Source organism: Sinohyriopsis cumingii, chromosome 8 (assembly GCF_028554795.1).
Source record: "Sinohyriopsis cumingii isolate HCF-2022 chromosome 8, ASM2855479v2, whole genome shotgun sequence".
Classification (NCBI taxonomy): domain Eukaryota; kingdom Metazoa; phylum Mollusca; class Bivalvia; order Unionida; family Unionidae; genus Sinohyriopsis; species Sinohyriopsis cumingii.
The window spans coordinates 31,348,820-31,483,543 of record NC_142968.1 but is presented as its reverse complement, the minus strand read 5'-3'; the positions used below and the strand labels follow the sequence as shown (position 1 = coordinate 31,483,543).

Here is a 134,724-nt window from a genome sequence, read left to right as displayed (position 1 = left end):
TCAAAATTCAAACAATATACAGATATTTGTAATACCAGTTTAAATACTTACCTGTCGACAACAACTAGTTTCGTTCAGGTAAGATATTTGTTCGATATCTGCTTCACACGTACTGCTATGAATGGAAGATCTACAAAGCCTGCACATATGACAATAAAAATACAAGATGAGAAAATCACAAAATTTCAAATACAAAGAATGGAAAATATCTCACACTGTTCACTAATACTTCTACCAATAACTTTAAGTCCCAAAATAATATATATGTCTAATTCATATCCCGGACGAAGCGCCCACTGTGGGGGTGTGTGGTTGTCTAGGGGTGGGGTTCTTCTTATAGACTTTAACGAATTATGAGAAGTTCCCCTGGTCCTTATTCAGAAGGTTAATTCTGGACACTATATTATTTATTGACTAAATATATTTATGGCTACGAGCCCCCAGTCAGCTATGCCGACAGTTAAATTAAAAGAAATACAAAGATGAAATTTAAACAATAACAATTTAATAAATGAAATTTAAAAGAATTTAAAGTAATCAATGTCTCTCTTTCACCCAATGATCCCTTTGATCATCATTTGAGTTCACAGTGTGAGGAGATTTTTCCCTTCTTGAGTGCTACTCATCTAAATCTCTTCGTTAGCAGCAGAGGGGGCGAATCCGACATTTTGTCCAATCGTTATTTTGCTTAATTATTACTTTCTGCACTCAACGATCTAGTGTCGTCAGCGCCTGGTAAAAAAAAAACGACGTCGGTCCATCTTACACGATGGTGACGTCATTTGGTTTAATTAACACCTTCTGCGCGCCGATCCCCAGCGTCGTCAGCGTCCAGTAAGCACATCGACGACCGCGTCGATGTCATCGCCCCCTCTGCTGCTTACAATGATCTTACAAACAGAGTGATCACTAACTCCTCCTCCTGTAGATCAATTAGGTTATTTGACTGATCGGTGAGTTTAAAATTAATTCTCGTTAAAAACCGATCATGGCATCGCATATAGACCGGATTAATCGGATTCTCAACGATTAAAAATCCCGGAGGGGCTGTTGGTGAAAATGAATAAAGGATATATCCCTGTTGAGCTTGATTTGATTGATTGGTATCTACCTGGTAACTCCCTTCGATAACATCACACACTAGATTGATTGCTATCACCGATGCGATATTTACGTTGTATGGAGCAATATGCCTACCATCATCCCCGTTATCGTGTCTGAGGATATAAGTTGATGGACCGAGAAAATCATTAAGAGACTTTCTTAGTTCTGGCGCGTTGTATCCTGGAAACTTGAAATCGGGTAAATCGGCTTCTGCGATATTATACTCGGTTAGGAATTTTTGTTTATTATCAATTCTGCTAGTGGATATTACCCCGATGATTCTTTCATTGATATATTCCATGTCTGATATAAGTTGATTTAACACCTCAATGTGTTTTTGTGCTTTTGTTTCCCGTAGCTGTTCTAGTTGTGATTGGCAAATACGATTAATCTCGATAAAAAACCTATCGATATCATTTAAATTAAGTTCGGCATTGATGTGCGATCCAGGAGTTTTCTCGTACCTAAAATACCAATACATGGTATTCCTGTCTTGAAATGTAAACCAGTCGGGGGGTGACGAGTTTTTCATAACAAACAAAACATCTCGATAATTGGGATTAATCTCATGATACGATTGTTTACCCTCGGGGTTTTCATAAGGTGGATTCTTAGGCCATCCTAGTATGGTTCTTATTGAACTGTTATAAATATCAACCATATACCCCGGTGTGCTTATTTCAATCGTCGATGATAACGTCGGTTCATGAACCGTAATAGCGATTTTTGATTCCTTTCCTGTGATCGATTTTATTCTGCGTTGAAATTCTTTATTGATTTGCTCTATTTGGTATGACCCAGTTGGTATTGTAACCTCCTCCCAGTTTGGGGTTCCATCGGGTTTATTTGTCCGTGCAAAAACCAGCGAGTTATTAGGTTGTTGTCCGTTAAATGCGTTCGCTCGAATATTAGGCCAACTGTGATATATTCGCAATTTTGCCAGCGCTATTTCCTTCACTGGAACCGGCGATGGGAAGTTCACGCTGAATTCGGGTTTCGTTGACGTTATTGATATCATATTTGTTTGTACCGGAGTGGTGTTCTCCGCGATCCGCTGAAGTAATTGAAACCCTTCGGGGTTCAGCGACATTATTATTATTTGTTGTCTTTAGTGTCTAATTTCAACAACCAGGTGGTTTCGGCTTCCAGTTGAAAATCCTCGATTTTTGACATCGCGGAGCTATACAACTGGACCATCGTGGAGAATTCAACATCGGATACGAACAAATTATCAATCGATAACGAGATCAACCCGGATAATTTCGAGTATGCGTCGGATACTATTTGATGTTTTACTGTATACTCGTTGAGTTTTTTCTGAAAACACGATGATATCTTCCTAGTGATTGCGTTGGCAACTCCAGCAACTGTTGTCATCGCGGAGATAGCGATTGGAACAGCGATCGGGGTTATCGTGGTCACCGTGGATAAAATAACACCGGCGCCAGCTACTATACCCGATACCGAGTACACGACCGCGTCGATGGCGGTTATTTTTCTGCGGTATTTTTTTATTTTTGCACGGTATTGTTCGGAAAGCGTTTTCAAATTCGCGGAAAATTCTTTTGCGGTATCGAATCGATATTGATGTGACGTCGGTGATACCTCTGATTCAACTTCCTTGGTGGTCATTTTTATTTTAAAAGGGTTAGTGTTTTTAATTACTTAGATTCGCTGCAAATTCCACATACCATGTAATGTTTGCCCGGGTTAGATTTCTATCAACGGCATAAATTGTAAACTGTTCAGTTGCGTTCCTGTCTATAATTGTTGATATTGTATTGTTAAACCCGGATGAACTCGACGATAATATATTAAACTGCATCATTGAAACCAGTGTCAATCGATAAATACCCTTAACAGTTGCGGTAATATTTACTGTATTCTGTGTAGGAGTCCAATCGAATGATCCATGCCGAATTGTGTATACTGTGTTGATGATGTTCTCATGAGGGATTTTTATTTTTTCGAATTGCTCTGTCATTCTGGGTAGTCTGTCCTTAATCGCTTCAACATCAGTTTTGATTGTTTTTATTTCCCCTCCATACGTGTCTACATTTTTTTTGTTCGCTTCAATATTAGTTTCGAGTTGCTCTGTTATTCTCGGTAGTCCGTCTTTAATCGCTTCAACATCAGTTTTGATTATTTCTATTCTTCGCAAATTCGCGTCTATATTATTCTTGTTCGTTGCAACATTAGTTTTGATTGTTTCTATTTCCCGTGTATTCTCGGTCATACTTTTTTTGTTCGCTGCAACATCAAGTTTGATTGTTCCTATTTCATATGTATGTACGTCTATACCTTTTTTGTTCGCTGCAACATCAGTTTTGATTAATCCTATTCCCCGCCAATACGCGTCTACATTTTTTTTGTTCGCTTCAATATCGGTTTTGATTGTTCCTATTTCCTGTGTATGCGCGTCCACACCCTTTTTGTTCGCTTCAATATCAGTTTTGATTGTTCCTATTTCCTGTGTATGCGTGTCCATATTATTTATGATCGTTGTAACATCAGTTTTGATTGTTTCTATTTTCCGTCCATGCGAGTCTACATTATTTATGATCGTTGCAACATTAGCGCCGATTATTTCTATTTCCCGTTCATGCGCGTCTACACTCCTTTTGTTCGTTGCAACATCAGTTTTGATTGTTTCTATTTCCTGTCCATACGCAGTGATATCATTTATAGTTATTGTGATTTCATCCGGTTTGGTATTTTTTTTACCAAGGAATTTATCAAAGTTGTCATCGATCCTGTTAACATTTTTTCGTAACGAGGTAAATTGGCCCGACAGCGTCGTAAACTCCAAAATAGTATTTTTTATTGTTGCAAGATTCGGTTCGGTTACCGTCGGGGTTCCAAAAAAACTAGCGGTAGTGAGTTGTATATCGGTGACAGATTTTTTCACCTCGGTGGCAGATTTTTTCACCTGCGCGTCAAGTTCGGTCACCGATCTATCTAACCTTGTAAAACCGTCCTGGACTAATGTTACCCTATCCGTCACCGCTGATATATGTCCACCCGGTCTGAGTCGTCCGTCGGCGGTATACAACGCGATAGCGCCCTCGTCGGTATCACGCTGTCGTATTAAAACGTCATTCAGTGACACATTACCGGATTTCAATTTACCCTGGCGGTCTTGAAATACAACTATTTCACCTGGGTCAACACTTGTTAAATTCAACGTATCAGCGATTTCATCCTCAATTAGTTTTTTTATGTCATCGGTTGCGGCCGTTTCCGTGGGCTTTTTCAGCGCCGAAACCGGTCGTCCCCAGATATCAATCATTATTATTGTAAATGTTATTCTCTAAAATCCGTTGAGCTTCTACGACCCCACTAGTGTATTCGTTTACAACCACATGAGGTGGTTTCCGCGATGATGAAATCGCCGCAAGTACGTTCAATACCTCGCGGCCACATATCGGTGGGTCGCTTAATCGCTGTGTTGGCAGCGTGGAATAAAAAACCCGGGCTGAACACGCCCGGGCTGAACACGCCCGGATATACCGCATGAACTCTTTCGGCGGGGCTAACCCGTATGAATCAAAATAGACGATTGCACGCGGATCAATCGCGTATGCAACCCAATGAGTTCCCGCTCCGGAGGACCCATCGAGGTTAATTATACCGGTTTCAATATTCCTTGGTGCCGCCGGTAATTGATCCCTCATGAAAACACCTCTGAAGTTTTTTATCGCTAGCGCGTTTGCGGCGTCTATTAAATCAAAATTAGACATTGGAGTCATTAACTCCCGAGTCAATAAACGGTTCCCGGTAGTCTTAGACCCTTTCCCGAGTACCATGAATACGGGGTTCCCGGTAGTCTTAGACCCTTTCCGGCTACGGGTCGTTTTTTTTTGTAACCTTTCCCGGTTGCCTTCTTCAATGCCATCCCCGCCGCGGTACCAACGGCTCCTAACGCCGCCGCCTTAGCCACTGCTGGTGCGGCCGCGGCAATTAATGCCGGAATCGCAGCTAACAGCGGAAATATCCCACCGGTCCTTTCCATGTTTTTAATTGCTGCGGTTGAAAAATCTATTTGAACACCCTTTTTATTCTTCATCGCATCATTGAAATGTTTTATTTGACGCGCCGTCAACGATATCTTATGATTACCACCTGCCATCTGTGACGGCTTCAGCGTTATTGTGGTTCCGCATTGTTTAGCCGACTTTGATCGTAATTTCTTGACTTGACCATCAGTCAACTCTACACTGACGACACTATACGACATTTTATTGTAAACGCGTTTGTGTTTTCAATTACATGTTTTCCACTGGCGCATCAACGATTCTCATTCGTCCACCAACGCCTTCCAACAGCATTGATTTATCGCTGAGAATGACAGCAACCGCTCTATAATTGGCACCAGCCGGGGCTATATGAGCTCGGAAGTGTATATCAACGACGGATTGTCTCGTTAAATCAAGATGCTCCAACGAAAAATAATAAATCGGATACAGGTTTTTAAAATCAAGTTGTGATATTTGCAAACCAGTGTCGACGTTTTGATCACGACCCATATACGACAGCAATCGATGATACACACGTGCGATATGGTTGTCGCCGTAATTAAGCTGTATATCCTCGGATGGTTCCTGTTGTCCGTTTATTCTCAGCGAAACATCCCTGACTCCTAATTGATCAAATATCATATGGCTGCGTTCTTGACTACCCAATCGTTCCCTATTCTGCAGCGCTATGAATATATGACGCGGGGCTGAAACACCTTGTTTTGATGCCAGGTGCCATGTAAACGTATCGGCGACGTTATCCTCTTTAGCATCAGTTGTTACCGCTAGCCAACTCAACAACGATTTCCCTCCCTGTTCCATAAATGCTAACAATCGTGCTTCCGTGGTAACTGATGGAGTCAGCACCGGCATCCACAATGCCATTTTAGTTAAAATGACTTTACCGGCAGCGACGCCAGCAGCACGCCATATTGCATTGTTATCATCGCCCCTTCGCGTCAGCGCGATTGTGTGCTTGGCCCCATAGACAACTTTTCTAACATTTCTGCAGAATCCAAATATGTGATGGAGTGGAATCGCGCATGAAAACTTTCGGCGTGGTCCTTGCAACATTCCTACTCGTGCTGCGAATCCCATATTGTAATTATCGTTAAGACTTTTTATAATATTGAAATTAGCGACTGGTCCTGCTCTGCGGTCTGGATTGGCTGCTTCAGCCTGTGGGTCAGTTGCGGTATCTCTTTCCACCAGCACGTTGATGTACTGAAGATGGTCAGCGTTATTGGTGGTGTCCTTCGAAAACATCATAGATGGGCCCGCCGATCTTGTATAATCATCCGAGTATCTCGCCAACCCAATTATCGTTGTTGCAACATCAACCTCGCGTTCTATTGATTCAATTTCTCGCCCGTCAATAAGATATCTGGCGCTCTCAAATAACGCCATGATACCGTTGTTGACGAAGCCAACTCGAACACGATGGTCATCTGCGTATGGTGCATTATCGGCGGCATTTGTCACGAGTTCTCCCTCGATTTCGATAAACGCTTCACACGGCAGAAAGTATTTACTGGTATCTTGGACCTGAAGTTCAATTCGCGATCGTAGGTCGGGTTGCGCTGCATAATAAGAATAATATTGATAATCGCGGACAGAATCATCCCTGTGCACTGGGGCATCCATATCAAACGCGGGATCAGCGGTTCGCGCAAACATTTTATTATTTATCATGTTGATGTTTTCAATTGCGATTTTTTCGTCGTAAATTCTTTGAATTTAAACCACTCCCCGCTATCGCGTTCATGAGCGCGTTGGTTGCCGCATCGGCGGATGGCTGAGCCGCCAACGACTCTAATTTTTCTTCCACGGCGTTATTTATTACTTTACTGACATTTGCAGGCATCACTGTCGTTGATGGCATTACCGGTGGTTTCTGTTTTTTTCTCTTGGATTTCACCAATGACATTAGTTTGTCCCGCGCGGCTGAAAGCGCCTTTCCGGCAACATCTCCAATAGCACTAATTCCCTTATCACGAATAACATCAATAGCCTTCATTCCTAATTGTTTGGCTAACGGCGCTACTTTTGGAGCCATTCTTGTAAATAACCCCGCAATGGTGCTACCGAGACCATCTCCATAGTACGCACGGTAAACAGGCAATCGCGAGTTTACCACGTAGACGAGTACTGGTTTATCGTGATTGTAGTGTATGATCATCCTTATTAAAAACACCAGTTTTCCAATTAATCATCCACGAGTTCGTCTATGAGCGTTCGATATGCATTAATGTCCATAATACCGCCTGCAAATAAACGCTTGCAAATATCAGCGGCCTCATTGATTATTTCCGGAGAGTTATTTCCGGCTCGTTTTCCTCCGATTAGTACTTCCAGCCGTGATATATCACTGAGAACACTATTAGGACAGGTAACGCCATAGGATTCTTTACCAACAGAGTATCCTTTTCCTTTTTTTGGTGTTATACTCTTAACTTCCTTGTGGAATGCGTCGTAATCGGATTTACTATGATGTGGTAATGCATCTTTATGTTTACTTGCTAAATACACTATTCTTGCCCAGTCTTTTAACGACTTTATATTTTTCTCGTAACCGCTATTGATATGCTTCTTATCTCGTATGCTCTTAGCAAAATTGTTGGCAGTAAAATTAATTAATTCTTCCCTGTTGCTGAAGCCTCTAATTTGATCTATTGTGCTCTTCTTGAGTACAATACGGGGTATATTCCCCTCTTTTTTTTCCGGTATTTCTTCTTCTGGTATTTCTTCTTCTGGTATTTCTTCTTCTGGTTCTTTCGCAGTAGCACCTAGTTCTTCCTCGTCGGCCATTGTAACATAAGGTTCTTGTGGTTCCGTTATAGCGAATGGTGGTGGCCTCCGTGTTGTAGCAGCCGCTATTTTTGCAGGAAGTGTTTCTAAAGACCTTTTTGTTTGTTCGGTCTGAGCCGCTATCTTTTCAAGCGCACCAAGAACGGGTACAGTTGCCGCCGTAACATCTTTGGTCGCTTTGGTTACCGGGGCAAAGAGTTGTTCGCTTCCAACAGTAAAATCGGTTTGTAGTTGCTGCCGCGTTTGAAGTTGTTCTCGGACCCTGTCCCGTAACGGTATAAACCTTCTAAGCGCCGCTAGCCGCTCTCTGGCTAGCCGAGTAGTAAGTGATTCGCCTACCATTATTGCAATTGCTTCGCAATTTCTAATTTCTCGCCGGAGTTTTCGTCTATAATCCTTCTAATGTTTTTGATCTTACTAGAAATCTCCCGGCGTCGTTCATAAACACGTCCGAGTTTTTTTCGTATTATTTCAACGGCAGTAAATAGTCCAATGAATGCATTTGCGTCATTGTGGTACAAGTTTTCATTAATCGTATGTTGTAATCGTTTTATAAAAAAGTACTCGCGGGCCAGGGTAAAACGCCCCCGTTTCGACTGTTCGTTAATAATCTCATAATCGGATAATATTTTTTCACTGTCGAGACCATCAGATAATTCAATTCCTTGATTTTTTAATTTTGAAATCTCGGCTAATATATTATTGATGTCTTCGATATTCATTATTCTTATAAAACATCTTGTTTTTAAATAAAAAAAAATGAAACCCCGTGTATCAATTCCGAAGGTGTTCATACTTTGTTTTCTTTCGGAATAGACAATAACGTTTCACACTGTCATGGTGGCCTTGTCAGCGCCATAGGCGCTGGTGACCTTGTCACTCGCTAATTTCTGTTATATATGAAAATCGAATTCTGTGACTCGTCTTTTTTGAGATCGCTGTTTGATATACTCGTTCTGCAACAAATCGTACTGCGGGCATACAAATATCAAAATATTTTCCTGCCGCATTCATGGAGTGAAATGTTTTTTCCTCGTGCGTTGTTGTATCAAACGATTTGACGCTCTTTGCTTTTTTTGCGTGCTTCCCTGTTTTACCTTTTTTGGTGTTTTCACTCTGAGAGATGGCTTGCAGGTTTGTAAGAGAATTATCAGTCTTATTATTATTAATATGATCAATCACAAGCCCATTTTCGATTAATCCGTGAAAACATTCATAGATGATTCTGTGACAGAGATATTTCTTCTTTCCGGCACCAAACATTAAATACCCGTGATTATTTACGGTACCAACCGGCTTCTTCAGTTTGCGGTTTCTAACAATGCCGTCGCGAGACGCCTCGTAACTGACGAACACAGGATGCGGCTGAAATTCTTGGTCCATTTGTATAATAATACTATTTGTCTAATTTATTATTTGGTTTAATTATGAATCTTTCAACGTAGTCTTGGGGGGTTTTGATGACTGAGTCAGCGGTGGGGTCAATGACGGCGTTTTTTATTCGTTTATCATAATAGCGTTTTAACTCTCTGTATCGCTTTCCGCCACAATTGATACACAACTGCGATTTTCCTCTTACACCAACGTGGCAAACCAAGCACGGTAGGGGGCCAAGAGAACCATTACGAACGCTTTGTAAATGATACCCGCAGAATTCACCTCTACATGATTTATTGCACGGGGTTATCGACCCAATCATCAACCATTTGCAGTGATTCATTATACTATGTTCTTTCATTTAAATACTTGTTTTAATTATATGGATGAGTTTGAGAGATTGGCAGCAATTAAACCCCGGAAAAATATTAAATTCAATCTCGATAGAGTCCTCAAGGACACACCAAAAGCGTTAATAAACGATAGAACCCTGTTGAATAAAATACGCGATTGTATCAATGAATTCAAGCGTGATGGCGCATCTCACAGTTGGTCAACATTTCGAATTGATGGTGTTGTTGATGCTACCATGAACGACAACCGCGCAGCAATGATAATATCACAACTTGACGGTAAAAGATATTTCTTCAGAGTAAAATTCATTGTCCGGGTGGAATCAGGTGATTGGATCATACGTGATAAATTTGAACCGGTTCTCAGCGACAAGAAAACAGTCATTGTCAGCCGCGACTCCAAGCCGGGGTTGTTAACCGGAATTGACAAACCATACTATGAACGAGCGTATCCTGAAACAGCAGTTGTTTATGGAATATACCCGTTAAATAAGAAACCTGATATCGGAAAACTGAAACCGATGAAACAGTCAACGGGGATAAATTGTGTAGCAGAACGAATAATAGAGCATTTTACAAATGCATGTCGAGGAAACAAATTGACTGATTTACGACGTAGCAAAATCAACCAGTGGGAACTAACCGTAAAAGAGCGTGGAGCAACCATCAGCGACATAGCGAGATTAGAAACATTGCTGAGATTTCCAATAACCGTTACAACGATAACCGGTGAAGTATTATACGAATCAAAGTACAAATCAAATGGAGCCCCAATCAAAATTATTGATCATAACGAACACGCATGGACGCCCGCGATCACAATATTTCCACGGGATAGAACAGTAAAGTATATCCCGGGGGAATTCCTGGAAGAGAACGGTTTTCTCGCGGAGAGGAAACTATTTGATGCTATTGCTTGTTTGTGTAAAAACGACCCTGTGTCAGTGTGGTTACTTCGCAGCGCTGAAAACGACATGGATACCTTTGATCAGTTTGTAAGACCAAACGGTGAATTATATCGCACTGAAGCGTTTCACAACAAGATGAAAAAAACCGCCATGGAATTTGAAGAGCATGATGAACAACTGCTAACAAATTGTTTTACGATTCCATCGGTTGTAGCTCATGTTGCAGCAAGGAAAAATGCGTGGAGACCAACGCGCAAGGAATTTCTACCGGATGTACAATCCAGTTGTTTGGAATACTATCACGGTGGACTATGGAACACTGAATACAACCGCGACGCTATGATCTCGGTTGATATGGTTGCCTGTTATCCAGCGAGTTTTCTCGGGTATGGATCCGCCGCTGAGTATTTCAAACGATTTGGACACCCCAGACATGAAATGACTCGTGTTGCTATTAATGGACCACTGCCTGATTTTGATTTAACCGGATTCGCTCGCATAGTATCATTTGAATTCGCGGCAGGACTCCATCGCTGTTGCTATATTTGGATCGGTAGACACATAGCTGAAAAGAGATGGCTTCCAATAGCGCTGCTACGGTATATGATTGATTGTAAAATGCTAGTTTCGTTGATTGTCAGTGACGCGATTATATCATACCGGGCACAGACTGAAGTCTGGTTACCAGAACCGGAGCGTCTAGATAGCATAATTGACGAGTCCAGAAAACACATTGATGCCGACGAGGAATATATCATCGAATGGTCCAGGAGGATATTTAACCAACGAAACCACGAGGCAAAAGATCTCGGTAGAAGAATAATTGGTAAGTTCACACAAGGTGGAAAAAACTGCGACTACAAACGATATTGCTCACGGCTAATTATAGATGACGCAGAATATGATTTCGTAATCAAGGACGCAGTGGCAAAAAATAGATACGTGAACTGCAAAACAGCTTTCTTGTCCAATGGAACGAGGTTGGGTACAGTTGTTACCTACAGCGATGGAGACAGCCCGGCGTATCCACATTTGAGGGCGTCTATGCTGGGTTATGCCGCTATCAATTTATTCTCGATGATAAATAGATTCCCCGATACCGCGGTTAGAGTAGCCGTTGATTCGTTTTATATTGACGTAGCGTATAAGGAAAACGTAGCCGGGTTTACTAGTCCGGACGAGAGTTGGGGTACATGGAGAATTAAAAATGAAATACGACGCGATTATTCCCCGTCAGCAGATGTCACCGTTGAGAACAACTACTTACGCGGTGATAAATTGTCAGAATGGTCTAATGCACCGTCGTGTTCTGATCCAATTTGTAGACACAAGACGGTTTATTTAAGCGGCTGTGGCGGGTCAGGAAAGACGACTCGGGCAATTGAATTATTTCGAACGCGGGCAAGTATAATCGTGCTTACACCGACCCATAGACTAGCGCGAGAGATAAAACAACGAAATGTTGACGCCGTTACTTATCACAGCTTTTTTCGATACAGCGGCGGTGAGTGGACTCCTGATCGAATGGGTGAAAAATTTATTCCCGACATTATCATCTGGGATGAGATATGTACTGTTTCGTTAGATACTTTACAAATGTTTCTTGAGTGGTTGCTGCGCGCGAATACAGCGGTAATCATGTGTGGAGATCATGGCCAACCACCACCATTTGTCGGCGAGGGTCCACATGATTGGTTAAGGGGTTTTGTGGACTATTATGAAGAAACCGATACTGATTACCGAGCACTTGATGAACAACTGCGCGAGGTTAAGAAATTAATCAGATTACAGCCGGATAGAGTTCAGTGTGAAATAATCCGCGAGGTAATTCCGGAAACGCCGTTGAATGAATTCTGGGAAACATGGAGACCAAACGATTTGATTGTAGCGAGTAGAAAGATAGTCAGAGACACACTTCAGCGGAGGTTGTTTGCGTTGCATAAGGAAAAGTTTCCAACGCGTCCAGTGCCGTTATGTTATAGACCCGCGGACACACGGCGGCAGAACATTGAAGTTGAAATTCCAACCCCGACAGCGTCGGGGACAAAAAAACAAATTCTCGTGCTGAATGATATCGTGCTCGTTGATATCAGCGTCGTCGAGGACGCGCTACGTGCTGATAAATCCCCGTGGACGCTAGGATACGCAACAACAATACATTCCTCGCAGGGACTAACCATCACGGACACAATTGTTTGGATAGTTGATAATCGCATCGAATGGTCGAATCTAGTCTATCTTGCAGTGTCCAGAGTACGAAGGATAAATCAGCTTCGAAGAATTGTTATTGACGGAGTCAGTGACGAAGTCACCGACGGAGTCACTGACGAAGCCGGCGACAAAGTCACCATCGATGCAAGCGTCATTGATAGAAAACTCTCGGGTTACCGCCAACAGGATAAAAAAAAACAGCGGCGTTTTGATATTGATGCCGAATTAATAATCTCGCTACGACAACAACAGAATAATCACTGCGCGAGTTGCAATTGTATAATGAGTTGGCGTTATTCGGATAAAGACACTCGCCAATTTACCGTGGATAGGATCGATAACAGTCTCGGTCATGTCAAAAACAATGTGAGGTTGACCTGTCTTGAGTGTAATAGACGCAACGGCGCTAGTTAAGACCACGTGGGGGCAATTGAGTATCGTTAGGTATCACTTGTAGTTGCTCGCGTGTAAATCCACGCCGAGGAGCAGTTGAATCCAGCCTATAGATCGGTGGTCTACCAGTTGATCGTGTTATCGTTGATATGTTATGTGTGGTAACACTCCAAATAGGATCAGTAACCCTTTTTTTACCGCCTTCAAGCTCTCCTGGTTCATACAGATATCTAACAGTGACATCGCCAAGAATCGGCTTAGAAACGCTATTTATTTTTAATTTTCCGGGTATATACTCGTATTTAATCGCGTCGCTGGGCTTCATGTTGATTGCTCGGGTAATCTCGTTATTTAACGCTGCAATTACACCTGGCAACCTTTTGACCCATTCACGAGATCGTTTTTCTTGAATGAATTCCTTCGCGTATTGATATCCAAATAACCGTTCAGCGAGAGTCCGATTGAATCGTTCAACAATTGCCTGATCACGATGTAGCGCAGTATGACCTCGTCGTATCGCGACGCTATGATGTTTCAGCGTTGATAAAACAGCGCCGCGAAATTCACTACCAGGATCAACTTGTAATAGATTTGGCCAGCGCAGAGGACCTCTTCGATAAATCCGCTCAAACGCATCGGCTACTTCAGTTGCTGACTTTGTTTTCAACGGTTCCGCTTGTTTGTATCGACTCGCAACATCAACTACGGTTAGCGCGTATTTGTAACCGTTGTCATGCGGCAGAAATAGTATATCAGCCTGATGAACTTCATTAAGTACGCTAACATCAAAGCGCGAGAAGTTGATTTGTTTAGGCGGTGGTAGATAGATTTGCCATATAGCCTGTTTGGATAACCAATTAGCCGCAGTGGTCTTTGTTACCTTTGCAGCGCTTGCAAGCTTACCAATTGCGGCCTTCCCCTTCCAGTATCCTCTCGGAGAATAATAGATGGAATCCATCGTTTTTCTTGGATGATTGTTATTAATTACCAGCGCCAATCATTAATTTACCTTTCATAGCCGATTTTACCAACCATGAGGCCAATTTTTCTTTGACGGATTTATCAGGAATAGCATTTAGCGCGTGAATTAATTTTACATCTGCGATATGACGCTGTTGCAGATCGCTACTTTTGTAAGCAACATCATGAGCATGACACGCCTTATCGATAGCGTTTATTGGATACTCACCGGGTTTGGGCTGATTTTGATCATCGAGTCTAATATCTAATCGTGTTCCGGGGCCACAGTAGTTATATCCTGGGAGGTGTTTTTCTCCTGGATACTTTGCCCACGGTGTTCCGGGGAGTTTTGCCAATTTGGCTGCGATGTCACCTCCTCGCTTTTTTTTAAAACATCTCCGGGTCTAATAGAAATAAATCTAAATTTCTTTGTACCGCATTGTACACACTTACCAGTAAGCGCCGATCTGTTATTTCTTGTCGTAATGGTTGTCATATCATTTGTGCCAGTACGCACTCTACACTTCACACAATATAGATCCATAATTTATGTATAGAGATATGAATATAATTGATTTTTCGGCGACTAAAACAAGAGAACCAGTTAAGCATGTTGCAGCGTTACCAAACTCGATCCGGATGATTATCATCGGACCATCTGGATCCGGCAAGACGCAATTGTTACTCAATTTAATAATGAGATGGATGAAGTGGGATAAGTTGTATTTGGTTGCTCCTAGCGTAGATGATCAACGATGCTACGAGGTGTTGAAAGATTTCAACGAGAATGCATCAGCGATCGCTAAAAAGAATGTTATTGAGTTTATTACGGATATCAATGATGCACCGGGTATTGATGATATTGATGGCGACGTTAACAATCTAGTCGTGTACGATGATGTTATGTTAGACAATCAAAAGAACCCAGCTAGGATATTTTCCAGAGGCAGGCATAAAAACACTGACGTGATATATGTCACTCAACGATACACTCAGATTCCAAAAGTAATCAGAGATAACTGCAATATTCTTGCTGTATTCAACGGCGTTGATACACACACGCTACGAAATATTTGGCAGACATGGTGCGGCGGTGACATGGACTTTAATGTTTTTCGAAACTTTTTTAGTCATGCTCAGTCGACCCCACATGGATTCATAACGATAAATTTACATGATCCTCGGACACGATATCGTATCGGACTTGACCAAATATTCGGTTAGTTGTAAATAATTTTCATTGTAAATAACTTCTTAGCAGCAGAGGGGGCGATGACATCGACGCGGTCGTCGATGTGCTTACTGGACGCTGACGACGCTGGGGATCGGCGCGCAGAAGGTGTTAATTAAACCAAATGACGTCACCATCGTGTAAGATGGACCGACGTCGTTTTTTTTTTACCAGGCGCTGACGACACTAGATCGTTGAGTGCAGAAAGTAATAATTAAGCAAAATAACGATTGGACAAAATGTCGGATTCGCCCCCTCTGCTGCTTCGTTCCCTTGTCTTTCTCTCCTTTCGTGATCTCCACTTCCGCTTCCTCTTCTATAATCCTTGTTCCTTGCCGTTATCTTGACTTCCGGTTCCTCTTCTAGTATCCGGAACCCTTGACGATATTCCTTGAGGTCACCCGAAATTCACTCGGTATCTCTCACCGTCACCCGAAATTCTCTGAACTTCTCTCGTCCCCCGAAATTCTCTGAAATTCTTTCGTCCCCCGAAAGCTTCCTGTTGAAAGGTATAATGCATTAGCATAGGGTTATAAAAATCTTCCCTCACACTACGTCACTGAACTGAACCATCAGTTTAAGGCGGGACATTTGGGTCGCGCATGCGCACACATCGAAATTCCCATACACTTCCGCCGCTTACAAAAATGGCGCCATAACACAATCACACAAAGGATTCAAATATCTACATACTGAGCCCTATCAGTATATACATACAAAATATTTTAAATACGATTGTACTAAAATATTACTACGATTAGTAATATGACTATCTATATATTTATATATATTTATATATATTTCCTACACAAGCGTACCAAATCCACAATATTCACATTCAAATGGTGATAAACGGCAATCCGTTACTCAATGGCAAAATCTATCATTACGTAAACAAATTTCTTGTCTACCAAAATATAACTACGCAAAGAATTACAATATTAATTCTTATAGCGGCTAGCGAGCAATACAATTCTTCACAAATACAAATCGTCCTTTCAAAAGGGCGTAAACGTAATAATCCACGAAATAATATGCACACATATTACTAGCGAAAGAAGAGAACATTTTCGCCTCACAAAATAAGGTGTACATAGTAACATTATGAATAATGATGCAACGAATCAACATCGTAATCAATCGTAAACAAAAGTACTAGCTAAAGTCATGAAAAAAATGCAAAATATTAAGGTCATAATTAACTATTCATACTTCAATACAAGTAAAATGTATACATACGACAAATTCTCTTCAATTAACAGCAGTCGTATCAAGCAGAATCAACGTAACATCAAACTTACCTGATCGAAGCTATTTCATGAATTTCCTAAATTCCGCCAATTTTTACGAATGGCTAACGGAGTGTGTGTCACTGCGACTCTTAAACACCAACTGACGAATTTCAGGCTTGTACAAGTCTTATGTCAATTTCTCGAATCAAGTCCCACCTACAACGCATCCCGATTGGATGGCGACGGACTCTGGTCATTTGATCGAACTGTCAATCATAAAAATGTCAGTCTGTGTGTCCCCATGTACTGTCCAGCCTACCATTGTCGGCTTCCGGCTCTTTGAAGTTGTCTACGTCACGTGTTCCCATGTACAAAGATTCCCGCCAGATTTCCACTCAAGAGCTCAAACAAAGACTGGGTTACGTAAGAGGATTAGCCAACTTAGGCACTTGGAAAAACAAAGCTTACCTGGCTCCACTTACAGACTTATAAATACATGTATAATACAAGGGGTTGGGGTAAAACATCACAATGGACATCCCAAAGATAACCTAATACTACAGAACTTTTATGGGACTCTTGTAGTTCCTCGTTTGGTTAATTACCAGATAAGTGTATGTTAAATGAAAATGGTGAGATCAAAGATAATAAAAATTATATAATTGATGGATATATGAAGAGACTAACTAAATAAATTACGGTCAAGTATAATGGACGGTTGAATTTACCGACGTCTTATATGGGCGCCTGTCGAAAGAGATATAGCTCCGTACTGGATTCACTTCTATACATCTGGCAATTTTAAAAACTAATGTCCTACATGTAGACGATGCTTTTGGGGAAGAATGACGATTTATATTAATTGGCGAAAAGTTATGGTTCTGCACAAGACAATGTCGATTCCCACAATCAGCAATATCTTGTACAGACACAGAATTGTATAAAATTAAACTTTTCTTTCGAGATAGCAACAAGAATATTGGTGAAGACAGATATATGAGGATCTTCAACTCTCCATTCTTCGTCACTAAAGTCTCCTCCAGTGTATATAGCAGCAAGACTGGCAGCACAGCTTGAACTGGACATATTCAAGTTGGTAGATAAGATTATAAGACCATTGTTTAGAAGCAACCCCATTTGTGGGTGTACGAAGATTTACGGAGAAACATTCACAGCCCACTGATTAAATTTCCGTGGTTAATTTTATTGCTGCTTTTTGGGACTGCTAAAGTTTGATGTGGTTGTTTGGTTATGTGACATTGGTATTATTTGTGTAAGTGTATGTTGCAAGCAAGGTCATTTGAGATATGGACGGCCAAGTATTTTGGTGGAGATTAACATTTATTTTAGATCTGAACACCAATGTATCTGACAGAAGATACAACTTCTAATTGAATAACACGATAAAAGTGATATCTTGTGATAGATGTGGAGGCTTATTCACTGAAACATAACAGACGCTGATCATTTATCTAAAGTTGAAATCGAATTTCTATATGTATAATTTTAGAACACTGATCTTGCTTTTGTGCACTAGTTAAATCAAGTACATAAATCAAAGGAATTTTCATTGCTGACTTACCAGCGACGAAATACATATACACAACTGTGTTGTTGTTGTTGTTGTTAAATCAGAATATTCAAATGATTTGAGTTCCACACTTGTTAAATTGCAGTTTTATGCTTGTCATGTTATTTGTTAAATTTAGCGCACAAGTATTATGTCTTTGTTCTAAATTTACTAGCAAAGTCTATCATAGTTGAAAGTATGCTTTATATTCTATTGGCAGTAAAATCAATTCCCTCGGGCGCCTCTGGAAAGTCAGGTAAACACTCTACACTTACCTGTCGCACAGTGCATGCTGGGAACGGAAAAGTTGAGTCATGGCGGATGTGTCTCCAAAGGTCTCGTAGAATTCTAGTGACTCAGGGCATATGAATTGGAAACAAAAAGACTCAGAAATGGATTTAGCCAACGTATTTTCTGTGACAATTTTTTTGGTCTTACTTTCTATATCAGGTAAGTCTACATTTGGTACCATAACAAAACTAACGACTCCATGGCGTGTCAAATCTCTTTTGAAATTTTGGAGTCGACGATGCGTGAAGTAGTGTCGTCTAAGTAGATATACAGTGATGCACAGGGGCTTGTTACAAATGAAGTTATGTCATTGGATAGAGGGCTGGGGTTGAGACCTGTAAAGTACAGAACTTAACATTTAAGTTGCCGTTTATTTGCTTACTGTTGTGTTGTCGCGTCCAGTAGTGTAAAACCTGTGCGTTTTATGGCATATTGGTAGTCTGTCATGGCTGTGGTTGAAAGATAACAGTTAAAAAGAGATGCAGTTTGCATATTTTTTTAAAGTTTATTTTTGAAAGTTGTTATGCTCATCTGATTTAGATGTTTACGCTTTTTTGAAGTGACATCCCGGTTGTTTAGGGCGGTCTGCAGTGTGCGGTACATAGCTGATTTACCTTTTTACAGATCCTACAATGTAAGTCGTCCACTGTGATATGTATGATGTGGGGATGTATTGTCGTACTGCAGTAATAAATGTTGTATAGCGTGTTCCTCGGTGAATTTATAGAGGCCAAATCTGAAAAAATGCCTCATACTTGTCAGTCCATACTGGTGCCTATACTTCATTGTTTTTCCTGATGTAATCAAATCCTGCACCAAGTTTTAAAGTTTCATTTACATATATTTCAGTTGCTTGAAATGCAATGGTAGCTGAAGAATGCCGAAGTTAGTTGAAGTAGAGAATTCTTTTTTTTTTTAAAATCAAACAATGTTGACAAAAGTGATTTGTGCCCTGGCATCCTTTTCATCCAAATCTCAAACTTACACTACATTTTTCAAAGGTTCATTGTACTGTGTACAATTAAAATCGTACTGCTTTAGATATAATGATAAAAAGTCTCAAATCTGGACATACATGCTGGTCCAAAAATTGTTTTTCTGCTGCATTTTTTAATGTGAGTAGCAAGTTGACATTATTTGGTATTACTGTAGAGCTACTTTCTTTTCTGTGATGCCACCCAGATTGGTTTATCATGACTGATGTTGATGACACAGGACATAGTTGAACAATTGGATTACCTACCTCATGGCACATAAACCACTACCACATTCAGTGGAACAAGGGGTTACCCACCTCATGGCACATAAACCACTACCACATTCAGTGGAACAAGGGGTTACCTACCTCATGGCACATAAACCACTACCACATTCAGTGGAACAAGGGGATTACCTACCTCATGGCACATAAACCACTACCACATTCAGAGTTGAAATGATTCATCAGTATATCAATCCATCATTATTTTTGCTGTACTGATACACATATCAATACAAGTGGTGGAAAATCAATACAAGATATTTATCATATTCAAATTATTTTAATATTATTAGCTGCTTAATATGTTGCCTTATTATTCTTTAAGTTAAAAATTCACATGAGACAGATGTTGCAGACACATGCACTTATTTTTGTTTGTTACAATGAAATAGACTTGTCAACTCGCCATCTACAAATTAACAACAAATGATGTGGTTTGTAATATTTCCCCTCCCACCAGTTCCTGGTTATTATCTCACTGCAATAGCTTGTTCAGCATGAAGTAGTAGTAGTAATTTCCTCTGACACTTGCCACCTGATTTTTAGAGATTTATATTGGTGTGTAGGGTCAGAGGCAGCTTCTTCTCGGAAGATTGGAATTCGTTGACATTGTGCAGTATTGTCATACGGTAGCCGTTTACTAGCCAACCTTACTAGAAACCCTTACATTAGGCCATACTGCCCAGGTTCATTTTTTCAGATATTGCAAGTACAATTGGTATGTCTTTAACATATAGAATATGTTGACAGATGAGGCAACTATATCGTTGATGAAAATCTGACCTCATAGTCACATAATATGTCTAAATATCTCAAATGGAGTGAAAAATATAAGATGAAACTGACTAATCAGGACTATATAGATTCGTGACATCACATGAGGAATTAGTAATATAGTGTATGTATGTGTTAAGGAAATGTCAGTGGAGGATGTTTTTGTTTTGGTACCCATGTATAGTTCAGCCATCCATTCCAAAAATGTACAGTCATGTGGGTGAAAATTTTGTTTCCTTTGTACATTATGCTATCAGTAAAATCTGATTGGATTAGCCTAGATGGACTCTGTATTTGGTATACTGTTTAAGTAACTGTGGAAAGACCTAGGTTTCATATCCTGGCCGCAATCCTCCAGGGGTGGGTGTGTTTGATGAAAAGGCCAAGATAAAAATTAAACTGTTTTATATTTGCAATGGCATCCATTTCAGGTGAAGACTACACAAGTTAAATTGCCTGTATGGAGTATCAAGTTGAAATATTTTTATTAAAACTCTGCCTTCTTTACCTAACAAATTCAACAGTTGATTAAATGATTCTGGGAATACTTTATCAATATTAGTCAACCAACTAACGTATTAGTCCCACAATAAACTCAGTCCATCCCATTACATTCTCTACATATTGGTCCATAATTTACATAATAGTGATCGCTCCGGTGGCCTAGTGGTTAGAACATCCGCCTCGGATGCGGGAGGTCGTGGGTTCGATCCCCGGCCGGGTCATACCAAAGACTTACAAAAATGGTACTAACATCTACCTCGCTTGGCGCTCAGCATTAAGAGGTTAGTGTTAGGACTGGTCGGCCCGGTGTCAGGATAATGTGACTGGGTGGGACATCATGCCACATGTTTGCGGCATGATGCCCCAGTGCTAGACATCACTATAAACTGCCACACTGCAGACATCGTAGCGATATGACTGATACATTGTTGAAAGCTACGTTAAAAATCCAAATCACACACACACACGCACATATATAATAGTACTGTAATGTCCATTGTAAAAATCATTCCATATTTTTGTATTAATATTTCTTTATGTTCAATGGATCTGTGTATAATTTTTAGGATATCATTAAAGTACAGGTCATGTAGACATTCAATACAGAAAATTTCAATAATGGGTGTGATTTTCTAGAATTTAAGTGCACATACCTATAAATGGTGATTATTCACTTTATTTCAAGCCTCATACATTTATATTTAACATATTGCTTGCCCTGAGAAACTGAAAGGTGTGATCCAGTACAAACAAAATTGAATGTAAAATGATGTGTGATGTCATAATGAGAGCTGTGAGTGTTTCGAAGACCAAAAAAATCTAACATCCCTGATATTAGTTATGATAGACTGGAGTTCTTCTTTCGTTGACCAAGTTTATTATCTGGCAAACATTGTAAACATTCATAGTTATCAAATGACCACTCCGGTGGCCTAGTGGTTAGAGCGTCCGCCTCGGATGCGGGAAGTCGTGGGTTCGATCCCCGGCCGAGTCATACCAAAGACTTACAAAAATGGTACTAACAGCTGCCTCGCTTGGCGCTCAGCATTAAGAGGTTAGTGTTAGGACTGGTCAGCCCAGTGTCAGGATAATGTGATAGGGTGGGATATCATGCTACATGTCTGTGGCATGATGCCCCAGTGCTAGACATCACTATAAACTGCCACATTGCCGACATCGTAGCGATATGACTGAAATTTTTTTAAAGCTATGTTAAAAATCCAAATCACGTCACAACACATAGTTATCAATAATTTTCATCTGGATGTTTTTTTCCGGTGATATTTAATGTCCAGAGCATCCAACAGTCAGGATTGAACTGATGCAAAGAGAAAGGTTAATTTTCACCATTTTCTTGACTTTTTAATTTTAGAACAGTCTGTCATTAAATCTTCCAGTAAACAAAACATGCATTCAGTAATAGTTATGGTATTGTTTGTTTAATTATTATGGTTAATCAAACCCATAACGTTTGAATGGTCAGTACTAATTAACTAATTAGATAATAACATTTATATTAAATATTTATAACAAGTGCTATGAAGCCATGTAAGATGAAAGGAAAGGATCACGAAAAACTGCAAACTTTGGACCAAAACTTTGTGTAATTGTATGGACTGACAGTCGCAATCATGATTTCTTAATTAAATTTGTAATGCATCAGCTTTTCTATGGACTGTCTCCAGAAGGGGCCGCGTGTTAGGGCATAGATCTCCAATCACCAAATCAACACTTGTAAAGGGAGAGGGAGAAAGAGGATGCTGCTGTAAATACATATTGTAGATTTGCATGCAGATGGAACTGACACACACTTTGCTATGAATAAATAAATATGTTTTCATTTGTTTACAATATAGAGAAATTGTATGTATAATTCAATTAATATGTAAATCTAATACAATTAGGGACATCTTGGCCCAAGACACTGGTCTGCCTGGGTTTGGAACACCTTTGACTCTGACCTGATTATATTAAATTTTTGTGTGTAAAGTATAGTGTGGGTCAGTTGTTAGATGTGACAGAATGATAGTGAGAGCTAAGACAAAGCCAACCCAGACAGAAAAAACATTAAGACTATTTTTTTTTTCAACTGAAAAAAGCAGACTAATGATCAGTGATATACTTCTGCACAGCCAACTAGGCCATGGGAACACATTATAACAAACACACTGCTAATAAGCAGCTGTTGGCAATAAGATTTGCAGCAGTTTTCTTCATACAATCATGAATCTCTTAGCTGTTGCATGGTGGAAGGGGGCACTACTTTTAAAGGGACATGTGGTGATTGAAACCTAATTACTTTGCTGCCACTGGTCATAATTTGTGCTGTATGTTAATCTGAATGTGCACACAATGTGTGCAGACCTGTCAGCTTTTATGATTTGAATGCAAGTCTTACAGAAAGGGCCCTTAAAATATTGATTTAAGGAATTATAGAGCAAAAATTATGGAAACAAGATTGTTGTTTTAATTTAGCCAGCTAATTGCTAGTCCATGATTGATTCTGATTCGGCTGTTTTATTAAAATCAATGGAGTTCAGAGAATCAGAATGACTTAACATGAATATCTTGGACGCTTTCAACTGTGCACATTTTTTTCATGCAGAAAATCTGCTTGATCAAGCTCTTGCTTATAGAATGTTCTAAAATGGAATCTCAGAAATGACGCATGTTCAGAACAAAAGGAGAATAAGCCTATTAAATGTTTTAAATAGCACAGAACAATAAAAGGGAATTACCAGAATTCTTGATGAGAAAAGCTGGATTGGCAACCATTATATATATTATACATCATATGTTGATTTTAATATGCCCTGTTGTGGAAGAGATAACTGAAATTTTGCTGCAAGAAATGTATACAAAAAAGTAGATGATAGCCAGATTGAAATTAGACAACATGAAGCCATTGAGCTGCATAGGGTTTGGGACTGCAGTATATGAAGCTGTACTGGATGTAACAAGTTCCACATGCATCTCAAACATTTTAGTTGAATATAATGTTCACCATCACCGTATAAGTCTCCAGTTACACTTCTGGACATTTTAAATGCATGTTTAATAACTATCAGTATATATTTTATGTTATTACACCTTACTTAAAGTTGGTACCCATTGCAGAAATTATTGATTGCCTTGCCCAGGAGGTCTTATTAGGGTTGGCATGTCTGTGTGTGAAGCTGTTTACAGAGGCAGCTGAACTTGGCTTGTGTCAAATGGTATTTTGTTGGATTAGAAGTTGGATACACCCCCAACCTGGCTTCTCAGCTCCCTTTTAACTGATTGAAGTGGCCAGTGAAAGAGATTTAAAAACTGGACTTGTGTATTCAGTACCAGATATATATGACCATTCTCAAGACAGGTGGATGATGCTGTTTTACAGAAGGAAGTTTTATTTTGTGTCCCAGGATCCAGGTGTGTTTTATTTTTACACAGGGATTTTCTTCCTTATTATCTTTTTGTGGGGCATTAAAGGTTAAGACTGACCTCATCTCAAGGGAATTGTATTCTTTTTCACTAAAGTATCTAGTATTCAAACAACATAGAATGTTTAACTGTGTGTAAAGTCAACAAAACAGGCCATTTATACTGCTTATTGTGCCAGGTTCCAGGCAGGGATGTGAATAGCATAATATCCTGCTCAATTAGCACAGTTATCTAGCCAGGACTGTAGTAGTTTATTGGACCCACAAAATACAGCCCAACTTCTAAGCACTAAAGTATGTAGTGTAGCCTACCTAGATTAGCAGGGTGATTTATCCAGTGCCCATTCAATCAGTTATACAGGTAGGTATGGATATAAATAGAGGTAATTGCTTTTGGGGACATTGATTTAACTGAAAAACTCCTCAGTAATGAACACTATATATATATAGTCAGTCCAGCATATCTTGGCACAACATGTGAAATAGATATGCCATTTGTGTTGACTGCTTTCAATAAACAAAAAATTAAAACAAATTTTAGATTATTTTTTTTGTAGCATCCAGAGTTGGTGCTTTTATTTTGGCTTTGTAGGATTTTGGGGGGAAACCATTTAATGGTGGTGGGGCAGGATTTTCTTGTTTGAGTTTTGAGTATTTTGTGAGATAGAATATTTAGCTCCCTCCCCCAACCCAGCAATAAAAACAGGCCTCACAATTAAATAATCTGCCATGTATATCTGTATATATGCCAGACTGAGTACAGTGCTAGCATAATAGCGCTTTTGATATACCACATGGTGTGATAATATTTGTGGATGATGTTTGGGGGACATATTCAGGGAGGGAGCCTCTTGAACTGGTTGACACAGTGCTTGAATATCAGATTTCCTTTCCCAGGATCTTCTGCCCAGGAAAACTGTTGATATTTGAAGGATGTTGACAGGGTCAAATTGAAAAAGCCTGCTGCAGTTGCCTTGGGGTTTAATTTAAAAAATAAAAAGCATGCCATGCTTTTCACAATTGAACTACATGTGGAGATTACTTGTCAGTATTAAATTCTTTAACTCCTTCTGCCCCAGCACTGTTATCAGTATCTCTGCTGATATGCCCCAGAAGCACAAAGCTGTGTCAAGTTGCTTGTGCCCCAGAGTTTTTACCAGTTTGAAAAATTTTGAAAACGTACACATGCATTCACTCTTACCGTAATTTCTGTTCTTATATCCAATTAAAATCCACAAAATGTTCACCATTTATTCCAAATGAAATTGTCTACAGTGATGTATTTTTTTCCCTATTTGTCCAAGTCTTTCACAACTTATTTATACAGTATTTACAAAATTATGTGCAACGTTTATCCGCAAGATCTCTATCATCATCGCTGTCAGCATCCTCACCTTCAGATGATTCAATCTCAGAAACTTCTATGTCCGAATCTAAATCTCACAAAATATCCAACTGCTGAACATATCTTTCATCAGCATGCTCAATATTTTCAAGATCAAGCCCGAGAAACTCCTCATTTTTGCTCTCACCAAACATCAGTCTTAAGTCCGCCATCATTTATGATTTTTCATGAACAGAACATGTTTAGCTAAAAAGCTCTCAAACAGTAGCCCTATTATGGCTTCTGAACAATTCAAATTTCCACAAATGAAAGTAAAATCGTTTCTGACTGGTTTAATAGTTGTTTAGTTCTTAGAATAAACCCATTTCTAACCAATCAGAGACGAATCTAATACACATTCATCACGCCTCACTAGAGACAGGATCGGCTATTGAAGGCAGTAAACAATTCACGACTACAGGCGGGATTGGCCAATGAATGCAGAAACCGGATCACGCCTACAGATGGGATCAGGGCCGAATGGGTTAATACTGTCACAGAATTGTATAAATCCTTTTATTTATTAAATACATGTACTTGGGGTTTTGTTTTTGTGTACAACGAGTAACCTAAGGGTGATTTATGTATATTGTACAAATATTTTGAAATAGTGAGTTAAGTTTATCCTATGCTGCACTTGCAAAGTGCTTTTGATGGGAAGAATCAAATACTTCCAGCGCAGAGACCTGTATTGTGGCATCATCTGTGTATAAAATGCCTCACCGTAAAACAAAATCTAGACTTTACGGAACATCTTGTCAGTGAGCTGTCTACTTTAATGACTTGCACGTCTTCAGCTGTAGAGCTGACCAGAGTGATCGAAGTGGTCAGACTGACCAGAGTTATCAGAGTGATCGGAATCGCTGTGGAACAAGCCGTAGAGCTAACTATATGAATTGATCATAACAGCTGTGAAGCTGAACCATAGCAGCCATAGAGCTGAGTATAGTGTTGCTGGTTGAGTAGCAGGTGATCGGGTATTGTGACCGAGATTGGTGGGCGCTGATGGCTTGATTGACCAGTATGCTGGTGACGGAGTGTGTAACTCCATACATGTGATCTGTTAGCTGTGGGCTAATCTTTGGGGTTTGTAATACCCATGTGTTTTTGGGACTGTGAAGATATTTTGTACATCTGTCCCATTGTTTTCATTAATTTCGCTATTTGAGTGAATACATTTGTCTTATATGAGTAAAATACCAGTTTTTACTATTTAAGTAAACCACATCAAACTTTTGTTGTGTAATCACTGCGAATCATTCACTCTTGTGCTTGTACTGTGTAAAGTCATTTATTTGTATTTTCATTATTTAGTACGTGCGGATTATGTTAATTGATTCAATATTTGGATATTTTATGCACATATTAATCATAATTCTTTTTTCATTCAAGTCATTTGTCATTAAACATTGTAATTGTGTCACCATCAAAAGTGTTCTGTGGTAAATCCGAAATCCAAAATCTTGTTTTGATCAGGTTGGGTTGGTGTCATACTGTGTGTCCCTTGGCAGGACACTTGACTCCAGTAGTTTGTTGTTGTTGTGGGTTTAATGCCATTTTTCAGCACTCGTTCAGCTATACCTGTTGGCCAGTAGAACTAGTGGAGCAAGAACTTGGAAAAGACCATTAAGAACAACTAACCCACCTACTGGCAAGCTTTCTCACCCAGTAAGTTGTCTCATGTTGATGTACTGCTATAAGAACCCACAAGCCACTAATCTATTATTGGGTTTAAGGGATCTGCACCAAGTGTTGGATATAAACAGTTGCCTCTCTATCATTACTTCAGATTCCGATATATTATACATGATTGTGTTAGTAGAGTCAGAAAAGAGGTGTGTTGTTGACTATGTAATAAAAATCAGCGATTTATCATGGCAACCCACGGAAGTATATCTGGTAGGTTGATTTATATTTGTTTGAAATTACTTGGTCAGCGTGTTTTAAGAACTTTGTAAAGTAGTTAGCTGCCTTAGATATCTTACTGGGTATTTAAACTGCAGTCAAGGTACTCATTTGACTTGCTACCTGTACAGTGTCTTTAATGGGGCTATTTAAGGTTAATTACAGTCAAACTATATGTGCCTTTACTCTGCTATTAGTATTTGTTTCTAAATTGCACATGATTTAATGTGGAGCTGTTTGCATAGATGCTTCAGGGCAGATTTACAAACCTTAAAATAATCCAAACCATTAGCTGTATTTGCAAGAAGAAAAAAGAACTAGGTCATCTGCCTGTAAATCTTTTGCTTTCTTGGTGTTTAAATAATGATAGGATTTATTCAAAGATAACAAGGATATACTTGAGGGTTTATAATTCAGTGATTTGCCTGACATGTGATACCAAAACTCTTGTAGATGATTTAAAGCAAACTGTAGGCCTTATTACATCTGGACAGTTTGAATGCATTTTTATATTTCGAGTTGGCATCAAATAAGGAAGACCCGAGTCACTATATTCGGATAACAAAATTAGATCACCTCCATGCAAGTTTTCTACTCTCAATGTTATTTACGTTTTATAGCATATATAAATAATTAATGGGGAGGTGATATGCTGTTCACAGGAAAGTAGTATGCATTGTGGCCTGAAAAAGTAAAAGTAAAACTCGATTATTTTGCTTGATGTTAAATAAAGAGAACGATAATGTATAGCTAGTTAATGGAAGATTATGAAATCATGCTGTATTTTGTCCCTTTCTGTGGGTTGAATTTGGGTTGTGGCATTAAATTATCACAATGTGTACTTGATTTTCATGCCAAGACAATTTGGTCATAGTCAGGTGGGCTTAAAATGATTTGGTTGACGAGGAACATGCCTGATTACCAGTAACTAAAGGACAAGAGACAAAGAAGGAACAAGACTGATTATGAAATGAACCAAAAATGAAGAAAGAATAACGTAAAATGAATGAAAAGAAACAGAAAATGAAAATGAAGTCAAACTATTACTAAAAATAGGAATTAAATTAGCAGTAGTTTGATAATTGTGACTTTCTATGAGGTATTGGGAAATATAAAAATTGAGTATACTACAGTGTTTAAGGTTATTTTATTGACCATGAAGTAAGTTTTTCTTGTAGCAGAGATGTCAGTTTTTAACAGGGATGGGAGGATGGGATAGTGCAGTTTTTAATTCCTTCTGAACAATCAACCACCTCTCAAGTCCATCTGGTAGATCATGGTTGTTTCATCCAGGTGACTACATAAACTCTATACAATTTTCAGGGCTTTCATGCCCTGTTTCAGCTTTTGATGAAATAAGTTGAAAATTTTGCGCCAGAAATACCTTGGCTTAGTGGTTAGAGCATCCGCCTCAGATGCAGTATGGCACGGGTTGGAACTCCAGCCGAGTCATACCAAAGACTTTAAACAATGGTACTAACAGCTGCCTCACTTGGCGCTCAGCATTAAGAGGTTAGTGTTAGGACTGGTAGGCCTGGTGTCTGGATAATGTGACTGGGTGGGATATCATGCAACATATCTGCAGCATGATGCCCCAGTGCTAGACATCACTATAAACTGTCACACTCCAGACATCATAGCGATATGACTGCAACATTGTTAAGGCTATGTTAAAAATCTAAATCACACACACGTTCCAGAAATAAAAGGACACAAGATTTTAAGCTACACTTGATAAGATTACTTAAATAAATAAATCTGTAAGCCACACATGACAAGACTGCTATAAAAACAAATCTATAGGCCACACTTGACAAGATTGCATAAATAAATAAATCTGTAAGCCACACTTGACCAGATGAAACATGGGGACATGATCATAACACCAACAAAAAAACCCAGGAAGCAAACTTGCTTACATGAATATCCAATGCTTTGTTGTTTTCATTGGCAGTTTTTGATAAGTTGGATATGCTGTTAATTTTATGAAGCATGAATAAACTTTTATTAACATGACAGTTTTTACAAATTGTCTTTAGTATTTAATTTTGTTAAAAAGAATTATCATTTGTCAAGGACTAAATTGAGTTAAATAAAAAAATGGGATAGTTCAAAAGGAAGGGATTTCTTTGCCCATTTGGATGAATAATGATTAAATACTGTAACCATGTTGAGTGGTGTAAAGGCTAATTATGGTTAATTTGTGTATATTAAAAAATAGACACTTTTCATGATTATGGTCTGTACAAAGAGTGTAGGAGCTGACTGGAAATGTTAAACAGATTAAACATAACTGCACTCATATTTCACCATAATTATACACATCAATGTTTGCACATATGACATTGAACATTTTGCTGATTTTCATATGTTTTCGTAGCACCAGTTCTCCGGTGAATGTTGTATCATTGTGGGGTAGGTGGCAGCTACGCTGGGGAATTAGCTGGTAGAGCAAGCAAATAAACAATTGTCTAGACAACATATTTCTTTAATGGTTTCTTTTCACTGTACCAAATTCAAATTCAAAAGCTCTCACTAACAATCAATCAATCAATAAAAATTATGGTCGCTTGCACAAACTGTGTGCTTTTGTGACTTGTTAATTCCCAATCACCAGGATACTTGATTGGTCGAAGTAATGTAGGAATGGAGCCACTACAATCGCCTCTGTATATAAAATTATCAGCCTAGCGGACTTCACAGGAGACATCCTGATATCATAGTTCTATAACTGGCTTTATTGTTTCTGGTACATAGATCTGTTTCCTACATTTGATATCTCACTAATGAGTTGTCTAGAAGTTGATTTGAAAACATATAAATGATTATAATATATCTGGTCAGACTCACACTCACTTTCAACCTCTTCCTCAAAATATAAATGTTACATAAATGTAGTTTAAGTGTAAGGGTTGGCAAAGATTGTCAGAGTTCAAGTATAAAATATGTATTTCTTTAAAATCTAGATATAAGTTACTGTTGATAATTTGAGAAACTTAATTTACTATCTTGTCTCTAATATCATCAGCATTTTCAAAATTTAAAACTAATTAGAAGTCATGTAAATAATCATTTAATTAATTTGCATAAACACAAATTTCAGCTGTTCTAACTTACATACACCATAGAGCTAGACCCGTTAAACCAAATGATTAATGTCCATAAGGCCATGGGGTGAGTTTGCTGTAAAGACTTGTATTGTTTTAGCCTGCAGAAGCAGAACATTTCTTGAAATGTGGATTCTATTCAGCATGTCTACTACGTACAAGGCTAGAAAATTGGAAAACAGCTAAATCATAAAAAGTCCCTACTGCATGAAACAAAATTAAATTTGGATTTGCTAAAACTTAAGACTTAAATTTATGCAAGAAAAGAACCAAAGCTTTGACAGTAATTGTCACGTTTGCCTGCCCATGTTTATGTAAGGAACAAAGGAATGGGTTAGTAGCCATGTGTATGTAGACCCTGCGGCTATCGTAGCGATTTGTGTTTGTACAAGAGCCCCACTTCGTTGGGTGTCAGAACTCACATGTATACGTTGGAAGCTTTGTTCTAGAACAAAAGACCCTTGTTGCTGTTGTAAATCTCCCCACGTTGACAGATGGCCTGAGGCTCGTCTGTTAAGCTCGACCGACTGGGGTAGAATTGATAACCAGTCGGAACTGAGGAAGGGTGGGGCCATCAATTTGAACCAGAATTTAATAGTCATTTGGGCTGGGAATGAAGTAGTGATTGTAAGCCATCATACTGGTCAAGCAGCAATATACTCTGAGGAAGCCGCTCGTGAACTGGTGGGAAAACCCTTAGTACATTCTAAGGACAGAAAGCTTCGTAAAGGAAGCTTTTGGGGACAGAACTACCGGGTCCAGAGTCTCAGGGAGGGGAGACAGGATAGAACAAGGCAGTAGGCAGAGAACAAGCCTTGTTGCTAGAGAGAGAGAGAGAAGGAGGAGGAGAAAAAGGAGACAAGAAGGGGAAGTGTATAGGAAGAATCGTAGTATGGAGAACGCCGGAAGGAGGAAAGGAATTGGCAGAGTAGAACACAGATGAGTAGAAACCAAGTACAGGGGAAAGTCATCTCACACTATAATCACGTGATGAAATAGGTTGTTACATGGTCAAGAGGAAGAAGATTGGTTGAGAAATTAATATCGTTTAAATTGTATTAAATTGTTATTCTTTTGAACTTGACCTTTGTGTTCTCAATAATTTAATTGTCGGCATTGCTGACTGGGGGCTCAGAGCTTTACCTCTCTCCATCACTAATTTCACTTCCTACAAAAATGAGCCTGGGTGGGAGTTCCATAGTAATTTAAATAAAATATTGGGAGCACCCCACCCCAACTCATAGCAGAACATCATAGAATGCCACAGTAATAATGGGACTAATGACTTAACGACTTCAACTTGCACTAACACTCAAACTCTACAGCAAATACTAAATCTGAAATAAATGTAGTGATGTTGAGTTCAAGTATAAAAAAATTGCTAATTAGAGCACTTAATTTCCTGTCTTGCCACTAATATTAATATTTTCAACTTCTTAAGTTCATGTTAGCCCTTTAATTAATTTAACATAAACACAGCTGCCTGTTTTATTCTCTACTAAATAGGCCAAGAGCTAGACCTGTAAAACAAAACCATGTATGCCTAATGGAATGTTTGGTGTGAATGTGCTAGCAGGACTTTAAGTGTATGTGACTGTGTAAAAGACTAGAAAAATTGGAAACAGTTAAATCATGTCAATTGTTCCTACAACAAATATCCCAGATTGACAGTTTTTATTTTGTTGGTTTTAATGGCACTTTTAACTCCTTACTGGTTATGTGGTGCCAAGGACATTGAGCTCTAGGCACTTCCAAAGGACCACACCAAGGTAACCAGATTTACAGCCAGGCAGCTTAAAGGCCAATGCCACATGAAGTTCTTGCTTTGAATTGAATGATCATTGGTTAAAACTTGGCAGTATGGTGTGTTATAAGTGGATGGATTTGCATCAGACAAAATAAAGTTGATTGCTTAGTTTCATATATTGGGTGGACTGGTTTTGGGGGTTGTGGGCAAGTTGTATCCCTTAAGATGGGCATTTATAATTTTAATCAGATTCAGCAGTGTGCATGACATACTCAGATGATTGACAAAGGCACAGGGTAAATTGTTTATTCCTTTTTTGTTGTTTAGTCTTTTATTACTAGGGCTGCAGTGACATCATCAGGAAGTGAGACTCTGCATGAAAAGATTATATTGGTCATTTTTTTGAAGCCCAAACACTGTTTAATATTACCAGGTTAAAAGGAGAAAAGGTGTCATTAGTTACTTCCTAAATCTGGGTCCCCGAGTGGCCGAGTGTTCTAAAGTGCTCTGCATCACGAATCACTGCCATCTCACCTCTGTCTGCATGGGTTCAAGTCTTGGGCTTGGCCAATGTGGATATGTGAGAAAGCTTGCCAGTAGCTTTTCGTGGGTCAGTGTTTCTTTCTGGGGTTTTCCCGGGTTCTTCCTCCACCATTAATACTGGCTGCCATGTGTAGCCTATCTTGTGCTGAAAAATGGCATTAAACCCTATAACAACAACAACAACAACTCCCTAAATCTGTAGCATTTCCCATGAACAATACCTTCTGTTACATAGTTCTGCATGGTGTTATAGATCCATGTAAATAAAATAATATAAATAAACAAATCCATTGTCAAATGTAAACGTGTATGCTGACAGGTGTATAACAGTTGCCTCTGTAACGATGTAGCTGCTCATTAGCTACATGTGAGAGTAAAGGTAATGGTTTTGTTTTGTTTACAATACTATTTACTGTTTGCAAACCCTATTTTATCTGTGAAGTTAAACATAAAGAAACAGACAAATCCATTGTCAAACGTAGACCTGTACCGTGTCAGGTGTGCAGCACAGTTGCCTCTGAAATGTTGCAGCTGCTTGTTAGTTACCTGTGATAGTAAAGGTAATGGCATGTGTTTGTTGACAATAATATTTACTGCTTGCAAACCTCATTTACTCCTTAAAGATCAATATCTGTGTTGATTGTAATGTGATACAATTTATTTATGGTGGAATCACACCTGCATTCTACCACTTTGATGAGCAGACACTACAGTGCCAAGTCTCCTGATCCATGTTATGACATTGCAAATCTTTTTACACCGTGCAGCTGAAGTTTCATAAATTTGAAAGCAAGACCTTGTCCTGAATTAATATAGGATCCCTTTTAGTTCTGAGGAGTGCTTTTCAAGCTTGTAGGCAGTGTTTGTAATATTGAACGAGTGTAATGGGGGAATGTATTTGAGAAAAAAGTATCTGGCAGTCAGAGGGGTTTAAGAACTCTTGATTTTTATGCTCTTGCATACATTTGTCTGGACATGTTAGCGATTTAAAGAACCAGACCTCAAACTGTAATGCAAAGTTAACAAATAAAAAATTGCAGTGTAGGGCAGAGATTGTGTACTTAGTTTCCTTGACACTAAGGTGATTGGCAGCACTCGAGTCTTTGAGTGAACTTTATGTTCATATAACATGTAAATATCGGAACTTATTTGAATGTAATTTAAATTTTTTTAAATAAGTCAGTACATGTAATTGCTGTCTGAAGAAACTGGTAAATTTTACCATTTTTTTTTTTATTTGGTTGTTAACTGGGCATTTTAATAGGAATAGTCTCATATAAGATTTTTTTATTTACACAGTTGTTCCATAAAATATAAACACCCCACCCATATGTGTTTATGGTCAGCCAACCATCCCTATTAATCACTGCAGAGTAATGCAGACAATAGCACTTTTCCTCCATGGTAAAAAAAATGACAAAAATCACGTTAAATATGTTTTTACAAAATCTGACCTGCCTACCTTAATTTTAAAATCAGTGTAATAGTAAACAAATATTTCTTTGTTTTGGGTGAATATTAGAAAAACTTATAATCCTTTCAGCACATGTTGTGTTTTTGGGTTTTAACATAACTTAGCAACTTTAGTCACATCGCTATGATGTCTGCAGTGTGGCAGTTTATAATGTTGTAGACATGTTGCATCATGTCCCACCCAGTCATATCATCCTCACAACTAAGTTTGACCAGTCCTAACACTAACATCTTAATGCTGAGCACCAAGCGAGGCAGCTGCTAATACCAATTTTATGTCTTGGTTATGTTTTATGTCTGAACTTTACGTACTTTCTCAAGTCCAGGAAAAATATTTTCTCATTTATTGAGTAAGTGTGTTTCGTGTTTACTGGCTCTTTCTAATACATATTGTGCCTGTTATATCACGAGGTAGCTAGAAAATTGTAGGCTTTAGTACTAACACTTCCTATTTGTATCAGTAGGTTTTCTAACCTTAGCATGTTGTTTTTCACAGTATCGGATATAATGTAAGCTTAATTGTCCCACCTTATTTGCTTTTTGATTGCAACTTTTACAACAATTAGCATACACAGAGCAAATTTACCTGCTATAAGGTACTAGCCTTTTAATTTGTGGGGGGAGGGGATGTGATTTTCGTTTGCGCTGAAATATTTTCTTTTCTTTTAGATCAAGATAATAATTTTTTTTCCCATTAGCATCATGGATACTGTTGGTGTTATCTTGTTTTAAATCATAGCAGGAAAGTTTTCCAGCTATTGACAATAAGTATCAGGTTCTGACCAAGAACATTGAATTGTTGGTCTCCAATGTAATTGAGTTACACAATGGTATGCGTACCACTATATGATTAGGAATACAGTGGACTGTACAAAATTTTTTGTGGTACCTAAGCTCTAATAGCTATACTAGCACGATGTCAGTTGACCTGCTGCTACATTGTACTATTCTATCCCTAGACTACTTTATTGCACTGAGATGTGAGGAGGAAGCCAGCTCTTCTGTCATCACAAACTGACTGGGCAGAATTGTTACTCATTGTCATAACAATCAGTGTTTCCTGTATACAGCTGGATTTACCTGGAATGGCCAGCTAATTCAGTATATTGAGTTCTTCTCCCATCCCCAGTTTTAATCTGATTGGGTGTGCTTTCATTTTGAAAGGACAAGACAGGAACATTGAAAAAAAAAACCAGGAAGCAGAAAAGTTGGTGAAATAAATACATTTTGACACGAGGAAATAAACAGCTTTTTAAAGTTTTGATAGGTTAAAAGTTGAGTTTTATCATGTAAATCAGTTAAATGGATATGTATAAATGATATAGATGAAATAAATACATGTACAGTTATTGATGTTTGGGTTTAATATCATTTTTAATGTATGATAGGTTCTACATGGTAGGGGCCCCGAGTGGCCGAGTGGTCTAAAGCGCTTACCGTTATGGACCACTGCCATCTCACCTCTGTCTGCGTGGATTTAAGTCTTGGGTTCAGCCAATGGGGGTACGTGAGAAAGCTTGCTAGTAGCTTCTCGTGGGTCGGTGGTTCTTTTCAGAGTTTTCCAGGGGTCTTCCTCCACGATTTATACTGGTCTCCATGTATAGCCTATCTTGTGCTGTAAAATGGAGTTAAACCCATTAACAACAACAGCAACAACTGTACATGGTGGCACTGTTTAACTGGTGGTGGAAGAACCCAGGAAAACCCCAGTAAGAATCACTGGTGCATGGGGAGCTACTGGCAGTCTTTCTCAGATACCCACATTGGCCAAGCCTGTCAGACTTGAACCCATTTGGACATACCCGAGATGGCAGTGCAGGAAACTTCTACCGGTATTTGTTGATCCTAATGATTGATTACCCAGGTACCCAATCAAAGGGAAATTTTGTTAAATGTGAACCTGAACTGCTTTATTGTAGGTTCAGTTATGCCAATCCTCAAGAGAGGTTTAAGGGTAATTGCATGTATTACTAATATAAGTCCCCAAAAAGCATAATTTGAGAATAAAAAGAGCAATCTATATATTACATGCCATAGTTATGGAAAACTATATGAAAAACAAAAAATGTGCAACTTATCTGGATCTGCAGTTAAAATTCTTCTCACAAATTAGTTAAATCCATTTGGCTTAGTAATTAGTACAAGAGTATAACAAATCATACCAATAAATTATTTATGTATAACACTCGCTTTAACTAGTCTACATGTCCATACATTCCAACCATTACCCTTGTGGCATAATCAGTATGCTTTTTTTCTCACCAAATTATGTTTTATGCTAGACTGTATATCATAGGATTATCATTGCTCTTTTGGTAAATTAAAAAATTAAAGCAATACAAAGATTTTTTTTGCAATTTTTTGTCATCTCTTTAATTTCACTGATAAATTGGAGAACAATCTTGAAAAGGTAATTGATGTGTAAGAATGGCATAAGAGTTCTTTCTTTCTTTGATATTTATTGTAATTGTATGTGACCCATTTTCAAGACAACAGTCACTGGTATCTTCATATGTGACCCTCACAGATTCATATTTTTGATGTTACTTGGTTAGTTAGTGAACCAGTCTGTACTTTTAAAGAAAATGGCACCAGATGTTAATTGAAATGTTTCATGGTCTGAGTTGTGGATGTTTTATGATGGAAAATGTTGGAGCAGATGGATCTTTCCAAGCTTCAAAACATGCCAGATCAGAAAAAAGGACAAATCGACATCACTTTACAAACTTTAAAAAGAAGAATATGAGAGCCATTCAGTACATTTTGTGTTTGTATTCTGGTTCTAATCCATATGGATTTTGCCTTGTGACGAAATTTTTGAGCATCTGCAGAACCAGCTCAGTAGTAAAAATCTATCCTTTTCATACATACTGCAATTCTGGCATGCGATATGTACATTTTATGCCCAAATTGCACTTTGTTGCCACTTACAACAGCAGTTATAACACTTTTACCCATAAGAGGGTTGGTTGGTTGGTATGTATGCATGTCTGTCTTGTCCTGAATGATAGTGAAGTCCACAAATGATAAATGCTGTATTTCATCACTGTCAAATTCTTCTTTCAAGGTTTGTAAAGTGCTTTGATTTTTCCTTTTCCTGGTGCAACATATTTTTAAGTTTAACAAAATCCCTCTCCTCTAACATTTTTCACTCGTGTAACATTCATGATTTACATCAGTAAAGCCTGTTTCTCTCAATATTTTGTAAGAAATTTAGACTGATCTGCTACCTATGTGTGTATCAAAAATATAATGAATCTATAACAAATGTTTTCACATTCCAGAAACCCATCTGTTTTTACGGAGCTGTTTCATGTACAGTTATTATAAATAGAAAATAAGGAAATTTTATGGAGGTCTAATGATGTATAAATGCTCAGCAGCCAATAATAACACAACATGAGCCTGGAAGTATAATCATTATTCTGTGTCTCAATCACTCCTGATGTCTTTGATATGAACTTGGAAACGTTTTTATTTTAAATTTCTTTATTTTTAATGGATTCCTGGTTGCCTACTTTATTACCCAGGTTAGTGGGTGGGTACCCAAGTGTCAGTGTACCCGTTGAGAGCTTGAATACCGTGTGCCCTGAAACTTTGATGGGACATAGTGCTCCATTTATCGAGGCTCTTGGAAGAGAAAATTCTGTCTTTTATAAAATACTAGCACCTTGAACTCAAAATTACATCTAACTAGGAACAGATCAGATTTAATTTTTTTCTTCTCATCAACCACAGTGTCACTTTATTTGCATCATTACTCTTGTGATTCAGGGTCCCGAGTGGCCAAGTGGTCTAAAGCGTTCTCCGTTACGGATAACTGCCATCTCATCTCTATCTGCGGTAGTTTGAGTCTCGGATTCAGCCAATGTGGGTATGTGAGAAAGCTTCCCAGTAGCTTCTCGTGAGTCGGTGGTTCTTTCCGGGGTTTTCCCAGGTTCTTCCTCCACCATTAATGCTGGCTGCCATGTATAGCCTATCGTGTGCTGAAAAATGGCATTAAACCCCACAACAACAACAACTTTTGCGATTCGCAGCATAATGTTACGTCTTAACAAGAAACGCTATAATAAAATATTGATGGTTTGGAATTTTAACATCATTTGATAATCAACATATATTTCTGTATCATTTGTAAAACAAGTTTGAACAACTTTATATGTAAGGCGTTTAGGGCAAGTTGATTCCAGTCATTGAAATCTTTGAACCATGGATCAGATGGCATAGTTATCGTTAATCTTTGTTGCATTAAAAAATAGTGTGATGCAGTGTTTGAACTCAAATAATCCTCACTGTTTGCACAAAATGTTATGATCTGATTTGGGTGTCTTGAAGTGAAAATTACACCATGGATAGCCTCCCCATGTATATAAATGTTTTGATTCGTATCTCAAAGGCCTAATAATGAAAAATGGGCCCTAATATTTCAGTGAATATTTTCAAGTCCTTCCCTGGCTGTACATATTCCGAGGTTTACTATTATTGGTTGCTGATTTTTCTAGGTAGTAGTCCAAGGACAAATTTTTTTGATACCATTGTTTAAGGTTTTTATTCTCAAACGTCCGAGGACACCTCCCTGGCATAAAACGTCAGCCCAAGAATTGAAGCAGATATTACAGAATATAATATGTTTTTTTATTATTTGTTCAACATGTACAAATAAAACTTTAAAAAGGTCCAAATATTGAGAATACCCATAATGTTCCATTAGTGTAAATTGTCCATTTAATTTTAAAAATCCATAAATTTATATCCTGGTTTCTTGATGGTTTTAGTACTTCATTGATTTTCTTGTTTGTCATCACATCTTTCATATTCTGCTATTTCTTTTGGTACAGTTATGTAAAAAAAAAAAAATATTGGTTGAAAATGTAAAATGTGATGGATTAATAAAACAAATAGTACAGATGTAACTGTTATTTTTAGCCTTAAATTTACAAATCATGTTTGGAATCCTTTAGTTCTGAAAACAAGGTATTAACCCATAAAACACTATATTTCTAAAATGGACTGTTCTTTGAATTTGGGACCATCATTCTAAATTCTTGATAACAAATACAGTCATGATTATATTCTGTTCCTGGCTCAGTGCCTTACAGGTTCAAACTAATGTATTCAATCAGTTATAAGATCCTGATGCACCCCTTTAAAGATATTATTAAAATTATTCAGAATTACTATCCTATTATTTAATTATACTGTAATGAACTCTTAAAGACATGACACAATGCTTGTTGCTTTTTAATAGTTTTTGGAAACTTTGAAATTGCTGCATCTTTATTTTTACTTTGGTCTTTTTTGGTGTTACCATCTGTGTCTGTTTTGATGTTACCATCTTGGTGGTCTATTTAGTTGCTATTTTCTTAGCAGTTTTTTATGGTTTTGGTGATTGTGGATTCGCTTGCATCAACCCTAAATTTATATAAAAAAGCACACTTTTCAAATAATATGCAATACATTCCATGCCATTTACTAGTGATGGGAATTGATTATTTGAGAAAAAATACATATACCCATGTTTATTGCCCCAAAAAACTGGTGTGGCAAGTTGGCCTTTAAAAATAAAAATATTAATCATTTTAATTATGTAACCTCACATAAAAGACAGCCTGAGAAATACTGCGGCCTAATTCTGTGATACAGACCATACTAACACTAAAGCAGCACAGAGTTATCCATCCAATGTAATCTAGCTCATCTTTAGAACAATTTCAGACACAAGAACCAAAACTCAAAATTCGTGCAAGTACATCCATTTAGACAGTACCCTGGAATGAGCTGACTCCTGCCTGCAGATGGTCGTCTGCCTTCCTGGTCACTACCTCCTTTGCCTCAGTCAGACACAAAAAAGCGTGCAATGTGCGCATGAAACACCTTACATAAATAAAAGCAAAAATAAATGAATAGCGAGTGTGCCTATGGTGTCAGAATCCTTACACAATTCTATCAAGACGCCTACAAGAACTACCCAGTCCAGCAGCTAGTAGAAGCAGCTAACTACAATTTTACGCCACACAGCTACCATTTCCCTGAAATTACCTGAAAGGAAAAGGGACTGTGGAGAAATGTAAAGAAGCAGAAGAAAAATGGGGAACTTCTGCTAAACAAAAAGCCCTTCTAAGGGTTACCAATACTGCCTCTTATCCAGGGAACCATTTTGGCTTGGTATCCTGTTTCGCTAAAACTATTATGTACACTGACTTGATCCGTCAATCCACCGGTTCAAAATTCAAACCTTTTATGACCTAACAGAGACCAAACTTTTTATATGTCACTCAGACATGTTATTAAAAATTTGTAGGGCATCTACAATGTACACTATGTACTAGAATTTGTTCGATTGTTAGGACGTAGGAAAATTTTACAACTTGTTTTGATTTGACCCAATTGCACAGGTGGCTAACACATTATTGGCGTTTTTTATCGTCCATTAGTACAAGTAGACTAAATTTGACTAAGCACGGACTGACGTTCTTGGAAGTGCACAACATCCATGGCCGGCTTGCCGAGTTCCTTGCCCTTCTGCCTCTCTCGGACATCGTATAACAGCATAGATATGGAACAATTTCCACCCGCCTAAAGCTAGGTGTCCCGATGTGATGTCATCATTGTGACCAATTGCAACGGGCATTACATACTGCTTGGGTCGACACCTAGTACAGAAAATATGACTGAAATCAACTCATTATTAACATGAGTGTGTGTTGGGCCCATTCCCACTCATGAAAGCCCTTCATTCAGGTCGTTAGAGACATATAGTCCTACGACCTGATGGCTAAATTAGCAGTGCTCCTTGAGCACATAAATGCCTGAGGGATGTGGCACTAATTCCATCCCCAAGGAACATTTAGAAATCCCGCTGTGCAGGAATAAACCCGTCGCACATGCCCTTCTGGGTGCACGCGATGTAAATCCAATCAATCAGTCAGATAATTCCTTCTGTAATCCCAAAACTCAGCAACCCAACCTTGTCGACACCAAATCTCCGACTTTGTAATCTTCGATTGCCTTTCTTGGCTGAGCAACATTTAGGAGGCTTAGAACATTTCTGGTAATAGGATTATCACATAAATAACACAAACAAGTTATGGGGGCCCTGAGTGGCCGATGATCTGAAGCGCTGTCCGTTATGGATCACTGCCATCTCACCTCTGTCTGTGTGGGTTCGAGTCTCGAATTCAGCCATTGTGGGTATGTGAGAAAGCTTGCCAGTAGCTTCTCGTGGGTCGGTGGTTCTTTCCGGGGTTTTCCTGGGTTCTTCCTCCACCATTAATACTGACCAGCTATGTATAGCCTATTGTGTGCTGAAAAATGGCGTTAAATCCAACAACAACAACAACAAACAAGTTATGGTGATTGAGAATCCACTCCTTTTTAATGCAAGTTTTCACTGATCAGTTTGCTTTAAGTGGACCACTTTCAAGTTTCTTATTATGGCGCGTACAAGATTGATTGATGAATCGGCAACTGTGATTGGATGCTTCCATGCTCTGCAACCAATGGAAGAATGTGAAAGAAATATTTCCTAGATCTTTCCACAACTTCTTAATGTTTTTTTTCAATTTTAAAAGTAGTACTGTAAGTTGATAAGCACCTGCTACGAGTATTACATGGGGTACTTCAGTTACCTCATTTTTTTTTAATACGATAAAATCATCCCCCAGATTTCGATTGTTGCAGACTGGAAATGCCATATTAGGCCAAAAAGATGAAAGTTCCCGGTTGGCCGACCATCCCCATTTTTGTTGCCCACCGTAGTACTTTATCCATGGGGTAAAAATAAATTTAAAAAATTCACAACAAAACTTGAAGTGCTTAGTACATTATATACGCACACACACACACACACACATATATATATATATATATATTTACAGAGATCTTGGAAACGTTTAATTATGCATATTTGGATGCAATTTTTGATCTAGGGCCGCAGAAAATTACTGAGGCGGGAGTTCTCCGTACGCATGTAATAGGTGTGCGGCAAAATTCAAAGACTTGCCAGTACTGCTTCAGCCATCTGCTTTGTGGGAAAATGTGTTGATCAGTTAGCTGTGTTGATATTTACAATGACAGAATTAAGTGACTGAAAGACCCCTTGATATACATACATGTTGCCATTATAAGAGTACATCAAAAAGAACATGATGCAGTAGCTGGGCGGCAAGTTCAAAGGCTTTGACTCAGAAAGACCCAGAGATGTACATGTGGTCATTTATAAAAGTACATGTACATCAAATAAACAACTTTAGCTTTTGTTATTGTGTTCATTTCTGAATGTATCGGAATAAGTAGTGCACGTGACCTCAGAATCAACATATGTTGAGACGTAGACAAAATGCCATTCGTAAATTTGGATAAGAATTTTGGGGTTAAACGGCAAACATACAAAGATTGTAATGAGATTCAGAAGAGTGCTAAAGCTGCTAGAATTGATAGTTCAGACAAGACAGTAGCTAAGTGTAAGAAAGTGTGTGATGCCTAGCTTAGTGTTTGGAATAAGTCATTACTTGGATTGACAAAATTCAGTATCACTGATGGACGAACAAGAGCTATTTAAGAATTACATTGACGGACCATACTCTTTTTTAAATGTCCCTCGCCTTAGCCCAGTTAGTTCTAGTATTGTAGTGAAGTGTACCGTATTTTCGCCTATATAAAATGCGTCTTATACAAAATTTTACTTACCCCGCACCCAGAGTACGTCTTATATTAATGGGCGTCTTATCTAAGTATTTTTTAACACGAATGAACGGTACAGTGTGTGATATTGAAGGACGATTATTGCGGTCGATATTCACGTTTCACGATTTTCATTCCTGGTTGTAAAAAAATTGGGTAAGTTTTCAGTAATTACATCGGGTATTTATTGGTCCATGTACGGTACTAATCCCACCGGCTGAAGACTTGGCCTAGCAGATCAATGAAGCCTCCTTTACATCTGGCGTTTATTGTTCTAGAATCTAGATACCAGGTGCTGAACCCATCCGCTATTGGCCCAGCGGGAGATAAGAATAAACGATAACCGTTGCGGTCCTGCCTCAGACAATTCTTTGATCTCAACTAAAAATGGTAATGAAGCCTTGTTTACATCCGACGGGTGATGAAACATTGGACAAATTTCATTTATGATAAAGGAAAGGAAACCACTGGAGATAAATTGCTCAGTGCGGCAGATGGCTAGGTCGCGTGCGTCTTATATTTGTGGGCGTCTTATGTAAAATATTTTTTACACAAATCGTCAAAACCCGCGTCTTATATATGGGTGTGTCTTATAATTAGGTGCGTCTTAAATGCGCGAAAATACGGTATTCATCAAGACATCAGTAGCCAGGCCTAGTTTTGATATCAATTATGTTGACAAACAAACTCTTGCCCATTCACAAGCATATGTTTTGATAACTGATTGATCATTAACCCTTTTCCGAGTAAGGTAGCAACTATCAATTTCCTGCATGATATCCTTTGATGATAAAATGTACAGACATGTGTTTTAAGATCAGAATTGGTGATCTGGATATATATTAACTGCCTCTTGTACACTATTTCATCATAAAATTTGTTTGAAACTGTAAGTGAACCAGTAGGCCTTACGGGAAATAACGGCGGACTTTGCTAAGCCTGGGATGTACCATGCAGTTTATTAGGTTGTCTGTTTTCATAAATCATTGGGCAAATATTGTCCGAAAAATATACAAATCATTGAAAGCAAAGCCAAGGTATTCTTTTATTAAAGATTTAACTTTAAAATGCAAATTATGTAGATCAGAAACGTATAGGACAATGCTATGTTGTGGAATTCTCAAGATGCGCTTTAAGGCCTAAGCTGTTTTCTGACATGACACGTATTTTCGAAAATACGGGGGAAAAACAGCAAATCGGATACTATTTAACCATTGCCTAAATTTACTACAAGGACATAGACAAATAAATAAACCATAAATTTGCAATCCTGTCAGTGGACTGTTGCAATGAAGCTATATTAAAGTGAGTGATTACATTATGAAAACCTCACCATCTCAAAATAGATGCACTCACGTTGGTGTTGATTCTGTAGGAAAGAAGGGACTGCAACTTTTGATGGTGGGACTCCTATTTTTACCAAAATGGGAGTCCTGGACTCCTAGTTTTAAAATCCTAGCCAGACCTCTGGCAAACCGGTATGAACTGCAAACAGACAGATGAACCTTTGCAAAAAATAGGATAAGATAGGCATTTGGAATAAAGAGTGGTCTTGATACAAAAATAATGGGTCTGTTTAGCAAAAAAAAATAAAAGAACTCAACTTTGACCCTTCTGCTCATGCGTGAGCCAAATAGCCAACGAAAAATGATGTTTCTACCAAAACTAGGCAGTACGTTATTGAAAGATCACTTGGGACTTGGTGTTTTTGGATGCATTTAGATATAGCTTTGATGATGTGTTTCCTACTTTGAACTTCAGGCGAAAACGACAAAAACCTCCAGGGGTTAATGTGTTAATGGGTGCATTTTGATGACGTCACCAAATTTAAATATTCCTTGCATATTTAATCACTTGTGCATCAACATTGCACATAAATTAAAAATTTAGCCATTCCTTGACGATTTGTAAAAAATTAACAAATCCTTGTTAACACATTACCCCTTAGTGATGAGTTAACGTGGCAGGAGTTAATAGCCTACTGCCGAGCGCTGTAGTGTCATGGTCATGCATTATACCCTAAAGTGGATTTTATTATAGAAAGGTAGACAGATGTAGCTCTACAATGATACCCAGTAATCTGGAATTCCTAGTTGCACTACAAAATACAGAGGGAAAAACCTCAAATTTTTGGAATTAATTTTTTTCTATCCAAAATTGGCCTGTGTTCGGGATCTGATTTTGTGTCTGGATTTTAGGCTTTTTGGCCGCAGATCTAAGGCAAACCGGTATGAACTGCAAACAGACAGATGAACCTTTGCAAAAAATAGGATAAGATGGGCATTTGGAATAAAGAGTGGTCTCGATACAAAAATAATGGGTCTGTTTAGCAAAAAACAAAAAAAAACAAAAAATACCCCTCCAACTTTTACCCTTCTGCTCATGCGGGATCAAAATAGCCAACAAAAAACGATGTTTCTACCCCACCTAGGCAGTATGTTATTGAAAGTTACCTGGGATTTGGTGTTTTCGGATGCATTTAGAAATAGCTTCCAATATACGTTTCCTACTAGAATTTCAGGCAAAAACAACAAAAACCTCCAGGGGTTAATGTGTCAAAGAATTTCCTTTATGTAAAAAAAAATAAATTGTTTCTCTAACATGTATAATATTTGTAAAAATTTGAAAATGAGAAAAAAGACATTTGTAGAAAAATAGCATTTCATAATTTGTCTTGGTCAAGAAATAATTCAGTTTATTTTGAAATATATTAATAATGTTCATAGTTAATTTGAAAGTAGAGAAATGTTGGAATAATATATTTTATTTATTTATCAGCTAAGTACAAGTAATTCAAGTTCTTAGCATTTCGCATCACAGAAAATATATATTATTTAATTTAAGTGCATTATCAGATATAAATAAAGGCTAGATTACCGGTAACATCTTTTAATTTGACAGTGTAGTTTCTTATACTGAGCATGATCTAGTCACAACATATATTCTTTAACATTTCAGGAAGTACTGATCTCATGCAGAACTGCCAACTTTCAACTTTCATGCCTGATTATTGCAAGCTTGCGCAAGTTTACATCAAGTATTTTAGATTTCGCAAGCTTGCAGACTCAGAGAAATTCCTTTTGCAAGCTTGTGCAAGCTTGAACTTTAAATTCTGCAAGCTTGCAAACTCGCAGACTTCGAAAAATTCCTTTTGCAAGCTTGTGCAAGCACCCTTACTAGCTTGCACAACCTCAGTTAGCTTGTCGTAAGCTTGCTGCAAGCTTGTCGTAAGCATACATTTTGGTTTGGGAAATCACAGACAGAAAGTCACAGGACAAAAAGTGACAAGTCTGATTTTCATTAAGAAGTTTTTGTTAGGACTGGTGGGCCTGGTGTCAGGATAATGTGACTGGGTGGGACATCATGCTACATGTATGCGGCATGATGCCCCAGTGCAAGAAATCACTATAAACTGTCACAATGCAGATAATGATATGACTGAACAATTGTTAAAGCTATGTTAAAAATCCAAATCACACACACACACACTCACTAACAGAATTTACTCTATTAACTCCCCACGTGAATAATGCTAGTGATTGTACCTTCTTTTATAGCTGTGAAAATCAGACTTGTCACTTTTTGTCCTGTGACTTTCTGTCTGTGACTTTTTGTCCTGTGACTTCATGTCCTACAGTCATTGAGAATGACTATAAAAGTACTCCTCAGTTAAATGCAGAATCATGATCTTGGCATGGTCTGCAGTTTGTTTACTGTATATAACTATTGTAAATGGTACGGCCCGACTTTTGGTGGAGCAGGTTTTTGGGGTTTTCGCTGTACACCTTTGTCTCATTATAACATTGTAGTCTGGGTCCATAACAAATGATGATACAGAGAGAATCACAATGTGTACAGAACTGCAGTATACTGAGGATAACAATGTATTTAACATCGGTTTAGCATGCACTAAAATAAAATTGTTAAATAATGCTGTTTTAAAGTTTCACTTTTTCTTCAATGCATATTGTTATACGTTGATGTGATTTTAGTAACTGGGTTCTTAATAATACCAAGTTATATCTGTAATCACTTTGGAGCGAGGCATAATTTAATGGGTGAGAACTGTATTGGCATTTAATGGCTCTTGCATAAAATAATGAGTATATGGTGCCAGTCAGAAGCAAAGTTTCCAGAAAGGAAAAGGTCAAGAAAAGCACACAGAAAACTAGGAAGTAAATGATGTACCTGATTTTGTTCAGTTTTGTTCTTGAAGCAGAGTTGTATGATGATCATAGTATATTTCAATAAAACAGAAGTAATTGATTTCAGTAATTTTTTTATGTCATATTATGTTTATCAAAAGTACATGTATGGCACAAACTGAAAAATGTTGGTGAAGTCATGTGATAAATTATTTTTATTTTCCAGGTTTACGGTCTGCAACAGTGACATTAAATAAATCCACAGATAAGGGACAGCTTGGGAACAACCAGATATCATTATTTTGTGACTATACCCTATCAGCAGGAGAAGGTTTCTTTTCCATTGAATTGAAAAGAAAACGTGATACTGACCCTGACTTCATTATAATAGTGTTCTACTATCAAGATAATCAGTATAATGCTTCATATAATTTACCAGATGCAGCAGACATTGAAAACAGAACTGTAAAATCAAATCCTACATCAAGTAACCGAAGATCCATACTTCAGTTTGATTCTATACAGTGTTCAGATGAAGCTCAATACCGCTGTGAATTGGTGTATGTTCAGTCAGGAACTAAAAGAGTTCAAAGCAATGGAGCAATTGTGGTCACCGGTATGTATTTATGAAAGTAGTGTTTTTTATGCCTCCAGTGCAGTAGCAGAAGGAGGCATATTGTTTTGCTGCTGTCCATCTATGTTTACATGTCTGTGTGTAAAGTTCCTCAAACCTGAATCAATTTTTTTGCACAATATCATAACATTTATTAGAGCTATAAAATATGGAAACTTGTATCTGCTTATAAGTGGATGGCCTAATTACCATATGTTGCTGTATACAAAGCTTGTTTTACAGAAGAAGAAAAAGATTTTTTTTTCAAAGTTGATATGACTAGAGGACCAAGTTACTAAAGGTAATAATAATAACTCCTTGTGAAATTTTAAATCTGTTGCATTATAACTAAATTCTTTAATGGCAGTGCATCCCCCAGGGGTGTAAAACAGAGGGTAAAAAAAACCCCACCTTTGGTGTCAGAACGGGGGGTTGATTGAAACATGTGGGGTCAAGAATGTACTAAAAAGTTTTCATCTGACCCATACTTTTTCAGCTAATACACCTCTCCCTCGATAACTTGTGCACAACGGGGTCCACAAACAGAGACCGCACTATAATCGAGGGTGTGAGTTACCGATGGACCTCTGAAAACCGATTTTTTTTAAGCTTAGACATCGAGAAAACCGCTGGGGGGTTATTTAGGGAATTGGGCTGTTTAATGACTGAATCCTCGTTTAACAATCGCGTCGATAATTTTTTGTTAATGACGTGCTTTTTCTAATGAAATTGTTGGTTTTTCTGAATAAATAACATTTATTTTCAAAATGTCCAACATGTGAAAGATCGTTCCAACTGGTTTCAACAACCATCATGTGTACGCAAAAACATCTATGCATTACGTCACTGCTTTTTGTTTTGTTGATTAGTCTGGTTCCAAGAGTGTATTTGTTACTACAATACAAAGTTGGGAGTAAAGTTAGCAGGGAACTAGACTAACTGTCAATACACCACCAAACAAGATTCCTTTTTATATAAAAAAATATAGGGACATATATTTCGTGAAACAATCGTCTACTTTGAAACTCGATTTTTGTATTGTTAAATTAGTACAATATTGATGTCATGATTTCATTTGAAGTAATAGTGAAACTTCTTACCATCCTTAAAGATATATCTAAGTGCCAGTTCAGCAGTTCTCAGAAACTCACTTTACCACAGTGGTCCGCATCTATGAAACCAAGCTCTTTTTTTTATGAAGTATTCATTTCGCTTGGTTGCCTTGCTGTCGTTGATCACAGATGTGAATGAGTCGGTTAATTTAAGGTAGTTTAATTATGTTACATACACAATAACATTTATAACAGTGTTCGATTGATCAACTGAAGTGAGTTCGCCCAACGTACAATAGAGGCTGCTAGAATTTAAGTATGTAGGATTTGCATGCCTTTTAGCTTTTCTTTTATTCCACCTCATTTATTTGATTCAAAAGACATAATTAATGTGATAATACAAAGGAGGCCATCTTTTAATTCAGTGCAACAATACAACAAATACTTCTGCAAGACAGTTATCAAAACACTGTCGGCACTTAATTAGGTTCTCAGAGAAACACTTGCAGACATAGCTGTTACAGTAGATTGACACATTTTACGTTTAAATACACATTGTATTTATCATGATTATACTTAAGAGGAACTAAAAGATAGAAATAACACACAAATTTCGCTTAATAAAAAGTATTTAACTGGCATTTAAATATGAATGTACAGCCTACACAAGGCGTAATTGATATTTTCATTGATTGAAATTTCCTTAAATATCTTTAATTATGGTGTACTGAGATTGTCGTTTGGAAAGAAAATGTAACCAATTATAAATGTTGATTAACATTTCCAGGTCCTATTTACCGTTCTTGACCATGAAACGAATGATATATCAACATTTCAGTTACCAATTTTGACCACGATTTTCTTCATAGTGAAGAAATAGGGATCAGTTTTTTTTGGTGGGGGGTTTGTGGTACAAAAATTGGGATCCACTCCTGACCCCGTGTTATAAGCAGGTTCGCGAGTTATGAGGGCACAAGTTATCAAGGGAGTGGTGTATTAGGAAATTGCAAGTTGTACTACATTTTCTCTCCCTCTCTCTCTCCATCAAAAAATGCAAATAAACACGCAAAGTTAACAAACAAATTCATTGTCCATTCATAGAATAATTGTTATATTTCATTTTTCCTTTTAGTTTATAATCATACTTTTAACAGTATCTTTCATCTTTTTGTAGCAATATTATAAATTAACACATTACATATAATGTGCATAAGCCAATACAAAAACCCAAATAAATCTTTTGATACAAATGGCAGTTAATTTACTGCCTGTCATAAAGGGTGTACTTTCTTAGATTTCATTGTTGTTCATACTGGAAAACATTTATCCAAAAACAAAAAGGGCTAACAATTCATCTTCTTTTGAGTAAGGTAAACTTAAACTTTGAGATGTTTCTCTTTATGCAGCAAAGTTACAAACCAACAAAAACTACAATGACCCGCACCCTTTATAATCCAATTCCAAAAGTAACGCATTTGTCTCTGCAAGCTTACAGATTTCTTTGTTGTGAAAGAATTCCTTGGATGATGATGTGTTTTCCAGATATCTTAAACCCATTCACAAAAAGATTATTCACTTTTGCAGTTTACACAATCATGAGTTACATCAGTAATCCCAATGGATGTGCCGTGTTCCAGTCAGGGAAATTGTTTTCTCTATTTTTTTATTAAAGTTACAATCCACAGTTATTCTGTTGTGTTCTGTTTCTTTTTCTTTCTTGGCTAGTAGGGGTGAAATGATTCATACACATACTGATACAAGAGATGGAGAATCGTTACAAAACAATACTTACGGTATGCATTTTATTTTAGTCTTTTGCAGTCATGAATAATTATTGTTGCCTTGTTATTTTGTAAAATTATAATCCATCTGAAACAGTATTTGCAGTCACAGACACTCATGTTTATTAATAAAAATGAAAAAGACTATTTGAGAATACCTATTCATTGTCTACAAGTTAACACAAAATGACAGGGTTCATAATCTGGCCACCCTTCCCCATTCCATGCTAATTATCTTAACCCAGAAGTATGTTTAGTATACATTCCAAATGTGTTCCATGTGTATAATGAAGTACTTTACTCATCAGTTTAATAACCACGTTTATGCAAAGTTTCTACTTTGAATTGCATCTCGAGTCCTTTGGTCATTTTTGAAATCTATGCTACCGGTTTGTTGCAGGGTAAAATATGTATCATTGAATTCTCATTTGTGGTTGTTGTTTGATCTGTCCAGGCTAAACAATAACCACCAATCAGAAATCAATGTAGCTTATTTTCTGCATGACAAAAAGGAAGTATTGGCAGAACAACAGAGTCTTCCTGGGAAAGTCATTAGATATATGAAGTACTTATGTGGAGATGTTTTCAGAGTGTGCTCTTGCACAAATCGTACAAAATTTGTATGAATTCATGTGCTTGGAGAACAGTGAAGCATGAGAACTCCCGCAAATTCGTTGAAAGTCCCACTTATGAAAATGTGCTTGGCAAAGTATGCAATTTTTATTTAACGTTTGTATGGCGACATCTGTTTTTTGGATAGCAGCTGTTCCACATTTGGGCTCTTCAAGCACGACATTAATGGTTGTGAAAATAACTTTGATAGCACAACATGCCCAGGATTAAGCATTATGGTGTAGTTTGAAGCCATTCATGAAGAAAGTTTTACAAATGCTTGTTTAAAATATGGGTTTCCTAGTAAACCCAAAATGTCTGCTTCCTGGTGTGGTTCATTACAATTTAGTTCACCAAATACTTGCTGATGATAGTGATGATGACAATAATCTTTAAAGTTATGAGGTATATCAGACTATATATTCAGTGCATGTATAGGAGCTGGGAAAGTGTTAATGGAGATACCAGTGACTGATTTTGAGTCCAAAATGGAGTTAAATACAAGTAAGATGTACCTGCTGGATGGACACAAAATAGACGGCATGACCTTTTCAGTGGCATTTCGAACTTAGAAGTACAAAGGCCAGAATTCTGAGCCTAATTAAAATACAGACAATTTAAAAGTATAATGCAATTTTCATTTGTTTTAATTAATCAGTTTTGCTCTGTAGATCATATGCTACAAAACCATATACATATTTCCATATGAGGGTCAAGATAAATTGAATAAAATAAGGTTAAAAAATGAAATTTAAAGGAGTAAAGATATTTATTTTAATACCTCTGTTTGCCCAAGCAATGATGGACTAAATAGCTTATAATGCATTATGGAATATATAAGAAATTGGCATAGTAGTCAGTAATCTACTGATTTAACAAAGGAAGTTTATACTAATGAAAAATCCTATTTTGGAGCAGATGTATCCAAAAGACAATATCTGTGATCTCTGGAAAATTGTACAAAACAGCCACAAAGATCAGTTTCCCAACGTTATATTCAAGCTGACTAAGCTTAGCTATGTATATGCCTCTTCAGAAAGAAGCACAGAACAATTTTGATAACAAGAAGAAGCAGAGTATGCTCAGAATTAATTAACAGATTAATGCTTATACAACTAGAAGTGACATCTGTCAAAGATGTTGATTTCAGTAGAGCTGTAAGAAAGTGGAACAGGAAGAAAAAGAGCTTGAAATATAATTCTTGTGTTCCAAGAAGTCATCTTCATTTTGAAATCAATGTAAAGTTGTGCTCTAATCCTAATTTATCTGGTGGGCTTTGTAAAATATATTGAGCATGAAATAAACATATTTACCCTCAGTATGTTCTTTATCTTGTAGGGTGTAATTATGTGCTAGGCAAAATTACATTGCTTTTATTGTGTTTTGGTAAAATTCTAATTTAACCTGTAATCTATATTTGATACTAATTTGTTAGAATACAGTAGTCATTATTTTTTTTTACTTGGCATGATATTTTTAGAGGTATCATTGCTGAATGAATATTCAAAATATTGACTTATCATACGGCACAACATAAAAAAGGGGCAGACATCAACACATAAAGGGAGAAGAGTCCTTGACTAATGAGTCACCCTCTATAAATAAAGCATTATTATTTTTATTTTTATTATTATTATTGTTATTATTATTATTACTAATGATTGTAAGTTGAAAAGCACATAAACAGCCAGTACAAGTGTGTGTGTGTGTGTATAATTTGGATTTTTAACGTAGCTTAACGTAGCTTTAAAAAAAATTCAGTCATATCGCTATGCTGTCTGCAGTGTAGCAGTTTATAGTGATGTTTAGCTCTGGGGTATCATGCTGTAGACATGTAGCATGATGTCCCACCCAGTCACATTGTCCTGACACCAGGCCGACCAGTCCTAACACTAACCTCTTAATGCTGAGTGCCTAACAAGGCAGCGGTTGTACCATTTTTATAAATCTTTGGCATGACTCAGCTGTGATTGAAATTGTGACCTCCCACATCCAAGGCAGACGCTCTAACCCCAAGGCCACTGGAGCAGCGAACAGTCAGTACAAAAAGCAAATATTTTGTTTGTCCAACAAGCAGCTTTTAAAAAGTTTGACAATAAAAACCAGTTCTGTCAATTAAACATACACCTCTTCTTTGATAACTTGTTGACAACAGTTTCTCAAAACAGATCATACTATAAGCAACGTCATGGGTTAATGAGGAAACATTGAAAAAAAATGAAAATGGGGATGCCATTCCAGTTAGACCTCGAGAAGATGTGGAAGAGGTGGGGGTAGGGGCACTGTTTAGTTGCTGAATTCTTGTTTTATAATCACATTGTGATCAATTGTAAATAAACAGCATTTTGTAATAAAATTGTTTGCTTTTTGGCATAAATTTCCTTTATTTTTAAGATATCCTGTTTATGAAAGATCGTAAAAAAATGTCTTCTTGAGGTTTCAGCACATGTATATGCAAAACGTTGTCTATTACATCACTGCTTTTTGCACCACAAAACAAGATTCCTTTTGTTAAAATGTAGCAACATTTATTTCATGCAAACACAGTCAGCAGTGAAACTTGATTTTTTAAAGATTATTCATTTAATGAAATATTATTTTCAGGATTAAAAGTTAAATTATTGTTTATTCCCATGCACCATACATTTATGAAGATTTTCTGCATATACATTTATCAAAAGCTGTAAAATATGTGTGCAAAGCGAAATCATATGACTTGTGAATGGGGAATAGATTGCCTAGGTTACATTTAATTAGTGCTTCCTTGGCATTAACATGTATGTGATTTTACCAGAGGTATTACAGATTACCATTTCGGGTATTTATATGTGCATTACAAAAACCAGCCGGGCCCTGAGTGGCCGAGTGGTCTAAAGCGCTCTCCATTACGGATCACTGCCATCTCACCTCTGTCTGCGTGGGTGCGAGTCTCGGATTCGGCAAATTTGGGTATGTGAGAAAGCTTGCCAGTAGCTTCTCGTCGGTCAGTGGTTCTTTCCGGGGTTTTCCCGGGTTCTTCGTCCACCATTAATACTGGCTGCCATGTATAGCCTATCGTGTGCTGAAAAATGGCGTTAAACCCTACAACAACAAAAACAAAAACCAGCCAGAACCAGTCTATTGGGTACCTGAATTGTTCAGGAGTCCTTGTGACCAGTGAGCAGTGATGTGTGGCCAAGTAATGAGATTAAGGGTATCACATATACAAAAAAGATGTTAATTCATTACTTCATTGTTTGTAATCTGTAGAGCTTAAACCAAATGAAGGATGCTTTTTGGAGATATAAATAAAGGAATCAGATAGTGGTTCACGAGTCTTTGATTGAAAATCTGTCATTTAGTGGAGGTTAGACAAAATGGAAGAATACCTAAAAATGATTTCACCAGAAACACTTGAGCAAGTATTTTGATTTTTTTTTATTGGTCTTGTTTAATTACTACTGTGTTGTTCAACTTCAAGATGTTTTTTAAGTTATAGTTTAATGAATAATAACAGAGCTGTCCCTTGCACTCATTTACACTAGTGGAATGCAACACTTATTAAACATATTAAGAAGTACCTATGAATGACATCAAAAGTATCAAGAGAAACTATAAAACAAAACATGCTTCAAATGGTAATTAACATAATGCTGATCCGATGAGTATGGAGAACATTGATAGAGCAGTTAGAAAATGGCTGACCTTGGGACCTGGAGGATAAAATTGCTTTACAGGAAATACTTTGAGATCTGAATCAACTCACAAGTTAGTTTATAATAAAATTCTGTTTTTTATCTTTTCATATTTGATGTAGAGCAATTGCAGTGATGTGCGAAAACTAATATTTAAAAATAAGGGCGATTTTCAGCATATGGAAGCTGGAGTTGGGACTTGTGGAATTGGAGCCAGGCATGTGATATTTTAAAGTCACCAACCCTGGGCCAGTGTTTAAAATAATTTTTCTTTGAGCACTGATAGGGTATATTGTATTTATGATGATTATAATGAACTTGACAAAACTTATTTTCATTGCTATTTATTTCTTAAAATGTTTTCACGATTTGAGAGTGCGGGAGCAGTGTATTAAGGGCAGTTGCACATTACATCAGTTGTAAAATAAAACATGCAAACATACAGTGGATGACCACTTATTGATCAACAGCAACAGTCGGTATTAAATTACAAAAATGGGTGAACCATAAGGTCTAGTGCCATAGGAGAGAAGTACATATATTTAGGACTGGCATTGGAAAGAATGGAAAACTTGGATTGGGAATCTAAACTTGTAGAGTATATCTCTTTCCAGTTAACAAACAAGAAGGTGCAATAGAGAGATAAAAACTTGTAACTTTTGGACTAAGGAGGCTCACTGTCTAGAACTGATAGTTGAGTCGTAACTGGAAGTTGTTATTGTTGTAGGGTTTAACGCCATTTTTCAGCACACGATAGGCCATACATGACAGCCAGTATTAATGGTGGAGGAAGAATCTGGGAAAAGCCCGTAAAGAACCACCGACCTACGAGAAGCTACTGGCAAGCTTTCTCACATACCCACATTGGCTGAATCCGAGACTCGAATCCACGCAGACAGAGGTGAGATGGCCGTGATCCGAATTGGAGAGTGCTTTAGACCGCTCTGCCACTTGGGGCCCCCATAACTGGAAGTCTGTAGGTGTCCACACAATTGAAGACAATGTATCAATATGTGTATTGTAAGAAAATTGTACGCTGCAAAACATAAGCGAGCCATCATTGCTGATGCAGAAGCACATGGTATTGGAGCTTTTTGAATGGAGTGTAATGTAGATGAGTCTTTGGTATAGAGTAGAGAAGAATGAACGATGTGGACTTGAAAGTTTTCAAGAGTAACAATGTTGAAGAGGAATTTAAGGATTTCATGTAACAGATAGAACTCCAACAAGGCAAATTTTAAAATGTCCCTTTTAAGAGCCAGCCTCATAACATTGGAGAGATATACATTAAATGTTAACACTTTTTAATCCTTAGAGAAAATGGTGCTGCTTAGACATGTAGTAGCCAGTTTGAAAATCTCAATGCTACACCATCCAACATTTTCAGTAAAAGATTTCTTATGATCGTTCTTGATGAAAGTGGTGTTGATCTGACATCTAAAATGGCCACCAGAGCAGCTACCTTGAAAGTCTTTTTATAACTTCTTCCCTGAAGAGAAAGTCATATTGATGGGGTCTTCAGTAGATTTTTTTATGATGTCTTGTTCTTAAATGACAATAATACTTGAAAATCTAATTGTCACTCTTCCTAGATGTAAAGTCTTCAAAGCAGTGGGTTTTCACCAGAAATCTTCATGGTGTCTGTTTGGTACTAAATGAAAATCATGCTGATCTGACATCAGATATGGCCACCATGGTAGCCATCTTGAAAATATTGATATTGCTGCTCCTTCTAAATGGAAATTTACATCAACATGGGGTTTTCACAGGAAGTTTAATTATGATATCTGGTTGGTTCTTAATAAAAATTATGACTTCAGAAACTTTTCAAAAATTCTCCTGAGCTGGTGGTCATATCATCATAAGGGTTTTCACCAAAAGTCTTCTAATAGTTTCACCCAATATGGCTGCCATGCATGCACAGTCTAATTTTTTAAAACCTTGTCACTCAAGGATATCAGATATGATTTCAACATTCAGCAGTTAGAAAGAAAAAAAATGGCCATATCTTGAATTCCTGGAAATTATGCTCAGTTAAATATATATATATATTAATGTTATCTCAGTTTTTGACTGTAAAAGACACAAACACCTGAGCTTTTAAGTTTCATTGACTATTTCTGGAAATACTGACTTTTTCTTAAATTACAGTTCATTCACTTAGAGCTTTATGAGAGCATAAGGTAGTTGTAATCGATGAGAAGCTTGCTTCAAGTCTCAAACAGATCAAATCAAGCATCTTGATGATATGTTGGACTTGCATAGTAGTTGAGACACATGCTTTAAACAAAGGCAATACATTTTTGCTTTGTTCTTGTTGCTGCTGTTTATGCCCATTGAATTTTACTGTGCTTAAAGGAACATGTGCTCATACAGCTTGCAGAAAGCTGCCTATGCACTGTGAAGTATTTAGGTCCAATGCTTAGACCCAAGCATAAGGTTGTCAGGCCCAATTGTGGCATAACTTCTGCTAGGACCAGTTAGTAATATCCTCTTTTTAGAAAAAAAGGTTAAATGTAGCTCAAGCAGCCATAATGCAGAGTGGCATGTTCATTGCAAATTATGGTATGTGATAGATTTTAGATTGTGACCCCAGGATAACTGACTAGGTGGTGGGATGAATACTGAAATGATAATGTCCAGTCAGAACCATGTCTTTCACCTAGTCATCTTTAGTATTGGCTAGTTAATGATTATTAATTGCGAGTATGAAACTCGCATAAGGCAACATGTGTGTTTCTGAACTTGAATCAGTGAGTTTTTCTTTGCTAGTAATTTGGCCAGAAAGACAGTATTCATTGTTAGCAAATTGAAGACTCGTCAACATGAGTATCTTTTTGTAATTTTGCCCAAACTAACATGATGTTACATTTGATTATTTACAGCAACACCAAAGTTTGAGAATCAATCATTGCCATACACCCCATCCGCCATCCTGGCAGAGAATCAGACTGTGAACTTTACTTGTTTTGGAAATGTTGGTCGTGAGCCTCAAGGGAAGTTTGTTTGGTACAAGTATCTCAGGGGTCAGACTACAAGCACAGTCATTACTGATGGAGTGAACCAAGTATCTTTTAACAAGGTTCCAGGATCTTGTACGTATGAGAGAACAGAAAAGTTGACAGTGCAGTTGACCAAGGATGACAACGAAATGGTGATAAGGTGCACTGTTCAGCAGACAACATTATCAGAAGATGGAGATGGATACCAACAAACAGGACGTATTTCTGTTAATTGTAAGTAACTGCTTGGAATATTAAAATCAAATTAAGCTTCTTGCTAATTGGTTTAACTTAATTACTTTGCTATTTCAGTTGAAAAGAAGACAAATTTTGCATATATCAAAGCCAATGTCAGTCCATTTTGTGAGATTGTAAATAATCATCTCCCATCTGCTATACTGTTTTGATACAGAGTGACGCTGCTATAGCATGATCCTTTATAACATGATTCGGATATAGCACAATCCTGGTATGGCTCCCAAGGTTTCTTGTACATATATTTTTATTGTATGCAAAAATAACACTGCTCAATAGAGATGACCCAGTTTGTCTAATAGTATTTTGACGTAAATGGGTTTTCTGATTTGTGCAGAATTATGCTGATCAGACAAACAATAAAAATTTTAATGACTTTTTCTAGAAAACCATTCAGCAGATAAATTTGATGAAATTTAACAGAAATCGTTGTGGCATAGAAGGCTTACAAGTTCGCATAAATGCTGCAAATTCACTATCAAGCATTGCTGTCATTACTGAAAATAGAAAAAAGCCTTTACGTGACTTCTGAAAAATAGCACAGCAGAAGTTGAGCAAGTGTGACAGAAAGCATCCTTGTATCAAGTTCTTTTAAATATGTATAAATGATGCTGAATTGCCTTCAATACTAAAAATAGAACATTTTAAACAACTTCATAAAAACTGTTCAGAGGAGTTTGGCAGAAAGCATTCTGTTATAAAAGGTTTTCAGATTTTATACAAATAATGGCCATCAACCATTAAGTATGGCCACATTTATTAAAAGTGCAAAAACCATTCAATGAATTTGTAACTTAGACAAAAAATTTATAAAGTATCCTGGCATAAAGGGTTTTCATATTTTATATCAATTCTAATCTATCAGATACATCAACCAATGATAAAAAATAAAACAAACTCATCTCAAAATGTAACAGAATTTAAGCAAATTGAACAGAAAGCACTGTATTATTTGGGGCTTTGCTCTACCTTCTACTTTACTTTTTCACAAAAATGGAAATTGTGAACTTAGATTATTGGCCGTCACATTCCTTTTGGTAACTTTTGATGGCTTGAATGCAGATTGGACTTTGGTTTTATATAAAGAAGATCGAGTTTAATTTTTACTACTCTGGCAGATTTTACAGAATTACAGCCCCATTTTGCAGGGCTCAAAATTAGGACTTTTGTTGACTATCTCAAAAGATCAACAAAATAATACTTTTACTGGTCCTTCCTAGATTTCACTGAATCTGCTCAAATCAAAAGAAGCCAGTATATCTACTAAAAATAGTTGCAAGACCTGTGTTTCACCAACAATACTCACAAATGAGGTACCGTGTGCACTTTAATATTTCTTTGAATACTCAGTGCAGAAAGTGCTCAACATCACAGCCTCTCCTAGGTCATTCTTCAGCCATTTATGTTAATTTTCCCAGCATCTCTACCTTAATTTCTTCTCTTTATCATATTTGCCATTGTGCTTTTTCTTATCATCATGTAATTTTTGCAGTTTTGGTGCACTGAATGTTCATACAAAACAATGTAAATGCTAAAACACATTGTGTGGTATAATTCTAAATTATTTGTTCGGTCCTCACATGACATTTTCTGATTGGTCTGTCCTAGTCAGAGACACCACACCTTTTGTTATCATCAGTACTGTAATCATTGCTTAGGGGGATGTAAACCAGGTTATAGCTCCACATGAGGGAAGATTGGACAATAATCAAAACTAATTGATGACTAGATGGTTGGTTAACATTTTTCCATTTGTGCAGCCAACATTTATTGTACCAGATCAGGTGCAGGATGTTGCTAGGTCTCAGTTAACAAATAAACATTAAGTAACCTGTAAAAGAAATGATAGTACATGACCAATTCTTAACAGTTATGATAAGGCAATTTTCACTGCTCCAATGGATTAGTGACAGCTGGGTTTTAGTGATCCAGCAACAGAATCATTGATGGCAAGATAGCAAATAAACATTAATTTTGAACCATTGGTTTGCCCTAGACCTTTGCCCTTTAATTGCATTATATTTTATATTTCATCATTTTGAATTTAATCCTTCTTTTCCATTTATTCCATATGGTAAACATATGTTTAATATGTTTCTCAGGGCATTCAGAGCTTCACTAATCAGGTGTCTTTTGGCCTAATTTCCTTCAGTCATATCCTTTTCTGTGTTGCAATTTACCTTTTCTTCAAGTCCTTGCATTTTTTGTTTTAATTCTGTTGGTCATAGACCAGATGACCTACAGAACTGTCTGTCTTTTGTTGTCCATTGTCTGTCCATCGGTTAGCACAGGTTTGTTATTATTACTTATCTGAACTTGCGGAGGATTGCTATGAAATTTAATACAATTGTCCCATGGTTAATTGTTCCTACATGATAATGGTGATGCTAGCATAACTAGTATGGCTGCCAAGTGGCCATCTTGATAATCTTGTTATGGCTAGTCCTCCTAAATGGGTTCTGGTGGCCTAAGTGGTTAGAGTGTCTGCCTCTGGTGTGGGAGTTCGCAGGTTTGAACCCTGGCTGAGACTTATAAAGACTTATAAAAATGGTACTAGCAGCTACCTCACCTGGTGTTTAGGATTTAGAGATTAGTGTTAAGACTGGTTGGCCTGGTGTCAGGATAATTTGATTGTGGGGGACATGGTGCTACATGTCTGTGGTATGATGCCCCGGTGCTAGGCACCACTATAAACAGCCACATTGCAGACATCAGTACAGCATGACTGAAAAATTGTTAAAGCTGCATTAAATATCAAACACACACACACACACAAATACACACACACACACACACTCCTGGAATGGATAGTCATATCAAATTAAGCTTTTCACTGAAAGGTTTCTTATGATACATAGTTGGCCCTAGATAAAAATCGTGTGTTCATTATTGTCACCACAGCAACCATCTTGAAAATCTTATAGCTATTATTGACTAAAGACTTAACAATGTTTCCTTTGCTTAATTATTTTTAACATGCTTTTGTTTGAAATTTAATTGTTTGTTTTTGTAATCTTGTCTATATATAGGTCCTTATTTGGTGACTAATATTGTAAAGAGCTTAGGGCTTCTGATGATTAAGTGCTGTACTAAGGCATTAATATTACTATTATTATTATTATTATTAGGGTGTAATAGAGACAGTTCGAGTCTTAGTTCCTTTTCATATATAAAGGATTTATGAGCAAGCTGCTGACGGATACAAGAACAGTTGATAAAGTCACTGTTCACAAGAGAGCAATGTCAAGAGTTTATTTCCCAACATGGTCAGGCAGATTTACTAGACCCAGAAATACGCTTTTGCAATAATTGCTCATTGCATTGTTCCAAAAAGACATACATATTTTATATACCTAAACTTGAGAATTATATCAGGGGGACCATGTGGCACATTTTTATGCATTTGAGTATTTTTATTGAAGATGTCATCTACTTGACACAAGGACATATTTGATATGCTAATGTCTGTTTTATGGGAAACAATTATGTCAAGGATAATTTGTAAATTGTGTCCAATGAAAGAGCTTGATATAACTATTTTGTATGCGCTTGTTTTATTTCATCATTCCTATCATACTGCCAAGAACATTACTAAATTTTGATTTTCTGTTTAAACAGATGCACCTAGAATGAGCTCTATTGCAAGTGACCCTGATCGACCAAACTACAGTGAAGGTCTGGCACAATTGACGTTGACATGTAATGCCGACAGCAACCCTCTTCCAAAATATATCTGGACTCTGCCTGATGGAAGAGAGCAAACAGGGTCCCAACTCCATCTTACATCCCTAACCACTAACTATACTGGTATCTATACATGTATGGCATATACAGAATGGGGCGGACAGAATTACACAGCGAACAAAAGTGTTAACATCATAGTTGGTAAGACTAAATGGCGTTAAGCAGTGACATTTTCTGTAATATAGATTTATGATACTTGACTACATCATTTTCGAAGTGTTTTGGTGTTTTTGTTTTTGTTTTTTTGTTTTAGATCAGGTTATGAAATAATAATGATGAATGCATTTGTGTTATTTAATAGCTTTAAAATAACCTATACTTATATGGAGGTCTTGCTAAGATTTTAAAATTAGGAGTCCAGGACTCCCATTTTGGTAAAAATGGGAGTCCCACCAGCAAAAGTTACAGTCCCCTCCAGGGGTCAAGCTAGACTTGAATTTTCAGAAGTGACTTCTCCTTCTGGACAGAACAGGGAGAAGTGAGAGCTCAATGGGGAGAAGTGGACGCGGAGCAAATCATACTGTTTGTCCCCATTTCTTCGTTGCAGATAAAACATTACCGTAACTATTCATAACATACTAAAATGCATAAAATTAGAATGTCTCCTTTATAGTCAGTATATGAACTAAACACTTCTTTCCTACAGCATCAACACAGTCCTGAGTGCATCTATTTTTTGAATTAAAGGTTTTTGTAATGTAATCACCCACTTTAACATAGCTTCATTGCAACGGTGCATTGACAGGATTTGCAAATTTATGGTTTATTTATTTGTCTACATGCTTGTAATAATGTTAGGCAATGGTTAAATATTATCTGCTTTGCATCTTTTTTCCATATTTTCACAAATACGTGTCAAGTCAGAAAACAACTTAGACGTTACAACGCACCTCGCAAATTCCACAGCATAGCATCGTACCATACATTTCTGACCTACATAATTTGCATTTTAAAGTTAAATCTGTAATAAAATAATATCTAGGCTTTGTTTTCAGTGAATTGTATATTTTTCTGAATATATTTGCCTGATAATTTACAAAGACAGACAGTCTAATAAACTGGTACATCCCAGACTTAGCGATGGATGCCATTATTTCCCGTTAGGCTACTGGTTCACTTACAGTTTCAAACTAATTTTATGAGGAAATAGTGTACAAGAGGTAGTTAGTATATATCCTGATCACCGATTCTGATCTTAAAACACAAATTGCTATTTACACACTATTGTTAAAGTTTTGAAACACAACTTTGTATGTTTTTATCATCAAAGGGAGCACGTGCAGAAATTTGGCAGTGATAGTTGCTACCTTACTCGGGAAAGAGTTAATGGTCAATCTGTTATTAAAACACATGCTTGTGAATGGGCAAGAGTGTGTTTGTCAACGAAATTGATGTAAACACTAGGCCTATAGCTCATGATGTCTTGATGAATGCATTTTGCTACAACACTAGAACTAACCGGGCTAAGGCGAGGGGACATCTCAGAAAATATGGTCAGTCAAAGTACCTCTTATAAAGTCACAGGGCGAAGTCATTTTTGCTTTCCTAACAGAAGAAGGCAAAGTTTACATTTTTTAGGCAACTTATTCGCCCACTTTGCCAGGAAGCATGTCCCCTGGCCCTCCCAAAAAACTATGAAAATGAGAAGAACTATTGGTTGCCGTTGAGTTCAGTTTCTACTTTCTTTATAACACACACAGCTCTTGTTTGTCCATCAGAGTAAGACTGAATTTTGTCAGTTCAATTAAGGACTTATTCCAGACACTAAGTTCGTAAGTTTGCCGTTTAACCCAAGAATACTTATCCAAATTTGTGAATGACATTGTGTCTAAGTCTCAACATGTCTTGATTCTGAGGTCATGTGCACTGTTTATTCATCTACACTCGGAAATGAACACAGCATTGAAAGCTGAAGTTGTTTATTTGATGTCCTCTTATGAATGATCACATGTACATCTCTGGGTCTTTCTGCCTCAGAATTCAATCACTAAATATCAGTAATGTTTTCCCACCAGGCTGCCAGTCAATCCTTTGAACATGCCGCCCAGCTATTGCATCATGTTCTTTTGATGTACTCTTATAATGGCAACATGTACATCAAGGGGTCTTTTAGCTGCTGAATTCTGTCATTGTAAATATCAACACAGTTAATCGATCAAAACATTTTCACACAAAGCAGGTGGCTGAAGCAGGACTGGGAAGTCTTTGAATTTTGCCTCACCTATTACATCCATACAGAGGACTCGTTCCAAAGTGATTTTCTGCATCCCAGATAAAAAATTGGCGTCCAGATACGTGTGATTAAGCTTTTCCGAGACCTCTGCCTATACAATCTTGTTTGAAACTATTTACCTTACATAAGACAATGCTGGTTATTCTAGACGCAGGAAATAAGGTTAGAGATTATTTTTTCATCATTTAAAGTCAAAAGTTATTCCACATTGTTTACTTGAAATAGAGGAAAAACAGTTTTTTATTTGAGCATTAGAAAATTGTTCTGAACCTAAAGTATTCATGTTGTGATTGCTTATAAGGCAATCAAAGGATAGTCCTCCCTTGCTTGTATTAGGAATTTTTTAATATTTTGAAACTGAATGAAATTCTAATTGAGTTTGATCATAGCATAGATACATATCTATCATGTTAGTATTCATGACAATGTTTTGGGATGAGTTATTTTTTTTTCTTTTTCTTTCTTCCAAACAATGATTGTGAGATTAGCTGCTTTTTCTTATTTGCATACAAATTGCAGTTGAATATTATTTCTGATTGCTGCTGATGTGCTCAGATATGCAGTGTTGCACATATGATCCCAAGAGCAGTGGATAAATAAAAATGTTAGTACAGTGTGACCCAGCTATAGCACGCTCTGTTATAGCACAAATTCGGATATAACACGGTTGAGGTGTGGCTCCTGAAATTTCATATACATGTCGCTTTCTTGTACACAAAGAAAAATCTTTCTTAAAAGTATGAAAAAAAAGTAAAAAGTTTATCCTTTTGGCGAAGAGATCATGTATGAGTAATACCAGATGATCATACAGTGTATTTTTCTCGTACACAAAAAAAAAATTTCTTCTTAAAAGTATGAAACATAATGTAAAATGTTTATTCAGCAATCGCACAGGGCTTCTCCAATGTCACAAATTGCTTTTTATTTTCCTTATTGGCTGCAAAATATACCATCTGGCAATCTTTTTTTTTTACTGGCGACATTGTTGGCCGTTTAAACTTGTATATACAACCATTGGTTTGGAGTGGAGAAATTCATAGTCCCCATGAAAGGATGCCACATGCTTGATATAAAATCATGAACATGGAATGTTTTTATTGGCAGATACATTATTTTAAAGTATATATTTGTTGTTGTCTTAGTTTTATCACCTTCTGTGACTTTGGACATTGATTGTACCATGAGAGTACAGGTGGACATCCACTAATGAAACTTTGTAATCATATTTTTGTTATCTTGTTTCTGGCAAATATGTGTGCCTAGGAGGCACACAGGGTCAAAATTTGGGGGACATGGGACAAAAATTATGGGAAACCCACAAGCCTGCACACAATGTGCAATGCTGGATGTGACAGGATGATCCATCTGGAGGAGTATTCATTATTTGCTATTGTCGAACATCTTAACTTCATTCCTGTCCTTGATTTGTGTAAATGCCTCTCGTCACTTTACATGCTTGTTTTGAGATTCTGATGTAATCCACTGGGTCACTAGAATTCATTCACTGTGACAGTAGATACTGATTAAGAATTTTTGTTGAAATGAGACTTAAATGTGTACTACAATTAAGATCAAAGACAATGAAACTGTTTTAACTAATGCCTTATTTGCTTAATGTCTGTGGCCCTGGAGTAAATGGTAGCAATTCAAGCCAAGCCACTGTTCATATGTTGGTTTTCTTTACCTTTTGATTAGTTGGAAACCTATGATAGATTTCTATGACAGCAAAGACATTGTAAAAATTGGCTAATACAACATGCACTTCTTTTATCATATTAGAAACTATAAATCCAATGGAAATAGGATGAAATTCTTCATTGTATTTGATATAGGGGAAAAAATCTTTATTGTAACAGGAAAATGAAATCTGAAAATTTAAGCATCTATTTAAATTATGATAATTTTATCAAAATAGCTTTGAGAAAACAATTAAAAATGCATCATGGCTAAAAATGCATCATTTCTATGGTGTCTTTAAATAGTTTTTTCAAAATATTATAATACAAACATTAAAATTCACATCAAGGGCACAAACTATGGCAGGTTGAGGATACTTTACATATCAGTCTTAGAGATGTGGATGACATCTTGAGTGAGCAATTAAAAGTTTTCATTACAGAAGGTAATTAGTAATTGCTTTGTTTTCCATGTTACTATTAATTTGTACCAAACACCCGAATAGGATCAAATTACTGAATTTATTTTGCCGCGAATATGAATGTCAGAGACAGACACGACATGAAGGCTGTCCCTAAGTCTTTAATGATTGCAAATTGATATACATACCTCCAGCTATTCTGATGGTTCAAAAAATCTTTACACATGTATTGCATGTACACCTAACTTAATCTTTTTTTATGATCCTTAATAATCACATTGTCTTTTCAGTAGCATATTTATTTCCACACTTTACTCTTAGTTAGATTTTCATATACATTCATCTTTTATTAGAACACTATAAATGCATATTTATTCATTTGCAGAATATGTATAAAACCATACTCGTGTACACTTTTCCCCCACAATGTTGTGTTCTTATTTTTTATCATAATGCTGGTATATACTTGTTCTAAATCTATATTACTAGATTAATCTATTCATTTATTACTATACTGTATTATTTATATATGCCATTCATCAAACTACAGTAATGATTTTAATACATAACATGATATGTTTTTAAGTTCCATTCACCTGACTTCTCAGATATATTTTATGATAGTATGCATTTCTCCATGAGTACAGGATGCTATACATAAACATGAAAGAATTCTGCTCTTTTCCATGCTAAATAGACAACTTCTGAGACTGGTGCAAATTTGATCTGATAATAGGAGGGCAGTGATAGGTATAGTACATAAATAGTACTGTCAATAGTACACAATCCTTATGATAGAAACCAGTGTTTTGGTTTGCTGAAACCATAATAATATCTGTTTTTCATTTCCAAGAACTGTTCTGGCTGAATTACAGTGGACTAAGTCACTCACCTTTAATAATGACTACAGGAATTATATTTGTTCTGATATGCATTGTTTACTAATGCTGACATTATATGATGTCATATGAATCAGGTGATTAACTAAATACATTATTGTCTTATCTTTTGGGAACTAACCTCCTATATGTTGTATGGTGGAGTATAGTATAGTTGTCTTCAGCTTGGTAACTCCTCTATACTATAGGAAATAGTTCCCTTTGAAAATAGCAAAAAGTAGAATGCTGATCCATTTTCTTCCTATTATTCTTGTGTAATTTTCATATTGCAAGTTTATGGTAAAGGTTTTTGGGAGTAGTCTGGTTCAGGTATTGATTTTATGTTGAGAAAACTGTAACTATGGAGACGTTTGGGTTTAGTAGTCATTATAGTCATTAATTTGCTCTTTTTGGTAATAATCATAGCATGTCTTCATCCTAACATCTGTCACAGATACAGCCTGGATTTTTTCAGCTGGATTTGAATGTAAGTTATGCATGAAATATAATTCTGACTTCATGCAAACTTGGGTTTGCTTTATATGCTGCACATTTTATTAAAAAATAACATTTTGATCAGTTCCTAAATTCATAGACCGTGGGTTAAATTTTGATTCAACAGAAAAATCAGTTTTAGGTCTTAAATTTATGGATTGTTGCAAATACAAAATTGATACCCCATGAAAATGCTTAACTTACAGTAATTTCAGTAATCAGAGGTCTTAGGCAAGACTTAAACTTTATGAATTGTTGTTAAAACTAGGGCCAAGACATCAGAAATAGGCTTGATGTCTATAATTATGGCATGATTTTAGGTTATAATTATATATAAAAAGATCATTTATTGGCACAGATACAGCCTCTGTATGATGAAGTTGTAAGCACAGTGGCTTGGCAACACCTGAGTCCTAGGTTCATCCTAGTATTTCTCCCATAAAAGACAATGGATGAGCCCCAAAAATTAATGCAAAAATAATGGTTGGCTTATTATTAAAGATATCCTCATGATTATTTGGCAGACATTTGTAGGAAGGGGTGGGAGTTTTGGAACCAAGCATGGGCTTGTCTTCAGACAGATACAGTATAAAGTGTGGTTTAGGTAATCCATTTGTCATCTGACTACCTGACAAAGCTTTGAATGAATGGTAAATGCAGGGATTATTCTGCTGTATTGATTAGAGCAGCACGAGACGCCAGTTTCCATTGGTGGTCAAGAAAAAATAATCTTGTGTATCTGTAACAGATGTTTCGGGACTGGAACTGGAATTTTACCTCCTTTTGTCTTGATCTTTTAGAAGCTTTGCATTGTTTTTAAGTGCATTTAAGAAAAATCGGTATTTAGATTCTCCATTGTATGTGTATTTTTGAAGGGCTGACATGTCAGCAGAAATATCCACCATTTTTTTTAGCTGTGGATCAATATTAATTTCTTAATTTGAAGCGGCTTTGTGGATAGTTTGCAATACATACAAGTGATGTTCACAGCGTTGCACATCGAATCCCAAGTGCAAGGGACACTGTTTCCCTCATTCCAAACCTGCCATTTTAGAGGGACAAACAAAAATAAGAGTGCATAATGCACTGATAGTGCTATGTGAATTTGTGACAATTAGAAAGGCACAGTAAATCAAAATTCGGATTATAAAAATAATAAGATATATCTGATCTTGTTTACCCATCATAAATTGTTGGTACCAAGATGTATTGGATAAACGTAAATGTATATGCAAATTTGCAAATGATGATATAAATGTTTCCCTTATATGTCAATTAAATGATTATCTGATAAATGGATGGATAAACAAAACTAGACTGTACAAGTTAAATACTGAAGGCAGAATATAGAAAAGAACAGAATAATTTATTAATTGTATCATAACAACTATACCATTGCACTCACAGGCTAATGATGTTGTTTTATAAGATCTGTGTTCAGTACTTGTCTTTAGAAATGTAAATTGAATAGGCATCAAATTGACTGCAGTGATAATTTGTAACCAATATAATTTCAATTAGAAAAAGTTCCAACATTAAAAACTCTTTATCATTTAGTAAAATATATTTATATAGAACAAAATTAATTTACACAGTTAAGAATCCGAAAAGTAAAAATGGTTTTAATTTTTTTTCTACTGGAACTTATTTTGGATGGTATCATATTTTTGGGCTTTTGTACCAACAAAATTGTACATTGGTTCCTCAATGACGTGATATACCTCATAAAAAATGGTATTCCTTACATCTACATTTGGTCTTTAAAGTCATCGTTTGTAGCAGCAACAAAATTCACAAAAATTAATACACATGAATAACAGTATATGCAAAGTATTAGGTACAGATCAGAAAAAGTTGGTACAGTGGCAGGAAAAAATGAACTTGTTACAAAAATCATCAGATGAAACTTTTATTTGAAACATTTTAACCAGATGAAAAGGAATCTGTTAGCGCTGCACTAGCAGCTTGCCAGTGATTGGATATTTACAGTTTTTTCTGTTTGAAATAAAATGAACTTTGCATAAAACAAATGCGACTAATAAGCCTTTGGGATTTGAAATTACTGTGATGATAACAAACTTCAATGTAACTTAAGAACAGCAATTAGATTGATATCTATGTAATACAAATCATAGACATTTGGGGATCAGATAGACAACTCATTGAATTGAATTGTTTGAGTTATTTGCACTTTCCTTTTTTGTTGGTTAAAGAATATCTAAAGCACATAATGCATAGTAAATAGATTTATCATTTTTAATCCTGCAAAACCGACTCCATAAAGGTATTTTCTTTAAAAACGTGTCTAAAAGCCAGTCTGGAAAATCCACCTAAATGCTGATATGTATATACAACACTTCTTCCATAAAACACGGTTCATGGGAGTCTAGTGCTTAAAAAAATTTGGTAGCCCAACACCCAGGGCATCTCTAATTTTAGATCATTCCGGTCCTGTATTTTAAGTGAGCTTGACGGAAAAAAATTCAGTTTGCCTGAGGAGACATTGATAGCAATAATGAAATGTGTAAATGTATTTTCAAGTTGTTGACATACCTGCTATAACATGTTGCAGTCTAAACCAGATCACCACTGTCCTATGTGAAGCTGTTATCTGATTTTAATCAGATTGGAGCATGGCATGACAATGACACCATTGTGTTTCGAGAAAATAAAATAAAATTTTCAGTGATCTTAAAAGAAATGGTAAACAGTCACGATTGGAGCTGATGTAAAACTATCCCTTGGGCAGTTGAATTAGCAGCAGTTAGAGGTCAGGTATAAACCACCATTTCGCATATTACTTAATTTTAATTGACTCACAATAGCTAGCGAGATGTCTTTGAAGGCTGCAATGGGTGAGCCAAATGTGCTGATTTGCATTGGTAGGATCAGGAAGTGGAACAACCCATTATAGGTCAGTCAAGTGAGATACTAGATGTGTATGCAAGAACAAAAGTTGTTACATATTATTGCTGTGGTGATAACAATTTTTTTTGAGGTTGAATTAATAACAAAAGGATCAGCATTGATGCAAATATACAATCTGTCATTTAATGAATAAATTATTAATTTGAAAAGAAAGGCAATTCAGACAATAATGACAATTGTTATTATAAATGCTGGTGGATAATGAATAAATCCTGAGGTTAAATGAGAGAATGATTTGGAATGGAAAATTCCTTAGTGTAGCTCATTTCAGGTGAGCTAGTTATTCAGATGTCATTTTTTTCAGACATTACTTGAACACTTGCTAAAACATTTATTACAAAATGTAAGTGTCCTACAATGTAGTCTACAAAGTGCACTAAGTGCTATCTACTATTTCCCTTTGTTCATTTAAAATAGGTGTCCCCCTTAGGTTCACAAGACAGTGGACACAAGAGCAACACTTATTGCTTATTAGTCCTAATTATAATATTTTTGTGGACACCAACCACATACACATTGTTCTTCTACAGAGGAGGAAGATAATGTTGTCTAACGGTTAATATGGTCATCAGTTTCTGTTGATGAATAATTGCTGCAGGACTGAAAATGTAAATAAGGTCTCGTAAATTTCCCATGCAGTGTTCTTGCCTTTTTATGCTGTGAAACAGCTTCTAAATTTGCCGCGTGCATGGCATTCCTAAACAAACAAAACCACTGTCAGAAGGGACCACAAACATTGGAAGAAATTCTCAGATTTGTTTCAATAGTCACTGGCCCAAAGTCTAGCATGTTTAGGGCATTCAAGCTAATGCATGTTAATGAAGCACAAAATTTCCATTAACAAAGTGAATGGGATCAATCTGCTTAACCCAGTTACTTTGTTGGAATAAGCAGTTTAATTAAATGATATGTAATGTTCACATTATAAATTTAGGCTGTAAATACAACAACATTATATTACTTTACAGATTGCCTTCATGCAGCTTTCTGCAATTTATAGAGGCAGGCTTGAAAATTCAAGTTGGGTTTGAAATTTGTGAAGTGCTTTTTTTGAAATATTATTACAAATAAAGCATTCAAATGGGGCATGAATTTGCATTTTGACTTCTGTTGGCAGGTTATGATTTGCATGGCTGCATGTGAGCTGTACTGTTACAGCATTACCTATACTCTTGCATGTTTTTTTCCTAGTGGCAACAACCACCCCACCCCCCACTACTACTACTACTACTACACGTTCCTCCTCTACAGTGTCAGTGACCAAGAAGCCAGGGACAGATGCAGCTAGTGGTGATAACACATCGCAAGCAGGTAATTATAAATTTGAATTTATGCAATAAGAAAAGCATTGGTTATTATCTGATATGTGAACTTCATAATCCATGTCGACAATGTTTTGAGTCTCAGTAAAACTTTTGTTATGTACATCTGAGCAGTTATTTTGACACCACTTGTATACATGATACCATGTTCTACAGAATACAGTTTTTGGAGAATTGGCCTCATTACTTGTACTGCAGACTTTTTTAAGTACTATTATTTGAAGCATATTTGCATGCTAGATAGATCCTGCTGCAACCCAAACAGACCATGATCTGTAGTTATATAATGCACTGGCACATAACACATAATGGTCTGTGTTTATTCAGCTGTTAGATTCCAAACAGTCGGCATACACACAGATCTACTGGTGCATAATGCGCAGTTGAATCTGACTTGTATGTGAGTATATATGGCACTTGTGTCCTCACCGTCAGTCGACTATTAATTTCTTCTTGCATCAGTATCAGCTATTCGAATGTACAGAAGATCTGCTAGTTATATGAGTTACGGTTAAACATTTTATGCAGAAATTTGTCCTTTCCATTGGACACTAATTTTCATTTCTTAAATTAATGAATACCAATGAAACTACACTTCTCCCTTGGCAACTCACACACATCGGGTTCCAAAAACAGACCGCACTATAAGCGAGGGCATGAATTACCGAGGGACCTCCAAAACATCCACTAGACATCGAGAGAACCGTGGGCTGGGGGGAGGGGGAACTGGGCTGTTTATAACTGAATCCTTGTTTTATAATCACATCGAGAATAATTGTCAATAAAGTGCTATTTCCGATGAAGTTATTAGTTATTCTGTATAAATTAAATTTATTTTCAAAATATCCAACATCTGAAAGATTGATAACATGATTCCAGCTGGTTTCAACAACCAACACTCTATGCAAAAACATTCATTTATTACATCCAGGCTTTATGTTTTGTTGATTAGTCTGGTTCCCAGAGTGGTGTGTTTAGTATTTTGCAAAACAAGGAGTCTATGAAACAGGGAACCAGACTAGTTGTTGATAACACTGCCAAACAAGATTCCTTTTTATAAAAAAAATGCAACATTTCTTGAGACGGTAGTTTGCGTCGAACCTCAATTTTTGAATTGTTCTGATAGATAAATATTGATGACATGATTTCATTGCAAGTAACACAGGGTTCCCACGCTACCGGGAAATCAGGAAAAAGTCAGGAGAAATTATAAAGTCCTTGAATTTAGCAAATATTGATGAAAGTCAGGAAAACCCCAGGAATTTTTCACTAGATGCGCGAAACAATTTCGTAATTGAGTCATAACTGAACTTATCGAGTTCTAACCAGAATATTAGGAGGTTGCAGTATGGATCATTTGGGTGCTTGCCATAAATATATTTGTTGAGACAATCCAAACGCTCAGTGGATTGGATTCATTTAGTACAGTAGTCCCCCTCTTGAACGGCCCCTCCGACCAGCGGCCACCTGCTCCTTACATCCAGAATCCGTTGGCACCACCAAGTTTGTGTTCAAAAGTACCCCTCATGAAAGGCCACCAGGCTAACACGACTAAGCGGCCAGCATATTAGTGCAGTAATATAAAATTTATTCCTCACAAGCGGCTGCTTTTTTTATTTTAATATGTATCTAGAACCAGTATTTTATTCATAGCGTGTGTTAAGTAATCTGATTTCTGTTTCCCGATGTCGGGTTTTCATTACTGAAAGAAGTGTTGACTAAAGTACATGTACCACTAAGGTTAATATTATATCATTAACGCCTCACAAGAAGCACATTTATTCCATAAAGCCAAGAAAGACTCAAATTTTAATCCATACAAAAGAGTAAGTACATGTAATCCAATTAGCACCTTATTGCTATGCTATCATAAGATGTCCGGTTTGGTCACTCTGATAATTGTAGGAACAGCTGAAAAGTGGCAGCATCGATGTACAATACATATGTCAGCAGGAAAATGGTTTGATAGCCTTTATGGCTTCTCTTAGTAAGATGTTGAGCTTGTTCACTTTAACAATTAGTGGCTATTACTTAACTGACAATATTTGTTGAGATTAGTAATCCTAACGGCTGCGAGGTCAAATCTGTGTGATGTTAATGGTACATATCGAAGCCGTTTTGGCTTCTCTCACTCAGTGTAAAGAAATGTATAAAAACAATTGGGTACCAGACTGCAACTAACAAATCACATGACAAGATCACTTCCTTAAAAAACACACGGCAATTTGTTTAGTTGCATAAAAAATTGTTTTACCAGTATTGTAGTTGGCAAAATGAATAACTTACTGCAAAAAATTCAACATGTCATCGAGGAAACGAATAATTCTCAGTTTAGAAGAGAAAGTGACAGTAATTCAACTGACCGAAAAGTGGGGGAGGGTCGAGGATCCTTGCAGAAAACTAATCAGAAAGACTTCAATAAACAATATCTTGAAAGATAAGGAAACAATGCTGCAGAAGTGGGAAGGTGAAATGGACAGAGGAAGGAAGATTGAACCAAGAGATGTTTGTATCCTGATTTGAATGACAAGGTTTTTGAATGGTTTTGCACTGCACATGCTTAGAAATTCCACTCACCGGTTGAATGATCCAACAAAAAGCAACAATTTTGTCAGTTGAAATGGGATATGACAACTTTACCGTAAGTAAGGGACGGCTGCACAGATATCAAGTCCGACACAATGTTAAGTGTTCTGTCCTTAGTGGAGAAGCAGCTGATGTTAATAATGAAGTTGTCCAAGATTGGAACAAAAGACTAAACGATATTTGCAGGGAATATGATAGCAAGGATGTTTTTAATTGTGACGATATTGGTTTGTTTTTTAGACTGTCACCAACAAAGTAACAGATGATGTGATCTGTAACATAATTATAAAGACAGTTTAAAACTATATCAATGGTTATTCATAACATTCTTTTGAAAATGATGAAACAGTTTGTTTTACATTTATTTCACAACATGCATATGATTTTTTAATGAAAATATTGAATGTTTTAGAATCCAATGTACTTGTGACTTTCTTCATATGTATTTACTATTCGCATTTATCAAAGCCCTCTAGAAAGGTCACCCTCGTTATGAGGCCACTTCCCTGCTGCAATAGGGGTGGCTTAAAGAGGGGGACTACTGTAGACTTTGTTTCACAGCTCAATATCCTTCCTTCTTTATTTTTATGGAAGGTATGAAAAAAGTCATGCATCACAAGAGGCCAACATGGTTGTGTTAAAGTATAGCTGGTTAGCAGATGGCTAGCAAACATAAACGTTGTTAAATCAATTTATACCTGGATGAAATTGATATGAAAATTATTTATTTTCTCAGAAATTGTGAGTATTAAAATTGTTATATCTTTAATCTGCTGAACGACAATAAAACTAATGCGTTTATGAAATTTGAGCTCTTTTGATTGCTAGTCACATGAGAACACACAATCTCACAACCCTCAGTTTCAAATATTGTAGAAAAAAACATTAAAGTCATTGAAATAAAAATACAAAAACAAAAGGGCTTAAAATGATCTATATTTATTCCGAGACCAACTTCCGGAGTTCTGTTGTATCACGTGGCTACCACGTTGACATGTGCTCACTCATGCAGGGAGCATGTGAAGCAGGGAACCAGACTACTTTGCTTGATGAATCAGACTGGCCAAGTTTCTTGTAGTTGTTTTCGAAATAAGAATGTTGAGTTCTTTCTGGTTCTTACACAAGGTATCAGACTTTCATTTAATATAATTGAAATTTTGTACAACAACATTGACAGGAGTTTGTTGTTGATATCACGTGACTATTGGGCTTCCGATGTCGTTGTTTGAGATTTGTGAAGTCATGTGACTATTAACGCAAATGGCGAGTACCTGGTCAGGTTTCATCTATACTGAGTTTCATCTTGTCAGCAGATTAAATACAGAATGATTATAATACTTGCCATTTTTTTACAAATAATTTTCCTATCAATTTCATGTATAAGTCGATAAAACATTGTTTAAATTTGCTAGACCTGCTGGTAAGCTATCTTATGGTGGCGGTAGAATCCACATTTTTATATGTAATGGTTCTGAACCCACACTCCATCCTAAATGTCTAACTGTGAAAATTTGGTTGGAATATTCGGAGGAAACCTGGATTAGAAAAATGTCAAATCTCTGAGCAGATCTTGGGTATGAAATTATTACGCAGTGACTTGTAGCTTGAAGCATTGGTTTCAGATCTTAAATGGACTGGAGGAGAAATGGGAAATTGTCATCCCTTTTGTTATATATTAGGAATTAATAAGATCCCATGTATTAATACAGGTTTGGTGACTGGTTTATTGAACTACATGAAGAGAAGTTGATTTTACAGACATTTCAGCCCTTGTTTATACAACAAAATATAATTGTGAAGGTCTTTTGTCCAAATTTAAATCAACCCTTTTGTAAATGTCTTTAAATGATGGAATTTTTAACCAAATCATTGTAAGGAGTTTAGGTTGGTTGAAAAATCTTGTTTGAGATTTTATTGGCACACACAAATTCTGGGTTAAACTTTTTTGTTACAAGATAAGATTCTAATACTTTGCATTTATTGGGGGTTTTCATACTGTGATAGGAAATGTTTACTTTGTATAACATGCACATATATTGCTCTAGAACTCTTTAGAATTAAAGGTTTGAAAGGAAACAAAATAATTTATGCTCATTATGTTGTTTCCACGGAGCAACATAATACAGGTCAGCAAAGTGAAGTAAGAATTTGTATTCTGTATTTTGAAATGGCTTTAAATGACAATTTATAGGAATATAGTCAGATTTTTTCGTGTGACTAATTTTGTGGTTTTGTACATGATTATCTTTTCTGACAGTCTGGAAAGAGAAACATCTTCAGATTTGGAAAATGCATGTTTTATAATCCAAAATGATCTTTAATTCCATTCAGTAATGGTCATATGTTAACCTTGAAAAAATGAATTTCATCCTGGAAAAAAACCTGGAAAAGACCTGGAAATGTATATTTAGAAAAGCATGGGAACCATGGTAACAGTGAAACTTTGTATCATCCTTGAGGATATCTCTGAGTGCGAATTCAGGAATTATTTTAAACTTGTTTTCCCTGCAATGGTCCATATCTGTGAAACAAAGCTCTTGTTTTGTTTTACGAAGAACTCATTTCAGTTGGTTGCCTTGCTGTCTTTAATCACAGTCATGATTGAGTAGGTTAATTTAAGATAGTTTAATTAGATTACATACACAATGAAATTTATAACAGTGTTCAATTAATCACCTGAAATGAGTTACCCAACATACGACCAGGGCTGCTGGTTCTTAAGCATGTAGGATTTGTATGCCTTAAGTTTTTTTAAATTCCACCTCCTTTATTTGATTCAAAAGGCATAATTAACATGATATTAGAAAAGGAGGCCTGCATTTTATTTAATGCAACAATACAACAAATGCTTCTGCTAGTCAGATATCAAAACACGGTCAGCACTTAAATATGTTCTCAGAGAAACGCTCGCCAACATAGCTGTTATGGTAGATTGACACATTTTACGTTTAATTACAGGAGAACACATTGCATTTATGATGATTACACTTAAAAGGAACTTAAAGATAGAACTTGAGAACAAATTTCAATTGATAAACAAATTTGTTTAATTGGTATTTATTAAAGTACTACCTCCACTAGGTGTGAGATTTGCATTGATCAAAATTTCCTTGAATATCGTTAATTACGGTGTACAAAGAATGTCGTTTGGAAAGAAAATGTAACAAATTGTGTGACTTCTTTTTAAAGTTGATATTTCATAATGTTGATTAAAATTTCCAGGTCCTATCTAGTGTTTCGACGAAAAAAACGAGCAATATATCAAAGTTTCCGTTACTAATTTTGATCTGGATTTTCTAAATGTTCAACAAATAGGGATCAGTTTTTTGGTATTTTCTGGTTTAAAAGATGGGATCCATACATGACCCTGCGTTATAAGTGGGTTCACGAGTTATCAGGGCGTGAGTTATTGAGGGAGTGGTGTACATGAATAATTGAAAGGATTCAACTTAATACAACATTTGCTATAATAGAAGGTATTTAACATTATACCATTTGCTAATAAAATGGATAAAAAATGACTGAAATTTTTAGCATGGCATCCACTGAGTGCGAAAGAAACATTTGTTTTTGTCCTGCTTATTACTCAATGGGAAGTAACTCCTGTGAAAAATTGCTTTCGCTTTGTAATTAGGAAAGTCATTATTCATCTGTCATCCAGTGTCTTTATAGTTTATCTTTTACAATATGGTTGACATGAGAATTCATCAAACCAGTTAGACTGTCTGGTCTACTGGCACATTATCCAACGGCAAATCTTAGTTTATGCTGATTACCAATGGAATACGTTTATAAATGAGTTTTAATTAATTTTTTGTTGTTGCTTACCTCCAGATTCCACAACTGGGATGATCATTGGAATTGTAATTGGTGGTGTGGTGGTTATCGTTGCAATTATTATTGCGATTGTCTGTATAAAGAAGAGAAAGAAGCAAGAAATTGAAGGTAAGTGGTTTAAATCCGATAGTTTAACGTCTTTGTTAAAATGCAATTTAATACAAGATATTTTACATTGTGGTCTGGTAAAAATACATAATACACTAGCTCTGTATGAGCTGTTTCACATGCATGGCAAAACAAGAGTATTTCATAATGCAGCAGATAAGGACACACATTGTATATACTAAAAGTGCTAAAAGGACTTTGAAAAGCATTCATGTCAGTAATTTATAGGACAGACGTATTTTGTGAATGGCATAGGGATAACATTCATGATAATTGGAACAAAATATTATGTTTATTACACTATTCATTTTTTAGATTTTGTTTGCAAGGTTACAAGTGGAATAATTGTTGCAATGAGTGACAGATCCAAGTACCTATATAAATTTATGTAAAGTTTAATAGTTTTCATAAGATACATCAAAATACAATCGTGCTTTTGTTATAATTTTAATGAATGTCCATTTTTTGCTGGTTTTGCTGGTTGTCTTTTGTCTGTCCATCCATTAGCTCAAGTTTGTTATTGTTACTACTAAACTTAATGGGAAGGTTGTGATGAAACTTCAGAAATACATCAATCCCAGGACTATTGTTCCTGAATGAATGTGGTGCTGTTTGGATATCCAATACTGCCATCTCGATGACCATCTTGAAAATCTTGTTATCTCTCCTCCAGGAATGATAGTCATATCAATATTGTGTATTCACTAGAAGACTTCTTGTGGAGTCTAGTTGGTTAATGGGTCCTCAATGAAAATAGAGCCATTATAACCACAAATTGGGCCACTATTGACCACCATGATGATCTTGTCACTGTTACTTCTTTTGGGGGGCCCCGCGTGGCCTAATGTGCTCTCTGTTATGGATCACTGCCATCTAACCTCTGTCTGCATGAGTTCGAGTCTTGGATTTGGCCAAAGTGGGTATGTGAGAAAGCTTGCCAGTAGCTTCTCATAGGTTGGTGGTTCTTTCTGGGCTTTTCCTGGTTTCTTCCTCCACTGGCCGCCATGTATAGCCTATTGTGTGCTGAAAAATGTTGTTAAACCCTACAACAACAACAACAACGACAACTTCTTTGGATTGACCTTATCAGCATTGAATTTTCACCAAAATTCTTATTTTGACGTCTTGTTGGTCCTGAATGAAAATAGTGCCAATTTAACAAAAAGCCACCTTGGCAATAATTTTGAGAATCTTGTTTTCACTACTAGTCTTAAATAGGAAGTCATATCAACATGGGATTTTCACTAGAATATTTCTTATGGTGTCTAGTTGGACCTAAATGTAAATGATGCATATCTGCCATCCAGCGTTGTTCGCCATGATGGCCATCATTAAAATCTTGATATTGCTACTTTTCCTTACTTGTTCTTTTGTTATCAGCATGGTCTTTTTCACCAGAAGATTTTTGTCGTATCTTGTTGGCCCTAAACGAAACTGCTGCCGTTATTACATAAAGTTCGGCCACCATGGTAACCATGTTAATAATCAGAAATGGCTTTAACACCCTGCAGTTAAAAAACAGAAAGGTCTTGTCTGAATTTCTGGAAATTCTTTTTAGCCAGCAGAGAATCAGTCTAATAATGACTGTGTACCTGGTACTGTTACGCCAAGTTAAGTTTTCTAACATATTAGGAGCAGTGTTAAAATTTTTTCTTCATTCTCAGTAGCTGTCAGAAAGCCAAATATATACAAAGAAATTTCAGAAGAACCTACTCTAAAACTTGACTGTGATAGTTACTAACAAAGAGAACACAGTTTTTCTTGTTAAGCCATGCAATTAAAATGACCATATAGTGTGATAATTGAATAGATACATTTTACAATATACATGTCAAAAGAGAAGTTCTTTCTAATATGAATCACTGCAAATCATATAGAGCCTGTCACTGCTGGGTGAATGTTGTTTATATTGACCAGGAAGTGGAGATTGGCATTGGAAAGTCTGATTAATATAACAACATGACATACATGTACTTATAGTGTTGCTAAATAATTATGGTATGAGCATTCAGAATATGCAGGTATCTAATAATAATCAACTCATTCCCCAGTATGTTAAAGAAAAAAAATAACACAGCCAAATAAATGAAAAATGTCTTGTCAAATTTAGTTTTATACTGGAAGTTTAAGACTTTGTCCCAAAATTTCTGAATAATGTTGGAACACTTGAGAATTGTATCAGTCCCATTGGACATATACCTTTGTAGAGATTTTAGTCTGTCATGCAAACTGCTCGCTTCTGACTAATGACTAATGTTAGTTTCACAGCCAGAAAATGTCTACATAAAACCACTTTAAGAATCCTGGATCTGCATCTTTCATTAGGGCGATACAACTTTGGGTGGAAATTTTAAGGATCACTTGGTCTTTACCAAGTGACATTACCGCAACGCCATTATGCTGGTTTTATCTGTTTAAGCTGTTGTTGAGACAAACTTACTATTATCTAAGTTATGAGTTAAGTTTTCTGCCATATATTACTTTCTTTTGAACTTATCATTTTCAGAGCCTGCAGAAAAACCAAGAAAGTGAGTCTTTTTATATGCATTATCCCAAGTTGAAAATTAATGAAAAATACTTTAAAATTGTAATACAATTTGTGGTTATGTTGAAGAGTAGGTTATTTTAAACTTTTATATCTGACTCTTGAATGCATTAAATACAAGTTAAAATATGCTATATATTGTAAGCTCATATTGAATGCATTAAATACAAGTTAAAATATGCTATCTGTTGTAAGGTCATAAAATTGTAATGGGTAGAAACCTCTTTGAAATAAAGGTAAACATATACCACTCTAAAATAAAGTGGAAAGATGTCAATATTTAAATATTCCTCCAAAAGTATATTTAGTAATTTATGTATAAAAAAGGGTAAAATCCTTAAATATTGTATGGTCAAGTACACTAATTTTAAGTCATCATAAAGAATAAAGTTTTTTTTTGTTGTTTTGTTTAAATTCAGTAGCTTAATTCTGGTCTATTGTTAAAAATCAAATGACAACACATTCCCCCCTTTTTTTAATTATCTCTGCACATATTCAGTGTATGGAATCACTTTCAAAACTAAAAACTGCCTAGTATTTGGAAAATATTTGGAAAGTGGAGGGGCAGAAACAAAATTATGTGGGCAGGTATTGTTAGTGTGGTGCATATTAAAGTGAGAAAATACATTTAATTTTCAGCAACCGAGATCTTGTTTTCACTGGAAACCGACCAGACCTTGTTACAAATGATGAGAAATGGAGGAACAATCAAAACAATCATATGCAAAATACCAGCCTGAATAATGTAAGTTTAAAGAATTGTAGAATTTTACATACTTGAATTCTATAGAATTGTAGAATTTTACATACTTGAATTCTATAGAATTGTAGAATTTTACATACTTGAATTCTATTTTTCTTACTTTTGATCCTTTTGAATATACATCAGGTAACAGGTATTCTAGTCTATTCCAGTTTTCAACTTTGGGTTTGAGTGTCGATCTTGGCCAAAATGGGTATGTGAGAAAAAATGGGTATGTGAGAAAGCTTGCCACTAGCTTCCCATTGCTCACTGGCTCTTTCTAGTGTTGTCCCAGGTTCCTCTTCCACTAAATATACTGGGTGCCTGGTAATGTATAGCCTATCATATGCTGAAAAATGGTATTAAACCTGTCTCAAGAACAAAATCCTACAGATTGGATGGTCATTTCAACATTTCACTAAAATAACTTATAATGTTTAGTTGGTCCTAGATGAAAATGGTATGTACTGTGGTACTTGTTCATTGTACCGATACTTTGGTTGTTTCCACCAGAAAGGAATATAAAGAAACTCCTGAGTAATCTTATTTCATTATTATGAAGAAAAATATAATTCATAAAATAATTGTTTTTCAAAACAGTTGAATGTCACAAATCAAATTTGAATATTACAAATATAATTAAATTTATGATTTAATCACATGTTTGGCATGTGTTGGGTATGCCATTGTGGTGGCAAAATGGAATGTTGTGAAAGTTATTTGGGCCAAATCCAACTTTTGGAAAAATAAGTATTTTTTATTAAATTTATTTTTTGGTTAATTATCTACACATGTTATTGTGGTGAACACATGTATTCTATTGTAAGAATGTAAATCATCCTATGATCGTCAAGAGAGCAATTGTTTTTGTTTGAATTTTAAATATTTTATCAAATCCACCAAATATTTTCTCATTTGTTGACTAAGTGTGATTTATTATTTGCTGACCTTCTCTGATAAATATCTTGCCTGAGCATTAGCATCCAACTCAATTTATTTATTTGTCATATCAATAGTAAATCATGTAAATTGTATGTTTCATTGCCAACACTTACATTTTTATCAGTCAGCACTCTAATGACAGCACAATGTCTCTCATTGCATGTCAGCTATAGTATAAGCTTAATGAAATTGTTAGATTGTTACAACACTTAACATACACATGGCAGATTCATCCACTATAAGGTACTGCCCATTTAATTTGTTGGTCAGGGGGCTGAAATTTTGTTGTGAGCTATTTTATCACAAGAGTAACATTAACATTTTTTCCCAAATAATGAATATAACATATTTGGCTATAAATCAGAGCAAGATATTTATTTCCAGCTATTGACAGATGGAAACTTACAAAACAAGTGTGTCAGGGCATAGTCATGTAACATTAAATTGTTGGTCCCTAATATTATTGTGGTGTACTCTGGTTAGTATTATATGTTTAGAAATACTATGATATATATACTGTGGTAAAAAGAATCTTATAGTACCTGGTTTTAATGCACATGGTGTTTTCACCAGAAGCCTTCTTATGAAGTCTAATTGGTTTTAATCGATTTGGTTCTGATCCGCCATTCAGTAATGCCAACATGTTAAAAATAATGTTATCATTACTCCTGATGAATGGACGGTTATATTTACATGGGTTTTCACCAGAATATATTTCATAATGTCAGGTTAATCCTAAATGAAAAGGGTGCTGCTTGCACATAAAAATCGCCATCCTGAAAATTGTGCTATCACTCCTCCAGAATAGATGGTCATCTCATCATGGAGTTTTTACCGAAAGATGACTTAACGGCATCTAGTTGGTCCTATATGATAATGGTGTTACTTTGACGTGCAATATGGCCACCACGTCTTGGTATCACTGCTCCTGAATCATCATTATTATATGGATTGTGTGCTCAGCCATTTAACTGCGTCATCATCAGCAATATGCAGAGCCTGCAGTCTGCCAGGGAACTTTGTCAGTGGACAGTTGTTCACAATGTGTGACATGGCCTGAAGATCTCCTTGGCAACAGGAAGAGTTAGTGGTCTGGCCCCTTTGGACAAGGTTGACTGCACAATGCCCCAGTCCTGTCTGAGAGCAGTTCATTGTGGTCCACAGATGACGTGGGAGACTGAAGCCTGGAGGGCAGAGAGATGGCTCAGTTACGAGAGAGTGGTTTACAACATCTGTTGAAGGCCACTCAATGCTCCATGCTGGAATAACTGTCGTATCCTCCGGCAATGGACCTAACCAGATTGGGTGTCTCGAAGTCAAGCGGACTGCTGATGTGAGGTGATGTCCTTGTACAGTAGAAGTTTCTCACTGGCAAAGACCTTAGCCAACATTTTTATGGTTGCTTCCTGGCGACACAGATGTGGAGAAGGAATATTGCTGAGTACTGGCAGCCATTGTAAAGGAGTAGGATGTAGTGTTCAAGAGATTATGTGCATTATGCGCCAAAGTTGCTCATTTGCTGAGCTTGAGGTGGTACTGAATAAGGACCTGGAGGATATGATGGACTAAAAAAATATCGTTTACAGCCAAGCGCAACAAAGACAGTCTCCAATGTCTTCCTTCTTAACCATGCAAATGTGAATCATGAGCATTGCATCCTCCTCAGTGGGCAGCAAATAAAACATGACCCAATACCAATATACCTTGGTGTGACTCTGGACAGATCACTGACATTCTACAACTGCCTAAAGAAATCTGCAGCAAAACTTAGCATTTGAAACATCCTATTCCTCAAACTGGCTGGCTCAACCTGGGGCCCTAGTGCTCAGACACTCAAGACATCAGCACTGGCCCTCTGTTATTTGACAGCTGAGTATTGTGCTCCTGTCTGGGCTTGATCATCCCAAACTAATTGATGTCCAGCTCCTGCATCAGTGGTCATATTGGAAAATCATTTTAGTTGTAAATGAAAGTGGTGCTATTCTGACTTTCATTGTGGTGACCACAATGAAATATTGTTGTGGATTCTTCTCCTCAATGGCTGTTCAAATTAATATTAAGCTTTCTAACAATGTCTAGTTGGTCCTAAATGGTACCAAGTTGTTGTCCAATATAGCCACCAAGGTATCCATATTAAAAGTCTTGATATTGTTACTTTTGCAAAACAAAAGATCATATCAGCATGATGTTTCCACCAGAAGACTTGGTCTTAATTGATGCCATGATCATCCTCTATGAAAATGTTGCCAATCTGACACCCACAGCAACTAATTTGAAAAACACTGCTGTTGCTGAAAAATATCAGTGAAGGAAGAAATGGTCTTGAATTCATGGAAATTATATTGTTTCAGTAGACAATCAGGCTGTTAGAGGGAATCTTTTTAGACCATTATTACTAATGGGAAAATTTTAAACTCTGACAAAATTTAGTTTCATTTTATGACAGATATATCTTAATTGTTTATTCAAGTTGCCTTTTATATTAATAGTTTATTCAAGTTGCCTTTTATATTAATTGTTTATTCAAGTTGCCTTTTATATTAATAGTTTATTCAAGTTGCCTTTTACATTAATAGTTTATTCAAGTTGCCTTTTATATTAATTGTTTATTTAAGTTGCCTTTGATATTCTGCTTACAGTCTTACGACAGTTCAGACTCCAAAGTGAAAGCAGATGGTCAGCTGACATATGTAGATTTACAATTTGATGACAAGCCCAGAAGTCGGAAGCCTATTCAGTTGATAGACCCAGGCAGCGCACCATTTGCAGACATTGCAATGCCACGTGTGTAGGATGTGTCATCTACTTGAAGTAATTCATTCAGTGGTTGACAACTTGTTTTTGGATTTTTTTCAATGCATGAAACAAGATTGTGTGCAGGTTGTGTTCAAGGACTTACATAAGCAGATACTTATATGGAACAATCATTTTTATTAGGCATGCATGAGGACATGCATGTACTGCACACGGCATGAGTTAACTAGATAATATATGGGTTAATTAACATCATTTCATCAGAATTTAAATTTGATATGAGATTTACCATTATTCACAGCTGTTCTCAGTGTTGAAAAACAGACTTAGAGGAATTCCTTTATATGAAATAGTAGCGTATACAAATATTTTTTAGTCAGAATACAGATGCTTGTGCTTTGTTGATGTAAAATCTTTAGCAAATGGAAAGAAAATGTTGTGCATACTTTTCTCTGATAGATGACACATCACAACAAAATGGATTTCTCCCATCTGTATGAGGGAAGGACCTATTGACTGTGCTGAAGGCTATCTGAAGCAGGTTATACTGTACAGTTGCAGACAGATGTCTAATCAGTTGGAGTGCTTTATTTTCATAACATAAAGACAGTGTATAGATGAAAATACACTCTGCTTTCATGGAGTTTCATGACAGAAATCATTACATATAGTTGTAATTGATAGGCATGTATGCAGAATATTCAGACTAAACTGTAAATAGAAAGGATGTCAATGATTTTGTTCCAAAATGTTATTGTGATGAAGAATCTGCCATGCCAGTATGAACAGGTTCATAGTTTGCTCTTGATTATAGACTGTGGCTTAAGTCTAGACTTGAGGGTTGTTAGGAAACTTCAGACTGGTCAAGTTGTGTAATTTAAATAGGTATGATTGCACATACACTTGGTTATTCATTTATAGCATTTCATTTTCAGTGTTTTGGCACTACCAGGTTTGAATAACCAAGGATTACTACTATATAAAAATAGCTGTATTCTTTGATATCGGTCATTGAAGAAAAGGATATTATGGTAGTCCATCCAAGGTTTAAAAGTCTTTTACTGAACACCCAGTGATAAATTGATAACATGTATACTTTTGTAATTAACAGAAAAGTACTTGTAAATGTCTTTTTCACTTCATGCAGCTAATGTTACTTTTTTTTTAGTTACAATACCTTTGATTGTTTGTCAGCCTCATTTAAATCTTATTCAAATTTGAGATGATTTCCTTTTAAAATAAGGAGTATCTTGCTGTTTTTTCTGATTTGGACTCTTGAATTTAAATTGAGTCATATCTTATTTTAGTGTCTTATTTTTTTTAACCTAACTATATGTGGCAACCTTTTCATGCCTAAAATTATTTATTGGGCTGCTGTTGGGTCTAAAATATTTTTGTAGTGTTACAGATTGTCACGATTAGACTTTAAAATTATTAAAATGTTACTAACAAGTTTTCTGCAGTTGTAAACGAGCAAAAAGTTATATCTTAGTTTAACGTCTAAAAAAGATGTAAAGAGACATTATTCTAGTTTTCATTTCGACAGAATAAAACTGAGTTCTTGGTTTTTTTTCATACACATTTTGTTCTTCATTTTTTAAGTGTACTCTGGAGGTTGTTAATTTTTGTTTCTTTTGGGAATTTTTATTTATAGTTATTATAATTCAGAATCATTAAAACTGTATAAAAAAAACAACCTAGTAATTTAAATCATCTGGATGTAAGGCTGAAAGAAATTTGTATTGATAGTATCATTGCTAAAATTACTCTTAAATTGTGTCATTGTGCCTTGTTCATGTAAATAAATAACTTTTTCTGATGATGTAAATCACTATTGCAGCTAACCCTACTCTCTAATAAAATTTTATTCTTTAATATTTTAACTTTCTTTTCACAGAGTACCAGACTAGTTTAACCAGCTTTAGAATTCTTATTTGACTATCAAGTTACAGTACACACATTTTTATTGCTAATGACAGGGAAATGAAGCAGTTCACTACTACTTAGCCGTGTTTCTGTGAATGAGTAGAATAAGGTCTTAAATTCATAGCATGAAAATGGAATTTCAAAACAATAGGATTACTGTTTTTAACATAGGTACCATAAAGATATTAAGTTCAGTCTAGACTGACTTGTCCAACATGAACCAAATTGGGATAAATGGAAACACATGTATCATTTTAAAAATGAATTTTAATAGTTGAATTATTATTGTGCACATGCATGTACTGTGCTTCATTAAATAAAGATGTACTTTATAGCATATTTATGTTTACAATAAAATACATTAAATTAATGAAGGAAAGGAAGCAAATCAAAAGTAATTTTTATTTTATTTCATCAAATGTATACGTGTATAACATCAAGTAACATATCTTTTTATTAGATATATATATTATATCCAAGTTATGTTTGTCAGAAATTAGTTAAATTAGCAAACTAAAGTGAATTTAGGGCATAAGATACCACATTTCAGTAGCCAAATTTGTTGTGGTTTTTTTCTTAATTGTCATCAGATCATCTGTTAAATTTGATTGCCTTTCTCCGTTTTTGGCAGTCACTAGCACAGACATAGCATTTAAATCACCAGCTGATTTTATTTCAATATCATATTGTTCTTTGTGTAAGGTACATTTATAGACAATGAAGAGATAGATCTGTTAAGTATTTTATTTTCATTTTCATACTGCTGGAGAAGGAGCTATGGTAAATTGGTGGTTAGTATGCTAGACTTGTAATCAAAAGGGTTATAATTTGAATTCTGTGAACAGATCAGTCCAGTTTGGCTTGGTGTGTTGTTGGGCAAAGTAGTTTTACTCCAGTTGCCTCGGCATAACTTTAATGTGTTGCTCTTTCGAAAAATGCTGAGTCAAACATCCAGTGAAGCTTAGTCACTATTGATAGTAGAGAATTGAAGTCAGATTTTACCTCCCATTGAAATATGTACCTGCCATTTTTCCAGTTGATCTTTCTTAGGATTATTATTGGTGGGAATAGTAATTGATTATATATTATAAAATGGTGTCAGAAATTTTATCTTTCTCTCATTCCTGTACATACGTGATAAATGTCATGGGGGACAGACTTGTCCCATGAGTGTGCTCAGTAACTACGTAGATGTTGTAATTATGTTTATGACATTATGAATTTATGCAATACTTCTTGCAGGTTTTATTCCTGCCTACCTTGGTGGGTGCATGTTATCGCACTTTGGTATCAATGTGCATGTTTGTTTGGATTTCAGTATGTTTGTCAAAACCCTAGATTAACCTCATTATTTAAGATTTTCACTTTAGAAACTGAAGGTGTGGGTTCGACATGCAGGCCATATTTTTTTTTGCTAAATCATTGAAAGGAAAACCTCAAAAATGTAACCCTTGTTTACAACAAATTGTTTCTTGTAAACTAAACATGATATACTCTTTCTAATGTTGTTGAAACTTTGTAAAGCTTTGTAAATCATTAACCCAGGAGATTTTTCTCATTTTTGCCAGAAATGGGTGCAGGAAACATTTTGGGGTTACTTTCTGAATACACCCAAATACATTTGCTTCCTAGAAATTTTCGTTGAAATGGATGCCTATGTGTATGAAAGATATTTTCGATCAATATTTCGCTCGTGCATGTGCTGTAGGGTAGAAATTTGACTTCTTGTGCATAACAGACCGATGATTTTCATTTCTGTTGCCACATTTTATTGTGAACCTCTAACTCGCTCTACCTTTTGATAATGTTCACCTGTCAGTTTCCTGTTTAGACCTCACTTTTAAATATCGGGGGAGAAAGGTCTAAAATCTGGACACAAACTCCATTTCTGAAGACCAGTAATTTTTGGCCTAAAAAAATTGGGTCTAAAAGTTAATTTTTTCTGGTTGTATTCTTTTATTCAAGTTGAAAGTCAGCATTATATAGTATCATTGTAGTACTACATCTGTCTACCTTTGTGTAATACAGCCTACTATGGTGTGTTTTAAATGATGTTGACAGTACAGAGCTCGGAATTAGAGTAAAACCTCATGATGCATAGAAGTAGCACGAGGAGTTAATGAGTTAATATTGATGATGATCTTTTTATTTCCATTACTCTCTTTCTGGTAAGAAATGGAAGAAATAAAATCAATCCATCATATGTGTTGGTATGGACTAAATCCTACACCAAGGCAGTGCACTCAGGAAATCCCACATCAAGGTATATGCATTAAGGAAATTCGGCATAAGACATATTATGATTTCTATTAATCTCACAGTTATTGGTTATACACCAACAAAAATAGTTAATTTTTAAGATACACAGAATACTTGTACTTGAAATAATCTAAATTTTGCTGGAATGAATTTTCCCATACACATGGAGGAGGATCAAAAAATATGGTGGACATTGATCTCAAGAGAAGTAATGATGAAAGTCCATGGCACAATGAGAAGTCTATATATAGACTAATTGCAGTGAAAATTTGAACATGAATGCCAATTGGCTTCCTGTAGAGTCTCAAGGATGGCTCTGTTATCATGGTTTACCAATTTTATTAAGAAAGGAAAGACAAATATGATTCCGCTTTAGTTCCAGGCATCCTATGAAAAGAATTTAACTGATAATCTGCCCAGATAACTAGAGCTTGAATTGATTTAAAACAGCATGTGTTAAACTATACGGGCATTATGAAAACTGAAAATAATGACTGAATTTTATATTTTGACTTCAATTTAGATTTTGCAGATGGAACAGCTTGTTGAACTAGGATTTAATCCAAGTGCAAGTTCATTATTGGAAGATTAACAAAATTGATAAACACTTTATTTTATTTTCATTGGTTTTTTTCTTAAAAATGTATTATGTCATTCCATTTCATCAGTGGTATGATTTAATTTTAGTCCCAAATTATTATTTTATAATCTAGTTTTTATAAAAACCAGCAGATGGATCTTTTTAGGGCTGAAATTAAATTGTTTAATAGATTTTAATAGAAAAAATTCAAAATTTGAACACTATTTTCTTGTAATTTTATCCTTTTTTCATATCAGTAATTTTATCCTTTTTTCATATCAGTATGATATTCATGCACATCACATATCAATCATGCATTATATAGAGTTGATTCAAGAGAATATATTGGGTGATGATGTTTTAATTGTTCACTATTTTTATATGACTTTTTGCATAGAAAACCATAGCTTAATACCATTTCAAATATGTAAGGTCCAGACTGACGTAATATGTATATGTAAGGGAGATGATGCTTAATAAAATTAACATTCCTTGATTGTGCAATTTGGAGACACTTAAAAATGAACAAAGGTCAAGATGGTAGGTTTTAATTGTAACCCTGGGCTGCAAGAGGTATTTAAAAAATGGTCTTCAGATGCTAATAGTTATGTTTGTACCAACATTACACACATATCCATAATTAAATATTAAACTGATATTACCTCACTTTGAAATCAGTTCTGTACCAAAAATGCTAACATGTATTGATCCAATTCATTATTAAATACACCTAAGTACAGGTGTATAGAATTCATTTTGAAAATGTTTTTTAACTATCATACTTGATACAACAGGAAATAATATTTTTGATAATGATCTGGTAATATATACTAGTCTGAAGTATATGGCAGAAGATGAACTGGAAAATCATTTCTTATGGATTGACAATAAGCTTGGAAATATTTGCTTAAAATCTTATGAACTGCTTTATATTGTATGTGGAAATTATAATGCCTGGTTCATATTGATGTAATGTATATACTTGAGTAAAAGTTGGGTCCAGCTGTAAATAATGTAGACCGTGATATTCCATAGTAAAATGCACCAGCAGATCAGGGTCTGTGTTTTTTGTTTTAGTAATTAGTCTTAATAATCTTCATAAACCTTGATCTGTGAGCATGTTATGTGACATCAGATATGGGTCTGTGTTGTTTGCAATTGGATCTGGCACATTACACAAGTGTGTATTTGGTAAGATGTCCAGAAAAAAGTTGTAAATGTTTCTATCAGTTACAGTTCCAACATGAATAATAAGGTGTCCAATGCTTTTCCATGATTATTGATTGTAAATCATCTTAATCTAACCCAGACTGCTGCAAAATTTGTTTCGTTACTTTTACATAACATTAATTTTGCTCTCATATTATCAAGGCTTTACAAGGGTTAGATCCAGTCATTACTTTTAAATGAAACTTGCATTATCTTTCTTAATGAAATATGTATTCACTCAGTTCTTTGTATATATACATGTAAAATGTTTCCTATTGTTGTAAATATGCCACCATTCAGCCAAGACACAAACTAATTATGAGCTAACTCAAAATCTATTTTCTTTGTATCATGTACAGTAAGGATCATATTTTAGACACTTAAATTGTGCAGACTGTGTTGCAGATGTATCTTCCAGATGAAATTTCTTCTGTACATATCGTTCCCATTGAAAAAGTTCCTCTTTAAATAGAATTTACTTTGTTATAATCATATCATTTCAATAAAAAGCTAAAATGCTATCATGCTTTGTGCATTTTTTCCACTTCTTTTTTAAAGCTGATATAAAACTAAAGTTGGTACGATGCATAAAATCAATGTGTAATGCAGCCAAAATTCAGGTAGGTAGTCAATTGTTATAGTTTAACCCTTTACCTCATAGAGCATAGTGACAAAGTGTAGCGTGCTATAAATAGAACACATGTTACCTTGGCAACAGCATACGCATAGGCCTGCTTGTGAACTATTAATCAGTGTAGTGTATGTTACATTTAACAGCAGTTTCAACTGTTTTACATTTTTGGTACACATCTATTATATGTGGAAAAATTTTAGAGTAAAGTCCGATTGTTATAGCTGTGTAATTATTTTCATGGAAGAATTTTGTATGTGCTTTAAAATCTTGAGAGAACTTGTTCACCATCATGTCATGAGGCCGCGTGACCAACCATAGCTGCCATTTCCCATACCCGAAATTTACAAGTTTTTTGTCAATGTCTACATCACTAAGTCATCTGAATTCGATAATTTATAAAAACTACTTGCTGCCTACATCAATATCAGAGCCTTTACCTAAGTTGTTGAATCTTTCATGGTTGTGATTCTAATTGTGAAAACTTCGTACGTACTGAATGAAATCTGCAACCGCCATTTTGGAGAGTGGAGATTACGAGAAAGTTACTTTAAATTATAGCAGATATCGACCTTTGCATAAATAGAAACCACGTGATATGACATAATTGTCATTCGCAGAAATGAATGTGGTATCTAATGGGGGGGGGGGGTTACCCGAAGGTGGCGCTACAAAAACCAGCTAAAAATGGCTGATGTTTACAGCAGGCGTCAAAAGGCGCTTCCATGCGAATGGAGTAGAAGCGTCAAAAGGCGCTTCCATGCAAACAGTAGAGGCGTCCAAGGACGCTTGCACGAGGGTTAAACAGGATATTGGGTCAACTCTGTAGATATCAGAACCCAGGTGGAAGGATGTCATTTACCTGCCCATTCTCGGATATTTTGACAATAGTTAGGATTGTTTGCACGATTTTGATGGATTAAAATTTCATCATGTGGACTGATTGGATTGATCCATTGCTAATTCAGTTAAGCATTAGCCAAATATAGTTTTAAAAAAATACTATTATTGGTAATGTCTTCATTTAACTTGCTGAAATTTTTTAGTTCTGTTTTATTTTAACGCATTTGAAAGGATGATTGAAAAAAATATGACAAAATGTAAAATCAGAAGAATGGAATTTGTGTGTTATCCATGTATCCACATACTTGGTAAAATGAATATATATATATATATATATATATATATATATATATATATATATATATATATATAAAGAGAGAGAGAGAGAAAATATGTTGATGAAAAATGTGGTATAATAAAAATTTATTGTTTACGATTTATATATAAAATTTTACGAAATTTTAAGCTTCAAATTAGTGTAACAACTGATGCTATTGGAATTTGTACAAAATTGCTGTGTTACTTTCATTACTTCACACTAACAAATATATCAATTTATAATGATGAATACTCGGGAAAATTGTATATAAAATTACAGAAATTTTAAAATGTCAGAAATTTAGAAAGCAGTTTGTAGTTTTCATTTTATGAAGCACAAAAATATCAATTTATAATAATGAATACTGTATAAATTTATGTAATCTAATGAAATTTTTAGAATCTGAGAAATTTGAAAGTAGTTTGTGGCCTTTACTTCACAATGCACAAATATATCAAATATAATAAATAAGTTTTCAAATGTCTAAGAACTGAGAATATCAATTTGCAATAAGAAAGGTATAAAAATCAATGCAATCCAACAAAACAGCAAGCACACGAGAAGAGTGAACACATTAAAGATTAATAAGTAAATTGTCAATCACACTTATGTCTTTAATTAAGTACATCTATTATGTACATCTTTTAACTTGTAAAGCTGTAGATTCATGAAAATATCCAACATTAGGATCATGAAGGCACAGATGAATCTACATTTATATACTGTTTGATAATGAATAGATAAATGTGAATAAAACATTTTTGTTACAAATTTATAACAAGTACTATTCATTATTCAGCTGAGCAATCAAAACACATTTTTATTGCTAATTTATCTTTCATTTATCTAACTAACTGCTTAGTAAACAATCGTCAGATTAGTGTCACATTCTTGAGGCCAGTTTTAATTGTGTCTGTTCGAAGTGATTCTTAGCCTTGTGTCTAGATCAGGGGTGAACAACCCCTGGCCCATGGGCCGAATGCAGCCTGAGAACATGTTCTGTCTGGCCCTCAGGGCAAATTAAAATGACACAGAAATCTGGCCCGTGAACAGTAATTATATTAAAGAAATTAGTGTTTGTGACCCTTGAGTGGTGCTAGAAAATGCAATCTGGCCATTGGCTGTAAACGGTTGTGTACCCCGGACCTTGATAATACACTTTGCATTTATTGGTTTAAGAGATGTCCTTATCTTTATAGAATGTTCTCTATGGTCCTACTGTTCATTTATCTGAGCATTCATCTGGGAGAAATATTATAATTGAATTTTTTCTTGAGAAATTTTAACATCAGTCTAGGGACGTTTTTTCCATTTGCTGACAAAACAGCCTTTCCATGTGATGTGCTTTGACAATGTCGGTATTACTACCTTTTGTATACATTGGCAAGTTACAGCAGGCGCATTAAGCTTCTTTGTGTTTATGTAATCTTCATTTCAGATCTCCACATTTATACTCAGTGTTAAGAATGAATAACAGCACAAATTAATCCAATTACTGCAGTGTGGATTAAGCCTGTGTGCTAAAAATATGCATAAAACATCATGATAGTATAATTTGTTTTGTGAGAAATTCAGTGTCACTCAATATTTTGTGATTTGTTTTTATTTTAACAAGTCAATAAAATGAAGCACATATTAACATGCATTTGAAAAATGAAATCATGAAATTTAACTTTTTATAGATTTAAAGTACTTTACAAAATTATACAGGAATAAATGAGAATCAAGCAAGAATACTAAGTAAAATCAAATATATAAGCCAAAAGAAATAATTTTCTTTTCAATTTGGCAGTTATAGAAGATTCAGTTTGTTGCATGTAAAAGATACTGATTCTGTTTCACAAAACTACAAATACTGGTCAGAGGGTTTTGAAATCCTTTCAAATGAAATGTTCATGAAGATTTTGCCTTGTATTATTAACGTTTTGACCTCATGACATCTTATTATAAGTGTTAATTAAAAACAAATCTGATATTGAAATGGTAACTTAAATAACACTGTGTTGGTGTTATAAAAAGAAACTGAAGTACATGGAGACTTTGGCTTTGGTTGAATCCATCTGAAATTATAATAAACATACATGTGGAACAGATTCATGTTTCAGTTATGTTTTGCTTATTATCATTTGCATTAAATTAATAATTAAGTGATACAACCACTTGGATGTATTATGTGTCTGTTTGAAAACTTAATAATATGTTACCTGTCACTATTGTTAAGCGCTTGCTCTTCCATAACATAAAATCTTCATCACTACAAAATGCACCATCCTCCTGTTCTAGAAACTATTAGAAAATATGCATTGACCCAATCTGACCTGCATCATCAGCCAGTGCATTCATCATAATGACCCACATACCCTCCCAATTCCTTGTAGATTTGGATATCCCTTGTAGGAATATATTTTGTTGTTCATGGTTAGACATCAGGGACTTGCATAAAGAGGACGTATAGAAAAAGGAAATATGTCCTTATTCATGTTGTTCTGAATCAATTGGATCTTATATTGTTCATAATATATTTGAACTTGATTCCATCTTCATGAGGGAGAGACAGCATCTTCCAAGAGTAAACTACAGTTGCCTCACGTGAGAAGGACAGAAATATTTCTCATCAGATTTACTGCAATCCCTTACAGATAAGATGAAGGAGGCATAGCATCCTGGATAGAGAAGGCAGCATCAATTGTTACGGGATATACGCGTGCATCCTACAGCTGTATCTATCTATCTATCAATAAATAAGTTGATGCAGTCACACTTGACTATTAAGCAACAGGTGGTGCATGGTCAAAGATAAAGTAAAGTTGGAAGTGATAGGACAGTCAGAAGAGTAATGATAGGAAAGGCAGAAACAAGTAAAGGAGTGTCAGTGTACATTTTTGTCCCTTCATACCCAAACCATTCTGGCTACCATAGTGGCAATGAGGCATGGAATCTCAACCAGCATAGCCCCGATAATCACTAGGTCTTACTTGTAGCTGACTAGTTCATTAGAATGTGATTTTGGAAAGCTCCTGCTTGTGAGATACCAAGTAAGGAACTTCAGTAATTGTTGATGGAAATTTGTTCCAAGTCCCTATTGTACGTGGGAAGAAGCTGAACTTGAAACAATTTGTTGATGCTGACTTTAATTTGAACTTTTTCTTGTTGTTTGCTCTAGCTTGGCTATATGCCAGGGTCAGGTATTTGTCTGCTGGTATTTCCATTAGGTTGTTTGCAATCTTGTACATCATGGTCAGCTGGGCATTGGTTCGCCTGGATTCGAATGATTCCCACTGGAGATGGTTCAACATTGCAATGACACTGCAAGTGTTACGATATTTATTTGTGGCGAATCTAGCAGCTCTTCTCTGAACCATCTCTATCTTATTTATTAGATCTTTATTACGTGGGTTACACACAGCCAAGCAATACTCAAGACCTGGTTGAACCAGATTGAAATATGCCGCACTTTTAACTTCTTCATTGTTGATTTGGAGGTTGCAGCGCAGGAAACCAAGGTTATTGTTCCCTTTTTTAACTATCTTGTCTATGTGCCATTTCCAAGAGATGTCTCTAGACAATTCAAACCCGAGATATGTTGTTGCGTGCTCACTGGCAAACTTGTGCCCCTTAAGAGTATATTCGGACAAGATTGATTATTTCCCCCCTGTAAACTCTTAGGATGCTGCATGTTTACGGTTGGAACAACATACACTAAATTTATTCCCAGGGGGCCAATTGGTTCAGGTCTTCTTGAAGGATCAAACAGTCCTTGGAGACATTTATTTCCAGGTAGACTATATAGTCCTCTGCAACGAATCTCCTGTTTGACTCTCGCAGGTAGATCATTGATGTACACCAGAAAGAGGATAGGACCCAAAACGCTTTCTTGAGGTACCCCACTAACGACTGGTGCTGGGTCTGATGTTGCTCCATCTACTATAACTCTGCGATCTGACTAATAGGAAATATCTAATCCATGTCTGGGTGTTACCCCTGATGCCATCGTGATCCAATTTACTGAGGAGTCTTGCATGGGGGACACGATCGAAAGCCTTACTGAAGTCAAGGATAGCAAGGTCATACTGCTTCCCTCTGTCTAAGGATTTGGCGAGCTCATTCACTAGGGTAATCTGTGTTTCACAGCTTCAATTGGCACGGAAACCATGCTGGCAGTCTGTTAGAATGTTGTTGTGTTGTGTTGTTGTTGTGGGGTTTAACGCCATTTTTCAGCACACGATAGGCTATGCATGGCGGCCAGTATTAATGGTGAAGGAAGAACCCGGTAAAACCCCGGGAAGAACCACCGACCCACGAGAAGCTACTGGCATGCTTTCTCACATATCCACATTTGCCGAATCCTGGACTCGAACCCACGCAGACAGAGGTGAGATGGCAGTGATCCGTAACGGAGAGCGCTTTAGACCACTCGGCCAACTCGGGGCCCCTGTTAGAATGTTGTAGCGATCTAGATGTTTCATCATGTTGCTAACTATGATGTGTTCAAGCATTGTTTTAGCAGATACATGTAAGGGAGACAGGTGTATAACTGCTGGCCTTGAATCTTTCTCCATGTTTGAAGATAGATGTAACGTTTGCTGTTTTCCAGACATCAGGGACATCACCTGTTGAGAGGCAATTCCGTTAAATATAACTCAAATATAGTGCACACTAGATCTTTCAGTATCCTTGCTGAAATACTGTCTGGTCCTGTAGCTTTCTGTGGGTTAATTTTCCGCGACAAGCTGTACACACCTTTTTCAGTAACTTGGATGTCAGGTTTTGGTGGGTAACGATCTTCTTGGTAGATCACTCTTATCCTCTTATGTGAAGACTGACTGGTATTGACGATTCAGTATGTTAGCCTTGTCGGATGCCTCTGAATGTGGGATTTGCTGGTGAGTGAGCAGCGTTGATTAACTGAGAATACCTTAAATTTTAAATAGAAATTAGTTTGAGTAAGGATACTATCATATTCATTTAGGATATGTTCCCAAACATCAGAGAAATAATGTTGGTTTATAGGACCTGGCCTGATTTTGTGGATTTTCAGAAAAGAGTAAACAGGAAGTGACGCCCACCGTATAGGATTTAGGGCGGAGGGGAAGCACACTACAAAAGCCCAAACACAACACCCTGGTCGCGGTAGAAATGAACCTATTATTGAGGGTCAACATTTCCCATGTACACGAGGACAGGCGCGATAAGCAGTTGATGCAACCCAAAGATGGTAATGCATCATTCTAGCTCATTTAGATCTGCTGAAATTCTCTCCGATCTAAATTGCCATTGACTCTTGGTGGCCAGTCTTTAATCAGCAGGTACATATTACAAAGCGTCGGTCACAATACTAGGCATCGGACACTGGATAGTAGATAATTTGCACAAACCGAATTTAGGTATTTATTTGAGGTTAGGATCGAATTTTCCCATGCGTTCTCATTACCAAATTACCCAGCTACAGGGAAAGATCCTGCGTTTATACACGCTACTAGGAATGGAGATCCGACCGATGTCTCTCTCCTTCTTATTCCTTTTCATCGACTTTGTGATGTAGAGTTTCTCCTTTCAAGGGAGATATAATAATGTACCAGCATATATGTCTTCTATTTGACCTGCTGAAAGAACATACGTTATTCAGATTAGGTCATAAGTGAAGGAGAGGATAAATTCCCTTCCCCTAAGAGGTCTATGATAAGCTATAAAAATGCTCGTCCTTCAGACCAAGCACCAGATAGGAACAGTTCAATCTCTCTGTTAAATCTTTAGATCTTTAGAGTCGAAGGCCAGATTTCTAAGGACTATAGCACCGCACGCTCATTTCTTGTCAGTCGTGTTTTTTTTTAAAATACAGTTTACTCAGTGAAGAATCGCTATATCCAGCAGCCTTGCAATAAATATTGCAGGCTATAACAAAAACATCAAAATATGCGTTGCCTATGGCCTTTGTGTGTAATCGGAGTTCTTGCTCCTCCGTAGAGATGACGCACTGAATACATAGAAGTGTTTGCTAGAGCAAAAAGACTAATTAGGAATGCATCCCTGGAATCGAATTAATTGGCGGTATCATTCATACTACTGCTTCACATAGTTTTAAGGACCATCAACATGGATCCCTTTCATCGATTTTTGGCCCATCGAAACCGGCCAATGAACGACCGAGCCATGGGTTAGCCAAATCCAAACGAAGGATATATATCCACTAAAGAAAAGTTGATTGCCTTACTGCAAGTCAACGACGCAATCATGACGGGGAAAACTGGATAGGTATGGGCGATACGATGAAAAATATATTGTATTCAACACTTTTCAAACCTGGACGGGGGGGGGGGGGGGCGTGAGGGGAAGAGGAGAACACTTCATCTCACCTCACCTGAATCAATATGCCTGAGCCATGAAATGAGAAGTCGATCTTAATCTAATCATTCTGTCGCGCAGTTAGATATAAGAAGTTGGGAATAAATAAACAAGATATTCCAACAGATACTACTTGTCTCTGTAATATCGTTGCTCTTAAAGGAAGTATTATTGTGATACAACTGTTATACATGACGCTTTTATCTTTGTGTATGTGTCTTTCGTGGGCATGTCTTACAGTGTCTGTTTCCGGGTGCCCAGACTATTCACAAGCGATGTTGTTAGATGTGAGAGATTGGGCTAGAAGGGTAGTTAAATAAATATGTTGCGTTTGAGGTGTGGTTGATCATGCTGTGGGAATTTTAGTATTACCCATATAAAACAGCTGTGAAGAAACCTCAAAGATTTTTTTTTTTTTTTTTCGGGCGGGGGGGGGGGGGGGATCTAGAGATGCAAAGAACTGTAGGAACATTAGACTCCCATTACTACGAATTATTATTCAAAGGTAACAATCAGATTTCAAGTTTTGCCCATCATTCCCTGTGTCAGCCAATAAGTTACATGTGCATTAAAGCAATGGTTTAAGCAAAAACAGATACTTGTAAATATAAACTAGTATACTTTATCTAAACGTACCATTCACAAACAGTGATGTGTTAGAGGGCACTTTGTGATACAAAATTGTAGAATACTTTTACGCCTTCTTTGACAGACTGTTACATTAGATAAAATATGGTGCACATTGATCCATTGCTTGCATGCATTAACATACATACTATGACAGGATGTAAAGTAAGCTTATGTTGCTTAACAGATTTATTTTGTTTCTCGATGTATTTGGTATTTGCCAGTTACTGTATGATTAGAGGTTTTAGATAATATTTTACTATGCACCGTCGATGCCGTTTTGGATTTTATAATTGGTTGTTGTTGTTGTTGTTGTAGGGTTTAACGCCATTTTTCAGCACGCGATAGGCTATACATGGCGGCCAGTATTAATGGTGGAGGAAGAAACCGGAAAATCCCCGGAAAGAACCACCGACCCTCGAGAAGCTACTGGCAAGCTTTCTCACATATCCACATTGGCCGAATCCGAGACTCGAACCGACGCAGACAGAGGTGAGATGACAGTGATCCGTAACGGAGAGCGCTTTAGACCACTCGGCCACTCGGGGCCCCGATTTTATAATTGGCTCTTACCCTTTTGGATTGGACACCTGTGATGACTGGAGCAGCCTTTCTTTTCCAGGCAAAGGTGTATAAGAAAAGAGCAAGGTGCCTTGATGAAGTTCTCATCAAACACTCGAACTTTATGTTTGGCCCCATGAGTTTCTAATAGGATGGATTAACTCTTTCAGCCTAGAACTACGCATCCTGTTTATTTACTTAAAAATAAGGGTGTGGAAAACCATCCACCGCATGGAACCACTCATCTAAAGAATGGTGTCAGAAATGTAATATTTAGTAAACCTGAAAAAGCAGACCAGTTTCATAATACCTTTGGTTATAGATTTATCCATTTGCAGAGTGTATTAATGCATATAGCAACGTATAGAATGTCTTGAGTACTGTAAATCGTAACATTGTAGGTTAAATATTAGTAAAGATGACACACACGTTTTAATTACAATTGATTCAATATATCATTTTGGCATCCTTATATTTACTCTTAAGCATGAAAAGTTGTAGCAAATATTGTGTCCGATCGAACTTCGGAAAACTATAATATTTTGTAATTCATCTTTATTTTTCATGCTCTTTTAAGCAAAAGATGTTAGAATTATAGTTCAGCGCTTACTAGATCATCCTAGAAATAATTATTAAACCACACCAGATTGTTTCCAGTCGACCATAGGTTACTCAGGTCTTAGTAATGTATACGGAGAAAAGTATTTAAATTTCCCTATCCTTAAATTTAGCATACCGGTTACCACTCCGCGTGCATAGTGGTTAGAGCGTCCGCCTCTTATGAGTTCGATCTCCATCTTAGTCATACCAAAGATTTATATAATGGTACTAACACTTACCTTGCTTGGCGTTCATCATTAAGAGGTTAGTGTTAGGACTGGTCGACCCGGTGTCAGGATAATGTGACTGTCTGCGGCGTGATGCCCCAGTGCTAGACATCACTATAAACTGCAACACTGCAGACATAGTAGCGATATGACTGAATACTTGTCAAAGCTACGTTAAAAATCCAAATCACTCAATTTGTGTCCTGTTGACCAAGTCGGACTTGAACCACAGTAAGGCTGTATCATGAATGCCAAATACATGCCGGAGACGGTGAAGTAATATATCATGGTCTATTGTGGCAAATGCTGTAGAGAATTCAAGGAGGGAGAGGATTGTAATCTTTCCGCTATCCAAAGCAGAAAGAATGTCATTAACTACTTTTAGAAGAGTAGTTTCAGAACTGTGGCAAGGGCGATATGCAGATCGTACATTGCTAAAAAGACTGTTTGAATTCAGATGAGATACAAGCTGGGATAGAACAACCTTTTCTACGATTTTTTTTATATGAATGGGGGATGGGAGATTAGAAACTAGGCGGTAGTTCTTTAAATCGGTATGGTCTAGTGATGGTGTCTTCAGCAGAGGCTTTACAATGGCCGGTTTTGAAAACTGATGGGAATTCCCCTGATGAGAGAGAGGTATTAATAACATCAGTTAGTGAAGGCAATACTGGATGTAAGCACACAAGCAGCAGTGATGTTGGAATTGGATAAAGTTCACATGACTTTGTTGCACTCTTAACCATGACGTACGAAATCCATAGAGACAGGTTCAAATGTTACTAATGGCTGCCGTTCAAATTCTGTATCCCATCTGTATGGTGACGACGAGTCAATTGAAATTGTGGTGTCAAGCTTATCTCTAATGGTTTGTACTTTGTCACGGAAGAAATTTGCAAACATGTCCGGAAGGTCGACTGGAGAGAAGGTAGTTGGAAGTGGTGTAGATTGGTTCCTTGACATTAGCTTGTTAGTAATCTAGAAGAGCTCTTTGCAGCTGGAGCTTTCCATAATTTTAGTAGTGTAGTGGGCTGATTTCACTGCATGGACTATATCTGTCACATTCTCCTAAGTGGCTTCATATATTTGCTTATGAATAGTGAGCCTGGTGGAAAGCCAAAACCTCTCAGCTTTACGGCGATCTCTTTTAGCAGTGCGAAGCTGGTCCCTAACACTGCTATGCCATGGAGAACACTTTTGAATTGATACTCTGCACTTGGTAGCTGCGGCATCTTTGTCGAGCAATGAACGCAGGCAGTTGTAGAGTTTTTCTGCTGTAGTAAGTAAGCATGTTGTTAGGTTTGCTTGGATGTCATACATTAGTTTGGTTCTATTTATCATACGGAGGTTTATCTTAGTAGCAGATAAAGGTGGAGGGTTAGGAACCGATATGTCAAGATGGCATATGATGCAAAGGTGATCTGATGCAAGGTCATGGGATACCAGGGAGGACCGTAGAATGTTATCATCAGATCTATGAAAAATCCAGTCTTAAATGTGACCATGTTTATAGGTGGGTTGGTTAGCTGACTGTTTGAGGTTGAAAACATTCATGGAATCTATGAATTTTGATGTATTTGAGTTTCCGGGACAGTCAAAGTGAAAGAATTTCCATACTCCAGGAGATTCGGAAACTGCTCCAAAATGAGAGATTCAGTCAGCTTGTTTTTCTACTAAGAGGAGGGCGGTATAGGTAGGAAAAAAGTGGACAGACCTTTGCTCCAGTCTGAGTGTGGTTTGGGCTAGTTCATACGATGTGTGGTCGAAATTGAATGTTGTGGCGTTGTTAAGACATTTGATCATGTAGTTCTTTGTGATGATGGGAATTCCACCGCCGCGAGCGTTACGAGAGAACGATTTGATGGAGTAACCAGTGGTGTTATTTCCGCGCACTTGGGCTCATCGGCTGATGTTTTTAGCCATGTTTCTGTCAGGAGAAAAAAACGTCGATATTCTGGTCGTTGATAAATTTAACTAATTATGTGCACTATTCCGGTGGTCCTACTGATTGGCCATTGAATAATGCAATACGCAGAGGTATCTCTTGGATAGTTGACACAAAGGTTGACGAATTAATAAGGATTTGAATTAGGTTATCAAAATTAACGGTCGAATTTTTAAATTGTTGAGCCGGAAAGGGCATAAGGGAGGTAACTGGAATTCTTCTTCCTGTTCTAAGCCAGCCAGCTTTGAAACAAGGTTTCTTTTTTCGCTTCTGTTTACATTTAGGTAATTATGAATGTAGTAACAGTTCGTTTAGTCTGGAACACAATGTAGTGTGGAGAGCCAAGGACTGGTCATTTAAAGCAATTAATGAGGGTCCATCATAGCACAAACGGATTGACTGGCGAGTATCACGTAATGGCGGTTTGTTAAAAAACAAAGGAAGTTGTAGCAGTGGAGCAAGACATCTGAGAAAAAGTCTAATTGTTCTCGTTTCCACAACAAAGAGATGGAGAAACACATACAAACTGAACAGCCAATACAGAATGAACACAATAACGTAGACGAAGACAGGCAACAAGCACAAATATCATGAAAACGGCACCAAGAAACAACAACAACAAAACAGAACAGCTGCTGCAAGCCGGTTAAGCGATAGCTGCCATCTTGAATCACACATGATTATATATTCCACGGAAGAAAGCAGTCAATAACTTGAAAATGTGTAATGTTCACTTAAAATCAACCCTACTATATATGTTATAGAAATTGCTTGAATAAATTTGGAAATGATATGCCAAAAGTTACTGGGGCCACGAGTGGCCGAGTGGTCTAAAGCGCTCACCGTTCCGGATCACTGCCATCTCACCTCTGTCTGCGTGGGTTCGAGCCCAAGGCTTGTCTAGCGTGGGTACGTGGGAAAGCCTGCCAGTAACTTCTCATGGGTCGGTGGTTCTTCCCTGGGTTTTCCAGGGTTCTTCCTCCACCAGTTATACTGGCCGCCATGCTGAAAAAAGGCGTTACGCCCTAGAACAACAACAACAACAACAACAACAACCAAAAGGTACCGTAATCTTAAGAGCTGAACAGATGGATGTTATTAATGCGACCCATATAAATTATTGCAATCATGGTAATTCAATCATCGTACCGGTGATAACACCCAATCGTTTAATTAACTAATATAATATGAAACAAAACTAATTTGTCGTTTAAGTAAACTGAGCTGGAGGTTTCTTCGTCCATTTGTTTATTATATGCGAAATTCAATAATTTCTCATACTTGTTAGTTGCAGTCACCACAACATTTACATTATCTTTGAACTCGATAGATGGCAAACCTTCTAATCGCTTTACACACTCATAAAAATTCGAGATCTATTCACCATAAATACATTGCGTGGATGGTTGATAACATTATATGAGTAAATATTTATGTAACATATTCTCTATGTGCCATACACATAGGTTGAAAATAGGTGTATCATTGTATCTTCAGCATAAATGTAAGAAAGTATGTGGTCCAAAATGCATAATTCATGCCAAACTCATCCTTAAAATTAACAAGTTCATGAACTGAAGTGAAAATGACATATAGGATAGAATAACCACAATCACTGGTTGCAACTGCGTTGTGACCTAGCCGGGGACAACTTGACCGGCAATCCCTTGAGCAAGTCAAAAACATTACCGTGTCCAGTTTTTCAGCTTTGAAATTGCTGTTACGTGGCAAGGTTTAGTGGCATTGTATATTAATTTGAAACTATATTATTTGTTGTAAATTTAATAACGACGCAATGTTACACCGATAGCAACCGGAGAATATTCTTATGGCCATTAACATATACATTTTATTGACTTATGTATTGTCTTGAAATAATTGAATCATCATACAAGTACTAGGTTGGAGGACTAAATACTCAATTTGTCTGCCTGGATGTATGTCTGTTTGTCTGTTTTTCCCATCATGATCAGTCAAAAATTTAGTTTTTTTTCGAGCATGTTACAATGTACAACATGTTTTTATGTCTCAAGTTCGCCGCCATGTATAGCCTATCCTGTGCTGAAAAATGGCGTTAAACCCTACAACAACAACGTCTCCAGTTCAAGAGACTTTTATTTTTCTGATGGCTATTTTGACGTGTCATTCTAACTTATCTGAAAGGGAAAAACCCTAGAATTTCCAAAGAAAATGTGTGATGTGATGTGATTTGGATTTTAACGTAGCTTTTAACAAATTTTCAGTCACATCGCTACGATGTATGCAATGTGGCAGTTCATAGTGATGTCTAGCACTGAGGCATCATGCCGCATACATGTAGCATGATGTCCCATCCAGTCACATTATCTTGACACCAGGCAGACCAGTCCTAACAGTAAACTCGCAATGCTGAGCGCCAAGCGAGGCAGCTGTTAGTACAATTTATGTGAGTCTTTGGTATGACTCGGCCGGGGATCGAACCCACGACTTTCCGCATCCCAGGCGGACTCTCTAAGCACTAGGCCACCGGAGCGGTGTCCCAAAGAAAATGTGATACCGATGTGAATATCTCAACTTAATTAAAAGATCCAAGTTTGCATTCTCAAAAAAACAAACAGTTATGCATGAACTTAAAAAGCGGTGTAAAGTCTTTGTGGTTGGGAAGACAGCCATTAGGTTCAGATCGTGTCCTACATTAAAGCCTTAATACTGGTATGCATCACTATAGTGAAATTGTCATTTCTGTTTCAAGAAATACACGTTCACGCTTTCTGTATGTGTGTATTCGTGAATGTAGCTTTTATAGATCAGTCCAGTGTTTGCTTTGTTGTTCGGGACGTTTGACAGAAAATATGACGATGTGCCAAAGTAATTTCTTTATTGTGAGAAATGAAAATGGCGGTCATTGGCCGATATACCGATTCTTCATTTCGATAATCGATCATTTTCTGCTACTGAATATTGACGAAGAAATGTGCTGCGTTATATGTTCCACATTCTATGAAGGTTTAACAAGAATTAGGTCCTGTATTTTCCAGTCAACCCGATGATATCAATTGACCCGTCACCTGGTTTTACGATGTTTGTTGGGGGTTGATGACCATTTGTCTGCAGCAGAGAATGTTAGATTAAATGATGGTTGTAGTGATATGAGGCGAAGGAGGAAAACGAAGAGGAGTAACGATAATAGTGGTAGTTAGTGTTCTTGTTCTAAGAGTTGTACAAGTAGTATTGTTAGCACAGTCTAACAAATAAGAGTGGTGGAAGCAGCATCATCAGACATTAGTTCAAAAACCGCGAGAATGGACGCGAGAGTGAAAAACAAAAGCAGCAGATGCACAGCAAGTAATAAAGGTAGCATACATGTTCTACTAGCAATAATACAATTACAAGCATCAGCAGTCATTTGATTAGCATTTGCATCTTGGAATAGAACATCAAAATTAATGTCACAAGTTCCATGTTTGTGTGCATGCTCTTGACAGATCATTGACCATGTTCTACTAAGTTGCTATGTCTATAATGTAGTGTATGGAAACTGAGGTCAATACATTACTGTCTGGAAATATGTATCTCAGCTTGCATTGAGGTTTATACTACATCTCTTATTCAAAATAATTGAAAAAACGTGATTATATCATATTTGTTACAAGACAGTGCGATGTACCATCTTGGTACTAATCTACGTTATGTTGAGAATAAAACTCAGTTTGTATTAACAACTTAACATTTTACCAGACCAACACTTTAATTTTCTCCCCAGATTGCTTCACAATATAATCAAGTATTGTTGAAGGTTAACGTTACTGTAAATAAAATGTGATACGAGTAAGTTCGAGTTAAATATATGGAGACACTGCCACGCTATATACATAGTAGTGATATGACTAAAAACTTCTTAAAGGTAAGTTAAAATTCCAAATCACACACACATACATAAAAGTAAGTAGAAACGCATTCCTGTACTCCGCTATATATGTTTTGAACTCACTCGAAGAATCAATAAAAAAACTGAAAGTAACTCTTCTATCTTCAGAAGTAAAACTGAGACTAAGACAACATAGGTACGTGCCCATTTTTCATTGGTAATATGAAATCATCTATTCTGCATATAAGAGTTAGAAATAACTGTACATTATTTTTGTTCTAATAATTTATGAGATAATCCATTACGTGGTTTTCGTGTTGATTTAGAAAATGCATATCATTACAGATTTACCTGCATATGCTATATCGAAGAGCGTAGGAAATTGTTTCAGAATCTCAACCATTTCTCTGTACCAGGTACGACAAGTAATTCGCTATACGTATCATCTCAGTTTACCTATAATGCTAATGATCGTTTATATGACTTCTTCCAAACATATATTATTCGGTTTGATTTCTCTTCTCAATTGTTTACTCTTAATTTAAATTTAAATTAAGAAAAACATGATTTCCTTAATATTTAGCAACATAATTTGTTTTGGTGTGTGTATCATTGTCTAACTTCTGCCACGATAATTAATGTATCGATAATTTATTAATTTTATCCCCTCTCTCTCTCTCTCCCATATTTTGCCTGAATCGTGTACGTTTACATATAATTGTATGAAATCATATTAATTTACTACAGTTTTAATGCATATTTCATATCGATTGTAGGGGATGGGCTTATTTAAAGTCGTGACAACTGTTAACGAGTCCCATTTGTTAACATTTATGGCAAAACAAATGTTTAAACAATCCATATTTTGGGGAGCCGGTTTGGGAAAATCGCCGAACGTTGCAGAGGTTTGTAGCCCATATGTGCATAAACACAACAAGTAAACTGGCATTGGAGTACAGCCGACTAGTATTGGACGTAACCATCGATATTGGTATGAACATGTCCGATATTATCATTAAGGGGATGATATTAGAGGTCAGCCGCATAGGCCATTTCCCATCGACACCTTACGAAAAAAGTTAAAGCGATACCTACTCGAGGAGCAAACCATTAGATACTGGGAACCTTTTGCAGGGAAATGTTACTTGGAACTAGACATTGTATCATAATATTTGAACCTGCCGGCGCTGTAAAGTTCTGTACTCTCTGGATAATGTGGGGATCTGGAATGAGGAGACGCATTAAATAAAATATTGTCCCAAATGCGTCCTTTCTTGTTACTGATGATTATTGATGAATTGCCTACACGTTTAAATTTTGGAGCAGTTTACTTTATATATTTACTGTAACTCCTTGAATCAAAACGTTTGTCTTTGGATCAGGTTATGAACGTAACATTTTAACGTGGAATGTTCTACTTTATATTGAATATTTGCGTATTATGTCATTTTAAATGCCACGAATTCATTCTCTACTATTGCTACAAAATATTCCCAAATTTTGTTCCTTTTCCAGCTGAACTTTATCCATGCATAGATATCTTTAGTTTACAATTATTTTACATTTTTCACCATCGTGCGTGTTGAAACCTTTATTATGACAATCACCAGAATAACAACCGAATGCAGCAATTGGTTGAAGACAAATAAAGCTTGTTTTAACTTTAATCATGTTTTCGTTGTCTAATTCTTCGATTTTATTGAATAATTGTTATGACAAACGTTTATTTCGTGATTTTCAATGTACCGTTTGTGTGAATTTTTAATTAAACAAATATTAAAAATTACGTTTAAATTTTAAAGCGTGGCTCTTATCGCCATCTACAAAGACAGCTTACATTTATTAAAGTTCAATCAATTAGTCAGGAATGTGTTTTTGAAACCATTTTATTTAATGGCATTCTTTTAGATTTAAAGTTTCGTCTACGCGTCAGTTATATTTGTGTCTGCTGCGAATCATCCAACGTCGCCTGATTTGAAAGTATTCTTTCAAATTGTTCAGGACCAATAACGCAACTCACGATCGGGTTTCTAAAACCAGCTTTTACTATATGATCTAAGAAAACAAATAACGAGATTTGTGTAGCAGAACTTCTTAGGAGCTTAAAAAGATTTTAAAAAAATCATGAAGTTGCTTGAGTTATTTGAAACTAGAATGAGACCCTCTGCTTATACATCCCAACATGAATGCCAAACTTGGATTTTCTATATCTAGTGACTTTTACTATATCTTGCACGCAACAGTTTTCGCCAAAAATAAAATAATAAAAAAATAAAATGAAAAAACACAACCCAAGTCCTAAGGCTTATACAAATGTATTAACATAGAAACATTAGCTTTGGTGTTAGGACAATCTAATTAGATTATCTAAATGATTACAAATATACCTATACAATATAATTTGCCTTCACCAAGCACATTTTATGCACTCGCGCTAAAGTGTGTATTGTGGCAGACTAACATATGGATGTATGATGCACACACGGACAGTATGAAGGCTAGATGTTATCGCTTATTTTGTGGTATATAACTAAGACATTGATAAATATATGTCAGAGGTTTCAATGGAGGATTTACATCCTCAAAATGTAAGACAAGTTTACTCTGGATTTCACATTATGTACGGGAAAAATTGTCGAAATTGTCAACCTAATACTAAAACTACGTGCCACCAGTTTAATATGTTTGACCTTGCTTCAAGACAGAATTAAAATTTTACTAAGAAAGTATACATGAAAAATGACATTTATTTCATCTTATCTAAAGAGAGATATGTCTTTCATTTAAATACTGTACACGACTAAAGTAAGAATCGTATGTCTTGGTCTCGGTTGACAGCACTTTGAGTTTCAACAATTGTATGAACAATTTTGAAATATTTCAGCACACACTGGCCAATTATTTGTTTATATTCTGTGTGAGTATGCGCAATTTTCAAAATAATAGCCTGTCTGTACCAATTGCAACCATTAAAAGTAATGCTGGTCATACCTTTGCGGGAAGAGACCTATTAATAAATAATATCTCTTCAGACGGAAAGACAAGTATAAAAGCAAACTGATTCTAAAAAATGTACAACAGAATTGCCGATCACTTTAAATTAGGTCTGAGTGTTGTTGGTTGGCATTATTCACATGTCGAAGTGCAGCAATTGATCAATACTAATTCAGTCCCTTTCGGCTGTGTGGAACTTCAATATCTTAAAATTGCTTTTTATAGTTTTCTTGCCACTCAGTCCGTCACAGTGTTGTGATTCATAGGATTGTCCAATACAGTCTTTACCACCGGCGGCAGGTGGGGGGTTATCACACTTACGTTGCCTATAATGTATTCCTCCTGTTCCACATGTTTGACCGTAAGCACCCCACGTAGTCCACAATGACCATTGGCCATCATCTAAAAATAAGCGAGTTTGACAGACTGATACCTGCATTTGTGCCTTATCTATAAGCCCTCTAAGTAAAATTGGGATATTATTTGATTAATTATTAAATATACGCCCAGTGGCCCTCTCAATCAAGAAATGTCATACTTTTGTTGTTGAACTAAGTAATGCATGCAACAATGGGCCGTTGATTAACAGTGGCTGGTTACTTTGGTTTTAGCTGAAATCTGCAACATTGTTGATCATATAGAACCAAAGAAAGACTATTTAGTTAAGGCAAAAGAATTAGAAAATATTTAAGATAGTATACTGAACCTATAATCATAGCTGAGTGTAATGCAGGTGTAAAATGATCTCTATTAGTGGTACACGGTATTACCGATATCTCGGTTTACTGTGTCGTAGCGATATCTGAGGAACTGTTAAAGCTACGTTAAAATCCAAGTCGCGCGCAACCACACACACACACACACACACACTATCAGGGTGGCCAAGTTGAATGTTGGAAAAATGTTCGGATTAAAACTCACAAAACAGAAAATATTGTTTTTAGTTATTTACATGTTCATGCGATAAGTACATGTATTCCTTTGCAAGATTGAGAATCAGCCGAATGTTTGAAGTTTAAGTAATTTCTGACGTCAACTAAATATTTTCTTCTTTGTTAAGGAAGTCTGTTTTATGTTTACTGTCCCCTCTATGATATACATGTAAACCGAGCGTTCGCTTCCCATTCAAAGTTCAGGTACCTACTATATTAATAAAGTGGTTAGTAAAATTGTAGGCTTAGTGTCAACACTTTCTTTTTCTATCGACGAACTCCCAAATGTCAGCCCAATGTCTCTTACAGGATGTCAACTATAGCGTGAGTTTAATCATTCCGCTTTAGCTACAGGTTTTTAGCTGATAACTTATACAATAAATAACATATAGATATCAATGCAAGAAATATCGTACATATATCAATGCATGACATAATTATTAACGTCAAAGCCACATATATTTGAAATGCCTTTGACACAATTAAATTTAAATTTGAATCTCGGAATGTGAAAAATGAATAAAGAACACTGAAACATACACACAAAAGGTCATCACACGTAGCTATTCTAATTCCTTCGTAATGTTTTGAATAGGAAAAAGTGACAAAAAAAAAGGAAATATATGCCCTTTACGAGTTAGCTACTTGCCACCATCTCTTTCCCGAGATGAAGGTCATTAAACGTGAACAAAAACGCTAACTAAAGCTGGCTGTGATCTTTAGAGTAAAACCACAGTATGTCGTCAATATATGGACAGTCTCTATTATTATGCACATGAATGATATATACCTTCAGTTAGGACCGATATGTTGTGCATTTGTTTAATGACATCTTTCCATTAAACCATTTCATTACTTAAAAATAATTTGGATTCAGCTTGGAATATATATATATATATATATATATATATATATATATATATATATATATATATATATATATATATATATATATATATATATATAGATATATATATATATATATATATATATATATATATATATATATATATATATATATATATATAGTGCACATGACCACAATATTTTGTAAACATAAATATTGTCTTGTAGATACATCAGTGCCAATGATCCTAACAGAGAGAGAGAGAGAGAGAGAGAGAGAGAGAGAGAGAGAGAGAGAGAGAGAGAGAATTACATTGCTTGCAATAAGAACAGAACCGTAATATATTTTGCTTAGCTGAACATAACTGGTTATTGGAAGAATGTGCTCCTCTGTCTGAACCACTGCAGATTGCTCCGCCATTGGCTGGGGCAGTTTTGTTATAGCTTCTAACTCTGTCATGTTGACCTCCACCAGAAGTCAGGCTACGAATATTCCAGTGAGACCCCCATTCACTGTATATGTGCAAGATGTATCAAGCGACGAATTGTTTTCAAGAAGTTCACTGGAACAGGAATGTAATGTTTTGCTAGCAAGCGTATATATTTTAAATTAATATTCATTTGGCTTCTCCACATGGGCTGTCTTTTTCCGTTCAGCTTTGAACCCGTATTGTTTGTAATGATTCTGAGTTTCTTCACATCCTGCTGTAACTCAGCCATCCATCTTTTCATCTTTACTTCTGCCGTCTTCGGCTCCATTTTCCTTACACTTCTGTTTTCATGATTTGTCTGATGTGGTTGTTTCTTCTTCCTGTTCCACTTTTAGATATCAATCTAGTCTAGCTTCCCGAACCTTATTTGTATTGCTAACCATGATATTAACATCGATATTTTTAAAGGCACTTTGCCGTCTGATGTACCGTATCTGAAGGTTTGTCGATGAGCCTTCTGCAACAATCAAATCATCAAAGTAGAGCATGTCATACAGTACCGCTCGCCTGGCAATTTCACTAACGGCATCCATAACAATTGTGAACTGTTGTTGACCCAGGCACGATCCATGATGAACACCAACTCGGTTTTCAAATCCCACTGTGCATCCAACACTGCTTGTCACCATCGTTCCTGCTTCTCCATACATAGATTAAACGACTCTTATACTTTGTTCTGTAACTCCTTTTGTCCTTAAACTGAAATACAAAAATTCTCTTGGCACTCGATCAAAAGCGTTTTCCACATAAACGAAAGTACACTATATCTTGTTATTCCCATCCAAAAGCTTTTGCTTTTCACCTGCCTGAGAAGTAAAATTACATCAACTGCGCCTATGCCAGGTATGATTGTCCTGAATGTTTATCCTTTTTCTGATATGTTTTTGAACCACTTTTTCATTCACTTTCAATACAAATTCGACAAGATGGATCCCTCTTTAGTTTTCACATTCGACTGCATCTTCTTTCTGCTTGTAAAAAGTTACAATCTCACTCTCTTTAAAATCATCTGGTAAATTTCCTGCCTAAGGGTATCATTAAGAATGGTGCACAACCAATCTACACCATCGTGCCCAAAATGCTGAAACACTGATGTGATTCCAGTTGACCCTCATTTGTTTATTATGCTTCATCGGTTTTATAACCAACTCAATTTCTCTTCGAATGATTTCATTTATCGGACATTCCAAAGAATCAAAGTTCTCCAATGGTTCCCAAGCATTTTCTACATTAAACAGTTTCTCAACGTACGATTTCCATCTAGCCCGAATGGCATATTCATTTGTCCAAATTTTGCCTTCGTTATCATTGATCATTTGTTCGTTTGAATGAGGCAAATAATGTTGTTGTTATACATAAACTTCAACTATGCGTGACAAAATATATCTAGAAACTCAATACATTTTGTCTCTTCGACATTCAACTCCTGTCATATATATGTTTTTAAGTTCCTTCACATATACATCAACTATCTTCTCATTTTAATCCGTAGTTTGTGGGGTAGTCTTCTTAATAATGTTAATCCCGATGGTTATTTAGAGAATATTTATGTTTAATATTTCAGCAACTTTTAATAACGCACGTTTGTTTATTTTAACCAGTGATCATAAAAACAGTTTCATGAGCAAGCAAACAACGTCTACATGCGCAGAGTTAATTATGGAGGATCCAATCAGGGCAATGAGCATATTTAATATCTGCGAGCACTCACTCTTATGTACAAAACAGATGAGGGGAGAGAATCTAATGATTCTAACACACATCCGTGCATCGAACCCTAGACGACGTTATGAGGGCATTATACCTAATATGTTTGGATGAGGAAACCTGTAAAAAACGCTATTCATATTCATGTTCAGTTGAAGCAATTACAATATTTCCAGCGGCGGAAAGACTCTTTCGAAGCCAAATGAATAAAACATTTATTTACGAATAATTAATGAATGATATATTTATTTTAATAAGATAAAGCTCTTTTGATGTTCACCCATATCTCTCCGCAAAGAGATGCTCGTCCACGAATGCCAAAACAAACAAGAACAATGCACGTGATTGTATGTTTGAATGAACCAAAATCACAGATATCATCTACAGACATGGTTAAAGAAACTAGGAGACAATCAAAGACAAGTAAAGTTTGAATACATTTTGCTAGATTTATGTGATAAAAATTAAGTTTTAAAAAGTAGATAAATATTTTGTAAAACAATATTTGCAAAATATTATTCCAAACCTTTTTTTCAAGAATCTTAAATTTTTTTTCGTTTTTTATGCTCATTCGTAACATGTTAAATATTTTTCTAAATATTTTCTTTACCTAAGACGAAATCCGATATACAAATGATTTATTTATGCAACAAAAATATTTTTCTTTAAAGTTGTTTGTTAAATTTTTTTGGATGCATATATTTTTTTCTCTAATACATTTTTATAAATTAATATATTTTTTTTCGTATTTGTGTTGTTTGAAAATGCCTGCCTTTTTATTCAAAGATTTGCATTAAAATTTTTTCAAATTTATTTGTATTCATGTCATGAATACACAGTTTTAAATGTTTTTGTTATTATTAAAGCCTTTTCATAGAAAACAATAGTGTTTAGCCTGCGGTAGATTTGGCTCCGTTTCAGGAATTAGGCTTAATTTCATCAATGTCAATAAAACATTGGTCTTTGTTTATTTCTTTAGTTTCGGAATCTTCATGTTACATTTAATCTATGTCTAATGGCCGCCATGAATATTATTCATTTAGGTTAATCCTTGGTGATTTAGAAGGGAGTTGTTCAGTAAGGTTGTTCATTAGTCGGTTACATTTGGTACTGGTCAGTATGTATCTGTGTTGTCGAATAAGACTGGATATTTACTAGTAAAGATGACTATTGGCCAGTAAATATGGGTGTTGATCTATAAAGCTGGGTATAGGCAAGTTAAGATATGTATTACGATATATATTGGTCAACAATATTAATGTTAAATTTCCAAAAGCGCCATTACATTCATATAATTTTCAACGATTCTATTATTCCCATATCGACAATCGTAATGAATAATTACCCTTGTCCCAATACCATTCCTCAATGTTAAACCTATGGACGTTGTTTAATGTTACATTCATCTTGTCTCATTATCGTCTCAGTCCAAGCCAGCAGCGTACTATTCAATTCGTTTTGTTAGTTGGTAGTGTTTAGTTGGTAGTATTACATCTGGCGCTGAATGACGGCACACAGTATGAAATTTACATATTTTCGTTAATGATGACGGATAATATTATCAATTGCAAAAGTGCTTCAGAAAATCTTTCTGGCAGTGAAATTAAACACACACACATACGCACACATGCACGCACGCAGGCACGCACGCACACACACACACATTCATACATACATACATGCATGCATGCATACATACATACATATGTATGTAACAAACAACCATCTCAAGGGGTTACAGTTTGGCACCACAGACGCCTATGTATCTCTCTGTCTCAATATATATATATATATATATATATATATATATATATATATATATATATATATATATACATATATACATATATATATATATATACATATATATATATATATATATATATATATATATATATATATATATATATATATATATATACATATATATATATATATATATATATATATATATATATATATATATATATATATATATATATGGCACTATACCAGAAGGCACAAAATTATAAGTGTAACGAAATATGTAGTTTAAAATGCGTAATTCAAGCTAAACTCACACTTAAAAATAGCAATTTCATGACAAGTTTTGGAGAAGTGAAATGGACATAAAGTCAAGAATAACCAAATAGCCGTTACGTGGCAATGTTTACTGACTGGGTATGCTAACATGAAACTATATTAGTCGTCGTAAATTTAAAAACGACGCAACGTTACATCTGTAGTAGAATATTCTAGCGTTAATGGCCGTTAGTTTATATCTTTTACTTACTTATGTATTTTCCTTAAATAATAGAAATATCGTGCGAGTACTAGGTTGGAGGACTTAATACTCTTTTTGTCTGCATAGATGTCTGTCTGTTTTTCTGTCTTTCTGTCTCTCCACCATGATACATTAGAAATTATGTGCGAGCATGGTAAAATGTACGACATTATGCAATGTCTCAAGTTTTAGAGACTTTTATTTGTCTGATAGCATTTCGACATGTCATTCAAACTTATCGGAAACCGAATGTGTGAAGAAAAGGTGATACCAATGTGGATGGCTCACCTTACTCAAAAGATTCTAATTTTTTTCTTAAAGAACCAATAGTTCCGTATGGACTTAAAAATCAGAGTAATGTCTTTGTGGTTGGGATGACAGACATTACGTCCATAACTTGTCCCACATTAAAGCATTACTTGTTGGCATGAACCACTATATTGAAAGTGTCTTTCCTGCTTTGAAAAGACCCGTTTGTGTGTGTAAATCTTTACGTGTGAATTTGTGAATGTAGATTGTATATATATATCCAAAGTTCAGTATGCTGTTAAGGAATTTCGATGGAAAAGATTACAATGTGCCAAAGTAATTTTTTATTTTTGAGAATAGAAGATGGTGGTCACTGTTCGAATGATATATTCTTGATATCGATAATTGGTTCTTTTGTGCTACTGAATATTGACCCAGAAATGTGCTGACGTATATGTTCCACAGGCTGTGATGACTTGACAAGAATAAGGTCCTGTATTTTCCACAGTCAAACCAGTTATATAAAGGGAACCGTCATCTGCTTCTTCCACATTTGTTGGTGGTTCATGACCAATTGTCTGCAAAAAGATAACGGGATATACAATGATGGTGGTAGCGATATGAGGATGTGGAGGAAGAAGAAGAGGAGGAGTGATACTAGCGGCAATTAATGGTATTGTTGTAATAGCTGTACACGTTGTAGTCTTAGCACTGCCACAGTAATAACAGTGGCAGAAGAAACATCATCGATCATCAGTGCAGGAACCGCGAGAAAGGACGTGAGAGTGAAGAGCATCAGGAGTAGAAGCACTGGAAGTATACTCCTGAAGCACTGGAAGTAATAAAGGTAGTATAATTATACCACTAGTAATATAATTATACCACTAGTATTATAATTATACCACTAGTATTATAATTATACCACTAGTAATATAAATACGAGAAATATCCGTCATTTGATATGTATTTGTTACGTACGCTACTTGGAATATGAGATCATAATTATTGTTAATAAGTTCTGTTTGTGTGCATGCTCTTTGCTGGTTATTGACCATATTCCACTAAGGTGAAATGTCTGTACTGCAGTGTATTAATTTAACCGCTCTCTAGAAATAAGTGCCTGAGCTTGCGCTGAGCATTATACAATATATCCTATACAAAATACATTGAATAAACGTGATGTTAGCATATTTGTTAGTAGAAAGTACGATGTGTCATCTTAAAGATTTTAGGGAAGTGTAATTTATCATAATGTACGTTAGGTTGACAATACATCTCAGCTTTGATGAACAAACTAATATCGTATCTGACCAGCGCTTGAATTGTCTGCCAACATTGCTTCACACATCATCCAATGATGCTGAAGGACAACGCAAGGGTAAATAAAAAGTCATGCAAGTATGTTCGAGCTAACGTGGAGCAAACACTGCAAGGGTATTTTAAAACCAAAGTGGACTTGAGGTATGCTAGGGTAAAGGATTTAAGTATTTGTTCCCAATTATCATCCTTATAAGTGGCTGTTATCGACCCTAAATTCTAATTCGGGAACACATTTCGCCTTGATGTCATTTCTTCCCATCCGTTTGATATTGATCCGACGTAACCAATTAGTGATTTTTAAAAAAAGACCGTACTTAATGTAGTGTTAATAATATGTGAATATACATAATATGAATAATAAGATGAACTTAATAAATTAGGTAATGATAAACAAGGTTTGACGCCCAAATTGGGATTGTCATTTTCATCGGCTGTTATTTCCCACGCATCGAAATCCTAATACGTCTCGTATAACAGGGAGTTGTAAGTGAAATAAATATCTAACACAAGTGATGTCGATCATCTACACGCAGTATTAGTGTGACATATAGTTATTAGACAATTACAGTTTGTTTTCAGTTTCTGCCATTTAGTGGCACATTGTGTCCAATCAATTGCTGTACACGGTTAGAAGCTTTTACATCCGCGGAATGACTAAAAGTTATTGAATTAACATTTGAAAATTTTGTTCATATCCATCTATATCCTCGACGTTTTAGGACGAACTTACATGTCGTACTGATAGAATTTTCATGCATATTCCTATATGAAGATGCTACTTTGAAACAAAATTTGGATAGTTCTAATCTGACAAGAGGTAGTCCGCCATCAGACCATCATAAATAACACACATGCAAAATTACTATAAGTACCACTTGTGTTGCATGAACCTTTCGTTTCCTTTGTTCTGAAGTTTTGCCTTTGAACGCAGTCTAAGGAAATGTCTTTGTCCACTCATGGAATCAAGCGACATACAAGTGTGACGGTTAAGGCCATTTAATCCCCTTTAAATCAGAACACTTCTATGGCCTAAATGTATAGACCGTCCGCCTCTGTAGTGGGAGGTTGTGGGATCGAACCCCGACCGATTCATACGAAGGATTTTAATAACAATTGTATACTATCAGCTGCCGCTTTTGGCGCTAAGCATTAAGAGGTTAGAGTTAGGACTGGTTGGCTGATGTTCGGATAATATGATTGGAAGGTATATGAGGCCACATGTCTGCACCATAAATCCTCAGTGCTAGACATCGCTATAAACAACCAAACTGGAAACAACGTAGCCATATGACTATTTAAAAAGAGAACTACGTTAAAGTTCCAATTAGTACGCACACACACACACACACACACACACACACACACACACACTAAAGCTGATACTCATTCCTATATTCTGTTATTCATGTTTGGAATTCATTTCCAAATTCAATAGAAACTGAAAATAACTTCGATATTCAGAAGTAAAATAGAGACTAGGATAGCACAAGTGCCTACCCAGTTTCCTTGACAAAAGGAAGTTATCTATTCTGCATATTAGAATTAGAAATAAATGTGCATACTGATTTAGATTCTAGTCTTTTTAGAGATAGTACATTATGTACTTGCGGTGATGATTTATGAAATACATACCATGACATACCTACTTGCAAATATTGAATACAGTAGGAAATTGGATCAGAATCTGAACCATTCCTCAGTACCAGCGACTACATATAATTTGCTGCACTGATCATCTTAGCTTATAGCGAACGCTAATAATCGTTCCATTTTTACTTGTACCAAGCACATATTAAACACACCGAGTATTATTCACAATTTGATTTCTCTACTAAATTATTTATTAAGAAAAACAAGTTTTTCTTATCATTTAGCAATTGCATTTAAGTTGGTGTATGCATCAATGTATCATTAATTTATTAATATTGTCCTCTCTCTCTCTCTCTCTCTCTCTCTCTCTCTCTCTCTCTCTCCTATCTTGTCCGAATCGTGTACGTTTGCATATTACTGTATGAAATCATTATTTTAATTTACTGTCGCTATCCAAATAAGGTCACATCGATTTGTAGAGAAATCACTTATTCTAAGTTGTGAGAACTTACAGTCCATCAAAAGTCGGTTAACGTTTGTGGCAAGTCAAATGTTTAAACAATCCATATTTCTTACAGCTAGTTTATGATAATCGCCGAAAATTTCAGAAGTTTATTTTCCGATATTCAATGTATCAATATACTTCTTGTATGAATCTGCATAAATACCACATGTAAACCGGTATATCAAAGTATATGCGATTAATATTGGACTTAGCCGGTCGATATTGGCATGTCCCTGTGCGATATTAGCATTAGTCGGCCGATATTAGAGGGCAGCTGCAAAGGCCAGCTCCCATCGACACTTTAAGAAGAAAACAATCAATGGAATACCTACTTGAGGAGCAAGCCATTGTATACTGGGAACGTGTTGCTGGGAAGTACTGCTTGAAACTAGACATTTTATCACAATATTTGAACCCGCTGGTTCAGTAAAGTTCTGTGTACTCTGGATAACTTGTGGATCTGGAAGGAGAAAATGCTTAAAAATAAATAGCGTTATAAATAGAAATAACACTCTTAATGAAAAACCATGATGTATTCTTTCTTCTTACAGATGGTTATTGAAGATTAACATACACGTTTCAACTTTGGAGTAGTTTAATTTACATATTATCTTACCTCGTTTTATTTCATCAACACTCTTGTCTTCAGATCAGGTTCGAAATGTAACAGCACAACGAAATATCTTCTTTTTATTGAACATTTATGCATTTATTGAATATGTATTATGTCACGTAAAGGCCATCAATTCATTCTCTACTATTGTTTAAAAATAATTTTATATTATGTCTCTTTCCAACTGAACTTTAGTATTGTATAACGATCTTAATTTTACATTTTCAACCACACAAAATTTTCATAGCTTTTTTAAACTTTCATTATGGCAGTTGTTGTTGTTGTAGGGTTTAACGCCATTTTTCCAGCACACGATAGGCTATACATGGCGGCCAGTATTAATGGTGGAGGAAGAACCCGGAAAAACCCCGGAAAGAACCATCGACCCACGAGAAGCTACTGGCAAGCTTTCTTATATACCCACATTGACCGAATCCGAGACTCGAACCCACGCAGACAGAGGTGAGATGGCAGTGATCCGTAACGGAGAGCGCTTTAGACCACTCGGTCACTCGGGGCCCCCATTATGGTAGACATCAGAATAAATAATGAATGCAGAGACATGTTTCAGTTATTGGTTGAAGTAAAATATATCTTATTGTAAATTTAATCATGTTTTTTGTGGTCTATTTCTTCTATTTTGTTTATAGTAATCACAAAAGGTTGAGCTTATTTTCCGATTTTCAATGTATCAATACACATCTTGTATGAATTATTAATTCAATAAAATATTAACCATCATTGTTAAATTTGTATATATGGTCTTTATTGCCATCTAAAAACACAGCTTACAATAATAATAAAAATCGATGAACTAGTCAGGAATTTGTTTCTGAAATCCTTTTCTTTGATATTATCCCTCTATATGCTGGAAATATGTCATTGACACGCGAGTTAAATTTGTATCTGCTGCAGAATCCTTCAACATTGTCTGTTTTTGAAAGCATTCTTCCAGAAGGTCAGGAACAATGAAGCAACCCATAATCGCTTACTAAAACCAGCTTTTGATACATAATCTCGGGAAAAAACAACTAGAATTTTTGCAGAACTACATCGCCTAAAACGCGGGTGTCTGAAACGTATTTTAAAAATCATGAAAATCGTAAAGTTGATCGAGCGATTGGAAATTAGAATGTTGTCGTCTGCAAATAAATACGAACACGGGTGCCAAACTTGGATTTTCTATATCTAGTGACTTTCACTGAATCCTGCATGTAACAATGTTTACTAAACGAACAGACGAAGACCTAAATGCTTACAAAAGGCTATTGACATGGAAATAATAGCTTATGTGGCAGAACAATCTAATTAGATTATCTAAATGCACACGAATACACCTACACAACATAATTAGCCTTCATCAAGGAAATTTTAAGCAATCGCACCACAGTTTATTGTGGCAGACTAATATAAGGATGTATGCTATACAGACGGATTGTACGAAAGCCAGATGTTCTTGCTTCAAGATTGATACATATATAAACCAGGCTTGCCAATTTTTTTTCGCCTGCGTGTTGTTCACTGGCATTAGCAACTTGTCCAAAGACATGATTGGGATACAGCAATTTATCAGTACTAAGTCATATAATCAGTCCCTTTCTACAGCTTGGATTTGTCAGATAATGAGAGTACTTCTCGTTGTTTGCTTACGACTCAGTCCGTCACACGGCTGTGATACATAAGGTTGTCCAACACAGACTTTGCCACCTGCGGAAGGAGGGGGGTTATCACACGTACGTTGCCTATTACGTGTTCCGCCTGTCCCACATGTCTGACTGCAAACACTCCACGTAGTCCACAATGACCATTGACCATCAGCTAAAATAAAACGAGTTTAGTTGTTTGATCCCTGCACTTATGCATTATCTATAAGCCCTCTAAGTACCTTCGGGATATTATTTTATTGATTATTAAATATACGCTCAGTGGCCGTCAGAAGCAACACGTAGCATACATTTCTTATGAACCTATAAAAGGCTGCAATACTGGACCGTCGACTAACAGTGCTAGTTAGTTAGGTTTAAGCTGAAATAGACGAAATGCTGATTATAAAAAATCAAGGAAAGACTATTTACTTAAACCAAAAGAATCAAACAATATTTTATATTTATTTAAGATTGTACACTGAACATAAAATTTGGCGTTATTGGTTTTAATATTCAACATGGGCACACTCTACGCCGAAGGTATATTATAAGTCATCGTTAATAAATACTGTAGAAAATGTGACTGAACGTGAAATCCGTGACCACTGACCTAAAAATAAATGAAGGAATATTTAGAAAATTGACCCACATATATACCTACATATGGCTATATCTAGCATTGTTATTACCTCATTGGGTTCTAATATCGTTGTTAGCATCCAGTACAAATTTAAAACTAAGTTGCATCCATGTTCTTGTAATTTCTTTCAAGCACATAACAATATTTCGATATGAAATCTGTCACGGAGAAGAAGGATAACGCAACTCTATATTCTTGCATAAATACATCACACATAAAAACATGCAATTAATCATTTAATTCTCTATGCTTCTTTATATTTTGTCTCAATTTCTTTTGTTTCAGGTGATATGAAAAGTATTCCTTTTTTCCAAACAATTTTACACATTTGGTGAAAGGGGCTATTTAAAGGAGGCAGAAGAGTGAGCCTCGTCAGGAATCTTAACAGTACAACCACAACATGAGACTTCCATGACAGCAAGGGAGGGTGAAGAAAATTCAAGGCGCAAAATACCAAGATAAATCTGTGTTATGGAAAACATGCTTGTGAATGTCTTACATAACAACATTTTTGTTTCTGTTTAATTGGATAGACGCTTATACTTTTGTTTAAAGTTAGGAAAAATGTATAATATACTTTTACTTTTTCAAGCTTGTTTGGGACTATTTTTACGAACAACAAATGAAAGGCACAGCGTCTGTCAGAATGAAAGATATTATTCATTCTTCTTTCTATCTGAATAATTCTACTGAAATAAAACTATGTGGTAAAAATGATCTGAAATGGGTAATGATTTTATATTAAATTTAAGAAACCCGTTGAATAATGTCCAGCTTTTGCGAGCCAAAGCTACCAAAAGCTGGACATTATTGAACTCGTTTCAAATATTCAATATTAAATCGTTCCCCATTTAAGATCCTCAGTTTATGCTGATATTTTTGATTTGTTAAGTCTAAAGTAGTGCCATACATAAGTAACTTCGTCTTAGTACATCGGACTGTTGAGCGGTTATTTTATGTTTAAAATCAAAATAAGGCTATGTAACAGATTTGGTATAGTGATATATGCTAGCAGGGTTTCAGAATGATCTCATTCGGTAGTTAACTTTCAAATTCACGTAAATGTGATAGACACATTCTTTTCTAATAGTTTAGTTCTTCTTAATTGTAGAGGATCTAATATATTAGTTCATAACAAGGGGTGAATAGTAATATGCAATGACAATTGATATTATCGGATTAAACGTCCTTAAAGTAGATGGGTACGAGGGCGAAGGGGATCTGGACCCAAGATGCTCTTAATGCTCAAATAATTGTTAACCGCAATTTATGAAAATGGAGAAAAAAAAAAAACTGACATAAGCTTACCATCACAGAAGCTTTTACATTATTTGATATCCTGGACACACTTACTCTAATTTTCACCTATTTTAAATTACATATATGACTTCTGAGTTAGAGACATTTTAATGTAATTGAAATAAATACTGTACGGTCATGCGCTTGATACCTAGGTTTACAGAGAATATCATACTGAACGTTAAGCTTTGGTGATTGTTGTATATTTTTTCTGCTTAGCCTATTATTGTCAATTCATCATATTGCATTACATTACTTATAATGTGAAAGTCACACGAGTCACAAATTAAACGCCTTTCCTTGTAAATATGGAGTTGGGCAAGTTTGGTAATTTTAGAGAAAGCCGTCGTGATGAAGCGTTACAGAAATCACGATTTGAAGAATCAAATCTGGTACAAGTAAAAAGTATTACTTTATTTTTTTTTTACTGAAAACAAAACATATTGCCAATAACATAAGCAGCAGTTTTTTGTGTCTCAGTTTTAAAAGTGAAAATCTTCAATTTATGTAATAATCAAACTATTTGCATAAAACATACACAAAATGTTACATTATTACATTCTCTAATCAGACAGATTCATGCCAATACATTGCCTTATAACACACTATATTTTTTCCTTATAACTCTCAACATGGCGGCCTTCATCCTAAATTACTGTTTGGTTTATGATTGTTTGACCCAGTTTAACATTCACAGGATGCACCTTTTCCTCTGCAGTGTCACAAATTGTTCTTTTCGTTGAGAAATAATATCCAAAGTTGCTTTATATGCCCTTCATATATTGCTTTTCCAACAATCCAAGAGTAGGTTTAACAAAAAAAGACAGCAGCAGAAGGAACGTGTATGTTCTTTCTATCACGTTGGAGGAACGCATTCCAAAACAGAAACAAAACCACACAAAGAGAATGAAAATAAAGAAAGAACTGAACTCCCTATAACATCAACAGAGTCACTTAACTGTGTACAGTGTAACGAGGCAACATACATGAATTACAGAAGAAATATATTGTACGATATACCTGGGAATAATGGTTGCCTGCAATGATCACTTTCATTATTTGGACCACTACACATAGTTCCACCATGCATTGCATGAGGATTATTACAGACTCGATCTATGTAATGGCTGCCTTCACCACAGGTCACACTACAAAGATGCCAGTTAGACCAAGCACCCCAGCCACCATTTACTCCAAGAGAGCAATGTGAATTAAAATAACGCAAAGTATAAGGAAAATATGCAGTAGGCATATATAATCTGTCCGTTTATAGTTCAATCCCTGTTGTTACTTAAATAGAGGGAAAGATAAAGGAAGGCTAGGAAAAAGACACAATAAGTACATTGCATGATGTGTTTTTTTTTTCTTTGTTGTTGTTGGAAGTATTTGATTTTGGATAAAGTATATTTCTTGAGTTAAAGATTTAAAGACTAATGTCTACCGTTCAATTATATGTAAACGTTTTAGGAACAGAGCATATAACTGAGGACATATAGTATATATATATATATATATATTTTAAAGATCAAGGAATTTAGTATTGAATATTTTTTTTTTATGTACATGGTATTATTATAAGTGGTAAGAATTTTATAATGTACTGAAAAAGTTTATTGCTGGGTTAAATATGCACATGTTCAAGATCGTACATAATAAGGCAGTACAGTAGACTAGGTCTATCATCCATTGACGACAAATAAGACAAGAGAGTAAAATAAAGAATTTAATGGGCGAAGGATGAAAGAACAAGGCAGTGAAGAGAGATATGCAGCAAGAAAGATGATATATCTTTCATAATAATCAAAATATTGATCAAATTGATTTAATCGCCATTTTTAGGCACAAGTTGCTATCTATAAAAGCCACAAATGAAGATTTTAGAGGCGGACAAAATTGGTAACCATACATACCTGGCGCTAATATTGTTGTTTGCGGAGGTGGGTTGCTTGGATGAATCAATGAAGAACAATTGCCGAAGTTACAGAGGTTATCTGTGCAGCATTTGTTGCATAAAACCGACCTTTTCAATTTGCTCGACATATCGACGTCACTTTGGCGTCTACCAATCAGTAGGTTAGCTCCTGTATTAAGAAGATCCTGGCATGCCTTTGGATACAGAAGACAATGTTACAGAAAAAAGCATTGGACAAATATTGTTGTGGAAGCATATACATATATATGAACATTTTGTGTACAAATACAGAGAGAGAGAGAGAGAAAGACAGACAGACAGAGTGTGTGGGATGGAAATTTTTAACTAATGAAGATATTCGTCGTAGGAGGAACCGTCGTATATAAATAAAACATACACATTTACACAAACGTCGGACATGAAGTAGAAGGAATATAACAGCTATTGCAATGAATAAACATTTATATGGTTGACTGTAAGAATTATATTTAATATAAGATAAATGTTTGTAAATGCAAGTTCCACTTCAAGAGTAAAAGTTAAAAGAAACGTGTAAACAAATAATAAATGCCCATAAATCATGCATATAAACAGTACATCACACATATACAATGAAATACTATAGTACAACTTACTTGTCTGGCTATACATTCACTCTTGTAAACTTGGTCGACTCCGATTATCTTCGATGAAAGATGACAAGCCTAGAAGAGCAAGACACGCGAACATAGTAATTTTAGTTTCCGTTAGAGTTATGAATATTTGTGATCCAGTCTGTAAATATACATGTACCAGGAGAATTTATTAAAACTTATTAAACGTGCTATAATTACATTTCTTCAATTTCACTGATAAAAAAGATGTCTCTCATTTCCTCATTCCCTAAATAATAATGAGTTTGTGACACAACATGTAAGCATGTTTAAACTTTGCTGCATATATTTCGTTGTGAGAAATGAAATATAGACCCATATACAGGTATAAATCCCCCGCACTGTTAACGTATTCTTTAGTGAAATTGGAAACATCTTTTTGTATATTTGTTAGTTTCATGTATGTATCTTTTGCTATCTGCCTTTTAATACATTTGTTTTAGTATACATCTAGCAGTTATATAATTGGTATTGATATGTAGGGTCTATATGACCACTTATGGAAATTAACATGATGGTTAATACGATAAGTGTTTAATTTGCAGACGTCGGTATAACCATCTAAGGATCTTTAAAAGCTTGGGCCTGTATAGTCAGACCGCCATGGCCATATAGGGGAACCAGACATCATTGTTCATTCTAGTCCTCAATCAGAAACAAACATCATAAAGTTTTATAGGGGTGTATGGAAACAAAATGTTACTGGAACAATAAACGGAGAAAAGAACCAATGCACACGAAACGACAAAAATTTCCATCACAGTTGAATAAAAGCCTTTAACCTCTTGCACCCATAATTATATTTAGTCAATTTACTTTAGAACAAAATGCATCTTTACAAACCAGGAGCTACTTTTACAAACTAATATTTAAAACGGATACGATCTGGTATTCTAGGATAAGTAATATCTATATTTACATTGGAACATACACGCTTTCAGACAAGCACATGCTATCTATCCAGCACGACTTTGCAAACATTTTCCGGGGGCGGGGTATGACGTGTATATGCTGTGATATCCGACAGACAACATACAAGCCTACCAAGCAGCGCCCGCTCTATTCCGCTACATAATTCCGTATTGTTATATTTTTGTAGAGCGATAGACTGTCTGGTTACTAACTTTAGTACTATTAACGTGGCAAATACCAAATTCTGAAGTGATATTTATTGTATTTGATTTCATGTCACTGAATGGTTTCTTACTGATACAAGTTTAACAGTTTTGTGCATATGAGAAAAGTAGCTAGTTCACGAGAAAGCAGAAATCGCTACTAATGGGGCATTCCACGCCTAATTCGAATACATATGTTGAACTATATAATTCATGGACCTTTGTAGACGAAATTGCAACTGTTTTGCAATTAAATGCAAATATTGCATGGGTCATGCTGCCACTTGCATGATTACCCAAGGAGTGTTTTAATCACGCCTGACAGTTGTAACATGTATAGTTGTACTGACTTTATTGTTATCTTTACTGCGGCACGTGCAATGGACTGGCATACTATATTTTGATTTACGTTAGACGAATGGAAATGGTTTATAATGTTCACTAGGTCAGCAACAACGTTATATAACACCATGCTATCAGATTTGGGTTTGTCTCTTTATGTTTTCATTATTGCTTGGTCTGAGTAGACGAGCTATTTTGAGGTATGCATGTTTTAAATAACAAACGACAAGAAGGAATATTGATCTTTGTAAACCCACCTGTTCATTCTTGTTGTTTAAAAATTCACAGATGAACTAGGTTATTATGTAATTCCATACAGTCATTCGTAACAAAGAATGGTGTTAATCCGTAGCCGGATCTTTCCTCGTGTACTCCTACATATAATGCACAGAGGAGTTTTACCAAACCTGACTAGACATTTATAGTTTATGTATTACAGGGAACAGTTGTGTATATTCATAGCTGACTTGTCCGGGAAGACCAATTAATAGTAGTTGAAACATTCTATGTTCTTTGGTGTTTGTTATATAGTCATATTTGTTTTGTGGAGATCACAATTCCACAAATTAATTAAGTTGTTTTTGAGCTTTGTAATATCATGTAAGCATAGTGGTTAATTTGTATTCATAAAATGAACAGAACAGTTGCATAGCTGTCAATGTGAACATACCAGTTTCATATCTTCTGTGGCAACATGCCAATATTATAGTTCTTGTTTGTTATGTGCACACAATATTGCGTATTGTGCATTCGGCAACGTGTAGAAAACTAAATGCTTAATGTTGAATTTAGAGCATCGTTTGAGTGGTATTATTAGGACAGGTGTAGACCATTTGAACGAAATCAAAATCATAGTCTATGTAGGTGGTATCAGAAATGTGAGAAGGCTGTAAATACATATTTTATTTGGATAGCTTGTTTTTTGTCTCTTAATTGTTCCAGAACGTAATTGGTTTATCCTTGTTGAAACCAATGCTGTGTGATAGCTATCTCAGAAAATGTGTGAAGTGCTCAATTTATCGAATATAAAGTGTTTGTGTGAGATTCTAATCAAGAAATATAACGAAATATATTACATTACACAGCAGCTTTAAATTAGTAAACTTTGAAAAATAACTAAAACTTAAAAGTTGTACAAATTTGGAAACATTGTGACAAAAACACATCTTAAGCTTTATTTAATTTTGCCATTGTTTAGATTCACTTGAGATTGTCTAACACAAAGTAAGCGATATATTCATCATTACTGGAATATTCATTACTTTATGATGAGCTAATATTGTGTTTATATGAAATACACACGTTAATATTCACTTCCTTACCAGTTTTATTTGTGTAGGTATATGTACTGGCCTGTTAATAAAGAATGTGCTAGATATCACAACATAATGTATTTATTCCCGTAGGTCTTTTTATTAAATAATCATAAATATAGAAATATGAAGGGACGTCATTGAGTGCATCAATTAAAGTGTTCTCTGTGAACCCGTCTGTTGCTTTACAATACACGTGTCAATACAGAATGACGTATAAGAGTTGCTAAGTACTTTGCAATATAGGTTAGAACGAACTTGCTTATCGCCCTACACAATCTGTCAATACGGAATTGACTAGAACAGTCATCAGTCGAATTGCACATATCGGTCGTTCCATATAATATCATATTCCTGTAATGACATTATTTTGTAAGACGGAGAGTTGGATTGTAAGGTTCATAAGTATGAATGTTGGCCTGTAAGAACAGGTGTTAGCTCTCCTATCATGAAATATCGTACACTCTACAAATATCAGTTTGCAAGAATGAGCTTTTTATTGTAAGGACATGTTTGTGGTGCATATTATACTTAATTACAGTTATATATAAAATATAATACTACAACAAGATAATTGCTTACTTCGTCTCTACCACATAGTACAATTTTGTTGCATTTGTATGGATCGCGCGTTTGCTCGCATCCGTAACATACTGGTCCACTGTCCTTAGGCAAACCTATCAGCGCAAATAAAAGTATGTATCTAAGCGTGTGATTGACACCTTTTCCAGATTATCATATACTTTCACGTCCTGTCTGTAAATCACACTCTGAATGCCAGTGGTTACGTTATATTCTACTTAATTTCACTTGTATATCATTTTGTATTTGTATCCAGTACATACCACCTAACTTCGATGCTAATTTGAGATTAATTATACAAAAAACTAGACTGCATTTGGCGACATTTTCAATTATATAGATGCATTTAAGATTCTAAGCTACCATTCATGTTTCAAATTTTGCTCCTTTCTCGATACTGAAATGCATGTGAAAATATAGCAAAATGGACGTCTCACAAATGTCACATATTGTTGACAAAAATCAGTGCTCGTTTAATTGAAGATATTACATTCGAATCTGAATTCGGTCTAATATTCGACGCGGAACTTAAATTGCATTTTCTTTTTACCCTGAATAAATGGCATTTTGCAAAACAAGATTATGTTTGACTATTTTAACGGAATGTGCCGTTTGTCTTAGCCGAAACAATGTCTACCACCCCTTCCAAGAAACTGAAACATATCCGTTGAGACGAGCGTTTTAGAATTCGATTAAGCAATTAACCTGTAGAGATACATTCAAACTTTTAACATCTCCATCAGAGACACTTATTCACGATATCACCAGATAACCATCACCTTCTTCGCCACATCCCTTGACATTACACAGTTCGGCATCACAGCACTCAGCACACAATACAAGGTCTCTGCCACCCTGATCCCATTGCTCCTCTGGAATTTCTCTGAATTCATCCTTCTGTTGAATCCCTTGGAGGGAAGTGGCGTTAAAGGCAGCTCTTTTCTTCCCAAAAGATGCACATTTCTGGAACAATTTTTCAATATTTTCGTCAATAGTGAAGCAATGAGAGAAGAGGATTGCTTGAAAAAGTACTTAGTTATAAAGGCTTCACATAAGATGATACTAATAATAATTAGGTGATAATGCATTCACCATAAGTAGCATTATTTTGCAAATTATAACTTTATTGTACTTACTTATATATAATAGAGAATGACTTAAAATGTACAGTCCTGAAAGTATATCTCTCTGATTCTATTTTGTACATCTAGTCTTTTGGTATGTTTATAGTCTTCCATTGTAAAGTAGATGTTAGTTGTGTTCGTCTCACTAATGTAAGGTGATCTGACTTTAAAATAATTATTCCAGCAATCACAGCATAAGACAAACATTTTGTTTCAATTAGGAACGTTTAATGTTACGGTCCTCACTGAGTGACTGTTCACACTTTTCCAGACAAACATTTTAGTGACATGTTGAAAGTTTTAAAGAAGTTCTTTGGAGAAAAGAATTAACCTCGACGATTTAAGATTTGCTTTACGCTTTTGTACGTGATGGTCTTGCCGTGCTAAAGGTACACCTGTCTGTCACCTGCAAAATTTATTTGCCAGTCAATTGGGATATTGCATCCAAGTCAGTCAATAACTACACTGTTAACTTTATTATACATACCCGTAAGTAGTAGTTCAGATAGGCCCTTGGTAGTCCAATCAGTTTGCATGTATGTATGTATGTATGTATGTATGTGTAGTTTCCCGAGCTTTAGGTCTGCACAAGGTCAGCTTTTACTGGATGTCAACTTGGGATTTTAATCACAAGACAGGAAAGCTATTTAAGTTTCAACAATTTAATAAACACTAATAATGGTAAATGTTAACGGTACCATATGCATGAATGAAGTCAGAACTCTGAAATAGGTCCAAGCGAGTAAACAATACCTAAAATTCTTTAATTACATAAATGTGTGGCTCAGAGCAAAGTTAAGAACGTACATAATAAAACAATCACTGCAAACAAATAATGTATCTCTCAGGAAAGAGTACAACCCAAAACGAACTGAGTTGTAGAACACGAAAAACGATACCACTCGAATGTGTTTCCCAGTGATTTTAGTATTGTTGTGGTCCAGAATGCACTACTGCTTTAAAATATAAATTTAGAATTGTTTTTCTTCTTTATAGCCAACTTAATATCACGTTAATGTAATATGGAAATAATGAATACTCCCCTGTAGGAATAATACAATGAATGCTCCCTTCTATATATATGTTTAGTCATTTACCGTGGCAACAGTACTGATATTTTAATATATGTATCTAGTTGAATTTCCATATGCAACAATTATATAATAGTAGAATAGATTATTGTTTTATCACCCGAGTCAATATAGATGTAGGCCATCAGTTCAACCAACGCTATTGTAGTATAGCACTGTTAATTCTACGGGGGGTGGAGGTGGATCAATCTTCAACATTATTGTAGGTTTATTTCATAGCATTTGGAATATTATATCGTCTGTAATGGTTTTATTGGTTTAATGTGATCTCTACAGTAAGCATACCGCTGTCGTATTAGCTCTATTTCACTGTCCTCTTATTTCATATAGACAGTCTCTCTGCCGGTCGGTATGCGTCTGCCAAAATACGGCACACGACTGGTATTTATACCCTTGAGACCCACTGGTCTTACGCAGAAATTGATGGGAAAAACCTTGGTCGTAAGTGCGTGAGGGAAACACACGAGTATATCGATTGACACTTAACAACACCTTAGAAACGCTCAAAAGTATTATGGCGGGTGAATTGTGATTCGCACTTACACAAATACTTTGGCAGTGGAGTTAATCTTTATTTGGGCATTTGATGTGAAGATATTCACATCTGAACTTAACTCTTTATCACAGAAAACGAATATATTAAGCTAAATAGTGTTACAGGATATAAAAGAGACCAAAACACAACGACCGAAAGACCGATTTGGACCAACATTGACAACGGGATACAACCCCGTACGAAGTAAGTGCCAACCACAATCACACAAATTAACAATATATTAATAAGACAAAAATCACTAAACGTGATATTAAAATATTTTTACAATTATTTATTGTGTCTAGCAACCCTACAAGTCCTTTATGTCTTCATGTATGTATTAAAATCTATCCCATTTTGTTGACCACTGATATAGACATGAATCACTGAAATTTAATATTTAATGTTGAGAAGTGTGAAAATGATGTTTAAATGAGCCACACACTACTTATATTTTATAACACCAGAGTTTATCACACTATGTATGTATGTATGTATGTATGTATGTATTTATGTATGTATTTATGTGTGTAAGTATGTATGTGAGCAGGTATTATAAATATTGCACGTATTACATTAATGTTCTAGAATTATACAACTATAGAGGTTAAACTAGGTCCAATAAAAATTGATGATGCTAAAATAAGAAATTAATTTGGATATATTCATACAGATGTATCAACTATTGCAAGGGGGAGACAGTGGTATGGAAAAAACCTTAAAATGTTTGTTGGGGTAGATAAAGAAATAGATGATTGCAGTCTAATTATATAGGAAAATAGTGCTCCCTATGATTAGAGTGACTTAAGATACCATTACGTTTTGCAATAAAATTGTCTTCAAAATTGTTGTCATCGTACAAAGTAGATACGAAAAATATTCTTTTCTAAAATAATACACAAATTTGTTTAATATGCGAGAAATATGACCAAAGCAGAACATACAATCTTGCAATGCTTTGAACGCAGTTGATATAATTCCCCTAGATCGTCATGATATTTTTTGTGATTTTGATTGTATCATGATGCAGAAGTAACGTGTAACAGTAAAACGAGCATGTTCCAGTCGTGGTGGTGTGTAAGGAGGCCACACACATTTTTAGAGAAATACCATGGGCTTACTTTCCCTATGGATACGCAGAAACCCGCCGCTATAAAGCATGAGCAATATAGTATCGTTACAGTGGTGTGCAATAATGCAAATAATCAACCGAGTTGCATCAGGGATCTAAAAGATATGTTAAATGAATCCACCTGAGATATTAGGAAATGTTTACAGAGGAACAAATGGTATCCCTACTTTTATAGGTATAACACATTAGCTCAATGTGCATATCTAGTGTTCCATAATTATACGATGCAAAGACATTTCACTGAACAAGAACATGAAGACAAAAAATCAGGAAAATACTTGTACCTTGATTGACATTAACCGTAAACGTGAA

The 134,724-nt window shown here is 36.0% G+C and overlaps 1 protein-coding gene across 1 annotated transcript; it reads left to right on the top strand.

The window, feature by feature from the left end:
• The first annotated feature begins 18,437 nt into the window (after positions 1-18,437).
• Positions 18,438-92,097, top strand: LOC149793236 (uncharacterized). Its single transcript, XM_089967201.1, has 9 exons — positions 18,438-18,613; positions 47,628-48,017; positions 58,019-58,369; positions 62,009-62,275; positions 71,958-72,077; positions 78,509-78,619; positions 81,126-81,147; positions 81,804-81,909; positions 85,488-92,097. Exons 1-9 carry the CDS (start codon positions 18,529-18,531, stop codon positions 85,638-85,640), a joined length of 1,605 nt encoding a protein of 534 aa, XP_089823327.1. The 5' UTR covers positions 18,438-18,528; the 3' UTR covers positions 85,641-92,097.
• Positions 92,098-134,724: the final 42,627 nt, after the last annotated feature.

Excerpts from the sequence above, each read along its gene's own strand:
- LOC149793236 (XM_089967201.1), top strand. The coding sequence starts at position 18,529 with ATGAATTGGAAACAAAAAGACTCAGAAATGGATTTAGCCAACGTATTT. Across the intron at positions 48,018-58,018 it reads TGGAGCAATTGTGGTCACCG|CAACACCAAAGTTTGAGAAT; the intron begins GTATGTATTTAT and ends GATTATTTACAG. Across the intron at positions 81,148-81,803 it reads CCTGCAGAAAAACCAAGAAA|CAACCGAGATCTTGTTTTCA; the intron begins GTGAGTCTTTTT and ends TTTAATTTTCAG.